General features: G+C 38.3%; 5 protein-coding genes and 1 long non-coding RNA gene across 30 annotated transcripts; 3 read left to right on the top strand and 3 right to left on the bottom strand.

Moving 5' to 3' along the window:
- Positions 1 to 286: 286 nt before the first annotated feature.
- LOC112964602 lies at positions 287 to 7034 on the bottom strand. 2 transcript variants are annotated; one of them, XR_003253016.1, is made up of 3 exons: positions 6945 to 7034; positions 5820 to 6070; positions 287 to 463 (listed from the first exon to the last, which is right to left on the bottom strand). It is a non-coding gene; the product is annotated as an uncharacterized LOC112964602 (long non-coding RNA). The 2 variants fall into 2 exon arrangements; XR_003253015.1 differs by lacking the exon at positions 6945 to 7034 and having other exon boundaries at positions 5820 to 6410.
- On the top strand, positions 6486 to 19489 carry TCEANC (transcription elongation factor A N-terminal and central domain containing). 8 transcript variants are annotated; one of them, XM_026062875.1, is made up of 4 exons: positions 6491 to 6578; positions 10510 to 10662; positions 12677 to 12781; positions 17530 to 19489. In XM_026062875.1, the coding sequence occupies exon 4, from the start codon at positions 17538 to 17540 to the stop codon at positions 18618 to 18620; it is 1083 nt and encodes a 360-aa protein (XP_025918660.1). In that variant the 5' UTR covers positions 6491 to 6578; positions 10510 to 10662; positions 12677 to 12781; positions 17530 to 17537; the 3' UTR covers positions 18621 to 19489. The 8 variants fall into 8 exon arrangements, with proteins under 8 accessions (XP_025918659.1, XP_025918664.1, XP_025918660.1 ...); XM_026062877.1 differs by lacking the exon at positions 6491 to 6578 and adding an exon at positions 6620 to 7024; XM_026062876.1 differs by lacking the exon at positions 6491 to 6578 and adding an exon at positions 9438 to 9480.
- A 7250-nt stretch (positions 19490 to 26739) lies between these two features.
- Positions 26740 to 36208, top strand: RAB9A (RAB9A, member RAS oncogene family). Of its 9 annotated transcripts, none has more exons than XM_026062888.1 (4): positions 26740 to 26861; positions 32027 to 32059; positions 33779 to 33884; positions 35109 to 36208. In XM_026062888.1, the coding sequence occupies exon 4, from the start codon at positions 35143 to 35145 to the stop codon at positions 35746 to 35748; it is 606 nt and encodes a 201-aa protein (XP_025918673.1). In that variant the 5' UTR covers positions 26740 to 26861; positions 32027 to 32059; positions 33779 to 33884; positions 35109 to 35142; the 3' UTR covers positions 35749 to 36208. The 9 variants fall into 9 exon arrangements, with proteins under 9 accessions (XP_025918673.1, XP_025918671.1, XP_025918675.1 ...); XM_026062892.1 differs by lacking the exon at positions 26740 to 26861 and adding an exon at positions 30480 to 30585; XM_026062886.1 differs by lacking the exon at positions 33779 to 33884.
- A 3971-nt stretch (positions 36209 to 40179) lies between these two features.
- Positions 40180 to 46391, bottom strand: TRAPPC2 (trafficking protein particle complex 2). Of its 5 annotated transcripts, none has more exons than XM_026062897.1 (5): positions 46286 to 46391; positions 45393 to 45502; positions 43143 to 43287; positions 42217 to 42302; positions 40180 to 41516 (listed from the first exon to the last, which is right to left on the bottom strand). In XM_026062897.1, exons 2-5 carry the CDS (start codon positions 45483 to 45485, stop codon positions 41418 to 41420), a joined length of 423 nt encoding a protein of 140 aa, XP_025918682.1. In that variant the 5' UTR covers positions 45486 to 45502; positions 46286 to 46391; the 3' UTR covers positions 40180 to 41417. The 5 variants fall into 5 exon arrangements, with proteins under 5 accessions (XP_025918682.1, XP_025918685.1, XP_025918680.1 ...); XM_026062900.1 differs by having other exon boundaries at positions 42217 to 42295; positions 43205 to 43287; positions 46144 to 46376; XM_026062895.1 differs by having other exon boundaries at positions 46144 to 46371.
- Positions 46392 to 46446: 55 nt separating this feature from the next.
- Positions 46447 to 83561, top strand: OFD1 (OFD1, centriole and centriolar satellite protein). Of its 3 annotated transcripts, none has more exons than XM_026062871.1 (23): positions 46447 to 46546; positions 46959 to 47060; positions 49005 to 49205; positions 50020 to 50088; positions 50176 to 50206; positions 51023 to 51130; positions 51496 to 51632; positions 53518 to 53691; positions 55601 to 55707; positions 56512 to 56631; positions 59143 to 59216; positions 59928 to 60019; positions 60179 to 60368; positions 61328 to 61458; positions 61791 to 61902; positions 63443 to 64054; positions 69915 to 70047; positions 75152 to 75252; positions 79064 to 79183; positions 80453 to 80604; positions 81618 to 81788; positions 82183 to 82253; positions 83371 to 83561. In XM_026062871.1, exons 2-23 carry the CDS (start codon positions 46965 to 46967, stop codon positions 83414 to 83416), a joined length of 3048 nt encoding a protein of 1015 aa, XP_025918656.1. In that variant the 5' UTR covers positions 46447 to 46546; positions 46959 to 46964; the 3' UTR covers positions 83417 to 83561. The 3 variants fall into 3 exon arrangements, with proteins under 3 accessions (XP_025918656.1, XP_025918657.1, XP_025918658.1); XM_026062872.1 differs by having other exon boundaries at positions 46487 to 46577; XM_026062873.1 differs by lacking the exon at positions 46447 to 46546 and adding an exon at positions 46743 to 46804.
- Positions 83562 to 84685: 1124 nt separating this feature from the next.
- Positions 84686 to 117046, bottom strand: GPM6B (glycoprotein M6B). Of its 3 annotated transcripts, none has more exons than XM_026062883.1 (8): positions 116986 to 117046; positions 109556 to 109675; positions 98536 to 98722; positions 94814 to 94970; positions 91383 to 91554; positions 89433 to 89506; positions 89047 to 89112; positions 84686 to 86585 (listed from the first exon to the last, which is right to left on the bottom strand). In XM_026062883.1, exons 1-8 carry the CDS (start codon positions 117044 to 117046, stop codon positions 86436 to 86438), a joined length of 987 nt encoding a protein of 328 aa, XP_025918668.1. In that variant the 3' UTR covers positions 84686 to 86435. The 3 variants fall into 3 exon arrangements, with proteins under 3 accessions (XP_025918668.1, XP_025918669.1, XP_025918670.1); XM_026062884.1 differs by lacking the exon at positions 84686 to 86585 and adding an exon at positions 88003 to 88214; XM_026062885.1 differs by lacking the exons at positions 84686 to 86585; positions 109556 to 109675 and adding an exon at positions 88003 to 88214.
- Positions 117047 to 144179: the final 27133 nt, after the last annotated feature.

Raw genomic sequence — 144179 nt, forward strand, 5'->3', positions numbered from 1 at the left:
CCAAACTAGAGCTTGCCTGAAATACAAAACACTGCAGATCCAGCCCTGCTGCACCACGCTACTTGCTAAACTAGACACAGCCTATGGAGATACAAACATGCTAGGATGTTGGATATATGAGTGAAAGAAGCATATGAAGGTTTGTATAATAGGAGAAAGAGCATATGGTTCGTGTTAACAGGTAATGAACACACTTAATTTTGTAGTACATAAATGTTGTTAGGTATGAAATATTTATAAATAAGATAATAAGTTGTTTAAAGCACTGAGAGTCTTTACAAAGATGTAAATAAACAAATTTTATTTTTGGCAGTAAGACAGTTTGAGTTCTCTTCCTCTCCACCTCTTCATGCCCTGGCTGTTCATTTCCTTCCCAGCCTTCCGCATCCATGCCCTCACTATTGTACCTACACAACTGCTTGCCAGGCCATACTGAAAATCTGCATTGCTGAAATGATACAATCTGGAAACAAAACAAAATGAAAAGGGTTGGCAAACTACTGCATTGCAAAGAATAGGAGGTGGGGTAGAAGCATGAGGACAAAAGGTTCATAAGTCGACTTCCCCGCTGGAGAGAAAATACAGTGGAGCTTTACTCTTAGCCATTACTGAACTTAAATTGTGTTCTTCAGGATGCTTGCACAGTTAATCTTTAATAGAGCTATGACTTAAGTGATATTACAAAATCACAATACTGTTCATGTAATGTTAACCACTAGAAGTTATACTAGGCATGACATAAAGCATGTAACTAACATATTGCTTAGGATGCTGTTCACAGGTAAAAGAACATGTTAGAGGGCTTTGCATATCGGAAAGAAGGAGCCCTTTTCCACTGAAAATATCCCTAATACCTGTTATTTACTTTGTTTGCTTTCACTAGGACAAAAAGATTATGATTATGGTAACAAATTCCTAGAGTTTGCTTGGTGAAATCCTTATTGATGTTAGTAATGCAGGAAGTCCATATGTCTTTTGTTAAACCATACAGTATTCCTTATAATAATATTAATAATTTTCATGTAACTGTTTAAAAGGACACACACATAACCAGCCAACCTTCATCTTCAAACAGCTGAGGAATCTTTTATAAATAGGGGACCTGTTGTGTAGGTCCACTGAAACTTCACAGCCCATATGCTATATACCAGTTTCAAGGACTAATTAAGACTTTGACTGAAGTGCTCGCATGCCAAAGTGTTGAAGTTCAAAAACTGAGTAGAGGTAAGACATACTACACAACGTATCTTCCACAGCTGTCCTCAGCTATTCTGTTTTTGTACAGTTAGGATGTCTCAGGAACAAGGATCCACAACTTTGCTTTGCAACCTTTTTGCTATCTTCATGCAGTCACAATGAGAATGATAAAACAATCCTCACGCTCTAATCTACAGTAACATCATCTGCAAAATGTCAGTCACGTTTACTTCTCCTCAGGTGAAATTTTTCATCATTGTTTAGACACCATTTTCAACCACTAATACTACAACCAGGATTGTCATAATGGCTGGTGAATAGTGAAGGCTTACCCTGAACTAAGACAAGGCAATACAATCTATCAAGTACTTATAATAGCCCAAGGCACAAATTTTGTTATGATATCCTCCCACTGAAACAAACTGGTCACTACATAACAAAACACTGGAGAAATTTGACATTAGGCAATCTTAGAACAGGAAAGGTAACCCAGGATAATGATCATTAATTGGAACATAGGAGAAATAGGAAAGCCTACCTAATCAGGTATATGATGAGGGATATTTTCTTGTGCCTGGTCTTACTACTCCCTAATCGTATTAATGTATCCTCTTACTACAAGATTTGGTAAGTCAATCAATCTATTAAATTATTAAATAAACAAACCATTTTGAAAATGCGTATTTCTGCTTTTCCTGCTATCCCAGCTGCCTTCCTACACAAGATGGAAATGATTTGAGGGCCTTATGCTAGGACATATATAATTGCAAACTTCCACTCAAATTGCATGTGAAGTTAAAAGTCTTTTTGATTTACATTCCTCTGTCAGAAGACAGATGCCTCATCTGGCTAATGTCTGTTGGATTTGGGAGTCAGAAAAAATTGCAAAGAAATGAAGTCTGCCCGTGACAGATTGAGGCATGAACTTATTGGCCAATCAGGGCTACATCTCCCAGAGGAATTCAGTTGGAAAGAAGTCTTTAAAATCACTGGAAAATATTTTCTTATTAGCCTCCCACACTTTCAACTTCTCCAAAGTCTGCTTTTTGCAGTACCTGTCTCTGCTTGTCACTTTTTGCTTTGCTATTCCAGCAACATCTTTTCCATAACACGAAGAAGTTTGGGGGCCCTTCTCCTTAATCAGTCAGGACTGTTCTTAATCATTCTTGGCTTTCTAGATTTTTCAGGGATGATATATGATATATGATATAATTCTTCCTGGGCAGGAAACACAGTATTAAAAGTTATGTTTCAGAGCCTGTGCCAGAAAACATCCATAATTCTGAACCTCTCTCTTATTTTATCTTTGCAAACATTCATATTATCAAGGTGATTTAGTATGAAACTATCCCATGGCCAATTCAGTGCTATGCAAATATATTAAAAAAGGCTGCATAAAATATAAATCAAACAAGATTATGGTTCTTTGTAGGTTTAATAGTATCTTTAATAATGGTATTTGTAATTTTGCCTGTCTTTGATTTTCCAAAGTTAGAAAGCAAGGGTATTTTTTATTCATTCATCACAACTTCAGCATTCAAACTTTCTGTTGAAGATACAGAGACAAATTCTGTTCTCAGCCATGTTTGTGTAAATATGTTACTCTTATGATTTCACTACTGACATTTTGATTTTATACCAATRTTACTGAGAGCAGAAATTGACTTTCCCTCCCTATTTAGGAGTATTTCTAGCAAGTGACCAAACAGTTCCTTTTTAGGTTTTCAAGGAAGTTTCCCTGATTCCATTCCATAAGAAACAGCTGCTACCATGATCTGTGCACAGGGTTTTAGAAAGTTCAGATCCCAGATCCAGTGCTTGTATCCAGAGATTATACAGGAAGCACCTGTTAGTCAGTCCTTCCCACCAGAACACATTTTGCCRGAGCTATTCTGAAGAGGCAATGTTTACAATTCCAAGAATGGACGATAAAAAGGAGACACTAAAACTATATCCTTCAGAAAGCAAATTAAAGAAAGAAGCCAGTAATATGTAGCAGTGTGGAACAATGCTAAGGGAACTTTAAGGGAACTYGCACATATTTTGTTTTAAATAACTACATTACAAATATTTTGTAAATGGGAGTACATTTCTGCAATATTTTATTGCTAATGTATCATCAATACACAATATTTTCAAAACTGATAAAAGGAAACTTCATTTTATTAGAACAAACTGCATTATCACTGTTCTGCTTTCAGTGACTGTGATCTCTTTCACAGATATATGTATAAATTAATAAATAAACAAAGCAATAATTGTGGCAATTTTGCAGGATGTTTTCTGCTTGATGGCATGCCACAACCGTTCACATATGTTTTTATGCTAATGTAGTCTTTCTGTAGACAGCAGGCAGACAATGCTAAACCATAGCTGATTTAATTCAGAAATGTTAAATTATTATAGTATGCCAAAAAATGATGTGTCATATCACTGTGSGATTACATGATAAAGCATTAACATTACATGATAAAACAGCAAGCATTGTTAGTCCTGATAAGACATAATTAAAAAAAATATAAATATAAAAATTAATTTTATAGAATAAACATCTCCCATCATTTTGTTTTGATCTTTTTTTTCTTTAACTAGAACTGTTGCTTTGGAAGAAATCTTTTTTAGGGAAGCTTATTTGAAACTGATACAATTCTGTACATGAACCTTATGATGGATACTGTTTGATCAATTTTTTCCCAACTAGTTCTGTAAATATCTTTAGCAGCTGGCAGAATATCTCATTTTGTTGAATAACAGTCTATGTTTTTAGAGTAGTAGATACATATCACTGCCAACAGTAAAGTCTCATGAACTTGGAACTTGTAGGTGGTACAGTAGCACTGATTTGATCCTGAAAAAATGTACAAAGATGTCCCTATATATCATTACACACATATGTATATATATATGAATATAGCATGTATATCATGTTTATCAGATTTTTATTTTGTTTTACTTCAGGAGTAATTGAGAAAGCATTACTGTCCCTGTTTTATAAATGGGAACCTGGGACAATGACTCGTTTTTAACTCAAAGACGATTTAATGGAGAAGCTGACACAGTCCTTTGAGCGGGAATCAGATCTCCACACCCGATCCGAGAGGGACATCCTGGGTTCTGAGCCTGGCCCAAAGGGGGCTAATGGCGAGGGGCAGTGAGTCGTGCTCCTTCTTGTGCTTCTCTCTGCCAAGGGAGCTCTGTGTCTTTGTGGTCGCCAACGCACTTTCAGCAGAGGGTGTAAAGAATCCTCTACAAACCATATTCACAATCCTAGCAGATACTGCAATGATAGTGGCTGCTAAGTTCATGATATATGCATGCTGCAGAAAAACATAAATACATGCAAGATAGTCCATTGGATGATATGCTGCATTTGGACTTGGAAGGTTTGGACTGTGTTCCTGTTCTGCTAGCAGTTTGTTGAGACGGAGCTGGAAAGTCACCTCTTCTGTTCCAAATTCTTTATCTCCTGTCTTGTAAAACTACAGACCCTTCGGGATAGGTCTTGTCCCACACTTTTTTGCTGTATGGGCCACAGAGGTGAGGCACAGAGGAGGCCAGATCTCAGCTGCGGTCTCCATTTGCCTGTAATATGTAGCAGTGTGGAACAATGCTAACCACCGTGCCGTGTGTTCAATCACTAATCAATTTGTTAGCTTGACACACATAAATTGTGCGAAGAGTTAATTCTTACTTGAAATTAGCAATCATTTAAGATTCCTCAGTTATCAGTGTATAACTCAACCACTGCAGCACTAATAAAAAGTCTACATCTTCAAACTCTACAGACCCTGATAGCTCAAGACATTTTAATAGTATGCAATAAAGAACACTGGTTCGTTACAATGATTTAATAAATTGCTTATTCTTATACCATTTTTACAGCATATACAACAACGCTAGTTTTTTGGTTTTTCCTTTGTGATTAGTACTAGGGATGTTTATTAAGTAAAAAAAGGGGGAAAAAGAGGTGTGTCTGACTTATGTGGTATTCATGCTGAAAAACGCATTTGAAAAGTTAAGTTCAGGTAGGAGCCTTCATTGTCAGCAGAGGGCACCACAGGCCTCATTAGTAAATAAAACTGAAAACTTGTCTTAAAAAATGACCCAGATTTTCCACTGTGATTGAGRAAAAAAACCCTCCATACACCTCTGCATTTGCAGTAGAACCGACTAGATGTATTAATCTTTTACGCCAGCATTTTGAATGTCCTATGTGAAATATATATGAAAGAGGAAAGCACAGCAATAAAACATCGATAACAAACATATTAGCTTTAACTAAAATACATTAGATGATTACTGCTGAATCAGATATATTCAGCACATGTCATTATATCCAAAAGCTGTTATCCTCTGAAGTATGTTTTATAATACTTATCTTTAACCCTGTGTATACGGATAGTTCAATTTGTCATCCAACAGACTACTTGGTTATACTAAAAGTAATGCTGCAGCATGTTGACAATGGGAGGTTTACAGTGGCTTTGCCCTTCTCTGTTAGCTTCAGATATGATGCTCATTTACGTTACCCTACTTTACRTGTCATACCTTCTTTCTCTAGCTGCGTTTGCCTGAGAGGGAACATACCAACACTGAGGTTAAATTTTAAAATTCTGCATTACCTATTTTTCCATAAGGCTCAGGATAGAGCAGGGCCAAAGCGCTTTTCCCGCTTTCTGGAAAACTCACAGCTCCCAAGCTCACGTGCAAGGCCTGCTTCCGGCACTGTAGCGCAGCACAGTGGGGCCCTCCGCAGCCGCTGCGCTGGGTGCCCCAGCGGGTGGCAGGGCCGAGGCGCTGAGGAGCGCCCCTTCGCAGCCAACCCCAGCAGGAGGTGCCCGGTGCCCCATTCACCACACAGCAATTTCAGAAACTGGAACAGAGTGAAGCCAAAATCTTGGATAGGCTGTGAAGTGGGAACCTCAGTAGAAGCTGTATATTTTCATGGCTGAGGCAATTTATGAAGGAAAAGCTTTTTTTTTTTTTTTCTCTCCCTATTCCTGTTGCTTTCTAAAGGGCACGTTCAGCTCTGCAGTGACCCTGGGGGTCAACACAGGGGCCCCTTTTGGGCTATGCCCACCACGTCTGACAGCAGCACTGAAGCACCGCTACCCAGGGACAGCTCCATGCCCGGCCCGAGCTCCTCCCGCGCACCCGGCGAGCAAACAGCGGCGTGTCCGCACGCTGCTGCAAGCGCCGACCTCGGGCCCAGCGCCGGCACCAGGGCGCCCCGCTGGGGCTCGGCCGGCGGCCCGGGCGGTGAGGGCTGGCGCTGACTCCGCGCAGCCCGGCCCTCCCCGCCGCCAAGATGGCGCCCGCGGCGCGGCGCGCAGAGAGGCAGGAAGTCGGGGAGAGGCACCATGTTGAGGCCTGGCGCGGAGGTAAGGGCGCCCGTCTTGGTAGGGGGGAGGGGGATGTTGTAAAGCTGTGTGTTTCCCCAGGGCAGCAGGAGTGAGGTGTATGGGTTCCCCCCGTGCTGCCTGTAAGGCGATGCCGGGGAGGCATTCCTCCTGTCTGCGGGCGTTGGGAGCGCGGCCTGCGGGGAGGGTCGGCGGAACCGGCGGGAGCGAGCGACGCGGGGGCGCCAGGCCCCCGGAGCGCCCCAAAATGGCGCCTCGCGGCCCCCCGTGGCGGGGTGTCGGCGCCCCGAAGTGGCTGCCTGCGGCCCCCCACCCCTGCGGAGAGGAGCCATCCCCGCCGCCTCCCCCCCGTGGCGCGGTGACGCGGGCGCGAGGCTGGTTCCGTACCTCCCGTGGGGCGACACGCGCGGCAAGGCCGGGCTGTGGCCCGGGGGGGCTTAGAGCGTGAGCAGGCCGAAGGAGAAACGGTGAGGGACGGCGTGGCGCGGTAACGGTTTCCCGAGGAGTTAGTGGTGGTAGTGGGTGGGTGGGTCAGTCTCCTCTTTCTGTCCTCGGCGCCACTGGGGTAGTCAGACCAGCTCCCAAGGTCTTCCACTCAAGCTGCCGTCTCCGGCTGATTTTCATATCGAGCATGTAACTATATCCCCAACAACTAAATGGCGACACCAGCAGGTTTTGTACAAATAAATATGGTAGGGCTGCTTCTCTGTGCTGTTGTAATTACCCTACTGATTTATCATGAGTGGCTGCAATCCTCACTGCGGAGGAGGCTGAACTTGAAAACTGCAGGGTGAATATCTGTGATGGTGGTACTGTGGGAATTTTTTTTGAGATTTATTCTGTTAGTCTCCATGCATTGTTGATGTCTTCAGATAAGTCAACTGCTGGCATCAATTTAGAATGGAATTAAAGAGTTCACACTTTAATTCTGCAATGTAGCATTATTTCTAATAACTAAGGACTTAAAAATCCATTTCAAGTATGTCAGATCTTTCTTACTTTCAATCAGTATGTGTCAGTTGTCATTGAAGACTCTCAAATGTTTAGACTTTGTGCAGATGGTAAGGTATATTGTGTAGTTTGCAAGAGATCCTGTTAATTTATAACCACAATAATTATTTTATGATTTGTGAAAAATCATACACAGCACCCAAAAAACATAAACCCTTGAAATAAGTCTGCCCTAGTAGGTCAGGTTAATTCTTGCAAATTACATGTGTCACAGTCCCAGTTCCTACTATAGCTAGTGAGCATTAATTCATGTTTGAGTTTTCTGTTTAAACTTTATTAATCACTTTTCTTTTCCTATGTATATTTGTCATCTATGGCCAAATAATAGTTCATGTTTTGAACATGTGCCCCTTGTGTTAAAAGCTTGACTTCTGACTTGCTGGGARCTCCAGCAGAGAAAAGAATCAACATCCCTATCCACTGGACACAGCTATTGCCTTACTGGCAAGTACTGAAAAGTGACTGAGAGAGAAGATATTTCTCTGCCAGTTTTGCTACAGCTTTGTCACAAAGATTTGGAAAAATGGAGACCCCTATAGAAAATTTGTTTGACCTTGCATCCAAACTTAAAAACAGAATTTTGAATAAAATCAGTTAATGTAAACGTTTCTGTATGTGAAATGGTGAAAATCTTAAAGCATATAAAAACACAATTAATGACAAGTCTATCTGAACTATGTATTCATTTTATTATTGCTGTATGGAATCATAGTGTATTAGAACAGATTGCAAATCTGTATAGCTATCTTGTTGTGAAAGAGATTAGCTAATAGTTCTACTTGATCCTTGCAGTCTGTAACTTCCTAAAGCTAAACTTTGTCATTTTTTAACTCCTTAAAAATATTATATTAAGAAAGACAAGCATATCAGTGGAAATTAAAAGATTTAGAATCTGTGGAATAATCAATTACCTGTAACATTTTCAGGCTTTGAGGTAAAAATCTGCATCCTGTTTGCCTAATTCAGGTCCGTTCAGTAGAAAAATTCACATGGGTAAGATTCAGGAAAAGATAAAATACCATCTAATGAGAATCAGTTTAATTTTAAACTAATTATTAAAAGAAACCTTCAGCAAGGTAAAACCTCTGTTGGGATATGTGCTTTCATTGTAACATCAACTAGAACTCTTAGAACGCAACAGCTGTAGCATAAGTGGTTTAATTCATAAATAATTTTCTCAGCTAGTTTTTACCAGTGAGGAAAGTCAGAGATGTTATTTGCAAAATGTAGCTGTAACATTTTTAGTCTTTTATTTGAGGTCCAGCGTATGTGCTGATTCCAAATGAAGACAGTGGCTAAGCAGTGGTAAGGGCAGCAGATTTTCCTTCCTCATTAAGTTCATATATGTTTGTTTGATCTTATCAGAAAAATGTGCTGACAACTCTACATTGGTCTTGATCCCTGAGGCCTGATAACTTCGTTATGTGCAGTCTATTGATTTTTTTTTTTTTTTTTTTTTTTTTTAGGAAATAGAAATTCTATTCTAATTAAAAATGCAGATTCTAAGGGAAGCAGTTCCAAATCAGGATAAAAATTAGCTTTTTGTGTACATCCTCCCATAAATGCAATCTATTGCCTCCAGTCTCTCCCCTGCAAACTCCCTCTCTGGCAAATAAAGCCATGAGAGAATGGATCCAGTGAGAGAAATCCAGGGTAGGGATAGGGACAGTATAAATCCAGGCCAGCTAAGACCACTGTAATTAAAGCAATCTCTTTAGTGTAGGTGATGCAGCATGAAACTATTGCTCTATCAGACTGTTTCTTATTATTCACATACTCTTTTCCTTTTGTTTTTAAAATGTTTTTTACATGGTATTTTAACATAATTGGCTTGTTCACTGCGATTCTACTCCGTTGTGTGCAGAGAAACAGAAGATTCATTTTGCCTCTTGCGCTACAGTTTCAGAGTTCTGTAAGTGAAGGAGAGATTTCTGGAATGGCTTTGCACTAATTCTGAGATCATGTACTCTGCTTCTTCCAGATCTGTGACTAAGAGGTGACTCTTCTGGTCAATAAGGTGTCCAGTGGTCATGGACATCTGGCAACAGTACTATTGTATTATCTCAGCTCTTATTATATTAACTCAGTTTTATTCATGTGGCTTTCTTCAAAGTTGAAACTCTGTAAAGTTCAGAAGTCTTTGTGGTGGGAGCAGTCCTGCTGAGAAACAGGAAGAGCTCTGTTTTTAGCCAAGATTAAATAAAAGCCCAGGAAAATGATTTGTTGGTGACATCTTTAATATCCACTCTCCCACTGTAGATGGGATGAAGGAATGTTTTTTAGGTCTGGAGACTGGCTGTGAGAATTCTCTGATTTCCTTTTAGTCTGCGAGTTTGAAATAACGTTTGATCATTTTCATTGTTTATATGGAATTTAGGTTGCCCAAGGCAAGAAATATGGGTGTTTCCAGGGCTGTGCTACACAGCATCTCAACTATAGCATTGACCACATTTTTAGTAGATTTGTTACACCTTTAGGAGAACTCAGCCTCTTCTGATCTTTTTCTTGCCTATGATCTGGGTTTCTTCTGATTACATAGAATTCCTTGGGGGAAAAATCACCTACATCTCAGGTTAGGGTGAGGGAGAAGAGGATTGGTGCTCGGTCTTCTCTGCACTTTCAGGACATTCATACACACTTACTTGGATGCATTGAGTTTGTCTTGGAACATCTGGGAGTTAGCTGTGCTAAGGCAGAGTAGGCTATGGCTTTGAATTGTTTCAGGCATATAGCTGAGACAAGGCATTTACCCCAAATGAGTTTGCAGAAGGCACTGTTTTTTCCAAGGGTTGTCTTTGCAGTTAGCAACAAATGTCTTGGGCTGCTTTATTGTTTGGTTTTTTTTAGTCATTTTATTGATTTTAAATTTTTTAATTTAGTATTGTTACAGTATGAGAGTCATTTAAAATCTGAGGCAACCTGATCTTCTTTTTTTCCTTAGGATCAAACTGACTTACAAATTTTTGATTGTTCACCATTGTTTATTCTTGTATACACAAGCAACTCATTATACCATGCAGACAGTGTGAGAGGTCGTTAAGATTTGGCAAGGAAGTACCTCATCAGCACAGTGTTAAAGGACCTAATTGTAAAGGTGAGTCAATCTTTACCTTGTAACCTTCAAGTAGACACTTTCAATTGAAGTGAATGTTGTCATGCATTGATAAAGTTAAGCAGGATGGAAATGCCATGTGTAGTTGCAGGAGAGGTAGGGACTGTTTATTTTGTACTGCACAAAACTGTCGTTTGTACTTGTTACTGTAGATAAGCAATAACAAAAAATGTATGATGCATTTCATAACCTCAGAGAACATATATAGTCACCTTTTTCTTACATTTCTTACCTATTCAACTAGCAAGACAGCAGAATACCAAAGGGGTATGAGTACGTGATTCAGTTAGTTTTACCAATGTTTGTTCAGCATTTGCCAAATTGTACTAAATCAGGTAGTGATTTATGAATGAAAGAGCAATGTGCAGGACAGTGACTAGATAAGGGATGCACACCTTCCCTCCTGTCTGTATACCAGCACCTTTGGACATACAGGGGCTTTGGCCAACTTTAGGCAAACAGGTGCCTTGAAAGTATGAAGTCTCCATAGCCAATCTTAAAGGTCCTAGAGAGGGAAATAGTTTTCTCTTTTTCTTAACAGCCTGGAGTTCTTTATTATGCACTTTTATACAAGATTCCATGGGTTTGCTATATTGCAGCTCCCTCAAGTGGTAACGTTTTACCTTTAAAACTTCAGCTAGCTTTCTGTGAAACTCTTGCTTTCTCTTCAGAAAGCTTTGAGGCTTTTCCCTGCTTTTTCTTCATTCCACCCTAGTTCTCAAATGTTCAACATTGTGAACAGCTGCTTAGGAGTGTGAGGTTATCAGAGAGGTAGAGCTGTGGGTTGAGATGTCGTGCTTGTATTTTTCATTCTGCAGCTGACTTACCGAACCAGGTTAGGAAGGTCATTTCACCTATAAGCCTCACTTTTGTCATCTGAGAAATGGAGAGAATGATAGATAATTGTAGAATATCTACGGTTGTTTTAGACTTCAATTTCTCTACTTGTAAATTGTTATTTCAAACAAGGATTTTGCTTATCTAACATAAGAGAAGATTACTTAAAAATCGTGGAACAGTGGGAGAGCTGGCTACTGCCTTGCACACCATGGACTTCCACTGTTCTTTTTGCACAGTAACAAAATAAAGCAAGGGAGAAGAACCTAGACTGTATGTTTTCAATTTTGCCATCATTCCACAAAACACAGAAAACCTGTTTTACAGCAGAAACACCGTCATTCAAGGAATGGGAGTCTGAGCAGAAAAGAACTCAGGCGTGCTTTCCTTTGGTTCCAAGTGAACTACTGCTAGAAAATATACTCCAGTATTACCACTGGCTTCACACATCAGTAATTCTTTGTTCTTCCCTACAAATATGTGAAAAACATGTTTTCTGCAGTTGTTTGGGGGAAATCATGTTGTGCCATGATTCTAGAAGCAAAAGAGGTCTTGACATCCAGACTTAAGTTGGTATGCTTTGCAGGTTTCCTAGTGTTAGGGAACAGCTCTACCTCATTCTCTGAAAAAAGCCTGCAGTAGTAAAACAAACTGTTTCATAATCTTGTATGTGCTTTGTGAGTACAGGAATCTCTGTTTAATTTCTAGTTCTGTATAATAATACTCTCCATCAACCACGGTGATTAAAATCCAGTCTTTGCTTTATTCACAGAGCAAGAAGTGCACAAACAATATTTTTTTTCTCACCATGCTGCCTTTTAATTTGGAAGCTGAGATGAAATTTATGATTGAGTAGTTAGCGCAATATTTTATATGCATGTATTACATTTCATATTGGAAGATATTAAAATTCCTTGCAAACTAAGTACACACAACAAAGCCAGYGCCATTCCAAGAATGCTTTCCCCACAGGAACTTCTTTATTGTCATTGATAAAGATGTGCATTACCTTTATTCAGTGATTTCTTTGCTGGCTGTTTCTTGTGCTTCAGCCAATTACCAGTGAATATCCCATTCCAACAAAGTCATTAATTATGGGATTCAATTCGGCTCTTATCGTATATTTCAATGACTTATCTGTTCTGATTCTTCTTTTTAGCTTTGCTGAATAAGTTTGAAGGGAGACACTCAGTTCTGCCTCTTTACTATTCATCATACATATTGAGGAAAGCCTTTCCTAAGAAGTGATTGTTTTGCCTTAAATGTGAGTTGCCTATTGAGTGATTGAATTACTAAAATTATTTTTAAACCATTGTTCCTAAATCAGTGTCCATATTCTGTTTTGGGTTTGTTTGTTTAACTGCTCCATAATCTTTACGTACTTGAATTTAATGTTGCATAAACTTAAATGTTGCATAAGCTACAAAGATATTAAAATTTTCAAGAATTTAATTATTACATTAGTGTATAAGTGAGAAAAGATACTAAGGGAGAATGTATATACTACATGTAATCCAATCTGAAACAACCTATAATATATTTGCTAGAGGGTTAAAAAAACAGGTTGTCTTAGACTTGCCTATTAGAAAAAAAAATGCATCTTATTGTGGGGTAGTGAACTGGCATATGTCAGCTCCTTTTCAGTAACTGTGTGTCCAGTAAGTGTAAAGCAGTTCACTCTGAATGTGTGGCAGAATAGCTGAGAGCTGTCCCTGCRGATGCCAACGCATGGGCTCCAGCACCCCTTAGAGGCTGTCTTAGTCAGCCCAGCTGTAAATGGTGCTCATGTCTGCAGAGCTGAAGGAATCTTTTCAGCCACAGGATTTTCTTATGTGAGACTGGCCACCAAAACTGGCATGTCTTAACCCTGCGGCCCTGGTGGGCTGCCTAGGGTCAGGGGGATAACCAGGAGCAACAGCCATTACTGTAAAGCAGATGACATGCACTAACTTGATGCTCCATTTCCTACGTACCGGTCTTCACTCTGCAGTATCAAAGAGGAAACTTTGTGTAGCATAGCCCTCAATGAAAGAGGATCAAAACACCTCACCTTTGCCACAGAGTAAAAGGGTATGCATGGAAAAATTACCACCCGAGCACTTTGTGAGTAGTAATTTCTTTGCATGTCCATAGCCCTCAATGCAGTAAGTGGGAGGGAGGGAAGTTGTGCAGCACCACAGCTATACATGACAGGCTGTGCTAAGCTGTGGCTCCCATCTCTAGCTCTTCCTCACTATGAATCTACATCAGTACAGTAAGACTAAATGTGTATATATATAAAACCTATATTCTTTATAAACCTACATACTGTATAATAAATCCTGAGAATTCATGGGTTCATCTTGCATTTGGATAAGTAAACTATTTTCTAGTATGTTTAGCATAACAATACATATATATATGTACAAGAACTGAAAAAAAATGTTTAAAGTGGACTGTGTTAGAAGGAGCAGAGCTGATTCTAAGGCACAAGGCAAAATATTTTGGTTGAGCATATGACAGTGGCACTACCTCTGCCCTAAATTGCATGAAAAACAGTAAATGCCAGCAGATCATAATCTTCTAACATAAGCTGCTCAGTGTTTGGGAGACAGGGAACCTATCTACTGTTAATGATGGCCGCCCTACATAAGGAAACACCTCTTTCCACTCTCATAGGCTCTCTGTGTTCCTACAGCAGAACAGATGAGCGAGGATGCAATTATACATATATTTTGGTATGACGATGCATAGGGTTCAACTAACATGTTTGAAAAATGCATCCTGTTCTTTCTTTGTTTCTGGAACTGTATCTGAGTAGTAGATCTGTTTCTGTAATATCCATTAGTGAGGTCTCACAAGATTTCAAGAATGTCAGACAAGAATGAGCTGTTTGAAGACTTTAAGTGAATGCAGACAGCATTCACTGTTGAGGTTAGGCTGGTCTGTCATTCCTGATTGTAGAAACAGTATGTAGGTTTATCCTCCCTCTGTGTGTGTGTCTCCTCTCCCTCTCTGTCTTCTTTCTTCTTCAGACCTCTGAGGCTCTACCTAAAGTTTGAACTTATTTCTGGAACAGAGAAAACAATTAGGGCTGGTAGTCACTGAAGGCAGCAGAGTGTACAAGTTATCCAGTCATATCTCTTCTCCCTGTTCCCACCTGTTTTCAGGAGATTTCATCATGGAAACAGTGATGGTGTAAGACGTGCTTATAAGTTCATTTAAATGTACAAATGTGTAGCTGGCCTTGTATCAGTCTCTAGCTGGCTGATTGTTTCTGGAGTAGAATCAGGATTTATGGAACTTCAGACAAAACACTATTTTTTGTATGAATTGAGAAGATTAAATCCTATGAGAAGAGGAACATGCTTATGCTCACAACACACCACTCAATTCTGTATTCAATTCTACTTGGCAAACAGGAGAATAATTCTTATTATTAATTTTTTTGTGTGTAAATTTGCGCATTGTCCTAAGCAGAAGATTTTTTTTTTAATCTCAGAAGGCTTTAAAAAAAGGAAACAAAAGAAATGTTATTAAAGCCATGAGAATCTGCATTCTAAAATTCCTTTTTCTTTTCATTTAATGCTAGTCAGAATACATAGGGGGATGCCTTAAGAATGTTATTACTGTAAGACAATAGGTATATGAGGTACTTCATAAGTATACAAGGAAGTGTCTTTAGCCTTTAAGAATTTACAGAAATAGCAAATAGCAGTTTGTAGGTGTCACTGTTTTGGAACCACCATGCCCTGATAAGCAAACTGTAATATGATGACAGAGCCACCAAGGGAAAGGGCGGCGTCAGAGACCTTGGTTAAAAGTTTACTAGTCTGATTAACCTCTCAGTTAGCAGCTGTAAAGAGAAACTGTTGGAAGAGGAATAACACATGATCTCTTGCATAGCAAGTGAAAGGTTGAGGTATTTTTGAGGGTCACAGCTGGTGTAAGGACCAAAATGTGTTTTTTGGCTCAAGATCAGTGGATTATGTCAGTCTTGCTTGCTTAAACCTGCTGCAGAGTAGCCCCCAACCTTAGCACTGCAGTTTCCAATAAAATATATTCAGCTACTTGTTGTTTATTAACTAAAGAAATCCTTTCTATCAAGTCATGGTGATATATAGAAATTGTTTTAAAGGCCTGAAGACTCTGGCATCTTCAAGAGATGCCTGAAAAATTCACCTAAAATAGGTCAATATTTTCTGATCAGATACCATTCCCACATTAGCTGTTTAATTTTTATTCTTTTGAAATAACAAAGGCTTGAGAAAAAGTCTGAAACGAAGAACCAATCCACATAATTTCATCTATCTGCTGTAAATGTTAATATAAACTAATATAATGTGAGTGTTCAAGTTTTCTAAAACTTTGAAATGTCGTATATTTTATGAGTAGTTCTTGATGTACATATATAACTTCTGCATATATCAATAGTTGTTTAATGCTTCCTGACAAAAAAATGGACCTCTGGTTTATTGGTCAAGGCAAAGAATGTGATTCTGTGTCATACAGAAGAGTGGCAACAACAAACAAATTTGTAAAAAACATAGCTTTGCTACATGTTACTCCCTACTCCAGATTAGGCTTGTAAAACCTATACCTTTGATTTTAACTAAGGGGTTAGTTATGAGAAATCAAATGGAAACTTGTGTTTATTAAATAAAAAAAAAACTGCACACACACAGAGCACAGATAGCCAAACATCTCAGCATTTATAGGATTTGTGAAGAAATCTTGCTAAGTTAGGGTATGACTACAGGGACAGACTGAGTTGGGGGGAAAAAAAAAAGAAAAAACACATCACCTTATAATATGGATTTTCTGGACCCACCTTTCTTTCTTTTTCTAATATTCTATATCATTGCAACTTTAACGAAGTTAATTTTTAATCAGATGCTTGAAAACTGTGAAGAATGGAAAAAAGATATTTAAATAAGAGTTCCCAAAAGTTGAGACATAAGTCAGTTTTTCTGAGAAGGATTACTTTACATATGTATTCTAGAAAGAGGGCAGCAATTGGATTTGGGTCTTGCAGTAAACTTCCATGTCACTGCAACTTTCAGATTAAATTAGTGTAGTATGTACTTACAAATCTGCCCTTGAAGATTTTCAGGAAGCTAGTACAGTGTGTATTCGACAGCCTGAGGACATTGTTTTGTTATTCGAAAAACTGTTACAGCAGTAGATCCCAGACATTTTCTAACAGACTATATAAATTTGTGTGATAGACAAATGCACTGATTCTCTGAAAACAGCATTTATAATTCAACTCAGTTTGTTGACACCAATACTGTAAAAACCCTAAATTATGTTTTTCTGGCTCATAGGTATGTGCGAGGAGGGGGAATTATGTTGCTTTTTTTTTTTTTTTTTTTTCCTCCAAGGGGTGTCATTTGCTAACAGTATCTAGATTTTAAACATCAACAAGTGTTCATCTGGCTCTTCTGGTGAAAAATGCTCAATTTCAGAACTCAGTTGCTCCTCAGTAGTCCAATGGATCTGGAGTCTACTAATGTACAAAGCATTGTGTAAAATCTMTCTCTAGTCTCAGAAGTTTGGCAGAGTGGTTGTGTAGTTACCTGTGTTCTTGCAATAGTTGAGAATCTGCTTGTGTACTTCTAATTTGGCATACTTGCATAGAAAAAAAGTAGGACAAGCAGTGTCTTTGTTACTGTGTTTTTTTGGCAAGAAACTATGCTTTTCCTTAAAAACTAGTCTCATGCCCTACTTTTTAAATTAACCCCACTCCAGCAGAAGTTCCTAAGCTCTTCTCTGTCCAGCCAGTATTTTCCTTTCACAAGTTAAACTAGCTTGCCCACTTGCACATTCCCAGGATTCAGGCTCCTCCGCATTTTGCTTTTGCCATGCCCACTATACACAGTTTCATGAAAAAGTTGACAAAAACAGTGATATATACAAATAAAATAGTGTAAATAGCATACAACAAAAAGAAAACCTTGTGAAAATATTAAAAAATGAATTAATAGATGACATAACTATAGTAAATATGATCAAACTTTTTTTGGCTTTCAGGTTTAAAAATGTCTGACCAGAAAAATGTTGTGCACAGATCCCATTGTATTGAAAAGCTACTGTCTGAGAATAATTTCCAAGATATTGAAAATCATCTTAAAGAGCTTGAAGGTATTGATATGACTATCGAATATCTTCAGGGGACAGAAGCTGCCAAGGCTGTATACCGAGTACTCAAGAGCTGCCCTTCAGCAGTGTTGAAAAAGAAAGCAAAGCATTTATTATGTAGGTGGAAAGCACTTTACAAGAATAACTGTGTTCACTCAATGCAGGTTAAAAAGTCAGATTCTGTGTATTTGGAAGAAGACAATGAACATCTCGGTCTGATTCCCAAAGAACAGTCACTGTCGGATGGAGCACATCAGCAGGAGGTAGTAGATGCTGCTAGTTCTAAAATTTTGGTCCCATCACAAAGTGTTACCAAAAGTGTGGTATATAATGACCCAGAAAATGTGGATCATCAGCTTTCTCCTTTGGAAGAACGGCATACTAATAATGCAGATTCTAGACCTCTTGTTGATGAAGCAAGCTTGCAGCAGGATCACATGAAAGCTCTGAGATGTAAATGCACAGATCTTCTTTATAAAGCTTTGACTGGTTCTGCTGAAGACAAAGAAACCAATAAATGGCTAGAGATGTCAAAAGAAATTGAAGACCATATATTTGCTCTTCATGCTAAAAATGACAAGAAGTATAAAAATTGCATCAGAAGCAAAATCTCTAACTTGAAGAACCCTAAAAGTTGTCACTTAAAACATAACCTCTCTTCAGGGACTTTGAGTCCAAAGGCCTTTGCTGAGATGACATCGATGGAAATGGCCAGTGATGAACTGAAACAGCTCAGGGCTCTCTACACAGAATCCTCTGTTCAAGAACATCAGCTTCCACAAGTCATTAATGGCACACAGACAAACAAAATAAAGTGTAGGCGCTGTGAAAAWTTTGATTGCAGTGTCACAGTGATTGCCAGAGGAACTCTCTTTCTTCCAGGCTGGGTACGAAACACAAATCCAGATGACCAAATGATGACTTACGTTATTTGTAATGCATGTGGAGAACAATGGTATCATAGCAGATGGGTCTGTTTGTAATACTGTAACTCTTATTAAGTGATTTAGAAACAAAAATTGCAAAATGTTAAAATACTGATACATGGATATGAGAAGGCACCTCTTTTGAAACTGTGTAATTTACAGTTTATATTGATATTATTATGTAGATGCTGCAACTAATAAATTGCAAGATGTCAGTTTAAAAAAAATTGCTAGGTTATTTTTGAAGGTGATTTGATCAAATCTGTGATTTCTTTTTATAAATATCTCTGTCAATGTGTTTAAAACAACAACAACAAAAAAAAATGGTTAATGTGATAGCTAAGAGAGGAATATCCACTAGTAAATCCATTAGAAATATTCCAAATACTGCAAAATCATCTTCTTTTTTTTTTTTTCCACAGAGGTACTGGTTACTTGGAATTTTAGTTATCTTCAGCAGGAGTTATTTCGCAGAACATGAGTTTGTAGTAAACAAACTCTTTACAAAACTGCTGTTCACATACTTTCATGCCTTGTGAAATGTTCAGYGTGGATTCACTCCTTAATTAAATCACTTTTTGCACATAAGTGTAAGATAATTATTACCTCTCAAACCAATTTATTTAAAAGCAAAAGAATGAAAAATGGTGTATAAGAGTGGGGAAGGCAGCTAGCAAATGAAAGCAAAAATGCACTTCTGTTTTAGCTTTTTGTGCTATTGGGAAAAAATTAGGGAAGATTGCTTATCATATCAATATGACTTACGACACAGTCTATCAGTTTGAAGCTCAGACTTGCACTGTTAGATGTTATGTACTGCGCCTGTTAAGAAATTCATGCATAATTGGACAGTGGTTTATTTCAGGAAATTATGTAAACCCATTATTAAATTTATCTTTCTTCAATAAATAAATGTATGAAGTTAATCACTTTTTGAACGGATATCCTCTCTTGAACTGGGACATCAGCCACTAACTAACACTATTTATTCATTTAAGAACAAAACAGTCTTTTAAAATAAAATCCTCTGAACTGAGCAAATTAATGTTTTTATGTCATGCAGGTTACCCAGAAAAATGAATAGAAAGAGATTTAATAGCTAAAGTTTTTATAAATCCCTTTTGTTCCAGAGTCAACAGTGACTGTATACACTGGAACTATTTATTTATCAGAAAAAATTGTACCACCTTAATGTTCTTCTCACTCAAGTATCAGTCCTGTTTTTTCTCAGAAGCTTAAAGTTATCCAGAAATCAGCCATCCAGATACTTTGAATGGAGCATGTAACAGAAGTCAGAGAGATATTTCCTTTCTCAGTTGCTAGAAGCATCAAAGGTAGGGCATCGTATGCAGCTGTGTCTGTAAAAGAATATGTTCATACTCTGTGTCCCTACTTTGTTTTCTGCCTTGGTTTTTACTTACTATAGGTTCTTAAATGATAAAGAAAATGGATCTTCCATTGAGTTCTAATTTTCTGAGGGTGTGAATGCGTCAACTCATGGACCTAAGGAATGGAGTGAAAAATACACCTACCCTGCCTGAGAGGTTTGAGTCTTGCAGCAAAGCAGTATCACTGTCAGGAAACATAACCTTCATAGAAGTTTCTTTGTTTGAGTACTTACTAGTTGGTGAAATGGGTCAATAAGTTGACAAAGTTATGCTCTAAGCACAAAGGAAGTTACAAACATAATAAAACTACATACTTGGCATTAATATAGATATCTTTTCAAAATACACAACAGGTATTTTGCAATTCAAGGCTAAAATTCATTAGCTTGAGCAGAGAAACCTATCGAGTACCTGCCTGAGGAATTAAGGACAGTTCCTGCACCCCTCTATCTATAACACAGCTGAGGCTTCTCAGCTTCTCTAGGCTAACACACTATCCTGGAGCTTTCCAGCCATGTGAGCCAGCAGGAGAAGCAGGGAGATAAGATGAGAAAATAGCTGTTGGTGAGTTAAAGCCAACTAGGACTAAAAATAAAACAGGCTTTTATCTGAAAGTGGTGAAAATAGTGTAACCTGATTATATGTGGTACTTACTATTATTCTATAGGTATAAACAAGAAAAATCTTTCATTCTTTGAAGCTAGCAGTGTGAATACCTTCAGCAAAGTCATTGGCTGTGGCATTACTCAGATTTTATCATGTGAAAATTAAATATTTTAATTGAATTGAGCTAATGTAAAACAAATATTGAAGCATTAGGACAGACCCTCAGTATTCAAAGGTGTAACCAGTCAGTTAATATCTGGCCTTTCCAACACTTACAGATGTGCTGGAATTGATGCCTTTAAGGAGTCCTGTTTGTTTATGTGGAATTCTGTGCAAAATATCATATTTAGCTTTTAATAAAACCATAAGAAAACAAAACACTTCAATGGTTCACAGTAAGCACAGACTTCTGTGCTGTCACTTTGGAGGTCATGGTCCTATTGAGAGATGTACATTAGTACAGCACTATATAAGAACATTGTGTAGCAAGACACTTTATTTTAGCTATGAACAGCGGACACTCATAATTTCTGCCTGCAGATGGTTTTGAAGCCATTCCAGTAATGTACAGCTCATCCAAGTTTTGTCCTAGAGAAGGGAAATGTTAAAAGAAATGGACAGCCTTTTTAAGAGACAGAATATATTTCAGAAGTAAAATCGGTAGTCCTAATACTGACTATAGTTGTGACATAATGCGAAACATCATTTTCTTTTAAACTGCCATCGCTAAATGTACAGCGCTAAGCTGTACGCTCCAACACAACTGAGGTTTTCTACAGAGCTCTATTTACTGAGCAGTTAAAGAATAAACAGGGTCTATGCTGAAATTTTCTAGATCATTGAACACATTTGCCTCAGTGCTGATCTGGGTGAACTGTTCCTGCAGCAGCAGCGGAAGGGTTAACTTTCCAGTCCTTTCACTTCYAGTCCTTTCTCCTAAGACTGGGGAATAACAATATCCAGTTACCAACAACTGCAGTCGCTGTTCACAGTAGAGAAACAATTGTGAGTAACTACATAGCCAAATCAATTTTAACCATGCCGCCTTTGCAACTGTCCTTTAAACTTTCTTTCACCTGTTTGGAATTGACAGCAGTTAGTACTCTTACGGTGAGTTCTCAGTAGTTTTGTAATTCTAAATTCAGAATTTTTAAGTGGTTTTCTATGGTAATAAGACATGAGCAGGCATTCCTCCATTGCCTTCCTTCCCAATAACAATTGAACCAATAGCTGTCTTTAACTAGTCTTGTTACAAGGATAGACATTAAAAGATGAGGGTGTTTCTGTAAATTTTGTGAAATTCAATAATCATGACAACAAAAGGAATTTACACTCTTACTGAAATAGTCAGAGCCCTTAGAGCTACCTATTCTGTTTAAGATGCTAATCCCTAATCCACACACACATAGTTTCTGGGTTGTTGGTATGACCTTAAAGCCAGGCACAGAATATGCTGCTTCTTGCCCAGATAGTAGTTTGGGATAGGGAAGAGATCTGGGAATGGTGGCAGAAATTAACAGAATGTATTGGGCAGGGGGGGAGTGAACAGAGGTCATTGCAAGTATGGTCAGGCCCCAAATCTGTAGGAAACCAGGCTTTATTAGCTCCAGTGCTGATGAAGAAACTTGTCCAGATTCAGTTTCACCTTATGCCTAGTTCATGTTCACAAATGTGCTGCTCACAACTTCATTTAACAGTTGGTAAAACTGTATATGAAACCATTGATTATTGTATTACCTTCTTGATCATCTTATCTTACGCTATTTTTTTCACCTAACTCAGTTCATCACCACTGTAGCCATTTTTCCATCTGTGTTTGTATCCAAGCCTGTTTCCTAGAAAGCAGATGTCATCTGTCGTGTCACTGTGTATCTGAATGCACTACAGATGTGCCATGCCAAGTGTGAGAGACAATCATTCAAATCATATAGACTTTCTGCTGTTATTTAAAAAGGTGTAGTCTTAGTTTCACTATGCAAAGTACTGCTCCTGCTGCGGTTTGTCAATAGGTTATATTGTTCCTACCTAGACTGTGTAACAGAGCAGGCTTGTAATGTTTGACTGGATAAGACTRTATGCCTTGGCTCAAAATGGCTCTAAAATGTCAACTTGCAACTACACAGAGTACACGTCAGCATGAGGGACCAGATAACTGGAATACAGGAAGTGTCAGACTCCAGAAGCAAAAATAAAAGGAAAACTTTCAAAAAATTCTTTTTGTGTGTTGAAGACTTCCTTTTTACATTTGTTCCTGATGGGAAAAATTTCTTAACTTTTTAAAGCAGAGACAATTTTTTTTGATATGCTGTTTAGCATATCTGTGGTGCTACTCCACAAAGCAGCAGGGTGACATYAGAGGTACTCCAGAGTATGCAGGGTAAGGCTTAAGGGCATCTTTGTCTTCACTGGGATTTTCCAGAAACACTGGCTGTAAATTTGCACACAGCTACTTCCTGAATCCTATGATTTATTAGTAAGGTTTTAGATGTAGATTGTACTCAAAGCTTAAGCAGCTTACAGCTGCAAGACTTTTACTATGTGGCTTAGGATGATTATAGCTAAATTCACAATTAATTTCACCCAATTTTTAATGTAAAAGCAAAGATATTATGCTGAGAAGGATTTTATTAATAAATAGGACTTGATATTGCTTCCTTAACATTTAATGACAAAACTCCTGCTGGTTCCAAGAGTTTCATTGCAAGATCCATTGCATTCCATTCTATTAAGGGCCTCTTATAGCTCCCTCACAACTATTTTACTATAGCACTTTTCAGGGGAATATTCTGCTGCCATTTGTGGTTTATATCTCTTTCTTCCTTTCCTAGCCAAAGGAAAGTTGTGCTGTTTATTTAAAATGTATTCATTTCAGTCTGCTGTGCTATGTACATTTGTTATTGAAGACAAGAACTGCATCTCTTCAAACAAAAAAAGAGCCACTTGTTTTCAGGAACAAAGAAAATTTACCTGGTAACACTATTAGCCTGGGGCTGAGAAGCAAATTTGTTGAATCACAGTCCTTCAGGAAATCTTTTGTAATGGCCCAGTTCATTGAGTGCCTTAAGACAAGGAAAGAAACAAGAGCACTTTGATAATTTCTTGGATTGCTTGGGGACTTGCTTGCTGTATTCTGGTATTAGCAGAGCAATAAAGGCAGATGACTTCATATCCCCTTATTTTGTACCGCTGTAATTCAGCCAGGAGGTGACAAAGTTATGTTTTATTGAGGCCATGTCATCACTTGCCAGGATGGGACAAAGTCTCCTTGCCAGCTACGGATGGTAAAAAGCATTATTCACAAGCTCTGCTGATACAGAACTTTCTCTTACACACACACAAAAAAAATGTCCTTTATTTGCCACTGGGATGTTACTCCAAGCTATTTGCTAGCCCATGTGACATCAAAACAATTATCTATTCATGAATACCACTATGGGAATAAAATCCTTAAGGTCCAAAATCAGCTTCCTGATGCATACGCCCGTGAGGCAGCAGCAGGCGCGGGTCGCTCGCACAGGGAGGTGGGCCAGCAGCCCGAGGGTGACAAGGCAGACTGGGGCCGTGCGTCCAGCAAAAAGGGCCGCAGTGCCCCGGTGCCCAAAGAATAGCAGAGCCATCCCGCCGGCAATAGCCAGGACTAGCCTGGAGTCGGTGATCACCAGAGGAGCCTGCAGCAGCGAGGCTGGGCCGAGGGGGGTCAGGGTGTGCRGAGGAGGCTGCATGGCACAGGCAGCCCCTGGGCAAAGGCTGGAGCCAAAACGCGGCCCCGTGCACAAGGGGATCCCGAGGCGGCAGCGGCCCTCGTGCTCTCCTGCCTGGCCCCACACAGCACTGGGGCCAGTCCGGGGCCAGCCAGCTGCACAGCTGGAGCAGGCCTGAGGCAGGGGCATCATCGGTGCAATCTAAAATCAGAATGATTTTGGTGTACACGTTTCAAAACAGTGCTTAGCTGGGTGTTTTTCCATCTGTTCCTAAGAACTGGCAGGTCTACTTCAGGTGCACAGTTACAGGCCCATCAAGGACATAATTCATTCTTGAATTTTTCCTTCTTCTACAGCAACTATTTGTTTTGTTATATATGTTAATAATAGGGTGGAAGAGATGCAAAAAGCAGTTTCAGTCCCTGATCCTCAAGCATGCATCCATATGCTTAATTTTAACCATAAGAGTAACTCCATTAATACCTTTACAAAATCATAGTCATAACAGGCCATGATTATGCCATGTTCCTTTTTTTTAATTACTGTTCCAATATAAAAGAAATAAAGATAAATCTTGTCACATAAGTTGAGGAAGAATTTTGTTTCTAACTAGAATTTTAAAATCTCCCTAAATGTGCCCAGGTTCTGAGAACAAGTGTTGTCTCAAGAAAAAAAAAAAAAAAAGTAGCTTCATCCCAAAAGATACTAATGCAAAATAATTATTTCCTCCACTTYTAACTACAGATTTTTTTTTCTTTTCAAATCACATAATAATACCATAAATGATCAGAACTTATGTCTTAGAATCATCATAATTTAACTACGCCATTTTCTACCCCCAGCACTTCCTCATAACTTCAGCATTGGATAAATTCTGATCCCAAGAAAAAAGTACTGACGAATTTTTAAAGTCCAGCTTTGTTAAATAAGAATGGGTCTCCTATCACCAGATTTGCCTCTAGCATGGACTGCCTTTTAATTATCTTGCTCTTGTCAGTAGGAGACATTTCCTTTTGCTAATACTGGAATCTTGTTTTCCACTCCTTAGGCCATGTTGTAAATCTGATCCAAAAAGAGATGATTGTGCAAATGGTAAAGTCAGTCCAGCTGCATCTCCCTTACTGCATGTGAAGTCTGTTAGAGCGGGCTGGTATGCTTCAAATACTTTTCCCTTAAGTCTATAATCACCCATTCCTGTCGATGATGTGGAAACCTCTTTAAATAAATGCTTTTTTTGGTTTTATTTACATTTTGCCCTAACCTTCTAAGGTGTTGTAGGAACGCAGAAAATATTCTATCACCAGTCCCTTTAGATTTATTTCTTGTAATATTGCTGAAACTTACGGTCAGGTTGGCCTTTTCTGAATGATTACAGAAAAAAAAGTGTTTGACTAAATACTCCTTTTGAATAGCACCCTTCAAGATTTTATTTAGTTCTTTCATTGATACCTATATTTAAATCTCTCTGGCAGTAAAGTGAAGCTGCCCTGCAATCATGAATCTGCCTCTGTGGGCCTCTGGTGCAGACAACACTAATACTACTACTATTAATAAACAACTCTCAACTGCCACTAATATATAAAGGTGCAATTTTAAAGCATAATTCAGAGCTTTCTAGAGCAAAAAAGTCGTATCTTCTTGCAACAGAAAAATGATTTTTTTTTAAATATTACACAATAGTGTAATAACTCAGAAGTATCGCCATGCATTGATACCTACTATCAATATATTGTATCATATTATTACATCAGCGTATTGATACTAAGTGCCCCATAGCAGCTTACTAAGACCAAAAGTTTTTTTCTGGTCATGAACAGGTGGATGAACAAAAATATCCCATTCTGTTTTTTCCCTACTTACAGGGGACATTTGTTTTATTCTACTTATTCTAAACGGGGACTCCCACGGGAATTCCCAGCCCCGAGACGTTTATGCTAAACACTTGCCAGGAAGAGGAGCTTTCCTCAGTACACATCTCTCCCGAGTGTTTACTTTCAATAAACGTGTCAAAAAATGAGTACAGTTAGATAATAAGCTTTATTAAGAACATCCCAGAGGGAATCCTCGGTTTGCGAGAAGCTCGCTTGTTGCGGCCCTGTGTGTTTGTCTCACCCTGGCCCCCATGTTCTGCTTTAAAGCGCGGTAAGTATTTATTCCCCTCCCGCACCGAAAGGGCGCCCCGCGCTGCGGTGCCACCACAGCGCCGGCCCGCGCCCGGCCCCTGGCGCCGGTGCCCGGCTGCGGGCAGCAGCGTGAGGACGCGGGGCCRGGGCAGCGGGGGGCAGCTCTGCCGGCCCCCCCCGCTCCCGGCACAGCCCGCCCGCCGCCGCGGCCCGCGGTGCTCGGCGCTGCGCGGTCCCAACGGCCACAACGGCCCCGCCCCCAACGCGTCCCGCCTGGGCGGGGCGCAGAGCCACACCCCCTCCCCGCCCCCGGGTGGGAGGGGCAGACGGGGCGGGCTCGGCCCACGTGACCCCGCCCCCCCTCCCCCGCCCGCTCCGCCATGTTGTTTCTTCCTTCCCCGGCGGCCGGCAGTGGTCGCGGCTTCGGGCAGCGGCGCAGCCCCGGCTCGGGACCGGCGGCAGTCTCCACCCCGCGGGCAGGTATCGGCCGGTGTGGCGGGTCCGTCCGTCCGTCCGTCCGTCCTTCCTCCCTCCCTCCGGCGGTCCGCGTCCCCTCCTTTCCGCCGGCAGGTGCGTGGGGCGGCGGGGCCGGTGTCGCGGGGAGAGGTGCCGCGCCGCGGACGCGCTCCTGCCCTGCCGGCCGCGGGGGCGCGCGAGGCGGGCGGGGCTTTGTCGCCCCCCTCTTGCGCCCGCCCGAGCTTGGTGCGCGCTGCGGGGAAAGGTGGCGTGATCGGGGATCCCGTGACCGGGCGAGCCGTGCCTCGCCTCGCCTCGCCTCGCCTCGCCTCACCTCGCCGGAGGGGCAGCCCCAGCTGGCTTCTCGGCTGGCGCATGATCGGTCTCCGCGGCGCTGCCCCCGCGCCCGAGATCAGGACCTCCGGTCTGCGCAGGTGAAACCCGGTGTCGTACCTGCGTCTTTGGCATCCTTCAGATTAAACCAAGGAGATCCCGGTACTGCCTTTTGCGGTTGCTGTCCGCTGAAGGAGTCCTTGCGTGTTCCCAGGGGACCCTGAATGGTGAAGTTAACGTGCTGTTAGTTCTCTGAGCAGGCGGCGTGAATTAGCTCTGCTGTTTGCGGCAGCCGGTTGCTCTTCTGGTCACGGTAGATGGCTATACAAACTTCCATTTTGTGATGGCCCGAGAACCAAAAGCAGTAGGTCAGCATTGTTCAGTCTTTCACATCAGTGCTAGATTTCATGTTAAATGTTACTTCTGTAAAGTAAGTGAATGAAAAACAGACTGTTACAAAAGTAACAGCTTTTTAAATTAGTTTTCTTGTGATATCTTAATGCTATCTCTAGCAAGATTCCATATAACTACATACATGGGGAGCACCGAGTTCTATTAACTTGGGTGGGGTGGGCTAGTAGGGAACTCCTTGGCAATTTTTTATTTTGGAATTTAAATTTTACTGCATCTATGTCCCTGTTACAAGTGAAATTTATAGTGAAATTTTTTTTTCCTCTCTTGTCATCTTTCAGGTTGCATTGAGTTCTGTTTGTTATCATAACTTTAATAAAGCTTTTTTTCCATTAAGTTAAAAATAGGGAGGATTAAAGAATTTAGGCTGATCTCTGGTTGTGTGTGTTTCACTTCTGAGTGCTCAAATGATCCATCAATTTTCTTAAAATATGTGAAAAAATTGCTGAGGATCAAACAAGGTATTTGATTTTTCAAGCTGTATTTATTTTCAATTTAATAACTTGTGAGAAACAGATCTCTTGGCTCTTTAAAACTGAAACTTTACATAAATATTTCACAATAAGAACTTTCCAACAAAAAAGCATGTTAAATGCTTTAATTCTTTTTTTATATACTGTTCTTTTTTTTTCTTTTTTCTTTTTTCTTTCTTAATTCTCTACAGCATAGACTGTCTGTTGGCCTAGTACTGATTAACTCGTTTGCTTTCTCAAGGATGGGGTTTGGTAACATAGTTATATTGGAAGGAATATGAATTCACAATGTAGCCTGACCAATACAGGCTTCTACTGCTGAGAGTCCCTGGAGGAAAGAGGAAACTAGTGTAAGGGAAAAAGATTGGCACATAGCAGSAGAAATAACTGCTTGATGAGACTGAGAGGGTGGAAGCAGTAACAGAAAAGTGGGTTGCAAGGAGAATGTCAATTAACGTGGTCTCACGAATTCTTAGAAATAAAGGTTGGACCAAGACCAGCAGCACCTAAAGATATTTTGGAGTTGGCTGAAAACAATAGAATATTTCAGTTGGGAGATATTCAGCTGGGAGCTGCTGAGAGACCTAAACTAGTTAAATCAGAAAAAATAAGCAACGGAGTTTGCTCATTCTGCTTGAAAGTAGGAAACAAGATATGGAATGCGAAGGCCAGGTCTCTGCAAGATTAAATTAGTGGAGATATAAATGCATGTATTTCTYCTGAGAAGTTTTGCTGATTGAGTTTTGTGGTTAGATGTGAGTTCTGATAAGTAGAGTGATCTGGCAATAGACACTGGGACAGTTTCATGATTCAGGGGCTATGCAGACTTAAGGAATTCATGCTTTTGGCTGCTGTTTCCTGCATGGTCCTGAGAAGGACCATGGGCAACAGTTTGAACTAGAGCACTGAACTATATAGGACTAAACTATATAGGACTTAAAATTTTTGAGTTTCTTTATGAGGTTTTTTTTTTTTTTTGGTTATACATATGAGAGACAACAACACTTTGTTGCTTGGGGGGGAATCTCCCTAACTGCCAGTCTTGCCCCTGTGTGGTGGAACAGTGTGCATGGAGTTGTAATGGGAAAGTGGAAGTGTAACTTTATCAGTGTATTCTGTTGATCTTTGTATTTTTTTTATTGTGTCAGTCTAGTTTGAATTGTTTGTATTACAAATACTTATAAAATTTAGCGGTATTCCCATGTTAAATAAGGTGTGTGTAGTCTAGTTGGAGCTAGAGACAATTCGGAAGGAAGAAAGATTGGGGAGGGAGTCCCTCATAACCTGTCATCAAATTAATCAAAACTTATCCAACACCCAAACTACTTTCAGAGTTGTGCAGTAGCAGAATCATATATAAAAGAAGGAAGACTTACAAGATACTGGAATCTCAATAGGTCAAGCCATGTGATTAATGAGCTTCCAGGTTTTTTGAGAAATATGCCACTGATGAATATGTCAGGCCATTAGTAAAGGAGTATTCCTAAAACATGGCTCTTAAGTAGGTCCCCTATGGAGGGAAGGTCAGTTTTGAGGGTGCATTGTATACAAGTTTGATGCATTCAAAAGTACATAACATATAGCATTTTGACTTAATTTCTGTATGTTCCCCCTTTTATTTTAAAAACAATGCATTTTAAGGTCAAACATGGCTTCTTAAACACTATAACAGTTGTTGTGCTTCATGGGCGAATTTATTCTAAATACATGAACAATGGCCTGAGTAGAGGAAGAAGGGGTAAATTTGCTTCTGTCCTTTCTTCTCAGCTTTGTGGAAACTTGCAGAACTGCTGTAGTTGATAAGTATAAATATGCTGTAGTAATTGAGGGCTAGGGGATGTAAAAACCACACTAACATTGAGTGAAGAATAGTTTTCAACACTTGAATAGCTCTGGATTCTGCCCCTACTGTTGCAACTCTGCTAGTTCTTGTGATTTTCAGATATTTTACAGAGAAGCAGTTTGTGTCATTATGTGATGAGCTACTGCAACCAACAACCCACAGGAAACAACTTGAAGCATTTGACAATATTTATCACTTTAATATGGAAAAAAGTTATCTTTAAGAAAAAATGATTTATGAGAGAGTAAATCAATACTGTTATCACAGGGAAAGTATTTTTTTCCAGAAGAAATATTTGAAATGTTGGTGTCCTTTTTCTAAGCTATTAACGTCTGATACCTGTGGCTTAACAGATGAAGATGACTTAGTAAAGAAAACTGTGAATAAGCTTCAAAGCTGATAAAAATGTGTTTAATGTGTAAATTTGAGAATTGATAGGAGGTTATGAAATATTGTCAGTGTTATGGAACTGCTAATTGTGAGTACTTGTCAGTAAAAAGATTTTATATTTTGAAATACAGTGTTTCTTCTTAAATGTTTGACAAAGATAGTCCTTTTTCAGCAGGCTTGTAGGCTGAAAGTGTGAAATAAGAATGATTAGTTGGAACAAACCTGAGTCTGCCGTATCTCGGATTTGTTGCTATCTCCAAGTCAACTGGCACTCCTTAACATCTTTAGTTTTAAGCAGGTAATGGATAACTGAAGGCTTATTATTTTAAGAAAATTCTTTAAAGAATGGCCTCAAGGACTGAGCACCACATATCTTGAAGAAGGACTTCAGGTTTAGTCTTGATTTCATATAGCAGGTGATTTATGTAGCAACCATTTGCTGAAAATGGCAAATTAAATAGTGTTGTTTTTTTTTTTCCCTCCTGTTTCCAAGCTAGAAAGATAGAAAGTAGGTACAGCTGGAAAAGCAATAGTCTGAGAATTCGAAGTGTTGCTTACATCTGTTTCCTTTCTTCAGTAATACTGGGGGAAGTCAGAGGTCCAGTTACAACAAAGCCAATTTCTGGAGTTTATTTAAAAACAAACAAACTGAGTTGCTGCAAAAATTAAGCTGCGGGGTTTTTTGTTTGTTTGTTTTGTTTTTTTCTGGTGTATTGCTGTGCCTTGTATCACTCTAGTAAAAGTGGAACTGTAAATTGGTTCAATTGGCTCTGTTGACGTAATAGTTTTAAGTGAGGTTGTACCTTGCTGGCACCATAGCTACAGTGTGATTACTCTGTTGGCTAACTGCGTTTCTGTAGACAAAGCTTGAGTTCAGCACATAACCATCCTTTTGCAGCCTTTCACACTCTCTGGTGTAAGCAAGTCCTCCTAAATCTGTTTAATGATTTTACTGTAAAAATGACATTCCTAGACTAGGTTTGCATGTTGCTACTATGGTTTTCTAGACAAAGAATCTATTTCTGTTGCCTCAGTACCTAACTGTTAAAAGAGGTAGTTGTCCTCAAAATGAGCAGGCAGCTTTGAAGCTGTCATCATGGAATCAGGAAAATAAAGACAGAGAAACACTTGCCCTGTCCAGTCTGTCTGTCTAAGCTTTGARGGGCTAGAAATCAAAGATTTTTGTAATGGGAACTGATTTTTCTGAAGTGACTCAGTGTGCTGTTTTCAGTCTTGCCATCAAATGTTCAGACTGCTAATAGAAATGTTTCAGACTTGCCATTCACCATTTAAAAAGGAGATTCTGTGAGAAGACAATTAAATTACTACTTGGCTGATGGCATATGTTAGTGTTAGAAATGATATTTTAGTAGAAACTGTTCCCTGTGTTTAAAGGAATACTGAAGTCAGTGGTCTAGGAGCTTGGCTCCATAGAAGTTGGAGGAGGAAATTCAGAAATGGTTATCAGAACGGACCATAGTTGGGCTGCTTTTTACTTGTTTGTTCTGGATTTCTTGTTTCAAATAATACGGGAATGTGAGGGGAAATAATCTTCTGTTTACAGACTCATTTGTGCATTAGATTTTGAGACTATTTTTGCATTAAGCTAATAGTTTATCACACAATGAGAAATAACTGGAACAAATATTTATCTATAACTCTATGGTGTCTTGCATTTCCTGATGTTGGTTAAAACAATGAGATGCAGATTAGAAATCAAGTTTTCATTTTGTTTTCAGATGCTGAATGATGATTTAAACTGAACAATTAAGGTAATAAATCTTCACAAATATGGTATCAGATGTTGACGGTGTTTCTCCCAAAAACGCTATACGGATGAACTTAGTGTATAACAGGAGGAATTACACTAATCCTCGCAGTGACTTAAGTGTTTTATTTCATTGGTCTTTGGAGTGTTAGGGCTTTATAATTTAGAAAACTAATTAGAAAAATTAATCTTTTTAAAATATAACTTCTTTCTAGATGCTGGGGGGGGTAAAAAAAAAAAGGCAGCAGCCCACTGTGCTGAAAACTATTGTCCTGATCCTGCAGATACTCTAAATCATGTAATCAGTCAATGGGGCCACAAATGATTTAATACATGTAAGAGTTGGTTATATAGTCAACAGAAGCTGTTTGTTGTTATATAAATGCTGCTTCAAAACATACACRCTTAAGTTTGCCTTTAAATATGCCTCTGTGCGGCTTCAGGTGAGGCTTCTAAGCACATGCCTAAAGGACTGAGCATATATCCTACTTATTTCAAACTAAAAACTTTATAAAAATATGAAGTGCTGGCTGAGCCTGACAGCCTCTACTTGCGGAAGCTGAATGTACTGAAAAGTGATGTTGCTTGCAACATCATATTGAGATACTTATCAGTACTGTGAAGACTGCTTCTATAGCCTTTGTGTTAAAGTTGCACCAGTTTGGTTCTAGTCTSGCACACGCTTTTATGTGGCTGACTTACAGAGTAACCGTCTGTCCAGTGAAAGTAGTTTTGTGGTCATCAATCTTCTAGACCTCCCTGTAAATTCCATGTAGCTTAAATTGTATAAGCTAACTTTTCAGGTTCCAGATACACACAAATACTAGATATTGTTTAACAGAGTTTCCTTACTTGTGATTTTTCAAATGTGGCTTCATGGCTAATTTCATAGTATTAACTATAAGTCTAAGAGCAATTCTTTAAACTGTAGAAGCCGAAGAAACAAGTGCATAGTACCAGTCTGAACAATGTAAGTCGGTTACTTATTCACACTTTGTCTTTTAGGGAAGCTGTGATTTCAACAGAACAGGAAAAGAAATTGTATTTTTTCCATCCACTGAAGTGGAAAAACAGTGAAATATTCGGTACCCTCTGTTCTCACAAACACATAATTTATTATTTATTAAAAAGTTGTTACTATATAATGGAGTAGGTCAAATAATTTATTCCTTAACTAATAGTAGGAATTAAGAGATAAATGGAGACACTGGAGCATTTTAAAGACTTCCAGCAAAAACTTGGAAAGCATATGCAAATAGTCCAGTGCCTGTATTAAGGCTGTTGTTCACATGTATATAAAATGGTATGGGCTCATATCATGAGCCATAGGAATTATCCTGGAGCTCTGTGAAAGGTAACTAAACAATCCACTTGTAGCTATTTAGCGGTGTTTTTTTCAATACTGTTGTGATGTAAGCTTTGTACAAATATTAAAGATTTATAAACATTATTTTTGATTATGCAGTACAAGAATGAATAAAYTTACTTGTTCTGAACAAAGTTTTACTGGAAGCAGTCACCGTTTCTTATATTTTGAAAGCGTTTCTTATAAACATCTTATGGTAGATTATGTCTAACAAATATTCAACGATGGAAAGCTGGAGATGAAAGAATTCCTGAAATTCTCAGTTTTTAATGTAGGCCTTGATTCTACAGCAGCACACATCATATGATTCATATGCCAGCTTGTATCAGCTATTAATTCTATAACCATACTCTGCAGGTGATGTATATACCAGTAACACTAATCACAACTAGCAAGACCACATTCCTTCCTTCAGAGAAGGAGATGAACCARGCTACTTACAACCTGTTTCCATTTTAAATAGGTACTATTTTAATAGAAGCCTACTTTGAATTAATTTGAGCTCTTTCAGTATCAGGTAGATACTGAAACAGCAGTTCTCATACAAAAACTTAAGTTTGGGCTCTTCAGAATGAAGCTTTACTCCCAGGATTAAAACACTTTATTTTTCTATTTTTACAGTATTACTGTAAAATTATTGATGTAATGAGGGCAAACCTTGGGCAGGCAAAAATACCAATGAACTTTAAAAAAAAAAAAAAAGGGGGGGGAAGAAATCACATAACACTAAAGTCTGACAGTTTAAAAAAAAAAAAAAGTCATTGTTGCCACTAATTTACCATCCCTCTGCTGGCAGCCAGACTCTTTACCAGCACTTTGAAGCTTTTTGAGTTATTCTAGGGGAAGTGTTTAACTATTAACTGAACTGTTGGTGTAGACTTGGCCTCAGTGTTTAGCATTTTTCTCTAGTACCATTTAAAGCAGCAGCAGTGAATTTGCTTTTGTAGTAGTTGTAATAGTATTTCCTTCAGCACCACTGTTTTGCAAGGAGCATGCTGTAAAATGTTGAATGTTTGTGTACTGATACTATCTAACAAAACAAGCTAGCCACATGACTTGTAAAGTTACAGCATTTGCATTTGGTCTGTAGATTACTGTATTCCTTGGGAGCTGATTTAAAATTCCTTATTTGGTTGCAATTTGGAGTAAAGTGCAGCAATAATTACAGTATAACCGATAGTGTCCTGCTTTATTCCTAAAGCTTCTTTTTCACTTTTATATATTAAAAAAGTAACTTTGCTAATGAAATATGGGGCTGAAGTAACTAGTTAAAGGCATGCACTCTATGAAATCCTCTCACTCCTCTTTCTTTGACAGATTTTTTTTTTCAGTAAATGTAAATGAGTCATTGCATTCATCTAACTTGGTCTCTATTCTGTGCAAACCTGGAGGATTACACTGTCCCTTGAGATCTTCAGATTTATGGGGACAAGTGTTTTAAGTGACTGACCAGTAATTCATGCAGTGTACTGCTTCTACTGCCATGCAGACTGCAGTCTATGGAAGAGAACACTTACTATAAATATCTACACCTTACCTATTCAGTATAGTCCTCCTATTCTTGTACATGACACTTGGTGGATTTTAATTAACACTTTCCTAGATATTTGTGTGTGTACACATGTTTAAAATTTTCTGCTCATTCTTTCACAACTCTGCTTTTTAACAGTTTTCTTAATCTTTGCAGGTCTAGAAAACCAGGAGGATYCATTCCCATAACAATGGCAGCAAAATCATCACTCCTTAAAGTAATACTGCTAGGAGATGGTGGAGTTGGGAAGAGTTCGCTTATGAACAGATATGTCACTAACAAGTTTGATGCACAGCTGTTTCATACAATAGGTGTGGAGTTCTTAAATAAAGATTTAGAAGTGGATGGACACTTTGTTACAATGCAGATATGGGACACAGCCGGTCAAGAACGTTTTAGGAGCTTGCGGACTCCTTTCTATAGAGGTTCTGACTGTTGCCTGCTTACTTTCAGTGTGGATGACTCTCAAAGTTTCCAGAACTTAAGCAACTGGAAGAAAGAATTCATTTATTATGCAGATGTCAAGGAGCCTGAAAGTTTTCCATTTGTGATACTGGGTAACAAAGTTGATATTAATGAAAGGCAAGTGTCTACAGAAGAAGCCCAAGCCTGGTGCAGGAATAATGGCAACCATCCCTATTTTGAAACCAGTGCAAAAGATGCCACTAACGTTGCAGCAGCCTTTGAAGAAGCTGTCAGAAGAGTTCTAGCCTCTGAAGATAGATCAGATCACTTTATTCAAACGGATACAGTAAACCTTCATCGGAAACCGAAACCCAGTTCATCTTGTTGTTGACTCAAATTTTTTTTGCCAAATTACTTTTGACTAGCTTGCTTGATAAGAGGGTTGGAAAGATGTGGTAGATAAAGTAACAAATGGGTTCCACTCTAATATTAAAGTTGTAATACTCTGCTGCTTTCTTGGGGGAGCGAAGGGGAACATAAAAAAAACTTCCATTCATGAGTGACCCATTACTGAATTAGTGACATCTTTTGTTTAGGAAGATGTCAAGTAAAAATATACTAATATAAGAATGTAATTTGCCAAGTTAATCAAATGATAAATACTTTGAATATAATTAAAACTTGAAAGTTCTAGAAGCACTACTTTGGAGAAACTGTTCTGGAATTCAGATACAAAGAAACTTTTATATATGTGTATATATTTTTATGGAATCAGCATTCCATTTTTGTTTCACTAAAAGTCAGTTTCATAACAATGCTAGATATTAAACTTCAGTCTCATTGCATTCCTTTCACTGTGAGTCATACTTAATCTCTAATGTGACTTTTTTTTTAATTATAAGTTAATATAATCCTCCTTCAGGTCTTCTGTAATTGTATAACATCACTAGACTTTACGTGGGTTTTAAGGTAGGAAAAAAAAATTCCTACATATTTAATGCTTGTTTTCCCTTCACTTACTATTCTAAAGCCATACTAATTTTTCCAGCAGTTTAATGCAAAATACTCATGACTTCTAAAGTTAACACATGTCTCTGCCTTAAGTCCTACTCTAGCATGTTTCTGATCAATCAGGTAAAAATCTGGATAACTGAAGTTGCAATAATTTTAGTTATGGATGATATATGCTTTATTTGGAAAGCTTTTAATAGCTCTTTGGGGAATCCAAGTTATGACAAATTTATAAGAGGACTGCTAGTTTACAGATAAGTTCCAAACTTCTTGGTAGTGTTCACCTGAGCTATGRATGTGTTTATTGGTGATCTCTGTACTGTGAAACTAAGGATTGGCAATACATAGAGAACTCAGGAAGCTCTTGACTTATAGCAGATTGTGACAGCTTTTAGCTCTAGTGTAAGTAAACACCTGTAGTTAACACTTGAGCTGAATTTGATCCTTATTTAATTTGCCATTGTAGGATCTGAATTTAAAAATTCCAGTGTCTTTAATATTACTGCACCTGTTACAGGATGATGAASAGAAGTAAGTTCCATATTTAATGGACAGTCTCTATAAAGTAATRCAGATATTTGAGGCTCTCCATTGCAGTTCAGTGGTAGAATACTTGTATGACGAGTTGTTTAAAGTTGGCTCTCAAAAGAATAGTAGTATTCACAATGTGTTTGTAATAGCAAACTTGACAGTGTGCTCTTGTTTCAATGTGTAATCTGACTGCTAACAGGCATTCCTGTACCCACACTGTAGACTTCCGACAGAAGTCGGAGGCCTATAGGACATGCCATGTTATTCACTAAACTACGCAGACTCTGCTTTCTGTAGAGCAACTTTCTTTTCCTAACATGGGAAAAGCTTTCTTAAACATACAGTAACTACAAGAGTTTTAACATATCTGTTCAGACTCTGTACCAGGTGTAATTTTGTGAAAGTAAAGCTTGCAAAACAACTCTTCTTGTAGCTCTTACTATACTTTTCTGCTCTGGGTGTATTGTACTCTTACTTGTACCTCTCCAGGACTGTTTTATTCCATAGATCAGCTTCTGCTTAGAAGTGACATCTTTGTACTCTGTACTTTCTAAGTCTATGTCATTCTGACAGTTTTACATATACTGCAACAGAGCTATTTTTTTAAGCTTTACCTACCTACCTACTTGATAGATGTAGACTGAGCTGCTACTTATGTCATATTTAGATTAGATTTGTAGTCAATGGCTGAAAGATCTGTGAGGAAAGAGAATCTTAACTGTAAAGTCTTTAACTTTACTCTGAGATAACAAAAAGCTTTAAAAACTAAGATTATTTTAGTAGCGCCCAAAACAAGCAATGACATGAAATTGTTCTTGTAAAGTAGACCTACACTACACTACTTAAAGCTTCTTTTAACCTTCAGATTAGCAGAGGTAAGGTTGAAACAAAACAGTAATAGCAGATAAAGGCAGCATGACTTGGGTACTGTAGATATAACTCAAGTCAGTGAGACTGCTAAAAGGAAACAGATTAAGGATGAGAACTGTTGTAAAACTTGCAAAGATCGAGGGGGCTTTTCTGTGCCTAACAGCCCATGACTGTGTTTTCCCCTTCATTTCCTTTCTATATAATGTCATAGTTACCAAGCCTGCGAACTGAGTAGGTTTAATAAAACTTAATACAATGTAAATGTATTACTTGTGCCCTAGGAACTGCTGCAGCGTGGTTGTACACTAATCACAAAAGTGGTTAATAAAGGGGGGGTTACATGCTATAATAAATACAACAGTACAGCAGTTGTGTTGAGGTCAGGAATTGGTCTAAGAGGGAGGCTACTGAGTATTTGAAAGAAGTGGGGGTGAGGAGGGAGAAATTCTATTACAAGCAGATGTGGATAATACCAAAAAACTCCTCATAATGTTTAATAATAAACATGTACTCCTATACTTTGTGAAGGCTTAGCATCTATGATTCAATATGGAGATAAGGCAGGCAATTGTGGCTTATATTTCAATTCCACTATTAAGTATTAAGGGTCTTGTTAGCAACAGTTAGAGTTCTGTAAAGTGACATAAAGCATATTACAGGATATGTATGCAAAATTCCAGATGTCCTTTAAGAAGAGGAGCAATAAAGTTAGAGAAGCAGCCCTAGTAGAACATCCTCAAAAAAAAGAAAGGAACCTGAAAGTAAAAACACTCATGCAAATAAATTGGTGAAAGCTATGCCTATTAAAACAGACCCAAAATAGGGATGGGGGGAAGAGACTGCATTTCTGCCTAAACTTCAAGCAGTGTACAATAGCTAGGACACAGCTAATAGTTTGTGTTACAACATCATACATAGATGCTAAGAGCACAAGACTGCTGTGAGAACCAGTTTGCTCCTTATTTTAGTGGCTGTATAGTTCCTCAGACTGATCTAGCTCTAAGTTGACTCAGTTAACTACGACAGATTCCTTAACAACAGAACGTTGCAGGAAGTTGTCTTTAGGAACTGTATTTCCAGCTTAGCTTTGTTAAGGCTGGTTCATGATCTTAACTGGTTGTCACTTCCTTATGCTTGTTTTTTGTACATTATAGAACAATTCTAGCCCCTTTAACCCATAGTGGTTATTTGTTTTCCTTATTCCATAATATAGGTTATCTACTACTTTCTCATACTGCAATTGATAAGTGCCTTCATTTGAATTCATATGTCCAAGCTTCTGAGCTTGGGTATGTACCTAATACTTGCAAAGGAGGTATCTCTTCTACCCTGTCCACTGACCTTCATATTGTTGGAAATACTGCCTGATGCATGCTAGAACTATGATAGCTACAGCAGATTTGTGACCTTGATTACACCTAAGTCCTCCACCTGTTGCTTCCAGATAGCAATCTTTCAGCTTATTGCAGAAAGTGACAACCCAAAACATAAATGCTCTATACGCTGGGGAATCACAGAGACCTAACCTGGTTTCTTGGAAACTTTATCTTATGACAAAGTTCCCCACCACAAATGCTATAATGACTAATCAGATGATTTGGGTTGTAATTGTCCCCCTCCATGGCCACTAATAGCCTGTTTTCATTAAAGCTTATAGGACCTACCTTCCCCTTCACAGTTCCTAGTTTCAGAAGAAAATACAAAGAGTTAAGGTGTGGAAAGCATGAGAATAGGCACCATTTGCCTAGCTGCCTTAGGAGATAAAGGATAAAATGCTTTTGTTTTATAAAAATTCCTACTCTAGTGGCAGCAAAGAATTCAGTTATCCCAGTTTTTAAGTGACAGAAACTCTCAACACTAATCCATTATTTTTACCTTCTCATTATCACATGAATGACTGTCTAACATTAGTATTTCCTTGGTGGACCTTTACTGTTAGTGTTTTTCCAATCAGCTGCTACCTGTATTAAAAGAAAGAAGGTTGTTCTCTTACAATTTTCTCACTCTTTGATCCCTGCAAGTATAGTAATTCTTATTTTCAACAGCTAATAATTTCTAATTAAGAAACTTAAAACACTGTATATGTCAATTATTTAAGTGAAAGTACAGTTAATGCCATACCAGGGGAGGAGGTAGAAAACAGCACAAGAGCTCCAACTAAATGGTTCCTACTGTCTAAATAAGAATGCTTTATCTCATGTGTTTCTCTTGATTTCATGTATGTATCTACCAAGAATCAGGTGATTTACGTGAGATTAAGTGACACTATCAAAGTGCTGTATGATGCAGTTTTATGAAATACTACTACAGAGAAGTATTCCCATCTTCACTTCCTATCCCTCCAATAAAGGTAGCAAATGGACATCTAATTTTCTCTTAAATCATTTCAAGTACACTCAACAGGCATCCGTACTTCATCATATCACATTTTATTTAAGGTAAATATCTGGATCTTTATATATTATCTTGTTGCTTTTTTCATGGTATATTTTACAGTGATAATTTAGCAGTAAGCATACATTACAAAGAAATAATGACTGACTATACATTTAAAACACTTATTCACATGGTCATTTAAGTCATACAGATTATGCAAAATGTACTTTCTAGAACAGCTTAACACTTCCTTTGGAAATTACTTTTCACACATTTAAACAAAAGGTGCAAGAAAATAGTTCCTATAATTTTGCTGGAAAAAGAAACAGACTATTTAAAAGATTGTAAAATGAATGAAAATATTAGATGCATGTTTGCTAAATTACTATTTTGGAATGATGACAAGTTTTACAAAAGCGTCCCCAACCACAATTCATAATGGAATAGTAGCCAGATTGGCCAAATAATGCTTTTTGAAACCTCAACAAATGGAATTTTATGGTAAAAATGAGTTTAAACATGTACACTAGCATTTTTTTCTACCTGTGAATTAGACTGAAAGTCAGGGGAAACAGAACTGTTTTGGTCTACTTTATTCACTCATTTCACTGATACAACACTGCAGTTAGTTAAGTATGTATTGTACTAAACATCTGGTAATTTGCGATTTCAACCTTTGAACTTGCTGAAAGACTGAAGATAATGCTGCAGAGCTGTTGCTGATACTCTTCTCATTCCTTTATATTTAGCACTTTATATACATATATTACAATATTGATATAGATCTGATTTAATACCATGAGGGGTAAAATTATCCTGATGTTCTCCAGRGTAAGTTTTCTAGCTAAGGACTGTAAGTAGAAAGCTTTCTAACAAAATTAAGCATTTAGGCCAAAAAAATCAAAAATTCCCTTTTGCTCATATTAAACACGAGTGAAAGATATCTTTTGTGTTTAGAACTGATTTCCTCCCACTCTCTATAAAGAGGTTTAAATTTTGCATATGCATTGACACCCATATGTCTCAAAGCGTACCTACTCAGCCTGACATTTTTAAACTTAATTTTCATAAGATATAAATGGAAACTTCTAAGATACATCTTTTAACTGGAGAAGCTAGGTTGTTTTTATTTGTATCAGCAAAAAAGCTTCTTCAGCATCCAATTTGTCAATCTTCAGAAAKATGAGTGTCAGACATGCTGAGAACTAACCAAAAGCACTACAGTTCAGATAGAAAGATACGAAAAAGCACTCACTTAGGAAAGTTATTTATTCAGCTTAAAAGGTGTTTCTTCCCAAGGAACTGCACTTTCCTTTCAAAGGCACTTGATCGAATAGGAGAATTGGGTTCATAAAATGGATTCATTGCAAACTGAGGAAAGAAGAAAAACTCATAAATATACATAATGTCCAGAACTGAAAAAAAAAATATTTCAAGTGACAACTAGTATTAGCTTTCAGCCTATTTAGTGCCATTTAAGAGCACAGAACACTTAAACACTGACTTTCAAGTCACTTGCCCTTGTGTTCTCCCCATATATGTGCAAAACCATCCCTTAGTAAGAGATTGTAAGAAATAATCCATCATGATACCAGTGGAAACTTCCTTTTTAAACAAGTAGCACCATTTGAGTCTTGGTATGAGGCTGAGATGGCCACCTTAAAATCAATGTTTGCAGTTGCTCCATCTAGTGGAAACACAGCCTGGCTGTGAAAACATGGGTTACTCCCGCTCAAGAGAAATGCATTTTTACCACACTGTTCTGTACAACAGTCCTTTGCTTGCATTATCACCATAAGTGACAAAATACTGCCCTAAATCAGTGGACTAAAATGAAGAAGAAAATCTGAAGTGGCATAATTTATAAACAATTTAGAAAAATCTATTCTGTTAAATAGTATATATAGCATTTATGTCACACATTATCAACACTGGCTACTGTACCAGCATGAGTGCTTCTTCCCTTACATTGGCCAGCATAAGAAAACATGGTAATATAGGCCTGTTTAAGCATGTACAACAGAACACATTTAAAAGTATTACCGTGAGTTCATAAGAAGTTGGTTCTTACCTTTATATACAAGTCATAGACATCATTAAAGAAGTTCTTAATCCCATCTTCTTGCCTTACATCATGAAGCATTATAAATCTCATATGTAAAGCAATTAAGGAAAATTTACCTTTCATCAACATCCCTCCAAGTAATTTTACAAATAAAAAAAGACAAAATTTAACACATATTTGAGATAAGCATTTACACCTAATTCTGCACATATGTAAATGTTTAGCTGTACATGAAATAGCAGCGAATCTATGGGAAGAAGCATTTAAAGAAATAACTGAAGCACTGAAATTTAGAAAGCATTCTGTTTCCATTTATATTTAAAAATTCCCCTATTTGAAAACCAAAGGAATCACRTCTGCATTTAAGCTTACTCTTTTTAAAGCCAGACCATTCAGAATTGGAATGACCTTCTCAGCAACTTTTGCCCCATATCCATCAAATTACAACGACATTCAAGATTACTTACTATAAATAACAAATGTTTCACAATAAAAACTTTCAGTATTATATTTTTGTAAGATCAAACCTTGATACCTGTATTTTCAAGATGTGGGTGACTGACACTAAACATGCTTATCCCTGCTCTTCCTCTTTAGCACTATCAAATGGATGGAAGTAGAAGAAGAAAAGCTTGCACAGACCCTCTCATACCATTCCCCTCTCATTTCTCTTTCCTCTACTTCATATAATCTTCACATTTCATTAGGCTATTTCAGCTCCTCCAAAAGGAAAGCTCCATCTTTCTAATTAGTCCCAATATAAACAACTTCTGTGCCTCCCAACTTACTTCCTCCTGAAGCTGGTAACTCTCTCTAACAAAAATAGCTGAAACTAGCAGAGAAATCTGTTCCAAAGCCATTTYATCTGATTTTTCACTTTCTGGCATAAAGCTCCATAATTACAGGGAGAGAGAAGAGGGAAGGAAGGATATGTCCAGCTGTGACAAAAGCAGAAACAAACCATTCATTAAACTTGTCCACAGTCTTCAGATACATGTTGTTAGAAAGCCACATGTTCTCATCTACTAGGTCAAGAGCAGCATGGGCAATGAACTGGTTGAGATGGCGATGATCATCCTAATACATTTTTGGAAAACAGATGATTAGTATTTCAGGAAGTTAAATCCAAATGATAATTTGCTCAAGCTGCTGAACAACTAGTGCTCAAGTTACATGAAGTTCTATATACCCTTCTTTTCTGCCACATATGAGCCATCTTTTGATTAACTTTAAGTAGTATAACATGTAGTCACAATTTTTGATTTCAAGAAAATAAAAGGTGAAGCATCACCAAAATAGTCTTGTGAAGAGCAGAACCAATAAAGCCTGTTTTCTGTGCATTTACACGTCAACAGTGAGTTCACATGTAGATTCACTGATGTTTACCAATGGCTAAACTCCCACAGAGGTTCAACCTTCTACAGCAGGGGCCCTGATAAGGGTTTTTCCCTGCTTTCTAGTCATCTGCTTTTCTGAAAGTTACAGCAATTTAGGATCTTTTGGATCATAACCTCTGTGTCAGATGTGACCAAAATTGAACTATGTGTTAAAATATGTAAAAGGTGGGGGACAGGAAGGCAAAGTGGAAACACAGAGGACAGATACACTGATAGCATTATCAGTGAAAGATTTTCCTTTTTTCAGATTTGCCTAGAAACACAGGATTTTTTTTTTTTTTTTGATTGTTTTGGGGCTTCTTCCCCTACCCCCACAAGCCTAGTGTGCAGAAAAAAGTCCTGCAACTGGTATTACATATATCTCTGGTAGATGTAAGTTGCACCTCTTTCTATAATAAACAGTAATGGCCTTCACACAGTAATCACAGTGCTTGGTTCTACTACTAGAAAAAGTTGTGTGGGGAAAGTCATTTACTTAATAAAACTAGAACATTAGCAGACATCCACTAAGAAGAAACATGGGCTTAAACCATACTGTAAGCTTCTATTAGACTGGAAACGTGAGTAGCCTTGCATGGTTTCTTGTAATATAGGAATACTATTAATGCTGCTCTCACACCTTGCAATGCACTACATTCTTCCCCCAAATCAAGTYTGACTCAGAGCATTAACAGCTTTGCCAATTCCATTAAAACATACTGAGCAATAGACTAAGCAGTAAAGTTTAAAGAGCTAAAGCTTGTGCTGATTTACATGTACATACAAGGTGTTTACACTGCAGATTCACAGCCTGCTAAAGAATTCACTCTTAAATGGTGTATCTCAGAAACAAGCATGATAGTTGCCAATGCCTACTAGTTTTTCAGTGCGTATCAAGTTTAGATTCTCTTAAGAGTAAATTTAGTACTAAATCTTCAATCAAACAAGAAACTTATCTGAGTCAAGCTATTTCCATGAGTAGAATGCAGAAAATGAAAATTTCCACTATCCAATACATCCTCATACTAAGTCTAACCTGAATAGTCTTATTTATGATCTTTTACAGAACACTAGTTCAAAATACAGATGAAACCATGGTATTTAAATTAGCAACAGCATATACTTCCATTTTTTGGACACACACAGATGCATGCACTTTTATTCTAACGTCTACTAATTCTTTGATGCAATATCACAATTAATAGATTTGCTCTCTTCCCACTATATATTGAGTAGTCTTACATTTCTCATACTCTCAAATCCATATTAACCAATAYACTTTTTAAACCTTTCTTACTGAAAAGGAAGCATGACTGCTAAATAAGGGTTAAATGGAAAAAAATTTTTTTGAGCCATAAATATTTAAAAGAATAAAATAGAGCTTTCAAATTTATACCCCTTACTTTTCCTTATTACTGTGTACAGATGCCCTAAAAGAGACAATGACACTAAGAAGCAGCATTAGATAATGAACAGTCATAATAAAARCACTAGACACTAACAGTAATGACTGAAGCACGACTAGCATATAATCTTCACAGTACAGCACCAGAATATTTAAGGAAACCATGTTTCTGGAGAACTAGTACAATCTGGCAAGGAATTTTAAAAGACTCATTACTCCAGAGTTCTGCTCCCTATCACTAAGTTTCTGTAAAAACAAAACAAAACAAAAAAAACCAGTGGATACTAATAAGACTTTTGACAATATTTTGTTCATGTTTCCAATACACTGTAAAATTATCAGAGAGAATGCACCATAATTATGTCACAGAGAATTATGGGGGAACAAAAAAACCCACACACCTTGGATTCTACTTTTCCAGGAGGCAGAAATTCCATTTCAAATATGGGATTATCATGATGACCCACAATTACAAAGTAGAAGCTTCCAGACATTCTTCAAAATAATGTTCCTTATGAAAAAGATATACATGCTTTACTAGTGATGCTACATACAAACTCTTAATGCATCTCAAAGTGCTCCTAAAAATCAGCCAACATACTTCCTATTCACATTTACTGTTGATTAAAAACACATTATCATTTGCTTAGGTAGGCATATTTCTACTTTAAAAAAAAAGAAAAAAATAACTGGAGAGCCTATCATCATCTGGAAGTGATTCTAATTACTATTACCTAAAGACTATTATTCTAGAAGTGGGGATGAGTCAATTTATCTAYTGACAGCACTCCCAGTGACTTAGATGGTATTGATCACGCGAAATAATGTCGTAAATCAGTCTCTGAAAAATATCTTCCTCTTTTTCTTCCTGTGGGTCCTACATACCAGCAGTAAAAAAGGGAACGCATGGAGATGAAGACCTCCGCCGCTCTCTGTGCGTACACCGCCCTCCCTCGCACAGAGTAGGACAGGCCCCACCGCTACCCAACAGCAGCGACTCAAGGCGAGACGTCACAAGCTCTGAAGGGCAGTGACGCCGCGGCCCGGCCCCATCCCTAGCGACTCCAGAGTTACCCGGAGGAGAAGAAAAACCGCGCCAGGGATCTCGCCGCSCCACAACGTCCTGAGCGCCACCCACGCCCTCGGGCCTACCGCAGCACCACTCGCTACTGCCGAGGGCTGTCGTCTCCAGGGGAAGGGCCGAGCTCCGCCGTGGCTGCCCACCCAACAGGCGGGGGAGCTAGGGAGGTTACCCTATACCCGCAGGCGGGCCGCCCCGGGCCCGGCCGCCTACCCCCAAGCGCGAGCTCTCCAACGGCTCCTAACAGCCGCCCGGAAACGCTCTTCTCGGCCCGCGCGAGCATCCGGCGCGCCCCCGTGACGCTCCAACGCCGCGACCAATGCCGGCGTAGCTCAGTGGCCGGCCGGGGAGCGGCGGCTGCCTGCTCTCGCGAGAACTGCCGCGGGGYGCCCCGCAACGGCGGGGCAGCGGCCGTTGCCGACTCTCGCGAGAGCCGCCACCGCCGCCGGGCGCCCCGTGACGGCTGAGTCGCGGGCAGGTGGCGGGGTCCGCTCGGGGGGCGGCGGTGGGTCCCCCGGCAGGGTCCCCGGTGAAATCCCCGCCCCGCCCCGGCGCCGAGGACGGCCTGGGCCCTGCCCGCCTCAGAGCGCTGCGGGAACACAGCGCCGTTCCCCGGCCTTGGTCCCAGAGGCGGGGGAGGCGGCACCTCGCCGCCTGAGAGCCGCCCTGGGCCCCGGCCTGGCCCTGGCGGCTCGGGCCGTTCGCCCCCGGGAAGCCCCCCCGGCCCCCCAGGTGCCCCGCGCGGCCGGCGGGTGGAGGTGCAGGGAAGTTGCTGCCGGCAACGCCGCGGGCTGCGGGAGGGGCGGTGGGGGGCTCTTGGGTGCTCGCCATCGCGCTGCTGGTGGGTTGAGCTCAGGGTCAGTAAATTTTTTTTCTGGTGCCATAGGGCAGGATGTCCTCGGCGCAACGGGAGGCATTGTCCCAAGATGAGCTCCGAAAAAGGCTCTATCAGACTTTTAAGAACCGAGGTGTATTGGACACACTTAAGGTGTGTGTTTTGTTTTCAGCGGGTGCTATCTATGACTCACTGCGCTATCTAACATTGAAAGTAGTTAGTGAAACTCATGATGAATAAATGTGTTTCCCACTCTCCCCACATGTATTATTATTGGTGTAGTGTAATCCATATTCAGCTTTTCTGCCAGAATTTTTTTTTTTCATACACAGAAGTGCTTTTCATTGTGGGTTGGTCTCATAGTCTTTGCCAGGAAGGTTAATAGTTTTTATAAGGCCTTTGAAGTTTCCCTGTTTGTGAAGAATGTCAAGTAGGAAGGAGAGGAATAGATGCGCATACAGGTTGGAAAGGACCTCCTGTTTGTTACCATAAATTTTTTTTAGCTCCTACTTTTTATGTCAAATTCATTAAAGGGGGAAAAAATCACGAGCTGTTCTTTAAGAATACCACTGTTAATCTTATAGCCAAAAATTCCTCAGGACTACTTGTTTTCTCCCTTAGTGATGCCATACCAAACTTGCAGTGCTTGAACCATTCCTCATCTTGTTCAGTTTAACTAAGTCTGTCAGGTGACTGGCTATTCACATCCATTTTTCAGCTTCATTTTCCTTGTCTAGAGGGTTATTCATCTTAATAAATATTTTATTGCTTTGCTGAGCTGAAGAACTAATGAAGTTGGGTTTCTTATGGATTCCTGCAAACACGCTTGCATCTTCCAGTGAGAATACTTTCAACTTCCCAATGGTCTTTTCTGACTATCTCTGCTGTTAGGAAACAGTGCGTGCCTTGGTTGATCTGGAGCTACATGTGTGCTGAATGGCCGAGTGTTACCTCCTGTCAAAAAGAGTAATTGTATAACAACTGATTTTTGCCCCCCTTTGCCTTAGTAGGGACAAAGATTTAGCCCTCTGTTTTCCGCCTGTGCTTTGTCACAAGACGTGTAAGAGGTTGCTAGTCTCAGCTTATTTTTGAGACAACCTTACCTCTGTGAAAGTTAGTTGAAATTGGACAAGTGCAGAAGTTATTGAGGGCACTGATTATAACCTTCTGTTGGGTGTCTGCATTTCTCTCTGTTATCAGCCTTATTTCTATAAAAAGCCATACTAACATATCAGGGTATTCTGATATGATTTAGCTGTGGTAAGTTTTGGTAAGTGTTATGTGTTTCATCCCATTTTTGGTAGAACACTGTTTCTCTAATCAACTTTAGAAACTTTGTCACTGTTGCACAGCTGCTGTTGACAACTTAAAACACTAATTATTTCTGTCACAATTTTATAGTACACTATAAACAACTGTATAATTACAGAATGAAATATATTATTTCTTCATCTTACAGTTTTTCCTTTCTGACTTCAGGTTACTTCTTTTTCTATCATAACACACATCATTACATTGCATTTGTTACTGAGTATTCATTTGCATGATTATTAGTACCTGTAGGCATTTTTTGATTAGTACRCTTTTGCTTCCCTGCAGAATAACTGATGATATTAAAAACATTGTATTTCCTGTTTTACCATCTACTTTCAATAGGGAATTAGCAGCTTCTTGGTTTAAGACTTAGAAGAGGACTTGTGAGTTTTTCAAGCATACCTGAAACTGAAGCCACATTAGGTGAGCTTCACTTGATACAGAGAGAAGGAGAACAGGAAAGCAGTAATCTAAAAATGAAGCTGGGGGGTGGGGGGGTACTGGCATGGTATTCATGTGAGTTTTTTGACAGAAAACAATATTTCTTTTCAGTCCTATATTTTGAGGGAAAGTCAAACATCACTGTAACACCATTAGCGAGTGTTGAAGAAAGCCATGGTGTCCTGAGCAGTCCAAATTTTGCCAAAATTAGTCTGCCCCACTTTCTGTAACATAGGTTGTAATACAGCTGATACAAATACAATGAGACTCTCATGGTCTTTGAAAAATAAAAACTCTCATTTTCTCTGTTTACCTATTGTTAAAATTTCTTTTCTGTACCAGACACAGCTCCGAAACCAGCTAATCCAAGAACTAATGCACCCGATTTTAAGTGGAGAACTTCAGCCACAGACTGTTGCAAGTGATGATGGCTCACTTTTGATCACAGCTTCCAACAGTTTGGTGGCAGATCATCTGCAGAGATGTGGCTATGAGTATTCACTTTCTGTTTTCTTTCCAGAAAGTGGATTAGAGAAGAAGAAGGTAAGCTCAGTAATTTACCTCTTTTAAGACTTTCGGGAGCTTTGCAAATATTAATCTTTCAGCATAATTGGAAAATACCCTTTTGTGACAGTGCAGCTTCTGACCAGGGCTATTTTCACAAATACTTTTAAACTGGCAATAAGCTAATGATACTGTTCTGGAAAGACAAGGAGCCTCTTGAAGTCACACTTGCTTCAACCACAACCACAGTCTGCCATGACCATTTTTTTGCTATGTGGCAGACGACTTGAACTGATCCTGATTAAAGTTAGCTTCTTTTTCTGGCCCAGTCAATTGTCTGAAGGTGTGGTTCACAATCAGTTTAAGCTGTTCTAACTACAGGCTGTGGCTGGAAAGAGCAGTCCTTGCCCTTTYTTTGTTTCCCCTCTGATTTCTTCGTAATGTGGTGAAGATGTTTCTAAGTGAAAATTAATCTTTTGAACTGCAGAGTGGTTAGTTGTCATTTGGATTAGTGAGCTGATCTGCTCTATATAATGTAGGTAGAAATGATGCAAGGAAAGCAGCAAGAGTACGTGTCCAGGTTGAGGAGAAAATAGAACCATCTCTTCACAGCTTCAGTCAGTCACAAGACTGTACACTGACTGCCAGATACTTAGATAAAGGAGATAGTAAACATGCTACTAGGACAGCAAGCCTCTGAAAGTGGTTTTACAAGGTGATAAATAGATCTTTCTCAAATGGAAAACATTATTCTATAACACTGTAAAATAGTGGCTGTTACATATTTGAAATATTTTAAAGATAGTTAACCTTCTCTAATTGATCTTTTTTTTTCTTTCTTTTCCCCCCAAAGCTGTTGACTATGCAAGATCTTCTTCAATTAATCAGGATCAATCCAAAATCCAGCCTTTACAAATCATTGGTAAAATGATTTTGATTCAAAAAATACACTTGAATTACAGTTGTGATGAAATAGGCTGGATAAAACACCATCTTTTATTTCTTACAGACTTTGAGAACTCAGAAGGAAAATAAAAAAGGTATATGATGTTTATACATGATGTACACAATGATAGTCATGTCAGCTTCATTTTAATTAAGATATGAGCAATAAAAACTTAAATTCCTTGAGTATACATTGGTATGGAATAATTTGGATATAATAGGATTTTTTAAAGAAACTTGCGGTACATCAGGATAGTAAACATTGTATTTCAGGATGATGCAACTCATATTTGTGGTGTGGATGAAGTGTTAATATTCACCTACAAACTAAAATAAATGACTTAAAAGTATGAAAAAAATCTGTAATCAGGTATTAAATCTAATGCTCTTTGGAAGCTTTTCACTCTAATGTTGGYGAGTTCAGGTTTTGGTTTATTTATAACTAACTGTGTTAGGCTGCATAGAGTACTTCAATACATAGCTAAAGATTTAGTTGATTTTTCATTGTTTTTTGTAAGAAATAGGTATCATGTCCGTATGATGAAAGTTAACTAGATTATACAGCCTGAAGTGGCTTGATCTTCAAAAACTTGTTTCTCTTGTTGCATAATATCCTCATACTTAAAGTAGTAATAATTTGCTCTGTCAAATAAGCCTGGAAATCAAAGAGAGACGTATGAAAGGAAAAGTAGCAAAAAGAAAATTTTTATATAAAGAGATGGACCAGAACATGCTTACAATAAAAATCTTAATAGTTTACTAGCATTGATTTTATCTAATTTTCACTGGATTCCTTCAGGAAATTGGATGAGTTTTCTTTGTTTAGTGAATATTATTATTTTTTTAGTTATATGCTTGAAAATTCAATTTAGTATGAAATCAGAAGTAACTAATATGTTGGATCTTGAAAGGTTTTCTTATGCAGATCTTAATCGAACTGATCGAGCATCATCTAAGTAAGGAAAGTCATGACACAGAAACTCAGACAAGCTTAATGCCTCCTTACAGGGAATCTCTTGGTAAGTGCAACCTTTGCAGGCAAGGGTCCCCAAATATTTTCGTATTGGACAAATGGTATGKATGAATAAATTGGATGAATGATGTTTATTCATCATTTATTCATGTGCAACCTAAAGTAATAATCAAGGTTATGCCTATCACTAATACATTCTTTTCTCATGTGCCTCCTCCTGTGGATGTGTTATGTGGCCTAGAGCTGAGAAATGCTGTTTCTATGCTGCCGTGGCTGTTGTACTATGCGGATCTTTCTGTGATGGTCCTCTTCATGTACACTAAGGAACTTTATACAGAGAGACAATTCCCTACAATCTTTGGTAGCATGACTGCGGTGACTAATTTATTTTTAAATGATGGATTTTTATAGCTGAGAAGCTTCAGCTGATTGATGAACAGTTTGCAGACTCTTATCCCCAGCATCAGAAATACGAATCTTTGGATGTAAAACTTCATGAATATAGAAAAGAAATAGAGAAGCAGCTTCAAGCAGAAATGTCTCAAAAGGTATAATTCCAGTCATCAAATTTGAGCGAGAAATTTGTTAATTTTGACTTTGCAACTTAAACTTTTAATATTTATAAAAACTGGAATGAAATGGTCTAATAGTAATTTATAATAAATAGAAAAGGCTAAGTTGATCCAATATCAATTGTTAATTTGATGATGTTGCATTTGTATATTTTCCATTCCCCTTTTTTGTTAGACGTATACAGATTCTTCAGCTTTTTATTCTGATGTTAATTTGGAAACATATATCTTATTTTAATTTTTTTTTCCCTTCTTAATTTGGTAAATTTTATTTGTCCTTTGATTTTCTTTGTTTTGTTTTATGGAGAAAACTTTACTCTGCTTAGTCATAATATTTCTTTTCTTCCCAGTAAGATTTTGAAGCTTGAATTTCAGTATAATGCATAGCGACCAAGAAAAGCTAATTGCAGCTGTATAGTTTGATTGTTAGAAGCTGAGTTAGTTTTTGATACTGATTAGAATCTGCATACTATTTCAAAACATTGAAGAGAAACTTTAAAATCACAACAGCCACAATATTTTTAATTATTTGTGGTTTTCTTCTTACTATAATTAGAGCTCTTTTGGAGGCTTTTCCTGCACTTCGGGAGTAATAGAGGGTCTTTTTTTGCTGCGTAATCCATCCCTAGTCCCTGAGTTTGAAAAATGGAACAGAAAGAATGTACTGCAGTTCTCTTAAATATGTTTTTTTTCCATGATTTTCTGTCAAGGTGAACTTTTTTTTTTTTTTTAATTCTGTGCTAGAAAGATTTACTCACTGGTTATTAATTGGAATATTTAGGCACACTTATAAAGGCACTCATATGCATATAAATTGTTTGAAGAGATCAGTTTAGCCGTATTTATTGGGATAGACGAATAAAAGGATGGAGAATTAAATCTAAAACCAATTCATTTGATCTCATTCTTCATTCATTCTTCATTCCCCAGCAGGCACTGTCTTATTAGTATGCAAAACATGTTAATGTGTGTGTCATTTAGTWTTTCTCAGTTTAAGTAAAGCAGTTGCAACAAAGGAGGCTGGGATCTTAATTCAATTTAAAAGTGATTTATATCTATTTAACTTTACATAGATTATTTAGCAGTGTGAAGTAAATTAGTATAAGCAACTTCTAATCCACATTGGGTATGTACAATAGAGGCTGTACTGTCTCACCGTTTTTTTTTAACTTTCCCATAAAATTTATGCCCACAGACCCAAATTCCTTGATCAGATATCTCTACTGTGCTTTTTTTGCCTCTCTTAACTTCCTTGTTTTCTCCAGTCTCACAATTTTTCTGTAATTCTTTTTATTCTTTTGCTCATTGTTTCTCCTATTCTTTTTTTCTATTGTATGCATGCTTTCTATTTTCTTCCAGATTTTTATTATAATTCTTTATTTGTCTTGCATATATTGCACATAATGCTTTGTATGAAGGCATGTTCCCTGCAACTCTTCTGTGTATTTGCAGGATACAGACTTTCCTATTGGTATGCCTTCGCTTTTTTAAGCTTTCTACGAATCTGTGACTCAGGACTTCCATTTCTGTAACTTGGTTTATGCGGAGACACATGAGCTATGCTTTTTTGTGTCCCAATGAAATTCTGGTGTTCCTGAGTGATTCAGGATGGGTCTGCTTCTGCCACTCATTGCATCGCCAGTCAAAAACAGCTCTTTAGGGAAGAGGCAAAAATAGAGACCCTGTCAAAGGAGGAATTAAAGAATGTGGCTTCTCCCTAATTTCAATTAGGATAACTCCTGTAGTGTGTTTTACTTCATAGGCCTGTAAAGTAAAGTAAAATTCATATTGTCTGAGGAGAGATTGTCTGTCCATTTGAAGATGGACCTATTTAAATTTCTCTTTCTCCTTTATGTAAAAGCTAGAGCATTTTAAAGAAGTTGAAATAGCAAAGATTAAAATGGAGGAGAAAGTGCAAACCCAAAAACAAATCTCTGAGCTACGGCGTGAGTTTGAAAGGACACATCAAGCCAAGTCTGAAGCCTTGATTTCTCGTGAAAAGAATGCTGTTGAGAGGCTTCAAAAACAACAAGAGGTAAAGTTCTATATATATTTTAATGTAGTACAGAATGATTCAGTGAGTTGATTAAACTGTTCCTTGATCTTTGGGAGATCCACATTCAGATCTTGCTTGGCTTATTAGTGAAAACTTTGAATTTATTTTTGTTCTCATAAATAGGGAAATGTCATTAGCAGCTACACAGGTGCATATGGATAAATATTTAAGTAGAGCATGCTGGAATAGGAACAGTTCTGCAAGCTAGGATTGAAATGTAATGTGTACTTTTTAATCTATTTTAATAGCTTTTCTGAATTCGGACCACTGAAGATTATGTAATAGGAAGTTGATTTGATTGTTCACTTTTGTTTGATTCCAAAACACAGCGTTTAGYTGAAGTAGAATTCTTCCTATTAATTGAAAGAATTTATAAACTAAATGGAATATATAGTCTGCATGGTGTGGATATACCATTGCTGTATGTCATAATATGTTTAATATTTTCAGTAGCTGTTCTCTTTGCTGCAAGCTGTCATCTTGTTTCTTTTCTTTGAACACTCTGTGTTGATGAGTTACTCCTTTGGGCTGGCCGTTAACACTTGGTGTTTTGCCAGAGTAGTAAGCATTAATGCAGCACACAACAAAATTTATATAGTCTATAAATTGCTTCTCACAGACTCTATGACTTTCAGTTTTGGTAGAATACTTTGCTTGCTGTTGCCTATTTACCTAGCATCCCCCCACTGTCTGCAGTAGACCTTCCTATATAACTAATTTAGTCATCCACAAATGTTACCACTTTCCTGCTCATGTGTGTTCCCCCCCCCCTTCAGAGCATGTGATGTTCATTAATGAAACAGTCATATAGGTCTCTAAGCGCTCTGCTATTGACCTCCTTCCATTCCGAAAATTAAACATTTTATCACTTCTCTATGAATTTCTTTCATGGTTATGTCCTTAGAAGCTTCCAGGATAACTGCCTATTTTATGCTATCAGTCCTCTTTAGGCATGAAATTAATTCAGTAATTCAAAAAAATACATGGATCAGCATATCTGTCAAGTGTTATGTATGGATATTTGGTTGCTCTTGTCAGCTTCTGCACCTTCATTTACCTGGAGAGTCTTTTAACAGAGACCAGCAGCTCTACTGAGTTAAAGTATATTTTTATTAAAGGTAAAAGGTCATTTAACCCTCTACTAAGATGATTTTATGCCCAGGAAATCCAGCTTGACAAATCTATTCTTTGCACAGGGAATAGCAGATAATTCTTTCAACACATGCACATGACTTGCAGACTTGATAGGAGCACCTGTAGGGCAAAATCATCATTTTTTTTTTCTTATGCACTTAGTCCTTCTTTGGTGAGAAATAATACCTTGTATGCCTAAGAACAATAGAAGCTCTTTTTTCTGTAGGTAAGAAGATATGTGACTTCTGGTATTAACATGTTCATCACTTGGATTCCTTTAACAGTTTATTTAATTTGTATAAGTTAAATTGTGAAAGTAAAGAGACTGCTGGCTGAATCAGCCTTTTGGTTTCAAATCATGTTTAATCAGGGATTTTGGCATTTCTTTTTTCACTGTTGTCTTTTTGAAGAACATAAAAAAAATTGTTTATTAAAAAAGAGATGTTTGAACATGTTTATTCTGTAAATAATTAAAAAATCTTTTATGTAAATTTAAACCTGTGCAGTTTCTTAAAAGAAAAGTGTTTACAGATAGCCAGTAATATCTCCTTCCAAGGCATTTTTACTCAGAATAACATTAGGATAAGGGAAATAAAAAGATAATTACATTAGATTCTGCATGTCACTTCAAATTGTGAATATTAATTAGAATAAGACCAATTCCTGGAGAAGTTCCTTGAAAGTTTCAACATGTTAAACAGCAAATACTCTATAAAATGTGAAGTGAAACTAAAGATAATATTTTCTCATTCAGATTGAAGCAAAGGAAGTATATGCTCAGAGACAAACTCTACTGAAAGATATCGAAGTCATAAGAACCAGAGAGGCAGAACTGAAGCAAAGAATTGAGGCATTTGAAGTGTGAGTTACTGATGGGCGTATGCAATACTAAATGTTGTTCTTTGCTTCTGGAAAGCATGTTTTAAGATGCTGTTGCTGTTATGAAGTTGAAAGAGATTTTTATCTATCCCAAGAGTTGTGTATGTGTTTTGAGCAGTATTGTATATCTGCCTTTCTTAGCAGGGACACCCCATACAGAGAGAARCTTTCGTTTTTTTCCTCTCATCCAAACAAAATAGGGTGGCATCGCTTCAGAGGCAAGGAACCAGATGTTTGCTTTGCAGTTCAGGGAGAAGGGAACATTATGTAATTGTAACACTGAGGCATGTAATCCTGCTTTTCCATTAGTATCTGCTAAAGTGTTGTGCTTAATAAGATTGGTTTTCTTTTGTTAAATAAAAAAATAACCATTTTTTTGCCAGGTTTTCAATACTGCTTAATTTCATTACTTTGCCATCTGGTTTTTTTTTTTTAGAGAAAAGAATGTCACAAAGGCTTGTTTTTCAGCAAGCCAGCAGAGGGTGCTGATAGAGTAGCATGCTCCGCATTATCTTCTCTGAAGGCTTTCCCGTGTGGGAAACTGGGCTAGGGTTACCCCAGGATAGCTGCATAATAGATTGGTGCTGAATTTTAAATAGGGCAATTTAGCGTGTGCCACTTCTCCTTGTTCTTAATGAATGACAATGACAGATTCTGATCATAATTTTAAATTGCTCCAAGCAAGCACGTTACCCTCTGACTTCTCTAAATGTTATTAAAAAAATAATAATAATAAAGTTTTGGCTTCATAACTGGTCACTGTCTATATATTTATGAATATTTCAGCACTCAGAAACTTCAAGAAGAAAAAAATAAAACTATTGATGATGCACTTCAACGTCGGGAGGTTGCTGTGAAGAGCATAGAGGAGACTTATGACCAAAAGCTTAAGACTGAACTCTTGAAGTAAATTTTTCTTTTGTCTCTTAACAGAACACATACTATTTCCTGTGAAAATAAATAGTACATTCTATAGGATTTATTCATCAAAAATGTAACAAAGCAAGGACTTTTAAATATGTGCACTAAGGTTTTTATTTTAATCAGTTTGAATTGTTTACATTTTTGCTTATATCTTTGCTAGTGAGACCTGACAATTCTGTCAGGTTAAAAAGAAACAAAAAAGCTTGCTATGTAAAATAATTCTCTTTTAATTATAGGTTAGATTATTTTTGTAACTTAAGTTCTGTGTTATTATCTGAGAAAGGGATGTGACATGAATTTTTATTTAGACAAGAAGATACTAGCAGTTTTAGTCATTTCCTTTGACTGGAATTTAAATACTGAGCATTTTAYGAATGCGGAAAAGGCATGGAGGTGAAGTTAATATTAATGAAGTGTTAGAGGCTTCTTGGAGAAGGGATGAGAGATACAGTAGCTCCTATGAAGTACAGATAGATAAGTTCTTACCTCAACCACCCAGCCACCTCCTTTTTGGGCATCTGTGTTATAGATCGGCTTCTGTTACTGAATCCCATCTATCTGAACGTAGTTTCAAAGAATTTGCTTGGAACTGCTCTTTGAAACTAGACAATGTTATCTGTGACCGCTTTTGAAGTGTTGCAGTGGGTTTATACTGACTTTGCTATTATACGTGCTTTGAGTGCTTTGGTCACTTGAGGGTTACTTGATGCTTCAGTGCAGGCATGTGCTTTCAGGACATCATTGTTCATGCTTACGTGATGGCATGAACCACACTTCCAGTTAGGAAGGTCAACCAAATGGCTGATACACCACGGTTTGTTTGCAAGCCAAGCTATCAACTGTTAGTATCAGCTATCAGTAAAAAGTAGGTATTGTTTTTGTTAGTGTATCTTCATTTAAATTACAGAAGAAAGATGTAAAGAGTGGGTTTTGGAAAGAATGGTGCTTCAGCTGAAACCGAGTTATTTTAGTTATTTGGACAGAGAACAACAAAATGCAACTAATTGATTCACCTTGGTTAAACCCATGTACCTTATTTTACCCAGTAGTCCATAACTGCTAGTTACAAGTAATGCTTGTAAGTGCTTTTGCTTCATGAGGAAAAGGAAGTTATTTTAAGGATTAACTGTTGCTTAGCTTATTTTATCAGCATACAAAATATTTAGGCACTCTACAAATGCTCAAGTAGATAAAATCCGTGTCCTTATTAATCTCTGATGAGAAGTAGTGAAGAGCTACTATTTAGTGTGTAGAAATAATGAAGTTTGTTAGAAAAGGAATTTTTTTTGATTACTAAGTAAACTTTAAATTCTTCAATTGGGAGAAAGATCTTAGTGATCTGGGCCATTTACAATTACAAGATGGGGATAGAGGTATTTGATAACATTTATAATCTAATCTGTCCCAATCATACAAAACACTGAGTACTCTTAGGTCTTGGAGATTTCAGTAAAGTTGAACATTGAGGTTGGATGACTGCTGGGTTGTGGATAGTTGGGCAGTGCTCAATGTCCAGCCAGTCACTGATGACAAGCGGAGAGCCCTTGGGGCCAGTACTGGGATTTCTACTGTCCAATACCTTCTTCAGTGAGCTGGATGATGACACAGGGCATCCTCAGCAAATTTGCACATGATGCTTGATTGAGGGGAATGACTGCCATAACAAATGGCAAAGTTTTAGTGCAGAGGGACTTTGATAAACTTGGGGATTGGGCCAATATAAATCTCAGGAGGTTTAACAAGAAGTGCAAAATTCTGCATTTGGGACGAAATATCTCTGTGAAGTGGTTGCATATAGGGAAAAGGAATTTGCTGAGTAGCAGTGTTTCTGAAAGGGGCATGGGAGTTGCAGTGAATGTCAGGTTGAATATGATGCAGCAGCATGCTCTGGCAAATAAGGCAAACAGCATGATTAGGAGGAGAATGGCCAACAGGTTAAGGGAAGTTGTTATCCCCTTCAAGTATTGGTGAAGGCTGCACCTGGAATACCATGCCCAGTTTTGCGCTCTCCAAGACAATTATGGAGAAACTGGACAGGCTCTACTAGAGGTCTGTCAAGATAATTATGGGCCTACTGGACACGAGCTCTGAGGAGAGGTTGAGGGAGCATAGCTTGTTTAGTGTGTTGAGGAGGCTGAAAGATGATCTAATAGCACTCACAGCTACTTCAATTCAGTCATTTTTTGTAGCTATTTTTCATATATTTTGTAGCTTGGGAGTGCTAGACAATCTAGTGGGCAGCAGTGGCCATAAATTGTGACTTGGGAGTTTGGATCTTAGGGAAGAAAATTTTACTAGTAGGATAGTGTTGTATTGGCACAGATTACCCAGGGAGACTGTGGAATATACATCTATCATCGATTTCTGTGATCCTGTGAGAACGAATTTTGTCAACAAATAATTGTGTGGTTATAGTTTAGTCTGGGAAAGTTTGGAATTTCCCATCCCACACACACATGTGCTTTGGGAATACATAACTGTTTTTACTTCTAGATATCAGCTTGAATTGAAAGAGGAATACATAGCCAGAACCAGCAAAGTTACTGAAGATGAGAAAAAGAATAAAGGTAACCATCTCTGAGATAAATAAAGTATCTGTTGTTTATTTTGAGAGCTTTTACCAAGAGGCCTCAAAACACTATTATTATTAAACCAAAGTTCGGTAACAGTGACAGTTCGGTGTAAGTGACAAAGAGAATGCCAAAACAGATATTGAAGAACATATAGCAGGATCCAGGGACAGGTCAGCAACTCCTTGCAGTTCAGAATACAGTAGGAACCAATTAGCTGGTACTTCACATGGAGGCTGCAAAGCATCCTTCTTTTTCAGACGGTTTCCCAGCTCCTTCTGAAGTTTCTACCAGCTAGTTCTCTAATTGAAGTCTGGTACAGTCTGGTAYCGTATCCTTGAAAGGTTGCCAGTTGCTACATTTATCATGTACAAGATGTTTAACTGAAGCTTGAGGAAAGACAGCTGGGACAGATAACATATTTAGACTTTTAAGTCAGGGTCATGTGGAAAAATTATGTATCATGTGCACGTGAATTTATGATTTAATTATGATGAAGTGTGTGTATTCAGATATATATATATGCAGACAGTGATTTACTTAATTTTGAAGAAATGTGTTTGTGTGTATATATACACACACACATATAAAATCATTTAAGTCTTAAATTGAATGTTTGTCTTAGCAACTTCAACTGTTTTTTGCTGATACTGTTTTTTATGCAACACTCTATAAATTTTAATTTAACATTTGTAATTCTCCTTGCAGAGAAAGCTATTCTTTTGCATGAAGAAGCCATTGCTGTTAATTTAAAAAAGGAGGAACTGAAGCAAGCTATCTCACGTACGAAAGAACTTGAGGTAACTGTAAACATGAATTTAGAAGAGCTGTGTTTTAATTAGTGCGTTTGAGCTATATTTTCAAAAAAGAAAATATGAAATAAGTCATTATTAACTAATACAGATTTGTTTTTCTGGGGAAACACCTTTTTAAGATTCTGAAATGTTCTTCATCTGCAGCTGGATTTGGAGTCAGTGAAGACCCAGGTTCTGCTGGTAAATAAACAGAATCAGTTGTTGACAGAAAAACTGAAAGAGGTTTCAGACTATCCCTTGCTAAAGGAGGAGAAATTGGAGCTCCAAGTGCAGAATAAAATACTTAAGCAACAGCTGGAGGAGACTCGCAGTGACAACCAGCATCTCCGAGACAGTTAGTGTGAATGATTTTGTAAATTTCTTTTTTATGTGTTTCTACAGGTACTTGTTTAGAAATTTTCATTAAAACAAATTATTTATATTATGTTTACTAGTTGTTCACTCTAAACCTCAATTTATGTTTGTGAAAAATGAAATAAGTGTCCTTAAAAAAAAATCCAGCAGCTTTGATAACTTGGTTTTATGCTGGCTGTTTTTTTTTCCCCCCAGATAGATTTCTTTTTCCTCCCTTAAATTTTTAACTTAGTTTATGTGTGATGATTGATTAATGCCTCCCTTATTTATGGAATCACAAAGCTTCATGTCTGAGTTCACTTTTCAGATAGGTTGTAACATTTTGCCTGAGTTTGGGTGAACTATATAATCCTTCTCTACTTCCTTTCTTAATTTTTTGAAAAGCATCTTTAGATAATAGTAACATCTTTGTTTCATTTAGAAAATCCTGGATATTAAATGTTTATTTTCTTAAATACAGCTGTGTAAWACAAATTCTGAAATAAGAGATAACTATAATGATAATACTAAGAATATCCCTTTCACCTTCTGAAAAAAAACAGTACAGTATTTTCATCCACAGCAGTAGTATGGTTAGTAAAGGTAAGAAGAACTTTGCATTTTTTTGTGGGCTCACCTGACTACAGTTGTAAAATGTGCATCTGAGATTATGGCAGAGTAGAGATGTGCACCCAGTTAGGTAAGATAGGAATATATATTTTCTTTTCAGAATAAGAAAATCCTGGTGTAGTTTTTAAGTGACTATACCAACAAAAATTTTGAGACCTTTATAAAAGCCCCCCCCTCCCAATCCTTAAGTACTTTATTCAATGAAATTTAATTGTGGGAGACTTGTTATGGTCTCAAAAACAAATCAGTTGTAAGTTTCTCAAAGGGGTATTATATAAAAAAAGTGAACGCTCMTATTGTTAAATATCTTGTGTTTCTCTTTCTTGAAAGAACTTGCCCAGCCCTCAGCGGAGCTTCTGGCCTGCCAGGCAGAGTTGAGAAGAATGGAACATTCTAGAAAGCTGGAACAGGATGACTTTGAAAATCACAAGCAATTTCTGGAAAAGCAGCTACAAAGTGAGGTAAATTACTGTTTCTAATSTAAATAGTTTGAATACTTCTTTTTCCTGTCATCCTGATAACATTTACCCTTGTGTGCATGTCATTCTGAATGTTACTGGAATGCTTTGAACTCTACTTATTTTTATGTAAACAACTAAAAAAAAMCAGCCAAAGTCAGTCTTTTCCACCCTTTAAGTTGTTGGTACTGACTTCCAGTGGTTTACTATGTATATATGTTTTGACTTGACCTGAAAAACACTTTGAAAGAAACAAGCATTCAGCAGATCAGGATATTTCTATTTATTTGGTTTATGTGTCCCTGTCTCTCCCTCTCCCACCCCATCTTATCTAGGTTGAGCRTTGTGCCCAGTTAAAGACCCAGCTGTTGGACTCTGAGGCTACTATCAGAAAGTTAAACATACAGGTTGAAGACCTGAAACTGCAGTTGAAACAAACACAGGCAGGTTTGTAACTCATACAAAAAAAATGCTTTATAAAGCGCTTTTATCAAACCAACATAAGAATTTCCAGAGGCTTAAAAGATCTTTGCTTACGTGGACCTAATAGATTGTCAGTGCATAGATTTCAAGTTTAAAATCAATCCATTTAAAAACGCAATTTAAAATGCAAACTGACCACAACTTCCTTCCCTTACAGAAAACTAAGGAGAAAACAAAAAGGAGGAAGGAAAACATACCTACCTGAATACTGTCTTTTTTTATAGTTTTTATTTATGTTACTCCTCAGGATAAAGACATTAATGTTTGGTGATCACRTAAATGACCTTTTTCAAGTGGGTGTATTGTGTTTTAATGCTTTTTCATTCTTTAATGTTCATAATAAGAATAATCAGTTTGAAATTGTATCATGTGTCTCAATTTTAAACCTACCTTTTTGATAAGTGTAGTCAAGGCTGTTAACATAAGCACCTCATATGGGCATTAGAAAGAGAGGCATTTGTATAAAGCAATTCAGTTTGCCTAATACATGTAGTTCTAAAGATGCCTATCTGTCAAATTTCTAATATCAAGTAAGACGAATTCAAGTTTTGATACATGAATTTAATTAAAAATATGCAGTTGAATTTTGCAGTGGATATACACAACAGATACCAAAACAGGTAAAATATACATTACATACAGTATTTATTGCATATAGTTCAGTATATGCAATACTTATTTATTGGCCTAGTGAATAATATTATATTTTCATATATGATACAACTGTAGGTACCATCTGTACTTGGAGTTTGATCAATGTCAATATCGTAAATATATATTTTGAAATAATTTTGTGTCTAATTAAATGACAAAGTACTGTATGAACTTTTGTTTTGCATCAGAGTCAAGGATGTTGTCATCAAACAAACATTTATGTAGAATACAAGAAAGGTAGTAATTTCTGTGGAGAAAGATACTGCCCTATAGTTTCTGGGCTTACTGAAAGATGCAAAAGCAAACCAGGAAGCAGACAGCCTCAGAACAGTAACATTCAATTTAACTAACAATTTTTGAGAAATACTTTTCTTTTAAACCTCATGCTGTTTGTGTGATGTGTCTTGTTCTGAATTTCTTTTAGATCTAAATACGATCAGTCTGTTAAGGCTTCTGGCCTACTCTGAGTCCCTCACTTTTAACAACATAATTGGATATACTGAATCCAAAGTGGTGAAACTTCCGTGTTTTTTAAATTGTAATTTAAGAAATCACAATTTAAGGAATCATTCTCTGTAGAACTGTTTAGTAAGAATGTATACTTCGTAGAGTTTTACTTGAAGAGAAGAAGAAATGTATAAAATAATGAAAAAATACTAGTCATAATTTGCACTTATGCAGCCACAGAAAAATGTATTTAAATGGTTACATTAAATTCTCAGAATTGAAATTAGTTTCATGTTAAGATCATTTTGATTAAACTGAAATTTAAATGCTGTCTTAATTTTTCTGTTTAGTTATGAGTCTCTTTGTCTCTCTGTCTCTCTCATATGCATTCTTGGTCATGTAGTTCTAGAAAATGAAGTGTATCGGAATCCAAAGCCTTCACTTGTTGACCGCTCTGTCATTGACTTCACTGATGATAGAATTGTACCTCCGGATATTTATGTGGATAGTGCATTCTTGAAGACTCAGATGATGAATGATGTCATCAAGGGAAATGSTGTTGCAAGAGCTGGTTATCGTCAGCAGCTGCAGACACGGAGTGCTTCTCCAGATTCTGACCTGGAGTATATGGCTCAAACCAGGGCTAGAATAAAAGAACTAGAAAAAGAGGCAGAGTACTTGGAAGAAGCTTACAGAAACTACCAAAATAGAGTGATCCAGGATGCAGCTGCAAGCAGAACATTGAGAAAGAAGCAGTCCCCTTTACTTCTACAGTGTGCTATTAGCAGAGCCCCCTTGACTACACAGCACGAACTTCTAGAGGACAATCCTAGCTCCCAGCATTCCCCTCTGAGCAGTCCAAGAGGCCCAAAATACGTTGGAAGAATTGGGCAGGTTGATGTCTTAAAAAATCCTCTTACACCACCACACAAAAGAGTATCTTCCTCAAGACGCCTTTCTTCCACTCCTGTTTCCAAAATGGAAAGAGATCTCAATAAAAAGAAACTTTCAGATGGTAAGCCACTTGTTAATACGGTGTGGTATTGGTGTTTTATTTGTTGTTCCAGTTCCATGATTGGAAGAGGAAGATCTAACAGTGATAATCTTTTACTCGTTTATTATTTGCTAAGGGGCAGGAGAAGGTTAGAGGCAAAATTTGATAACTGAATGGAGTATCAGTTCATCATGGAAACAAGCACTGAAGAAGTCTCTTGAGGGAGGCTAAACATACTGCACTTAGTTCAGGTAGTTTTAAAGATAAGACTATGCCATATAATTCACTGCAGTTGGTATTAAGCATAACTACTTTGAGACATTAATTATAATTTCCTAGCTTTAAGAACCCTGTATCTGTATTCTCATCTTTTCCTTTAGCAGCTGTAGTTACATGTGCACAGCAGAAGATGACTGTTTCATCTGTCTTCTGTTAAATTCAGGTTTCCAATCTCAAAGGTCTATATTTGCTTTTATTTGTACATTTTGCTGTGACATCTTTATCAAATATTCTTGAGCAATTGTGAGGTATAGAAATATAGAGGTTGCTTTTTTTTAGTGTCTGGTCATGATTGGAATATTGTAATTTGCTATTAATGTCACAAGGCCTAATAATTATTTTAGTAATATTTTTAAAAAGTGGCAGGAATCAGAAAAGCAAGCAAAATAGAAAATTGAAAATAAAAAGAAAACCTCATGCTATTTCATACCTGTAATACACCTGTTTCTTGAATCATGCAGTTCTTGTCACSCCATCTCAAAATTGATTTAGTAGGATGAGAAAAAAGTGTGGTAACAAGGATGATAAGAATCAGCTTCTGTATAAAGAAAGGTTAAATAGACAAAGGCAGTTCAGTTTGTAAGAGAGTTGGTTGAGGTGAACTGTGGGAAATCTGGAGAGCCATGAATGATGTGGAAAAGGTGAAGAGAGACTGATTAATCTCTGTTTCAAAGGCTGTAGAAACTTGGGGACATCCTGTGAAGTTTAAAGGAAACAGAAGGAAGTACTTTCCTGCCTCATAAATAAGTTGTGGAATTTATTGGTCCTGTGGCAACAAGTATAAATGCAGGAATAAAATTCCTTGTCAGGAGGACCCAAAAAATTATGGATTGCTGAAAGTTGGGGTAGGGTGGGGTGCCAGAGGTAGAATGTCACTCTGCTCTTATTTTTAAATTTATCTGTTCGAAATGTTTAATAATGGATCTTGTTAGAAACAGATTACAGAGAGTCTGGTCTATTGTGGCTGTTTCTGTGTTTCTACATGTAGAATATCACATTCTGTTTTTGAAAACTAGAGCTTGCAAAGCCGTCTCTTTAGTTTTAAAATTTCAGTGTATTTTTATATTAGCAGTCAGCTTTTGTATAAATTACTTACAGGCTATTCTTATAATCCTGCACACAAAAAATCCTTCATTACAGTAAAAGTACGGTTGTRTTATGAAATTAAGAGATGTCAGAATTTAAATTCTATGCGTAAGCTTAACAATACTCCCTTTCTTTGTATCTSTGAGAGGCTAGTTGCATGATAGCTGGTTTATTTTTCTGTAGGATCATTTCCTTGTTTAGTGCACAAGATTGACTTGGTTCTGGAGAAGAATAAGAGTTTTTAACAAAGGAGGGCATTACCTGACTTTGGTATTACAGAACTGGAAGATACTTTGTGTGTGAATCAGAGTAACAGCTAGATATTATGATTTCAAGGTGAACCAAGTTGATTACTGCTCTGGAAAAGTCCTTTTCCACTTATACAAGCATTTTGTAAATTTGATTTCTTCTTCCTAAGTGCAGTACATTTTGCTTGTTATTTTATTGAATTATATCATGTTTGTTTCACTTAATATTTCAAATTCACAGCTTGGGTTTTTTTAAGTCACTTTTGCCCCTATTTTATGGTGATTTAATCAAGATGACATTTTTCTTCCTTGCTTATGAGAATATTGTGAGTGACTGTGTCAAGGCCTATTAAAATACAAAAGCTGTATCTGCCACTTCCCTTTATCTTTTAGTAAGTTTACTCTGTTGAAGAAGAAGTTAAATAAGTTTAACATTATTTGTTCTTGACTAAACTCTTGGCAATTGTTATGTTAACCTCTGTGAAAACTTAGTTTTGTTTAAGATAACCTGGAACTTCCCAGGTTATCTGTTTCAAAAAAGTAAATCATTTGCTATTTTCCAAGTATTCAGGACCACCTCCAAGAATTTTCAAAAATAGTGCAGCTTCTTCAGTACATTCCTACATGCTTTCAGGTAAACTTCATCAAGTCTTGGCACTTTGGAAGCCTCTAACTCACCTACATATCTTTAACTATTCTTACTATATTTGTTATGTTTTTTTTATATTYGTTGATCTTCCATCTGCTTCATAGAATTTATAGCATCAAGTATGTAGTTCATATTAATGTGAACACTGATGCAAAAGAGTGACTGTTCCTATTTTTTATTATCAATTATTTTTTTCTTTTATCATTAAGGAATGGATCTATGTTTTGACTTCCTGTAATTATTAGTGTTTATCCTAGTAAAGCACTACAGCAGGACAGAGATACTTAAGTTCTTGGAAAGTATTTAGAAATAGCTTTTTGTTTCAGAAAGTGGGGAAATTGTGTTGAGAAGTAGGAATTTTAGATGAAATTCTGATTAATAGGAAAGAACAAATTGATGATCAGAAAATGCACGTGGTAACAAAATGGTGGAATTTACAAGTCCAAGCAGAAGAAGTAGAACAGTAAGACAATGGGTTTGGAAGAAAGCAACTTTGAAGAAGCTAAGGAGACTGGTRACAGAGTTTCGTGGGAAGAAGCTCAAAAACAAAGGAGGATTGAAGGTGATTTGGCAGTTTGAACAACAAACTGGCTGAATTAGGTGGAAAATTGTAATGRCAGAGCAATATAGCTACTCCAGTAGCTCTTAAACTTCAAGAAGTACAAGAAGTAGAGCAAAGAATACATGAGTAAGAGTAAATATGAAGAACAGATGTAAACCAGCTCCTCATTCATCAGGACTTCTGCCAGAACAGGTTCATAAATCCTCAGCTTCTCTCGCAACACAGRACTGTGTGTCATTCAGCAGTGACCACTTCTCCTGTACTGATACAGTACTTGCCTCTACTGCAGTCAGAGCTATGGCTTCAGTGCTAACGTGCTATGCAGTGCTTTATGTGCTTCCAAGAATTAGATTGCTTCCCCTTTGATATCCGTCTGCTCTGTAACAGCAAGAAGTTTCAAGAGTCTTCTGATACAGGTGCTTTTATATTGSTATATAGGTTATCCTTTTTGCCAGAGGTGGCTAGAGCACTAACTTTGTTTTTGCTAGAAAACCGTCATTCTGGAACCTTCCRCGGAGTTTTTCAGTACAGTTGAAGATGTAAGTCTGAAGAGCTCAGAATAAATGTCAAGAGATAAAAAAAATACCTTGTATGTGAGTCTGAGAGATGTGCTTTTCCTTTAAATGAGCTGTACTGGAGTCAATTCATGTGTAAGAATAAATTCCAGCTCAGTTATCAGCAGCTGTCTTTGAAGGGTGAAAGGAAGTAGTTGGTCCTTCTGTAGCACTTGTAGTCGACAGATCCAGCAACTGTTTTACTATATAATCTGTCAGTTGAAGGATATGTGGTTTTCTCTCATCCTTTRAATTAGCTCATATATTCGACTGCTTTCCTTCCCAAGCCCATGCATGTTCGATGTTTTTCAGGCTTTGTCTTTCTTTTGGGAGGGAGTAAGCCCATTTCTTGTCAGAGTAACTAAAAATAGGAAAGGATCCTTTTTCTGTTCTCCTCTATTTACTGTCTCCCTGTCTCCAATCTCTGGTGGCCCTTGGGCAACATTACTGGTAAAGTAATAGTGGGCATGGGTCAGACAGCATCAGAATTCATTCTTAGTAACCAACTTTTTGCTTCTGGTGAGAAAGAGCAAGGTTAGCAAGTCTTGCAGGCAGCGTGCTGCGAGCCAATGACTGCACCTATTTGTCTTTTATTAGATCAGTAAGTTCACTTCCAGATAATTTCTAAGTAGTAGTAGGTTGTGCTAAATCGTTRTATGAGATGGCTGATGTGCCACATGTGTCCTTCTCTGCAGTACATGTTAGGCTGTGTAAGTTCATGCAGTAAGTACCATGTGTGGTTTTTTGTTTTTGTTTTGTTTTACTTTTTGGTTCATTTGTTCTGCCTGTGAAAATTTGCCTCTTCATTTTATAACCGGTTAGATGCGCTTGGGCTGAAGGTTCCTATTTTAACAGAAACTGCTGATGCATGAATATGACGCAGCTGCTAGATCACGTTCTGTGAGTGCTCGGCTTCCTTAGAGGGTGTTTCGTGTATGTTGTATGGGTATAGAGGCTGTCTGCAGTAGTGTTATTTTTATTAAGCATTAGTCTCTTGTTCAGGCATCTTTCTCAGACAGCCGGTTTGTTTGGGTTATACTGCGGTCTGTTTCATTAGTCTTAGGGTTCTTCCTCTTTGAGTGATGTACTGCTTGGAGGTCTCCTGAAGTTACACATATGTACRCAAGACCTCAAAGAAGGAAAAAATTGTCATGTCTGTGGATAACTGAAGTTCTTTAAGGTGTATTTTCTACTTACGTTTCAGTCCTTTTTTTCCTTGCTTTGTTGACTCCAAGTGTGTTGATTATGAAGAACAAGTGACCTGTAAGTTGCTCTGACTGTTCTTCCCTTGGTGTGTGGAATGGACATTGTGGAAATAAAACTACAGGGGCAATCCCCAGTCTAAAGCATCCTGACTTCTGGTATGTGAAGTGCATTATGAATGGTGCACTTTTATACAGACATCTGAAAGAACTTCAAGTAGGGAAGTGTTAATAATGACTTTTCCTCTGTTGCTGGAGCTGGATTTGAACAGGCTGCAGTAAAAAAGAGGAGAAAAATGCTAGTACCTGCTTGCTGAGTGATACTGAATTTTGTGAGTAAAAGAAAATGTGCAATCAAGTAATGAAAGACTTGTGCAGCTGCACAGGAAAGGAAAATTAAGATTGCAAAGCAGATTTAACTAAAATGCTGGACTTTGCAATTTTTATAAAATCTTTTTAATGTAAGATTTTCATTTTTTTTACCTGGGTATCTTAGGAAACCCAGGACATCTTTGGTCGTCCTGTCTGTCTGTTATCCTTCCCTGATAACTTTACAACTCTTACAAAGGGGACAAGTCTTCAAAGATTTTCTTCGTTGCTTAGCGACCCATTTTCACAGATCTGTAGAAATCTCCAGGTTTGCTTTCCTAATGAAGGACGACTTGTGTGAGACCCTAGGCATTATCTTTTGCTGGCTAGCAACGGCATCCCTAGCTTGAAGTCAGGCTCAGTAATAACCACTTCCTCTAACGCCAGCCTGGGAGAGATTCTTAGATGTTGAGGAAAGGCAAGTTTGTGTGGGACATGGAGGTATAGTGGGGAGCTGAAGATGATAAGGCTTTATGAAGAATAAGTTTATGATAATGAAGGCTTGTAAAGGAGAATTTATAGGGAAATAATAGGGAAAAAAAGACTGGTAGTTCTGCAGCTGACAATGATTTATTTAATGGCATTATTGCTTAAAAGCAATTAAAAAAAAAAAAAAAAAAAAACTTACTGCATTTTAATTCTTTTTTTTTTCCCCTGATACTTTTTGCATCACCAACAGGCTTCAAATGCTGAACTCTGTTTTTCAGATCTCTGCCACTGAGGAAATTTTCTCTGTTTTCATGTCAGGTCCTAAACCAGCTCTGAAGAGATGGAAGTACCTAGTACAAGAAAGTCCATATTTATCCTTGTAGATTTTGATGCTAGTTGTGCCGTAGTGGTGGTGCTTGCAAAGTCCAATCRTGGATGTTTTATCTGAGAGGTCTTAGTGTAAAGAACTGATTAATACAAATTGCTGTTTTTTTGTTCTGCAGATACCAGTGGCTCGTACCTTGCCTCTTCCCAGCAAAGTGTTGACCAGGTGCTTTCTCCTGTTTCAAAACCACGCCACCTTTCATCTTCTGAGTCTGTTCCTTCCTCACCATCCAGTCATGGAGAGAAAATCAGGTAATATTGTTTACAAATAAAATTTGTAACCTTTAAAAAAAAAAAAACAGAACACAAACATATGTGTAATTGTAAGACACATGGTGATAGCTGCTTTTACAATTCAAATAAGCCATAAATTTTATGAGTCAGAACTTTTTTAAAGTTGCTTCAGGAGTTCCATTCTTGAATATCATGCCTCAAGAGGAAGTTAGTTCAAAAAAAGAAACTTTCCTTTGGCAAATATGACTTGACCTTCTCATTTCTGTTATATATGTGCTTCTTACAGTGCAAGGTATGTGCAGTGTAATACTTAAACCTCAAGTACATCAAGTATATCGGAAACTTCAGACGACTGCAGTATTTCCCATTTAGTGGTTGTCAGTGTATGCACTTTTCTGAAAAACTGTCAGTATGTATGTATAAAAATGCAACTAAAAAAATTCCACAAATTTCTGTCTTGTCCTGTGACAAAGTAAAATATGATCGGTTTAGAAAATGTTCTGCAAAGTCTTTTCACTATTGTAACTGAGGAAGGGTGAAAGATTATTCCAGAGGTTCCCTGAGTTGGGGAGGAATGGGAATGATAACACTAGCTTCAGAGCCTAAGAAAGGGACTGCCATGAAAAAGTGCTAGATGAAGGACTAAGAAGCCAGGAGAGTGAGAACGTGAAGAAACCTGGAGAGACTGAGGTAGCCTAGAGGCATGTTGTTTTTATGCATATGTAGCAAATTGATAAATATCCGCTAGTGAAACTTAGCTCAAATTCTACTCTTTAAGGAAATTAGTTCTTCTGTTTAGAACTGTGCTTCTCAGCACTTTTAGTCTGTGCTACTTCAGTCAATTTAAGTATTCTTGCTTAWTTATAATTTATGGGTTCTAAGACAGAAGGAACTTCATTCTTTATTCAGTGTTTGCACTGTTTCAGCACTAAGACATACCTCGCAGATTAAGTTGTATGAAGTTTAGAGGTTCCTGGGCTCAGACCAGGTTAATTTACCTTGCTGGCTTTCTGACTGCTGTATAGATATCTCTCTATATATAGCTCTAGATTTAACCATAAACTCTTTTTTTTAACTCCTTTTTTTAAAACTTCATTTATTCATGTGTCGATGTTTTAATGAACATTTGAAAGCACTGAACACTTGATTTAAAGCAGGATAATGCTGGATCCTCGTATTTCAAGATAACCATTCTGCATTGCTTGAAATCTGTTACATCAGTGTAGACCTTTGTAGAACTTCAGTTTGATTGTACTCTTTTTACACAGTAGACCATTTACAGACAGAGCCGAACAAAAGCTTCACCATTAATAAATAACTATTCAATTATTCACTAATTTCAGAAAACATGCTTGCTATTTTTTCTTAAAAGTAAATCTGTAGCATGCAAGTCAGATACTGTTTAATTTTGTGCAATATCTATGAATGGTCTTGATTAAATTTATTAAATTAAATTTAATTTTTTTTATTTTTCAAATATGTGTGAGGAACGTGTGCATATGGAACTCTGGATGTCAGAATCTCTGGGGATTAGGTTCAGTTCAGCCTGAAAGTTAAGGCTCAATATCAAGCTGTCTGAGATGTAAATGACTTTCCCTAGTGTTCCATCACATTGGACTGCATTGATCATTTAAAAATTTGGTTGTATACTTTTTCTGTGCAAGAGTAATGCCTACTGGATGTTGCAAACGGGAATATGAGATATTAATGGTCAATTAACCGACTATCACTTGGCATGTCTTATTAACAATGATCCTATCAGAGTTCCTCACCCTTATGCGGATTACCTGAGTGTGTATGTATTTTTAGCAGCTCACTGTCTTGAGCTCTAGGGCATTTGACAGTTTTGGACCTTGTAGAAGGCTTCTGTGCCGGTAGTATAAATATGATCCTGATAAGGCTTATGAGAATTGTTGACATTGTAGACTACCATGAGAACTTCATTGCAGAAGCCAGTGTTGTGTCTTTAGGGGAGGGTAAGCTTCATGCTTAAATGATTTGAAATCATTTTTCAAGGAAAAGCTAAAGCTACAAACTCATCACAGGTTCCTGCTCAAAATGGTGGTAATCTCTCATCTTTTTCATATCAGAACAGGTTTTTTGCATATGTTTGATGTTAAAAGGCTATTGAGATTATATTTGAGGCATGCAAAAACTCTTTAAAAACCCACTAATTCCTTTAACAAAGCTATTTTTCTTTCATTGTATGTCTATTTTTCTCATCTGTGACTTGAATGACAATTTTTTGTTAGCTAAAGCTCAGTAGTTTCCACTGCCTGTTTAAGAGTTTAAATCAAGGCAGCTGAGTATTTTTGTTTCATTCATTAACAAGTTGAATGCTAGCATTTTTTTCTCTGAAGAGCTGGTTCATGTGCCCATAGAACATGTGCTTCTGAATAGGAGTCCTCAATCTCCCTTGCATGTGGGAAGGGGATGGGTAGCTGGACTTTTTTCTGTTGATTTTTAAGATCTGTTTTAAATAAATTAATAACTTTTCAAACTAAACTGCACAAAAATGTTTCCTCTTTCCATGTTTCTTTGTTATCAGTGGTTTACTAGTGCCTCCTGTAGCTCTCCCTTGAGCACTCCCCCAAAATGAGAACCCTCAATAGATATCTTTAGAAAAAGCATGATTACTTCATTTATAATTCTGCTTCCCTAGTAAAGGACACTTGAAATAGGTCATACCTACCACCCATCATTCCACATTTGATGACTAAAGAAAAATAACTTGTCCTGAGGCAGCTCTAGCAGGCATTCACAAACCTATCTTATTTTGGTGTCATCCAGTCCTTAATACACATTTCATGTAGAGAGGATCCTTTTTTTATACTTAGAGCTTGGAGAGCTTTTATGTTCTAGGACTTGAAAAGAACCTACTGGAATTTCTAGGGACTGTGAGATTTGTTCTGACTTTGCTTGATGCCTCCCCATAGGTTCCTGTCTCTCCTTCTGCTGCTCTTTCACGCTTTCTACAGCATGCCTCGGATTTTCTGTGTTCCTGTGACAGACCATACCAGCTGAAGGTTGAATGTTACCTGTGCGTGAAGGCTATATGGGGAAAACGCTATCATACTGTGAGGGAGTGTACTTCTTTGAGAGACCTTACAGTGTCCAGATTTTACAAAAGGAGACACACTGCCTGGACAGTAAACAGTATGGACAAGTTGTGTTGCAGAGAGGAGGCCAGAGCCTGAGCAGGCAGCTATAGGTTGTAGTTGCTCTCTTGGGTTACTCTTGACAAAACAAGGACATGAGGTCTCACTAACTTTCTTGACCTTGTTGCTTTCCCAAGACTTTCTTCAAGGGAAAATACTCTTTTGTTCAATATTTTTGATTCTCTTATGCCTTGGACTGTTTTCTGTTAGATAAAATATTTTATTTCTCTACATATTTGAGAAACACATGTGTTGGCTTTTCCAGATATTTAGCCTCAGGATTAGGCAAATGACACATCATTAGTGTATTGTGGGATTAGTTTATGATCTGTAGATTGTAAATGGCAATGGAAACTTACTTAAAAATGAAATAAAATACGATGCTGTAACACCAGTAAGCCATTACAAGTTAGACCTCTGTCAGTGGGGGAGAACAATTACTTCTATGACTACAGGAACTCTCTGTTTATTTTTATTTCAAGATATGAGTGGATATGAAGAGAGCTAATATATACAGACAGGAAGACTGGAGTTATGAAGCAGATTATTATCTAAACCATTCCTTTTATGTTCAGGGCTGAAGAAAGTGATTGTGAGGGTTGCTACCAGTTTTAATATCTAGAATTACTTTTTAGTTTAACAAAAGCTAAATGTCATTGAAGGGTTTTTTGTTTATTCTTTAATGGATGTTTTAAGTGTAACTTGTGAAATTCAGTCATTTGGTGTTGATTGGCACACCAGTACTGTCTTATGGATTATTGCTGTTAGATACAGCCCAGGTTTTGGTTGTCAGCTTTGTTTGACAAAATGAATTTTGAAAACTGTTTAAAAATGCATGTATTTAATTACCTTAATGAGGCCCACCTCTGTTTACTAAATCTGAGGCACTGGACTGAATGCCTATCTAGCAGTGTTGCAGGATGCAGTACTGAAGAAAGTAGCATGCATGTGCTTGAACCGTGGGCGCTTAAGAATTATTTAGCAACTAACCATCTCTTTGAAAGAGAGACTAAAAACATGGAGTAAACTTCCAAAAACTTGAAGTTCCACTAATTCTGTTTTATTTAATTTACAGTGTATTTTTTTCCCAGTGACATTACTGAATCATCCTGCTCAAAAGGCAGATTTATTTGTGTTTTTACCCAGATTTACTGTTTTTATTGAACATGTCTCTTTGTGGTGGTATGTTTTGTTTGTTATCCCCTTCCACCCCACTGAAGACCTGAATTCCTTAGAAACTGTAAGCACAACTGTATTTATGCAATGATAAAAGGCAACAGCTGGTATGAAGTAAGCTCCTTTATAAAGTGCTGCTGGTGAATTTCATTAGTGACTGTACTAATTTTGCTGTTCTGGTTCTGGTTAAGTTTAGTAGCTAGGGCACGTGGGAGTTACTGTTCTTTCATGTTATTTATCTGATTAGATAAACAGGGAATTAAAATGAGGGCACTAACCCCATTTTTCACAGAACCCAGATTTTCACTCGTGCATATATGTTTTGCCAGGCATCTAATCCCAATATATTTCTAAGGCATCTGTTAATATGATGTCAAAGCAAGACACACTGCCTCAAAAGGCAAATTTCTTAATTTCAGTCCACTGTGTGTGTCACGCTTTGTTGTCTTTCTCCTTCTTTTTTATTTCCTCTTCATGCCTTTTCAGAGTATTTCTTGTTTTAATGTAATGCGTTTATCTCAGTTATATGTGGGCCTTGAGGAAAGGCTGCAGGGGCGACATCTTATCAAAGAAATGAAGATGATGTTTGGTTAAAGTTGGAGAACTGTATTCAGATACCTAAACTCGTGAGTCAGAATATTATGGCATTTTTCTTGTATGTTTTTACATTTGATTTAGTCTGTTGCTAAACATGTGAGTAATCCTTGTGTTTAAATCTCCAATCATTGCTTGCTTAAAAGCTTCAATTATATATACTAAATTCTTTGTATTCTTCCTTCTTCTTTCAGACTTCATAATCAACCAACAGACAAACAAGATTTCAGTGATATCCTCAAACCAGAGAATCTCATCTATGAGGACCTTGAAGAACATGTTACTTCCCTTGAATGTAAGTTTTAGGGTATTTTAGGCAGTTATTCCAGTAAATTGARAGAGTAATACATCATACTTTTTTCCTTTGAATGGACTTATTTTGCCCTAGGATTATCAGAGACTATTAGTGGATAGACTTAAAAATGGTAATTTATAGGGGAAAAAAACTGTTTAACACATTAGGGCATAACAATTGCAAGACAGTTGGTGTGATAATTTGAGACTATAGTTGGAGAGGAAAAATTCTGATGCTGGGAATAACAAAAACTGGATCAAGTGATTAGGGATTAACTTTCTTCATATTTGCATCTTTAGAGGTCTAAGTTATGTATTAATAAGTAGATATTAAAATACAGTTGGTTCTGAAATTTGGGATTATACTTTTTGTTCAAAACTTGTATAATCTTGTTCTGATTATTGTATTAGGTCTGACACTTGTTTCAAAATGTTTTAAAACTATATAGAAAAAAATATGTATATATTTTACAAAGCAAAGTGTATAAGTGTATGAATTAACTTGAGGTCCTATTGGATTTACTGCATAAAACATAACTCCAAGGAGTGTTCATCATGAACCAGTATTGGAGCAGTATTACCAAGTATGATTCTGAAGATGAGTTTCTGCAGCTATTACATCTACTGTTATTGAATTTTTTTTTTTCCCTTTAGTCACTGAAACTTAAATAGTATTATGTATTAGAAATTGCTTCAGAAGCATCTGTAAATGCGTGAAAAACGCTTGAAACTACAATGGCAATAATCAGTATCTCTGAGTGGTTTTGGAACATATGGTTATGTTGCCGAAACATGAATTTAATCCTAGCTTTCTTCCTCTGAGATAAGCATTTTATTTATTTATGTTTCTGCTACATGTTGATTGCAGAAAGAATTTTGTCATTATGTGTTGTTTTATGCTGCATACTGTAGAAATGTYTCCTTTACCTTTATATGTTGGAGTTAAGCCTGCAAGGTCAGGTTTAGAAAGTTAGAAAGGAACTAGTAAAAGTTAATGTACTTTGTAGTCACTTATATATGGAGATAGAAATAGAAGTGCAGATACTGCCCTTTATTCCTATTTTTTCAGCATACAAGGGGCACATAAATGTTAGGCCTGAGCAGCCTTATCTACTGTGAAACTGTGGGTTTTAAATAAGTGAAATTGTTAATGAGAAGGATGTGAACAGTGTGCTTCTCTTTTCCAAATCTTGTTAGGTCTGTAAAGTCTTGAGACTGATAAAGATATGCCATTGGGTGTTATAATTAAATTCACAGTTGACAGAGAGATGATAATTATCGTACAGGAGAAGCAGAACCACTGATTTCAAGGAAAATATTATTCCCAACTGATGAGGGTTTTTCTGGGTCCAAGACTGGCTCATTCTTTTTGGTTTTGGTTAGGTCTTATTTCATATGTTCACTCTCCTGAACTGTGCATTCAAATAACAAAAAAACCCACCCAAACTGTTTGTTTACACAGGAAATGTGCTGACAGTGTTTAGCGATAACTAGAAGAAGGAAATGACTTATCTGTGCATTTCTCCCTGAAGTTTTACTCAATATAGTGGTTGTTTTTAATTTATCTAATTTCATTTTCTTTTTACAAATTTTAAATGCTTACAAGCTTTTAATGTGAACTGAGTCTGTAGCCACTAACAGTTTCTACTCATCTCATATGTTAATTAGATTTGATTCATTTGTTTAATTTTATACTAGAGACTTTTAGGAACATATTCTGTATTTCATATTGCTTTTATTTTATCAATATTAGATTAGATTGACCTTTTTTGGTAATTAGGCCTGAGTAGATGCTGTGCCCAAATTGCTTGCCACTGTATCATTTAGTGACATGTGACAGTCAAAAGAATAATTTAAAGAGTGCGTATATTGTTGTTTTCTAAAATAATGTACTTGAGTTGGGTCAGATTGCATCAAAAGAGAACCTCAGTATGTCTAGAGGGAAATCAGAATGGTTAAAAAGGGGAGAGGGTGCCCCAGAAAGATTTAGCTGGGACGAAGCATGTAAAATCAAAAAAGTATCTGTAGTATGAGATACAATGAAAAAAGGAGAGAAGAAGGAGAGAAGGAGAACCAGAGTATAAAAACAATGGTATTCTTCCACGCTAGAGAATATGAAAAGCCCTTTAATCCTAATGTGAGTGAGCTCTAGCAAGAAAAGATTGGAATTTCGCTTGGCAGTAATGGCCATTAGTTGATATGGCCATCTTAAGGGAACAAATTGTGTCTCTCACCACACTTACGTGAAAGAAGGAAAGTACACAAAGAATAAGTTACTGCTTATTTTCTTTGCAGAATGGGTAATATAAAGATGATTCTTACTGTATTATTTTGTTTGATCTTCCGTTTGTGTGGTTAACTGATTTTTAGAAGTTGGATACAATATTTAGCAGGAACATGTTTGTAATAAAAATTCTTTGACTATTTAAACATGAATCAGTACAATAGATATTTTAGATCTTGTTTAAAGCCTTTCTTGTTACTAATTCTCATCTTAAAAATATTTTTAAATGGTTTTGGTAATGAGTTATTCCTTACCAGTTGTACAGATCTGTCTTGAAAGTAGGGTGAAGGTATCCATGAGATTCCGCTCTGCTAAGCATTACATCTACCCTGAGAACATACTGATGGTTCATATGGAAATAATTTTCATGTTGATAACCTTATAATTTAAACCTAATGTTAAAGAGAGAGCAAAAAAAAGTAATAGATTTTTTTTTTGGAATGTGATAACCCATTGTTTCGCTCTTGCATAGAACATGTGTAGAATTTGTTTTCCTAGGCAAAGCTAGTAGGACTTCCTGTTGCTTTTGAAAGAAACTGGAAGCATTTTCATAGCTTTGCCAGACTGACAATTTGGATCAAATTTTCTGTGATGCTTTAAAAATCCTTTAAAAAATTTAACTAAAGCAATTCAGACCTGAGAGTGAGGCTAATTAGTTTGGGCGTCTTGTTTGTCTTTGTGCAAAATATTTGAGTTTTATTACAACATGGAAAAGAAAAATCTTTGAAACCATGATAATATTTGAAGGATGGGAAATTGATTTTTCTTTACAACTTTACCCAGAACTTAAGGAGAAACATAAGGTGTCTGTGCTATATTACACTAAATTCCTGGAAAAATGTTCCTTTATAGTTCAGGTTGGGTACCTAGAGCTAGTGGATCCATTTGACTTTTACCTCTTTACTTGCTTTCTCCCATAAAATTGGGATAGTAGTAGTTCCCATATGTGTATTTTGCGAATAAATAGTTAAGAAGCAGTTGAGTACAGTAGTGATGAAGATCACAGAGGAAATACGGTAATTGTTTTTTGTGAGTTGAGAAGCCACATTGCACAAGGAGAAGAAAATACAACGTAGAATATCTGAGTTAGCAGTATCTATCCTGTGCATTGAAGAAGTCAGGGATCCTAATAAAGAAATAGTATGTGATCAGATAATTAAAAGATGCTTTATGTGCATGAAAAGGATGAGCTAAACTTGGACATGTTATTTTTGTGTAATATGTATCTTAATTATGTAAAGAAATGAAAACGTTCTGATGTTCTATTGTATATTTATCCGTGAATCTGTTTTGCATTTGTAACACAGATGTGTTCCAATAGCTAATTTCAAAACCAACAATTCCATAATTAAAGAAGCAAGTACAGCCTATGATAATTCTCAGCGGAGTGGTCAAGTTGGAGGGAAAATGCTCAATTAGTGCTTATATTTGTGTTCTAATTCAGCCATTCCCACACTTTGTGTCCTTTTCTTTGCTCCACTGTTGTAATTACAAAATAATGAAGCTGTTGTTCAAATACCTTCTCCAGATCAGGGGGACATTCCAGAGCAGTGTGAAAGTGATGTCCTGCATCCATTTGAGGACATTGTCAACGGAAGCCATGTCACAACCACTATGCCAGCAACAGCAGCTTCACCGCAGGACTTAAGTGAGTTCTCGGCTTGGAAACAAGTGAATACCCTTTTTAGGGTATTCACATGGCAAATGTGTAACACCCCTCCCACCCCCCAATATTTAACATCCTGTAGATATTTATGCTGAAGTGATAAAAAAAACTTTTTCCAAAAGTGGTGATTATGTAATAAAGAGGAAGGAATGCTTTCTTCTGCTTTATTGTATGAGGATGACTCTTTCACCCTTGTTTTGGTTAAATTTGTTTTTAATTTAATCATTTTAGCCCCCCACCCCAGCTTATGGAGAGAGATTTTGATTTTTTTTTTCCTTGTTTAGGAGGATTATTAAATATTATTTCTGCTCTTGATAGCATGTTAAGACGTTAAAACTTCTTTTAAAAGTATTTTCTGTGCCGCATATCTGTATTTTTTTGATTTTCTTGATTCGTAGTTCACAAAGTGTATTATCAAATGCTGATTTAATTCTTTGGGTAGATGAGGAAGATTTCAATGCTGCCTATGCAACTTTTCTRGTTGTTTTTGATAGCATTATGATTATTTTTACGTAGAGCAGAGCTTTCTAGCTTCTAATAATTCCCAGTATTTTGTTTGACCATCTAATTACTATCTGAATATTGTTCTACTTGCATAGCTTTTTAAATCTACTGGTCAAATTAGCAGAGTGTCCTTAAATAATTTTCAAAGGTTTTTAAAGTATTTTTGCTTTATAAATATAAAAAATAATATTCAACCACATTCCACAGATGAAAAGAGCAGCATGAATTTTAAGATAAGAGATACGTGTAAGCTGACAGTGACATCTTCTTTAACACCTAAATCGACACTTATTTCAGTGGAGGCTTATGTGCATGTACATAGGAATTTTCAGATTTAAAGAGAAAGTCCATGATAGGAATGAGAAATGTACTGAGAGATTTTTCCACTCTCTGGCTTCTGCTTTAGCTCTGCTGTTTAACTCTTAGGGAGGCATATATCAACATAGATATATGTAGAGGTGGAAAGAAACATTGCCAGATACATAAAGATAACTGCATGTGTGTGTGTGTGTAGGGGGGTGTATATACATACATATACATATGCAACATATCTAGTTGTTTTTCATTTACTATTAATGCCGTATAGGAACTTGTTACTTACTTGTATGTCCTTGATTTTGCCCAACCTTAATTACAAACTGGCTTTGTTATCAAGATGCTTATTACAGTGGGTTTCAGTGTTTGCTGCTCTAGTAGATTACTGAACAATGTAAGTCAAATCATGGATGTTGAAATAATTCTTCACAGCAGTGTTGGATCAAAGACAGACTGAACAGCAGAAGAGTGAAGATGAGAAAAAGTTGGAAGAAGAAGGAGAAAGAGAAGAAAGAAGACAGAGAGAACAACAGGAAGCTTTGGAAAGAGAGCAAAAAGAACTGGAAAAGCTTAACAAAGAGACGGTGATTTAGTATTTTAATATCTGACAGTAATGTGGCTTTATGGTGCCATATATTTTAAGACTGGTATGTGTGGTACTTGGTTAAAAACACATTTTACTCTTTTTTAGGTGAAAGTAATAGAGGCTAAATTCTTTTATGTATGTGTGCAATTAACCAAAGAGTTTCGCTAAAATTTCTTCTTATGTCAAGTAACTTTTTCACTGGAAACAGATACTTTTTCTTCCATGCTTCATATAATCAGAAACTCCTTATTTCATGTAACTGGAAACTATAGTTTTATGGCCAAAACTTAGAACTCAGCTATCATGAGACTATCAAAGCAAGCTATAAATTTTCAGTCTTTCTGGTCTGGACTGCTACTGATGCAACACCACCAGAAGGTGCGTATGTCCACCTGTTGATTAGTCTGTATCAGGATATTTAGGGTACTTTTTTTTGGAAGTAGGAGTTACAAGGAGGCTTTGTGGTTGTCTGTCTGTTTAAATCCCCTTGAGCTGATGTAGCACATGTTGAAATAGTGTTCTGGACTTTTGGGTCCCGTATAAAAGTTGGTTATTGCTCCCTCCCCTTTCCTATTCTTCTCCCCAACCTTAAACCTTGGTTAATTTGATTCAATTTAGTGCTACTTATCAGATATGCTAATGTCACATTCGCATGCTAGCAAATTGAGCCCTTCAAGGAACTTGCACACCTATGTCAGCTCATCCTTTTCCAATTCATATGTAAATGTTTGCCTCAGCCCAGATCTTTAGCCATATGAAGAAGCCAGGACTTAAGTGCTCACAGCATTTTAGTCATTCAGACAGGTTAGAGTGTGATTTCTTGCATGACACTGTTTTGAGTTTAAGCAATAACTTACTTCATCTTGAACTGAATATAACAAACAAATTTAGTGCTGTTTAGAGTAGACTGGCATATTTTACTGAGTTTAATATGAAGTCCTGTATGTAGTACAGCATGTAAGTGTTTTTCTTGAGCTGATCAATATTTAATTTTGATTTTGTGTCCTGAAGTGTATCCAGGACTCGATGAAAATAGATGAAGAAAAAGAAGATAAGGAAAGAGAAAAACTTGGAAACAGTAATTCTGGTGCTGAAGATAACATAAAAGATTCTTCTCCAAATCCGTTGGAAAAATACATGAAAATAATTCAGCAAAGCAGACAGCAGGAACTGGCCAACAAGGTATTATTTCAAAACTAGGCTCCAAAAAATGTTATCTAAATTGGTTTCTTGCTAAGTATGTTTAGAATGAAAACAATATTCTCTTCATTTTTTTCCTTCTTCATTCAGAAGATTAATTAAACAACCTCCTGAGATGAGTGGTTGGATTCGTGTTGTAGAAATGTGTTGATTCAAAAGGAAGAAATTGAAAACGTTTTATTTTATAAGGTTTTGTCCAACTGTGCTGTGTTTTGTTAGCTTCTAAGACACTCATATTAAATTTAAATGCCTGCAATTTCAGTAGCCTGCATTTAATAAGCTGTCTTAAAATGCAGATGCAATTATTGGAGTCACTGATAAAACTAGACTTAAGAACCAGTTACAGAAAGTGTATTATTTTCCTCTTGGCTACCAGGATTCAAAAAAAGAAGAAATGGAAGAATTATCACTTATAGAAGGACTTGTATCTAGTGAAAAAGATGACAGGTAAGGCTAGTATATTATTAATCACTTCTGTTACTCCTTATTAATAAATAGTTACAATTTGAATGATGGTTCAGAGACACCTGTCTTTCTTTTATATAGCAAAATAAATAAACTAGTAATCAAAAGCAAATATGTTGAAAAATTGAGGACCCTCCCAATTCTCATACAGGTAAAAGTAATGCACTGTATGGAATTAGGATCTAGGAATGCCATTCAATGATTTGTTTCAACAGATGTAGTAATTAAAACATTTTATCTGCAACTGAGCAGCACCTCGGTTCCTTCAGTGAACTGAAGCATAAGGGATTCTTCCCAGGCAGTGACCAAAGTTTGTTAGTGCTGCAGGTTGCTTATAATCTGTTATTAGCATTGAATCTAGCATTGATTTATTAGTAGCATCACAGACTTTTAACAAAACTACTTTACACACTTTTTCAGAGAGATTTTAGCAACCTGTGCTAAGCTACCTTAGCTAGGGCATTTGCTGTGATTATCTTTAGAAACCAATAAATAAGGATCTGTAGTTTTCAGTTGCTTGATAGGAAGAAAAAAAAATCTTTTCTCTGTGAAACCTAGTTTTTTTGRAGATTTAGAATTGAAAATAGATATAAGCAAAATATTTCAGAGAAGAGAAAAAAATTATATACTCAAACCAGAAGTAATAATGTTTTGGTATTATCTGCCCTTTTGAAGGGCTGTTTTATATACCAGCCCCTATGCTGCTGCATCTGAATTATATCTTTATAGTGTTCTTTTCACTGAAAATTATGTTAATCCTAGTATAGCAAGCATGTTTATGTGAAAGTTGGACTGCGAAAAGAATTCTGACAAAACAGAAGTACTGGATGAGTACTACAGAAGTAGTAGATTGTATTGCTTTTTGATAGATGAGATGGCTTTCTGTTTATGAAGGACTAAATCCTCACTCTTAAGGGCTGTTTAGTTCAGTTTACTGAAAAGTAATCCTGTGTGGATATCAAATAGGGCTGGTGACTATAAGAAGTCCCTTAAATTGCATGAAAAATCAACTTTCTCTTTAAAAGAAGTATGTATATTTAAGATAAAGTGCTTTGGATTCATACAACTCAATTTTTTTTTCTTTCTATCCCAAATACAGTGCTGCAGGCATTTCTCACGGAGAGGCTGATGAAAACTTCTGGTGAACAACAGCTGCTGATACGTTCTTACAGTAAAAAAGGGTTGTTTTTTTTTTTAAAGCGGCTTTCTGGTTGTAAGTGAAGCTGTATGAAATGTTACAGTCTGCACAAGGATTGCAGGTTGTATAATTATAAACGTATAAAGCTGATACTGAGCTGTCTCATCACGTTAGTCATTGAATTCAAACAGTGAGTCTAGATGCATTATTAATTCATAAGGAGGCCTGCCCTTTGAGTGTGGTGAGAGGTGGGACAAAGCAGTGTGAAGAAACAGATGGGTATGTTCAGGTAGATTGGTTTGACATTGAGTTTCTTTACTTTGACAGCTTTTGAAGTGGTGTTTCCACTCCCCCTTCCCCATTATATGTTACAAATAGTAGGTCAAAGAAACAGCATAAGTGTAACAAAAAATTCAAATATCGCTTATTTTTAAAGGTACTCTTTGGAGAACCTTGGCTGGTGCAGTTTTAACAGCAGAGTGTGACAGAACCAAATGAAATTGCCCCCTTTACTGCTATTTTAAGGGAAACAAACACTTTTAAAAGCAGTCTTATCTATCTCAAGCATCGCTTTTTTGGTATTAACCAGTCCAGAATGGAGAGATTCAAATAAAAGTGCTATTTAACTCATCTTTATTTAAGCTTTGTATTTTGTAGGTAATTATAGGCAAGATCATTAAACTTTATTTACAATATAAAATACAGTATTTCTAATCAATGAAGTAATTTCGGTTGGCAGCATATAGTACAACTCACACTGCATTTGCAGCTGCTCATCCTGACCTAAGTACAAGAATATGAAGCCAAGTTTGACAGAATTTAGGGGCAAGAACTCAAGCTCTGTCTTGAATTTATTGGATGTTGAAATGCTGTGTACCAAAAATGTGACAGAAATAAACCTTGCTTTTTTAAATTAAGATAAAGAGTGATTTGGTGGCTAGTCGAGTTTTACATGCTGCTTAATTTGGTGTTGCAGCAAAGTTGGAATTTACAAGATTTTTAAGAGGCTCATTCTGTTTGCTGTCAAGAATGGGATGAATAGTGCTTGTTGCATTATGCTGGCCTGGAGCAACTATCAAAACTTAATGCTAGAAAAACCTTTAGCTGGCTTACCCATACTGAAGCATACACCTACAGGGCATCCTTTCCCACTACATTATCAAATGGATAACACCGAACAAAATGTGTTTAACTTCTTAAGATAGAGATGTAGAGCATAGAGATGTACCAGTATAGAGTAGCTGTAAGTCTGTTTTCAAATAAGCATACACAAGTGTTGTCTATTAATTATCTACAAATATTTATTTATTTTAACACTTGGATGTAACTACAGGAAGCCCTTGGCACTGATAGAAAATATTGATTCACTGTTAGGTTACAAAAATTTATACATAGCAAAATTTAATGCTCTTTACATAAAAATATTAGACTACTTACTTAAACAAAACTTCAAAAACTCCCAGTAATAGCTACACTGAATTAGAAAAAAATTAGGCTTTAAGACACTGCCTCCATTATTACCCTTATGCAAACACTGGGCTAGAACATCACCTGCATTGCTGTAGAAATGTCTCCTTCATGCAACAGGTAAGAACATACACTAGGCTATTTTGTCATATTTGCTCTACATGGATCAACTTTGCCCCTTTTTTGAAACTGTCAAATTAGACTTCAATATTTACTGAAAAAAATCATATTTGAATAACCCTCCCAAAATGCCTTTTCACTTAATACTGCCTTGAAGAAGAAACTTGTGCTTCCTTTTATTTATATTCAGCAAACAGTCAAAACTATCAAACCACACGTCAGCTTAACATGGGTATGACTTGAATATTTAATTTTTCAAATGACTGATGTATTTTACTTTTCCCCCAACATTTATAGATATATCATATAGAACAAACACCAAATATACCATCACTAATACTCAAGATATCACTGAATGCTTCTGAAAAAAACATTAATTAGAAGGCAGACTTCTATGGGAAATGACTTTGAAATGGCACCATTCTTTTTCTGAACACCATGTTTTCTTAATGTGCTAGTTAATTTGTAAAAAGGAAAACACATAAGCACTGACTATAAATTTGCTAAGCACCAAGATAGAGAAAGGTGGGCATCCTGTATTCTGCTTTATGGCTGTAATTTTTTTATTGTTTGTGTAAAACTCTGCAAAATTACTTCTCCACTCATTTGGAGTAGTCAAATTGGTGTCATTTTAATAAGGTAACACTTTTCACTTAAAATGTAGGATAATGGTCTCCTGCTGCTATATAAATGCTAAGACATTTATAGAAAATAAATATTAAGGCAACGCTGACATTTATTTTCAAAGAAGGGGATCATTATCCAGATCTAAGGATCTACATTCCGTTAAATAGTTAATAAAAAGATTAAAACTTGGGACGGCTGTTCAACACTCATGTAAGCACAGTACAGTGACTGCTTCTTCATAAAAAAGTGTGGCACAAAAGTAGATCGCTATTCCTGTGGCCCATTTAAAGAGTGTTCAAAGACTGCCCTGTTATAACTTATCTGTCTAATGAAATACTGCAACTGTGCTGTCAAATAAGCACAAGCAGTTAAATCTTAGCTAGCCACAGTTTCATTTGGTATATAAATTGAGATAATAAATCACACATTGTACATGTGCCTTTGTACAGGGTCTGTACAAATATCTACTGCTTGCTGGTTTGGAGTGCCTGCCAGAGTCTCGTGCAGGAATTCATGCTGTAGTACATGTCAAATATTAAATACCAAAAGACTTAAAGAAGAATACTTTGGTCACTTGTTGTGAAGTGTTGCCTTTTAAAATGCCTGGAATAAAACCTCCATTCTCTATATTAAAGGATGGAAGATTACCCATGGGAAGAGTTCCCTATCAACATGTTTCCAGGAGCTTGAATTTGAAGCTTTTACACTTCTGTATTATTTTGTTTGGTAGACACACATCTGTACTGCAGAGCAGCTATCTGTTGATTTGTCAGAGCTACAGAATTCTTCTGCTGAATTACTGTGGCAGACATTTATGTGTAAGAATTGAGTTGCTCTTTTGACCGAGACTGGATGTCCTGAAGCTCCTGCTCTTCTTTTGCTTTGATATCTTGGTAGGCCTGCATTTTGCTTGCATCCTTTAAGTAGGCCCAGTTAGAGGACAGTATCATGAGGAAGTGGATCTGGAAGAGAAGGGTGAGCATGATGGCTAGTGAGCATGTCAAGAGGCAAAGCAAGCTGCTAGTTAGATTAATAGACGCTCTTGAAAATAACAACAAAAAAGTTATTCTACGTTAATAAGCATTCTGTTATTAAAACAAGCACAGAGGCTATTTTCAATGATCTCTAGAATTCTGCATGCTAATATTTAGGTTGGTTATTTAAAATTCAGAGAAAGTTAGTATAAGTAATAAAATGAGCTAAAGAGTTTTACTGATCAATTAAAATGCAGAACAGGGGAAAGCAGGAAAAAAAAGTTTCATATGTAGCAATTTATATAATCTGTAAACAAAAGTGCTCAGAAGAACTGCTTTCTAAGGTTGTGGTGTTTCTGTATATACAGGCACAGATTCTGGTAATTCTTTTTTTCCCCAACAAGCAGATGAGAATTCTACCCACCCCACCCCAGAAAAAGACTAAAATTGTAAACAGTTTTATTTAGGTGAACAAAGCTACATTAACATATTGAGAAATTAAACAACAAAACGTGAGTCCAAAACTAAGCAAAAACATGCAATCTCTGGGTTAAGAAGTCTTAATAACGTATTTTTATAACTACATTTTAAACACCCATTGTCTAACTTCTTAAGTTTTATACCAAGTATAGAAATTGGTTGGTGTTTTTTTGTTGTGTGGGTTTTTTTTCTAGTTTGTGAAGTGAATACATCTCTTTCCAACTTCTTTTCAGCATACTTCACGCAAAGGAAATCTACATCTGAAAACACTGATTCACCGCTCCTTTTTCAACAGTGTAAAAATGTCACTATTATCTATGCATGGTTTTGCTTCCCCTGTAATCATACTTACATTTTTGAGATCTGGCTACTGAGAAATCAGTTACTAACGTGCAAGCCATACAAAAACTGAAGTTACCTAAACAAAGTTTCTTATTAGTTTGGGGTCCAAAAGAAAGAATGTGATTGTTTCATGCAGAGCTAGTACAAAGATATATTTTCTTCCAGAGAGAGCATGATTTGGCATTCACTTGAAAATTAAGTTTAAAAAGAAAAAAAAAAAATCAGTTTTATCATCCATACACCAGAAATACAGGCCAACTAATTCACAATGCCTGGGCTTTGCCAAAGGATACTGGCACTACTTTATTGCTCTTTTCATGTCATATACATTGYGTGCTCCCAGTTTTTTGTAGTTGGTGTTCAGGAGGATGAAGAACAAACTAGCAGCTCTCACCCTGAACTGTTCCAGTATTTGTTTTAGAGATGACTGTTAGAAAGTAAGTGGAGATTTTAAATCAAAATATCCCATCTGCAAAAGGATGATTTATAACACCCCTACAGCAACTGAATCCTCTCAACATGAACAAATAGCCAGATCTCATCTGCATTATAGTTCATATACAAGAAGTCATTTTATTAATCTAATAAGCTAAATGATGTTTACTGAAGCTATTTACAATTACTGTAACAAAATTCAAAAAGCTAGACTTTTAGCCTAGGGTGTCAGTGGTATTTCAAGCTACGCAATGCAGCTCTTTACTGGGCTTATACAATTTAGAATTTAGTGCAGCAATCTTCCCGACTCTTAAACTTCAAAACAGCATAGTTATATGTAGTAGCCATCATGTAGATCAGCTGGTGGAAGAGAACAAAATACAGGATAGTAAGATACAAAAAGGTGGCGGCTCAAGCCCATTTGGGCAATTTTTGATAACTACAACAGACATTATTCCAAGCTTCTTCCAGGACAAAGATGCAAGATAAATAATTTGCTGGTTATCTTTAGAGTATAATCTACAAGCAGACCTATGGCTATTTCATCAAAGAATAGTGAATATTACACCTGGACTTGGCTGACAAGAAGTTAGAAGCTGGTGGCTAGAGTAAGTGTTAGACATGTGAAGGAAATCCTCTTGTTACAGTCCCTTTTTCCAGCTGCTATCTTTAACTGGCATTGCAGAGCTGGACTAGTCAAATTGCCTGAGTCCAGACAAAAAGAACAAGCAGTTACAAGCTACTGATCAATTATGAACTACAAAAATGTAAAGAAATAGTTTGGGTATAAAAATTGTAGAGGTAGGATTTTCAAAGGAGATGCAAAGTTTTTTTTCCTAAGGATGGAGGAGGTGAGTTAAGATAACTTCTTAAAGCAAAAGTTTGACACCTTCTGACTTGTAATGACCAAAACTAGGCATTGCTACAAAAAGAGGAGTCAGACAAGTTGAAAGTTTGGAAGAACTTACCAAGTTTTAAAGGAAAAAAAATTTTTTTTTCAGTTAGAACCTGTTGTAGGTCCTAAGGTAAGAAAACCATAGCCAGTGCCAGAGCAGCTAAGTTAGACTTAGCTTGCCCTCCTTAATCTGTAGTATCTCTATTTTTAAGATAGATACACAAAATTTAATTTTAAAATATCTTAAACCTGAATGGAACATGTTACACAAAAAAAAACAACAAAAATGCTACCCACCAATGCTATGACAGTGGCACCAGCTCCAGCACAGGCCACAATGAACAGGTGATAAGACATGTAGAACTAGGGAAAAAACATGTTAAAAACGTTAAAGTATTTGGGGATGGTATAAAATACATTTCAACCGTTTTAGAGAATAAGGATAATAAAACTGGCTTCATAACAAGAGGTTCAAAGCTTTAAAAACCAAAATGTTTAGAAATGATTTTCATTTTTTTGGATGAGGAGAGAGAATAATTTCAGTATTCTACTTGTACTCTCTTATAATCTCTTTATACTATTATGAARAGACTGCTAAGCTTTCTCCAAAACTTTTATTGAGTTATTACTCTGTGCCTATGTAACTTGGAGGCAAAAGTTGCATACAGGTTATGTTTCTGTACCTCATTCGTGTTGCAGATGTTCTCTAAAATTGGACCACAAGCCTTGCCCGGCACAGCGTTCCAAGGGATGATACCTGAAATATCAGAGCAAAAGAAACCACTAATTCCAACAAGCAACACTCTCTGTTCCTTTCTGCTCTTTCCCACCCACTTGCCAGTTGTGTTCCCATTTGTGCATCCACACATTGACCAGTACAGCTTTGAGTTGGCAGGAGGAATTAAAACAACTCACTCAAATTGTGCCTTCTCCTTATACCAAGGCTTGCTGCCAAGATATGTTCTCAGATGTGGTTTTCCCATATGGCAGCCAAATGGTTGTTTTTTAGCGCTTCAGGTCCAGTCACACACTGACTACTCCCCCACTCATAATTGAAAGGGATAATCTGCATCTCAGAGATACTTGGCACCTTTCAGGATAGCACTTAATATGCAATTCTTTACTAGATTAAGTAAGTTCTACTTGAACAAGCAACTACTGTAGGGGAGTGTGAATATAGAGCCAGAGGGAATAATTACAAAAGGATTWTTTCTGTTTTAGTTCCAGTAGGTAAAAAAGCATTAAGGGAACACTGCTACAGGAAAATTTGTTCTGCCATACTTCATGTACTCTCAATTAGTTTTCTTATCTGATTGAAAATTTAAGAACTAGACAGGATCTAGAAGGTTTAAAATAACCTAAACTTTTAGGCCTATAACGGATGTGAAGCGTAAGTAGAAGTCATGCCTTGAAACAGAAAAACACTGTCTCCCCAATATAACTTGCAGTTCAAATTCAGCTGGTTAGAATTAGCAGCTCTGTAAGAAACAGGTCATTTCAGCTATGGCTTTCAAAAAGATTTTTTAGGATTTACTTTAAAGTTAGTTTCTCTGCATGTTCAAAATACACTTGAAGCCACTGAGTTATCACTATGACCACCTCAGGGGTAGTTCAGTGACACTACTGGCCTGTTAAGAAGCTGCTCTTTCCTGTCACTTACTCACTGAAAGCACCAGTCCATAAAAAGTTGCGCTAGTAAAGCTGAGAAACATCAGAGGTAGCAGGAAGTAGGAATGTATGTTCCCACCACACTCCCAGGCTTTGCTACTTCCCAGCCTCTTGATCTCAGTTGCTAAAATGGGGTGCAACTGTTTAACTGGTTTGGGATGTTTGGTTTTTAAAGTTCATGTATCTTAGCCTTTCGTACTGGACATAAATCCTGGATAGGAAAGCAAAAAACAAACTTTCTTCCTTTTTCAACTCTGAATCAGTTTCTCACTTTTGAATGAATTAATCCAAAGAACTAAACATTCTTAGAAAATGCTGGCTAAAATTAAGTCAAAAGTAATTAAGGCACAAGCTTTTCTGCACAAGAGAAGCTGAAAGGTTTAACTTCAGGAAAAATTCACCTTGAGGACTGAACCATTTGAAAAGCTTGACCATATTTTATGTTATTCTCCCACTCCTCTGCTATCTCCTCTCCCTTCAGATTTCTACATGTAATTAAAAAGCAGTACTAATTCATTAATATTTGAGGCAGACTCTTGATTGCAGGTTTGGGGTTTTTAACCAAAAGTGATTGGTTACAGCAAAGTTATGTTAACTTCAAATTTAAATTTAAAACAGCCTTTTGAAAAGAAAGGATATGTGAAAGTGGGTTCAAAGAACAGAATCTGGTTATCTATTTCTCAGCTCTGTTTCTAAGCAGTTTATTTTGAGACTGATCTATTTTTAAACCTAATATTATAGTACTAGAAACTGCTACAAAATCATTTTAGATAAATGACTTGCTGGTTCAAATTGATTGCATCTGGAAGGAGATCAATGTAATCTGAATTAATTAGAAAAGTAATAGCATATTCAGAGATACTAGAYGCTGTTGCATTTGGTTCATCTGATAAGGCTGAAACAAAACTATTGAAGCTAGACCAAGGAGAGAGGATAATACATTTAATCAGGATTAAAATAAGTACCGTATTGCCTGATATCCACGCAGATCTGGTCCCCTGGAACTGTCATATTCGTCTGAAGTGATTTGATGACTTCGCAAGTTGACCATATGTTATAGAACATAAAGACAGGCACAGCAGAGAAGCCAAAGACCCCAAGCCAGGCCACTCCCAGCACATAGGTGAGGAAAACAAACTGGGCAGAGAAAACACATGCACTTCACATTTTTTCCCTGGAAGGAATACTTGAATCTGCCTTAAAAATGCATCAAAATAATTTCTAAGAGTACGTTTAGAAATTAAGTAATAAAAAAAGTTAATATCCATGCACAAATAAAATCAGTGTCCTCAATGCTCACAAGTACTTATTTTTGGTACTCTAAGTGCCACTGGTAAAGTAATTCAGGCATTCCTCTTTTAATCAGTCTGCTAAACAACTTGGCCTCCTGAAAGAGAAATTATTAATTTCTCAATGAGAAATTAATATTGAGATACATATAATAATGAGAAATTAATTCCTGAGAAACTAGGAATTCTGGTTGTAGGCTAAAATCAATAAAACACCAACAAAAATCAGTTAAAGATGATTTTATTAACTGTACCATACTAGCATTTCTATACAGCTTGCAAATCAAAACAAGAATGGAATTGATGTCCACACAGCTCTCCTGTACTCCCTGATTTATGCAAATCAATTTTGAATGCAACTTTTGAGAACTCCTATTTTTGAAGACATACCATGTTCATTATAACAGATCTGAAAGCTTTAATTGATCTAATATACATTGCCTAGGAGAAAATTAGTTTTAGTTACTTCACCTTAGAGAATCACGGATTTTTCCATGGAAATTTGCCAGTTTGGGTTATCTTTTTTAAAACAATTATTATATGCATTTTCTCTGGTGAGAATATAACGTATGACACTCACTTATTGCTTTGGAAATCTCCCAACTTCCCCCTCCCACTGGACCTCCTCCCTCTTCCCTCATCTTGTTAAGTTTTATGGTGAAACATTAGCTCATGAGATCTGGCATTAATTCCTAGCTTCCTTCCCCTTATGAGACCCAAGAAATCACAGAGACGTCGATTTTGATCCAAATCGCAGAGTGGAGGAATGTTGTTATATGCTGTATGTTCCCTTTTCTGTGTTACTTATTTAACTGTAGGTTCTTTTAGGACTTTTACTTTGGAGAATTGCTGGAATAGGCATTGATACTATACAATCTCGTTTAAAACTTACATGCCAACAAAGAATAGTGAGGACAGGAAAAGTTCTGAAGTGCAGGATTCGCTCAGCCTGGCAGCAGAACTGAAGGACTGAACAAATTTTGCAGTAGTGGAACTTTCTATTGTCATAGGATTTTGTCCAGACTAAATGACACTGGAAACAYTGTATCAAAATCTGAGCAATTGGTGGGTTAGATTTTATAGTTAGATAAGGTGGTGTGTGGTGTGTGTGTGKGGGGGGGGAGTTAGAGGCGCTTGCAAAAATAACGTGCGCACAAAAAAACTCAGCCAGTCATGCATTTATACACAACCGAACTGAAATACCCTATTTTTTATTAGATAGTGCCATACACCAGAAGTTCTCTCACTGGATTTTGGTAAGGACCAAGTGGACCAGTTTAAAGGATTTCTACAGATCTACTATATGTAAAATGTGKTTTTGCATATGTGAAAGCGTGCATGGGAAGAAGAACATGAAACCTTTAATTCCTAAGATAGCTAGGAAAAAACACAACCTCTCTCACATTTATTACAGATAACTGTTGGAAATGGCTATTCTGCATTATCACAGCCAACAGAAATGATTTAGGAAAGTCAGAAGGCTGCATCTTTTGTGATAACCTTATGCAATATGGAAGGGGCTGCCTTTTAATACCTAGATCTATAATGTAATTGAGGAAAAGGTAGACAAGGTCTTGATAAATAAGCAGAACTCACTGTGTCCATAAGCTTGTTGTCTTTCCCAACTGCAGCCACTACTCTATTATATTACTTCTCCTCATAAACCTTGTTCTAACCCTGGTGGTTTAAGCAGTTCTACGACTATACAGCAGCATACAGGCATTTTTAGGCCATGACTGTCGCCACTAACCACTGATGTGTCTTACTAGAGCTCCAAGCCATTACTCAACTTTTAAACTCTCTCCTTCATTGTACAGACAAATATGCAAAAAAAATGAAAGCACGTTTTGTGGCATATTTCCATGTGTCACGCTGGTATTTGTATAAGCAGGCTGACAGTCATGTGCCTGCAACCACTCAGCTGCACAAGCAATTATCAGCACTAATGAGATGCACATATGTGCATGTTTCTACTCTGTTTCTGATCTTTGGAAAAGATGGCTTTAGATATAATTTTGTTCCTCAATGAAGATCATACTTTCTAGAAAAAAGAGTGGTAGAATAGCTGCTTAACTTGAAAATTATCTCATGTCTTATTTTTATTAGCTCTTGAAAAATTCAGTAAGTATCCAAACAGCACAGTGGAAAATTGTTATCCCTCTTGAAAATAAACATGCATTGCCTTTTTATTTAACCAGCTGAAAATACTTTTTTTTTTAAGTACAGGATATAAGTTGTATATTAAAATGCAACAATCACATCAAAAGCCTCTTCTCTTCTCACCCACACTTTCCCGTGGGCGATCTGTCATACTGCTTAGCTTCCTCCATAAGTACAAGCTTTGAATTCAGATTTTCAGAAATAGCTTTGAAATCCTGTCTCAGAGACACAGCTATGTTTCTGTTCTTGCAGAGTACGCCCTAGGGGGCAATGTGGGTGAGAATCTGAAGTTTTATTTTTAGTTAAACTTTGTTTAAAATTTTGTTCTAATACAAAAGTATACTGGAGGGATGATGACTTGTAACTTTAAGGCTTTAAGTGTTTCAGCTTGGTGAAAAAGACTCATTATTTTATCTGTATGCCTTGATGCCCCAGCTGCAAAAGCAGGACAGTAATACTTGACTCAAGTGCAAAGATGTTATGAAGCTTCATTCATTAATGTCTGTAGGACCCAGACATCCTCAAGTAGAACTGACTATGGAAGTCGGAGGTATTACAGCTTGTTATTTAAATAAGTCTGCAAACCACAGCCATATTACAGTCTACCTTTAAGCATCGTTAGTGTTCTCCATGTTTAAAAGCACAAATTTAATTTTGTCTCACACTATTTTAAAATCAGCAGTCGCCATCAGCTTAGTTTAGAACAGTGGGTGCCGCTATGACGTGGGAGGCCACGGTAGCAGCCTGACAGTCAACGTGCACGATTGGATTTGTCCAGTCATCCTCAAAGTTCAAAGAAGGACCAGCAACAGGGATTGACTCTGACCACCCTTAAAGAATTAAGGAGGGTAGACAGTGATATACTGTGGTTCAAAACCAGGGTGGTCAAACAGCACAAGGGGTTTTAGCAAGGCAAGACCACTCTTACTATCTCTAAAGCTACTCACCATTCCACTGATGCAGCGGCCACAGGCTGTCGTTTTGAACTCTCCATGCAGCTCCTTCACAGCACTTGTTGTGTAAAAACCTTCTGCCAAAAGGATTATTCCATATAAGAAGAAAAATGACGCAATGCCATAAATTACATACTGCATTAGCTGTATTCTAAAATATTGGAAAAGAAAAGAAAAAAAGATGTAATTAGATTTCAGTACCATTAAAACAAAGCAAGTCTTCTCTAGTACAATATGTATGAGATAACTCATTTTCTAGAAAGACAGTTCAAGGCTCTTTAATCCATTTTAAGCAAGTGGGCTGCAAGAGAGTCTGCTAGTACAAGTACCCCACTTTTACAGGTAAGCAATGCTGATGTGCATTAGTATTGTGTCTGCTCGAGCCTCTCTGGTTTGTGTTGTGGTTCTTACACTGACTGGTATTAGTCACAAGCTTTAAGCCTCAATTTCATGCCCCCGCTGTGGAGATATTTCTTTCCTTGTTACTGATCCTGACACCTCACTCAGACAACGTCTGACAGGTACGACATAGGGAGAACATGGCAAAGGCTGGAGCAGAACTACTGCCTGAACTGCCCTACAGGGAGCAAAGTAGTCTCCAATATTCTCCAATATTCACAATTTTCCAGAAAATTCAGTTAACTTATATTTGCAAAAATTTGTAAATTCAGTGACATTTGATAGATGCAAAACTCAGCAAATGTTGCTGAGGCTTCTTTTCCTGGAGGATATTTTGCTCTACTATCTTGGATATTTCCAAGTGAGCAGATATTTTCAGTGCCTTAAGTCATAGCAGTACTGAACCCCCCAAAATRTAATTATTATTATTTTTTTATATTGAAAGAAATATTTAGGAAATCTTTCCATTTGAGGTACTCTGGAACTCAAGGCAAAGAGGGAAATAAGATCAGTGGCATAACTACTTCTCTTGGATGTTACTTGAGAAGGCTCTTGATTCCGTAAAAATTACCATCTGCAATGACTCTCTTATAGTAGTTTTATTCTGGCTAGAACAGATGAATGGAAAGATTCATTACTAAACATTATTAATCCAGTTACAGATTCAGTCTCTGAACTTGATTGCTTTGGAAGACCAGAATCCCAAATCTTCCATACAACATTTCTAGTCTCCAAAAACCATACTTTGTTATTAGCACAAAGCTATCAAAAAATTAGTCTTTTTTTAAAAAGTAATTAGTTTGTTGGGTTTGTGGTTTTGTATTGTTTTTTTGGATGAAGCTACTCACAGAACAGAGAAAGATATTTATTTTAGTCATCCATACTGCCAGGTTTTTAATGATACATTTTTTCCCCTCAAATGTTTATTCAATTCTTACCACACTCCCCTAATTAGCTGCTTGCCTAGATATACATCTCCAAGGACCATCTGCATGTTTTAGCTTAATTTAAAGAAAAATGCTGACTACCATTTATATAGTTAAATGTTATCCAGACATATAAGCACACCCCTTGTATCAAAATAGGATATTGCTCATTTAAAATTATATTTAGGAAGTAGCAGTTATGTTTATTTTCCAAAAGAATTAAAAATAACAGGCCAGATCTGTTGCACCTGTGCTGCAAAGCATGAAAAAAATTAAGTCATCATTTGAGAAAGAATAAAAGAATTCATTCTGCTGTCATTAACAGTCTAGGAGGGACTTTGTGCACATTTCCAGAAATGAGTAATACGAAATGTGCTTAAAAATGTGTTCCACAAATGATGGCCTACTCACATATTTTTCATTTATTTTATGTCTCTTTTGCCTTAAATTATTTGGCTGTTTCCAGCACCTCTTCTCCTTTCCCTTTCTTGTTAGGCTACCACAGGGTCAGTAACCACAGCTGCTTCGGCAGGAATCACGTCTTTCCCTAGCTGCTGATGCTGACTCTACAAGAAACAGTTGTTAACAACTCTCCAAAATTCAAAACATGCTTTCTGTTATGGCAGCTCTTGCAATGTCTTCTCCTTCTTCTCAAGTGAATAAATGAACCTTGATGCAAGCACAAGGTATTTTGATAGTCGGCTGTTGAAGAGCAGCTACTGCAGTCGCTTGCTAAATTTTGAAGTTAACTGCAGTGTCCCTGTGGCTTGTGCGACAGAGCAGGGGACGTGGTGTCCAGCTGCAGCCGGGGCATGGGGGGCACTGCTGGGAGGCCCCCGACAGACAGAGCCACTCGGCAGGTCAAAACCTGGCCCTGGGCAGTGCTTGGTATGCGAGGCTTGGGAAGAAGGAGATGCCCCCAAACCATGCTGTGGGGGCTGATGGCAGTGCTGCAGGAGGGTGGGAAGGGGGCACCTGTGAACATCTCAGTCTCACTGCGTGCAAGCTGACAGGTCGGCGTCCACAAACACTAAGAGGGAGGCAGTGGCAAAAGGGAAGCAATAAAAGGAGGACTGTGTTGAGTTAGATCCTGATGCTGAAGTCCTCAAATCATGGCCTAAGAAATGGGGACTTAGGGGCAGGTAAGCAAAATACTTGCATCTTGCCCACTGCCAACAGGCCGGTGTGTGCAATGCACACAGATGTGCGACACAGTGACCCCCTGCTCTTCGCAGAAGCACGCAACCTGAACAGGGAGCCCTTTCTAGAGTCTCTGGGGCTGTTGGCGCAGTCCTGTTCCCCTCCACACACCGTGCTCCTTCCCTGGGAGCCAGCACAGCCCTGCGGGGGCAGCCACACGCAGGACTTTCAACCCCTGCTGCTTCAGGGTGGGCAGAGGATGAGAGACTGAGCCCAGAACTAGCGAGTATCCTGCTCCTGGTTTCTCGTCATTGTGAAACTCAGCTCACGTAAAATTCCTTTCTGCCACTGACCAAAAGTCTTTTCCGCACCTAGCAAGTTCAGCTCAAGGGGATGCGTAACACTCCACACTAGAGGGAAAGACTGGCACACGTGCCAAGGACCAATTTGGACATTTGTCTCTACAGGGTCCTCAGCATTAAAGGGAAACAGAGCTTCGTTCCATGGGAGCTGGATGCTGATAGCAGGCTCTGTTCAGGGCAGTCCTATTGCTCAGAGTCCCCTAGCATTTCCATTCCTCCATTCTCTGGTTTCACTGAGAAATCTCGAGAACATGAAAGCCACTAGCATTTCATTGGTATTTATTCCTGAAGAGTACAGTAGTAAAGACAAGATTTTAAGCTCTTTCCAAACTTCTGTCTGTCCTTTTTCTGTCCATTGTGCAACAACAGTCCCCCTTCTTCTGAGGGGGGACTGCTCAGAACAACTCTTCCCAGTTATTCCTATTATTCCTTCAAACTTTGTGTCCCCAGTGAATACTATTTTTTCCAGCTTTATATATTCTAGTCAGAGCCAGGATTGCTCCCCTACAGTAATGTTCACTCCTGTGAATAAGAACTGTGATACCTCAGCCTCCATCAAATCTATTTTTAGAACCTAATTTAAATGTGGGATCTTCTTTTGCCCTGTATGTAAAACAGTTTCCTCATTCTGGGTGTATCTTTGCTTTCGAATTCCTGAAGAAAGATGGGCATAACTTGGGAAGAGTAGGTACAATGCATGTATTTTAGGGGCCTCCTGAAGCGCCTAGAATCAATGYAATGAATATGAACAGGTCAAGCAGAATACACACTGGTTCTCCATGTGTGCACACTGAAAAACACCTAGTACTGGTTAACAGACAAACATTTATAGTCTGAGAGTGTTTTGATGACTTTCTTTCATGAATAATGGAAATGGGGGCATACTTACACTTCACTCAGCAAAGCATGGTCACTGGCATTTGTGGAGAAGTGCTGTTCAAGGATGGACACAGTTCCTGTGAGCGCCACATGGCCGCAGCCGCAGAACAACGCTACCCCCGAGAAGCAGAGGATGGTGGCCACCAGTGAGGCATATGGAACCCCTCCCAGGCACTTAATGCAACATTCAAAGCAACCTGGGCAGAAGGGAGACAGCAAAGGAAACAGTGTAAGCGAAAAGCAAATTATGAGGAAAAGAATATTAATTCTTCACGTGGTAAAAGCAGCAGGGCCTAAAAGGCCTAGAGATCGACATGCTAAGTGGAAATCTATAGACGGTGCAAGAAAGCATCACCCTCTAAGGCAGTGACCTACAGATCTGTTGGTGTGAACTCAACGCCCAGAAAGTGGGCTGAGTGGTCCTGTCTGTATGGGCTCAAGAGGAGATCGATGAGACAGCCTATGAAATGGAAAAAGAGAAAATCACTTGTCTAAAGCGATCCGCTGCGATTTAGCTGCTGATATAGAGCTCTCCGCATTGCAGAATTACTCACATTAACAATACGAGCACCAGGTACACCGGTGCCATTCAGTAAGCCAGAGAAGCAAATACTCAAGACAACTAAGCCTTTGGGAAAAATACAAGCTACTTTGCACTTTCATTGAAAGAGGAACACATTTAGGTGTACAAAACTTAACTACCCTGCACTTTTCCATGGCTGCTGAGTATCTTTCTGTATAAATCGATATAAGATTATAAGTATATATAAAGATATTTAAGCAACAGAAAAAATGAACAGGGGCCAAAGAGTAGCAAAGAGAACATTTTTAATGAGAGCAGCGAGAAGCTGTATTGCACACACAATATACTTCCAGCTTTATAGGATATAATGGATTTACAGTGATCTCAGAATACAGTCTGTGGTAGCATAATCATAGTTTGAAGGAAATTTATTGTTTAAGCAGTCTGAGTTAACAAAACAAAACCCCAGAATTGCTGTTCAACAAACACTGTAATAGGATAGTTGCAACTGAATTATCAGATTCCTACTGACTGCTCTGCCTGAAAATCCATCTGCTTGCAGAACTGGGAAATGTAAATCGGAAACAAACACAGCTTTTAACTGTGTTATAATGGTAATGGCAATCCATACCAATTCATTACTTCAGGGTGATGGCATAAAGCTGTCTCCATTAATGTACATTTCATACAACTGTGTAAAACATAAGCCATTAAGATACTGCTTAATGGAACTATCAGTGCAGGATACAGCAGAAACAGTCTGTTTCTTCTAATAGAAGGCGTTAAATGAATAAACCATTTGAACGTATGGAGACAGCTGGCGAGTGCATACATCATAACTTCCTGTCTCAGAAATTCCAAGTGAAGATCAGCAAGTCTCCATCCATCAAATGAGGCAAGTTTATTTTTATCATTCTCACTTTCCCACTAATGAATGAGTTACAGAGCCAGCACTTCCATGAAGCACTGGGGAATAATATGCATACAATAATTGAAAGCTTTCCCATTTCAGAAATGGGAAACTCTCATTTTAGAAAGTCACTAGCACATGTCCCAGTCAGGCTTAAACAGCTATCACCACTGAAATGACTTATGAAATGCCACTTCACTAACTGCAGAGAAGATTTAATTGTATGGAAACAAGCCTGAGAAGCTTTTATAGTCAAGCCCACATCTGGTAAACACTCTGTAAGAACTATCTTCATGATAAAAGTACTGTAGAATGAATAACTACTGCAGCTTGGTACATGAGGGACAGAGCATGGCAAACAAAACACAAATGAGAGTTATCAGAGGAAGTTGTCTCCGGTGTGTATCTTATCACAGAGGTCCAGAGTCAAGTTCAGATACTAAACCTGGCAGAGCAATCCTCGGTTGTGGCAGTCTGGGGAATTTGCCCAAGTGCAGCTCACAAGTTGTGTCAGACACAAGGCTGCCTTGCGCACCTCTGCCTCTGCTGCCGGATCAGGCTAAAATCTCTAAGAGTTAACTCAAGAAAGTCTTGCACCTGGCACAGGATGAACACTGAAGGATTATCACAGAGTAACAATGATCTGATCAAACAGAATATGCTTAACATACATATGGTCACAGTCCAGCCTATAATGGCCTTTCAAGTCTTACTCCTAAAGGAGAAGGTAACTAAACGTCAGGTCAGTTGGTGTGGAGGTTGATCACCTAATCACACCGATCCAAAGGCTGCTTCACAAAAGGATCCCATCAGAGATGGGAAATAAAAACATCTGGAAGCAAAATGAAGAGACTGACCTGGTCTGGAAGAAAAACTTCAAGTCTCAGTCTTCTTGACAAAATTCTAAAAATCTATGTAAATCCAGGGTTAAAGATTAACATTCCCCCAACTAGGTGCCCATTTCCAGGTATCCCAAGATGCAGAGCCTACTTTCCAGGCCACTGGTAGGACACTGACCTGGGAGAATCTGCAAGGTCCCTTGTCTGAAGAGATCACAATATCTGCTATTAATCCACAGACACCTGTGTACACAAATTGCCAGTTGCAACCCCTCTCCCACTTCCAAGCTGTTGGCAGCAGCAAGCATGTTCATGGCTGTACTGTCTGTGTCCTCCCTAAGCACTCTACAGCACGAGTAAAAAAGGCATGAAAATCTCTGGGTGCTCTTCACTGTATCAGGGCATACCATGGCCAAGGCACCCCCAAAAAGCTCTCTAAAGTAACATCACTATTTTGGGCGAGACAGAAAAATGCTCAAATGTGGAACCCCAGCAACCAGTTGCCCTTGCATCAAGAGTAACCAGGACAGAGGTACTCCAAATAGCAAACAGGGAAATAGTTTGCTGCCAGCTTGCAAGTACATGAAGCATCCCAAACCAGCATGTTTCAATGAGACATAACCCATTCACATAGTCATTCTGCACATAAATTGACACTAGAGTTTCTGCACAGCCATTCCTGCCAAGGATAACTGCATTGCGGGACACAGCCTCATTCACCCCCATAGATCATACTATGAACGTTCTTTGTGAAGACCATAGGGTCCTCATGCCTAGCCTGAACAATATAGTTGACTTTATCTTTTCTAAAGTAAGCCTAACAATGTACAGCCAGGAACATTTTTCAAAAACAGCTAAAATCAGAAGTTCATCAGGCACTAAGATATTCTTATCAAGTTTCTCAAACTAGTACTGAAGCAAAACAGAGGATTTCTTCCAAATATTTAAGCTTTCTGGGCAGCCAGCTTTATGATCTCTCCATAACCCCAAGTCAGCAAGTATCTTCATAGAGTACAACTGAAAAACCATGGCCATGTCTGCTTATTACATACTCATTTTTACAAAATAACTTGATAATACACTGATGACAACTGCAGGCTGATAGTCTGTAAACTAAATATTTATAAAGCTAATAAAAGTAAATAGCATTAAAAAAAAGTTTAGTTCCAATTTTCTGTTAGTTTTTATTTTTCGTATGGCCAATACACTGAAGTTTTCAGCTGTATATCCACTTCCAACACAGCAGTGTAAAATGATTTAAATATGAAACTGTACAGCACAAACACACATCACTGCATCTCCCTTTTCAATGGCCATTTTGTGCAAGGCATCACTAGAACCTTTTGTGCAACTCAGCAGAATAAAAACATTTTTTGTCCTCAGGCTGGTGAGCAGCAGTTGCCATGGAGGCCGGTTAATAACAGCCCAACGATTTGCCCAGAGCTGCCTGTGATCTTGGCTACAGATTTAACACACTCTCAGAAGGAGGCCAGCTAAAACAAGGACTGAGATTATTCTCTAGGGAATGAATGCTATTAAACACACACACACACACACACACACACAAAAAAAAATATTCTTGCTAAAGGACAAAAATAAAGAGAAGAGAAAAAACAGGAACCAGCTACTCTTTTAATCTCTTGGAAACTATCAGCCACAGGAAATTGGTAAAGGATGAACCTACATATGTACACAAATCAGCCATTGGTTGCTTAATGTAAAAAGAATAATTATACAATGCTCCCAGAAGTGTACAGGCTATTACATATATGCAGGGGCTTAGCCATTCAATTTCCCCATTGCAAATGGCAATTGTGTGGCTAAACCTTCTTTTGCACTTTAAGTATGGGTTTAAGATTTAAACACAGAAAAGCAAGGTAATGCAGAATTAATGGGAAGTGGTCTTAAAAAAGCAATCCTCAGACTCTCACTCATCCTACTGAAGTCAGGAAGAACTGGAATGACAAAATCTGTGCTTAGGATATGACAACATATCGCATGCGGGTGCAATGGGATAAGGTTGCTGTCTTGGGTATTCCAGGACTTTCTCTGGGAAGCTAGCACCTTGGCTCCCGAACCCCAGACTTGAAAAGCAGAAACAGGCACTTTCCACAAAGCCGTCACTCCAAATGGAGCATGGAAAACATGATATAAGGAAAGAGTATCCACAACCCTGCATGGCTAAAGAGCCAGCCTGTCCTCTTATGTCCCAAATTCCTTCTAGGCTGAACTACTGCCTTAATGTATCTCAGGTACAAACAGCTGATGTCACAGACTGGTCAAGGCTGCTGTAGAACAGAAAAACAAGGAATACAGAAAACCTGAAACAAGGTGGGAAGAGCTCTCAGTTTCAGGCAGCTAAACCTCAAGACTCCCTTGGCCATTTTCTGTGTTAGTTCCTACTCTCTTTTCCTCAGTATCTTCATTTCTTCCCCTCACATAAATCTCTCTTGCTTTTCTGAAAGACAAAGCAATAGGCCCCATTTTTTTCCCATCATTTACCTCCTGCACACAATTGTGTAGTGAGTTTTTATAAATCTTGGCATGTGGTACATCTGTCCAATTTCTACATGAAAAAAATTACATGGCGTGTTCCACCACACAACTATAATCTCTGCTACGTTCAGCACTGCAGTTAAGGGAGTAAGTGCTGAGGAACTGTTTTTACAAGAAGGTTGCAAGAGACCCAAGGAAAGAAAAAGCAGCAGATAACATCTTAAATACAGTCATTGCATGTAGATCAGGTTCATTATTACACATCCACGTGAGCCTGGTGTTGGGAGCATTACTCCCAATTCACATATAAATGTAAGAGGAGAACTCAATACTTCACATTCACCTATTTCACCACTGCTGAAGATTACCTAATACCAAGCATGCATAATACCATAGGAGTCTTAAATCACCATGGTTCTTTGTTAGAAAATGAACTTTGTGTCAATGAAAGCAAATGCCAATTTTACTTTCTACCACCTACTATATTTTTGAAAATCTCCATTCTGAACGGCTTTATGCATGCTAGGAAGTACATTTTCATACCTTACTGTATGATTGACAGCTATGGGGGAAGCAGTAAAGGATGTGGGAATATGCTAATATCTCGGAAGCAAAAATGGAATTTGCCTCCTTCTTTCCTGTGTTAGAATAAGATAGTACCTAATGGTAACTTCTGCTTCTCATATCTATCACCCATACCAGCAGCCAAGGGTCAGTGGAAAAAGTACAATGAGATTAAATATTTAGTCTTAAAGAGTAAGCTTAAAGCATGTGACAAATTTCTCTCCAGACTTTAATAGGGGCACTAAAATTAAAAAGGCTATTTCACTTGAAAGCCTTTGTTAAAACTCCGGTCTTACTTCTTCCCATTCATCTTAAATTCTGCTGATTTATAAAACATGACACATTAAGCTAAAACCTTTGTTATTAATTTACAATAAATGCTCACTCACCACAGTTGGGGATTAAGTAAATTAACAGACTAAGTAAGTGATCAGCTGAAATAGAGCAAATTTTCTTCACATGCACCTCTTAAAGCTGTTCCATAGACCACTTCCTTTCAAGTTCAACCTTTCCTAATTTTTCCTTTTTTTCCTCCCCAAATCAGAAGAGTTGTGAAATCAACTTAATACCAAGAAAGAACTCTTCATGAAAGCTAAAAAACTTCATTCAAGGGTGTCTCTCCTAGCCAGACTGGTAATCTCCCCCTGCATCCCCCTCCCCACAGGGGTGCAAATCAATAAATATACCTTTGTAGCCAATGTGCATAGTACCTGTAAGGAGGAAGACGTGGTCCCTTGGAGACCACAGCCATCAGGGCTGCCATGAAGGATAAGACATGAAATCCACCCATGCCATCACTCCCTTCCTTCCCAGTGGCTAACAAGAGATGCTTCCAGTGAAAATGCAGTGAGACCTGGGATAATCTGATCCACACAGTAGATCTTGTCCCAGTCTCTACTATTTAAGAGCTAATTTAAAAACTGAAAAACAAGGTTCAGCATCCTTTCTGAAGCTTACCAGCATTATTTGCAGCTCCTCCAGATACTCTTGATACACATATGAGACATTTGGTTTCAGCACTGTCATACAGCTGGTTCCCCATTTATCACACAGCCTCTGAAAATGTATTCCTTGTTATCACTTACAAACCCGCCATTTTTAAATTGCATTAGATGCTTCCATATTTTTGTGTAGCAGAAAACTAAAAATCCTTGCTCTTGCTTCCTGTGCTGGAACCGATGCAGAGAAACCAGAAAGACTGGTACACAGTAAAAACAAGCATTTCAGAAACTGAAACCTGCACTAGCAGACCCCTTTTTAAAGTCTACAAAACACTAGGTATCTCTGTGGTACTATATGAATAATGATAATAAACTGCTCCTGACAGCTCCAGCAAAAATACAGTAAACATAGGATTAAGTGCATTTTTTTTAAAACAGTTAATAATAAAAAAAAAATCCTTGCAGAGGCTATCAATGTTCATCAACAGAAAGGGCTAAAATTTTTCCTTTCACTAAGAAGAAAAGAAAGAGAYGCTCAAAATGGAGAAAAAGCTATTTTACAAAGCAAGAATTCTCTCTTCTGGATGCTATTAAATGACACAGAGAAGATTCTAAGAACAGCAGTAAATATGTCCCCCTTTTACCATCAAATCTCAGTCCAAAACTGTCATTTCTTATAGAAAAAAATAAGCATCTCCACTGCAGGAATCAGCAGGTTAAATTCTAAGATCTGTTTAGTGCCAGGACAGATCTGGATCAGAATGGTGTTTTACAGGCCTTATTTAATCTATCTTCTTCAATTCATTGAAAAACGCACTCTCCCATTTATATAATCCCTAGCCTTCCGCAAGGCTCATCAAGTTCACAGGTGTTCTGAAGGCATCTTTTTTCAGACAGTACAATCTAGAAAATATGAACCACCACATTCATGCTTATTGGAAGCACCTATCCTGGGCTATTTGCTGTGAAAGAGCAAGAATCAACACTTGTAYGTCAAGAGCACTGCTGCCCCATAAGACTGCAGAAAAAGAGCAATTCTCTTGTCCAGCTTTATCAACTTGGACAAAGGTCAGGCAAAACATTGTTTATTTTAATTTCTGTCTTCTCTGTTTTACTCTCTGCCCATGAAATAGTGCAAACTGTGCCAGAAGAAAGCTTTTTAATTTTTGGTTTGCAAAAAGGCCTTCCTTTGGACAGGTATATATGGGACCCCTTGAGGATGGGTATTTTCTAGTTGTTCAGTTACTTCTGGGGAAAAAAAAAGTATTAAGATGATTTAAATAAGACTTTTTGCATAAGGAATAGCTCAAGTAGTACCAATACAAGCTTTGGCATTACTCCTCCTGGAGACTTGTTCTAGTGTTTTACTACCCAAATTAGCTTCTGGGACTCTTGCACACACTGAGCATGTGGAAGGGCTCATCTATATGCAGAGCTCAAAGTGCAAACACTTTCCACAAGCAAGGGCAGTCTCTCGTCCAGACTATGGCTGTAACTCAACTGACGCATACACAACTCACTGCTTAAAATGCCTGCAGCTATTGCTCCTTTTCACCCTCTCTCAGACCTCTCTCCCCTTGGTTTGTCTACTTCTGCTTTCTTGGAGAAGCAGTCAAGAGGTCGACATGCAAGAATTTCTGCCCACTACTTCAGTAGGTGCCAGCCCAGGTGATCCTTTTGGACGTGCTCAAGCCAAACAGGTACAACAAATGAACTGATGGGCAGACTGCAAATGCCTCAAGATTCAGGCAAATTCACTGGGAGATGTACAAAAGTCCCTGAGCACTCAAACCCCATGAGTTACTTCAGCATTTCTCTAGATGCTTCTGGAGGAATATTTCAGCTCCCTTGATTAAATCATCATCCAGACTCACTTCTACTTGGAAAAAAAAAGTGCCATTTTTAGAGCTGATTTTATTTTAATCAAAGGTTAGTCTCTTACCTGAAAAACTGGAGTTGTTAATTTGAGATCCACCTTTCTGGCAGCTGTAACTCACCTCATAATCCATCAGCCTTCAGTATTCAAAGGGAGAATAAGATTTTTGTCACACTGGATCTTGGCCACAGCTACTGACTGCTTCCCCAGTTGACTCCTCCCTAGCTACAAAGAAGCAAACAAAAACACAACTCCTCTCTCCCTAGAGCTAAGGGCAAAAAAAGTATGGGTGGGGGGGATTTTAGCTTAGCGGATCTAAGATTCAAAAGGTAAATTCTCCATTTCAGAGATCATTAAAACTACCGAGATCTTTAGAGATAGTTTACCCAACTATGGAACAAGAGAAGTGGTAAGAAACTTGAGCCACAACAACTAAAGTCCTTTGCATGGTAATAGCTTTCATGTACCTATTTGCCAGTTGATTCCCCACCACGTTATTTTCAAAATTTAAGCCTGTTTTAATAAAGGAGCAGGCTGTTTCAATGGGATATTCTGTGTTCTTACGTCTTCCTAAAACAGAGCTGAAACATCTCCCAAAGTCTGGGGAAGTAATTTAAGAAAAAGATTCCCATAAAGCAAACAGTACCCAGTTCACCTGGAAGAATGTCTACAGTTAAGCTTAAGTTAAACAACCATTTCTAAATTACTCTTTCTAAAGCAGGAAATGCTACTTTACTTCCCGGGGAAAACAGCTTCCAGCCCTTTGAAAGGCTCATTAAGCTTGCCTGTGTTCTGAAGATGCCTTGTCTCAACCACAGCAGTGACACAGTATCATACACTGTCTCCAGGTTAATCCAGCCTTATTGCTAAAGTGCTGTACTAAAGCTTAAAATGGGCAAGAGAAATCATGTCATATGCTGAGATCTATGAGAACAGGTTGGCTTGGCCAAGAGGAGTGCCTTAAAGWCGCTTTCCTAATAATGTCCGTTCTGACACTGACAGAGGAGGTAAATATTCACAATGCAAAGGCACCCCAGAAATAATGTGATGTGTCAAAGGAACCAAGAGTTTATCTCAGTATAATAGCCAATGCCATCCAGCACTGGGGAGAAGTATGCCAGTGCTGAAGTGAGGTATATTATAGTTATGACTTGGGTTGTCATTAAAGTAACATTTTCCCTCAGTTCTAAGGGAAAGGAGCAGAGACCAGTATTTTCACTGTGGCTAATCCACCTCTGGCAGATTGTTCTTACTCAAGACCTGTTCAGAGCAGTTTTGTTACTGCCTAGAAATGTTTTATTTTCTTTAAATGCAGCCATCTTGCTTTGAATTGGCACCTCTGCTTTCTATCTTTTTTTTTTTTTGATAAGCAGCAAGAACCCTTTCATCTTCAACTCCTCCATGATAAGGCATCACATTTACCTGCATGTCATTTCAGAAAGCTTCTTCCCAATCAACCTCCGTTGAGCTCAGTTGCCTAAAACAGAGGCTTCTAGCACCATTTTAGGTGCCAGACTCCCAGGTGCTGCAACAGAAGGCTGCAGATCTCGACACCCTGGCTCATCCATGCCAGCACATATGGACATGTCTCATCACTGAGGCAGCTGATGTGGCACAAGACACCGATAACCAGGCACCTGGCCCACTGCCTCCATGTCCCTCTCAGGCCAGGAAGGCAGCATTCATAATCTATCACTCCTTCCCATTCCTGGAACATTTTTCCCTTGTAGAAAATATCCCACATCCACCGATTTAACAAGCATTTTCCTCTCAGGTGCCTGAATGAAGTTTTGGAATGTCTTCTGGCAACCCCAAGTCTGTCATCTGGTCATATATCATAAAACATGGCCAAAACGAATATTGATATTGAAGGTGGGAGGTGAGGATCATGATTTGCAACCTGCGGATTTGCAAAGAAAACCAAAAAAGGAAATTGCTGAGAAATGCTATTATCAAATACCTAAACATTTGAATCCTAAAGAGCAAACATGGGTGAAAATGTAACATAAAGGGGAAGGATTAAGCAGAAAGCTTGGTGAATATTTCCCTGCAATAACTGTTAAAATCTCTGATGCGGAGGTAGAAATCTCCAGCAAACAACTTGTCAAGCAGACTTCAGTCAATCAGCTTCATAAAGCGAAGAGGATTGCTGGTAGAATTAGGTATAAATGCTATCTTTGTGCATTTATATCTTTCCTTGTGTTAACCCTCAGTTAGACTGGAGCTTTCCAAAGCAATCAGTAGTGTGCTTGATTTCAGATGCTTCAAACCTAAATTGCCCCCAAATTCTTAAACTGAAGCTTCCAGAAAACAAAGATCCTTTTAAGACTGAAGTCAGATTAAAAAAAGGACAGGCATGGGGAACCACCAATCACTTTTAAAACATCAGCTTAAATATTTCTTTAAAATATGACATACATATAGACATTACTGTTTCTAGCAAATGAAGAAAAAAGCAAACAAAACCAGAGCATTTTGTCTGGGGAAGCATTTTGTAGGTGCTCCAGTATATCTCATGTGCTGTCACTGGTTTAGTGGCAGTTACTCCATTTGTAGCCCAGTGGCTCATCAGTTTGATTGGTTCATCTGCATACAAAACCCAAACTACGCTGTCTCATCTGTAGACAGTTTTGAAACTATTGGGCAGCAGAGTTAAAAGGAAGGTGCCCCTCACTACACATTACTGTCTTTCAAGCATTAATGACAAAATTTATATTTATGTCAAGTATTCATATGAAAAAACTAGACTCCTTACAGCTTTAACAAACAAAACAAGAACAGAAGAACATTTATTTTATATTGTTAGGACTATTGCAAAGCATTAGGTTTATGCTACCACTTCTGAACTCTCCATTTCAATTTTACCCAGCCCTTTATTTACCTTGAATCCCCAAAGGACTAATATTGCCTCTCAATGCTGGCACATGATGGTACCGGTGTGGCCTTGAACTCCTGTACATCCAGTGGTACCTGCCAATTTCCATTTCTGGTCTGGTGATCACTGCCAATTTTAGGTGGTAAAAAGTCAGTGTCACCAGCAAAATTTTTTAGTTCAGTACTTTTAGTCATTTAACTTAAAAAATAAGAGCCCAGAAAAATATGCCGAAGTCTCATAACCAAAACAATATAACTACCAAACCAAGAGAAGGGGTGGGGGGGAAGACAACCAACAGGGTAATGTTGGTACAACTATTAAGAAAGGCTGAATACTTAAAGCTCCATCTAGGCTTTGAATTAAACACACAGGAAAGGACTCTTACAGCTGCTGATCATTCCCTCTTCCTTCCCCCCACCCACTCTCACTTCTTCCCCTCTTCTTTCGCAGCAAGGAGTTCCACTCTAGAAGTTAAGGAAGACAAAGTTGTGGAAAACAAATAACTGTTTTTTAAAATAACCTAAATCTAAAAAAGAAAATGATTGTTATCAGATGTAGAGACAAGCTCAACACACAAGTTTGCTCTGTTAGTTTCTTATATTAAAAAAAAAAAAGTTGTGTTCATTTTGCTGTTCAAAAGCTGTTCATTTTGCAAAAATCTGGACCAAACATTAAAATAGACTTACTCCAGGCTTACAATGAACGAGTAGTTATCCTCTTTCTCCTTATCTTTTCAAGGTACAGACAAAGTTCAATAGTGATATATCGTGCACAAAATACATTCTGATCTGTAAATTCATCAGCAAAGAACTTCAAAGCTTAAATGCTCCTGAGCTCTATGAAAGAAACCATTGGCAAAACAACATCAACCCTCTTCTGAATCAACATTTTCCCCCCTCGGCACCGCTATGGGATTGTCAGGCTGTCAGGGCAAGATAGATCATTATTTAAAACGCATCGAGTCCCGCTCCGCAGCAGTTAAATGAAAAAGGAACTGTTACCTCTGGCCAAAATAAATTTGACTTAGCAGCATTTTGGCAGGTGGATGAAGCAAAGGTTACAGTGTTAAAAAAGCAATTTATTATAAACTAGATCAGCAACAAATTTCTGGCCATGGTAGGGGGACAAAATAGGAATGCCATAAATTTTTGTTCTGCCAGAAGTTAGGAAGTTCCTGGATCTGTTCCTTCTCTCATGTTGTTTTTCTACTGCTGCTATAGCAAGTTCAGCACAGTACATTTACACAGGTTGGAAGGGAAGAATCTTGGCCTCAAGTCCAAATATTGGATCTAGTGGTTTGAGACAAGAATTCATTCATCTCCTACACGGGTGAATGAATGCCAATATTAAAACAAACCTTTGGGCTGATACAAACTTAATGTCAATGGTTCTTTAAAGGATACTTTGTGGCTTGATATTTTTCCCCTCTTTGCGGTTCATGCACAAATCATCAAGCAGGCATCAGGTAGTATACTTTTCTCCTAAAAGAAATTATTCTGCTTTGTATAACTTGCACTTCTTTTAGAACGGGCAAATTCTACATCTTAAAAATGCAATCAAATTCAAAACATTAGGAGGCATGATTCCAAAATGACTGTGCAAGCTCAAGAAAACTTCTGTAATGATTTCATCTTCTGCTAACACAGGAACAATCCTGTTTATGAAATCACAAAAATCACTATAATAATTGAATTTGAAACAAAATGGAAAATAACAGAATTGCTTGCTAGTATCACATGCTACCTGTCCACCTCCCTCCCCGGCAATAAAAAATACCCAGCTACAAAAAAATTCTAGAGAAGGAAAGAAATTCTTCACTGGCATTGCAGCAGCAAATTGACAAATCCCTTGGCCTATGCTACCAAATGGATTTTATCCTACCATGCCTAAACCCACAATTCAAGATTTCTCCTGCAGCAGCTACAAAAAACAGTGGCTCAAAGCAGAGCAGGCAGCTGCCTTTGTTCCTTAGCCCATGGGGGATGCCGGTGAAGTCACTGTCTGCTGTGGGACAAACATCAAATCCTGAAATATGGAGTTAGCATGAAAATTTCATAGCATCATTTCTGTAAGTTAAAATATTCTGTGAAGTTTGTTTAATCAGACATTTCTGGATTTGCAAAAAGAGGATGTCTTTCATTAAAAGATGATTCAGGTTCCTTAAGGAATCTCATGGTTTTTCCATTTCTTTGCAAAGAATTATTTAGCAACTGGCTGTTTTACGGACTTTACTGAATTTCTGAAAGGACCTCTGAAGTCAAAGATGATCTTTTTGCTGACTTAATTGGGTCCTGCTTTGAGATTCATGTAGGTCCACTCATGCAAAAATGACAGTCAAGTCAGAAGCCCCACAGGTTTCAGTGGCAGTAACAACTACTACATACAATATGGAGAAATTAGATTTTAACTCCATACCCCAAATATTTAGGAAATGAACTAAGTTTAAATTACTTCTTTATATTTTGCTTTTTGGAGGACTAACTCCAACAGTGTAACAAATCACACTTCTAGGTCTTGTTTATGATAATCTTCATGTACAGCCAAGCCCATAAACCTCTCTCCATCCTTTCTGGATGTCACATTTCTGAACCAGGTTGAACTTGATGCCGTAGAGACACAGCAGCTACAAGATGACAATGTTTTTATGTCACACAACACAGGCATGTTGATGGCAATTGTGGTGCTCAATATTCACTGTGGATGAATCATCTTGAAAGCCTGCAATAAAATTCCCTGTATCCAGCATCCTCACTCTTGCTGTCTTTAGCGTATGGTTTTAGAGGAAATAAACTGTTATGACTTTCATCTGTCACAGCTGATGAAACAGTGCAACAGTTCATGGAAGCGGGGCGAGGGTTATCATTTGGTCATTGATGATCTGATAATCTGTTGATAAATACTACGCTAGGAGCAAGGCTGGCCAGATAATAGGGAAAGGTTACTGTAACCAAATGAGGTTGCCCTGCTCCCTTGCCCCTCTTTTCTCTCCCCTCCTGCAGCACCCCTCTCTTTAAATACTTTGCTCCTCTCTCCCCCTGCATCGTCTGTTGTGCATATACAGGGCCATCTGGGTTTTTTTCCCCTGTGGCACATATGTCTAGGTTTTCTGCTTTCATGCGGTCATTTAGACAAGTATGAGTACGTTCACTAAGTGCTCCCCCCCATTTAGAAACCAACCCTATTCATTAAAAGCTAAATCACTAAAGCCTGCCAACTTATTATCCCTGGAATATAGCGTGTCCCAGATTCCTCCTGGGCTGGACCTCTAACATTCTCTTCCTAGAGTTATATTCTTCAGGCACTTAAAGCAGTATTACTTTCAGGAGATCTAAAATAACAACAAATTGCTTGAAGCAGAAAAAAATATATATATGCAGCACATTAAAAACCTTTAAACAGCTTGACAGCTCTGAAATCACTGTGGGAGCCTAACAGCAGGGGACTATGTTTGAAAAATTTGGCTAATAAGCATAATATATATATAAGAAAGACTTTTTTTTCAATTTGCTAAAATGAACAATGCATCTCTCTCTGATGCATCAAAATTTGCATAAGTTCATTGCATAAAAGAACTTCACTTAGTGATATTAACTGTAGCATATCAATTCACTCCTGAGTTCACAATTCGGCAACTTTTTTATACTATCTCACACAGTTGTACAGTTATGTTTAAGAGAAGTATTTTCTTTCTATTTTTGACTAGTATATACTTGTCTATTTAGAGTTTAGAATTTGAAACATCTCTTCATATATTAAGAAAATAATAATCAAAGCTCACAGCTGTTCCCAAGCATAAGGTCTCCTTCCACCAAGAATACGTTCTTGGGGAACACTGAGTCAAAGTGAACTTTTAGTACTGCTGTTCAGGCTGTTTTTCATTATTCCTGAGTACTGCATATGCAATTTGAACATCATATGCATTCACACAAGGAAACTATATCCTAGTATTATGGCTTTCTTCCATGCTTCCATGTCTAATTTCCATGGTCATCCACAGTGATTTTTTTTTCCGAATTTTATAACTTGGTAGTATTTCTCTTAGTTAAATGTAAAGGGAAACTTTCTGTCTCTGTTAATGTGTATCAGGACCTAAATCCTTCATTGCTGATGCAAAACGACATTTCGTTTTTCTTATTTGTTCCACCTCAGTAAATCTGCCTGCCCAGACCTCACGTTTTGCTTTAATTTAATACCTGCAAGATAAACCCTGTCATTTGTAATAATTTGTAAACATTCGTCTTTAAGACACATCCAATCTGTCCTGCAGCCCTGTAAAGTATCTGCTAAACATTTTGCTTGAGCTCTGCTCATGGTGTTCTCCTCTGATAAGAGCTGCTGATATGTAACATAAAGCTAACATTTCTTATCTCCATCAACATGGGTGTTGTTCAATTTCCAATTAAAAAACTGGGGCAGCAGCCACTCATCTGGGTGCAGAGAAACACACGACTGATAAACACAAATCCAACAGCTGGGCAATAACGTTGCCTGAAACAGGCAGGGGAACTTAGGGGAAAAAACCCTATGAAAATATAAAACTGGAATTCACCTACAATTTAGTGAACTTTGGAATGTAAATAAGATTAAGCATCTTCATTTATCAATCAGTAAATATTCATAAAGCACAGTAGCTCGTGTAAATTGTCTCCACTATATTGCAGTCCAAAAGAGTGGCCTTCCACATTTGCCACAGGTATAGGAAACATAAACCAGTACCTATGTGACCCCACTGTTCAGTTCTGATGCATTATTAGATGCTCTAACTCTCACTGCTCATCCTAAATAATAATAATAATAATAATAATAATAAACCCTCTTAGCTGAAAAGTACATATGCTAATAGTTAAGTGCAGGTACTTTGTCCAGAACTTTGCAGTGCAAAACCTCCTGTGTATGAATATGAATACCCAAAGGGAAATGCTCAGGATCTTTTCTTGTTCAGTATTTGTTTTAGGTTAACAGAGTAAGTCAGAGGACCTGGGAAAAAGCAACAAACACATCCCCCAGCCTCCCTCTGACTTTGCTCTGTTGCATCTCCTTTGCCTTTGCAATTCGTTCCTGGAAGGCAGAGTTCAAATACTTTAGGGTAGATCTTCGGTTGCTTCAAGCTGTCATAGCTGCCTTCCTGTCACCGGATCTGGGACACTTTATAAAGGCCAACTATTACACTAAGTTCAGGTGTGATTTTAGAGGAAGCAAATTTTACAAGCCTAGCAAACATGTAAGTCTAAACAACGAGGAGATCAAGGCTGGGAACAGAGTTTGTGAAGGGGCCAGCTGCCATTTTACATATCCAGACAAAGTGGCAACATTTTCCAGGAAGTTTCTTCACACAGCAAAAAAGCCCGTTTTTCCTCTGTGAAAGCTGTTGCTGAAGAGCCCTTTTGAAGACCCCTGCCATTTCACTGGGCTACCTGATGCCTGCTGAGCCCATCTAAAAACCTGACTGTTCTATAAACTCTTAGCACTTTTGAAAATCTGTCCCCCCTCCCCAGTGGACAAATCTGAATATGCCTCCTACAGCACCACTTCATAGCAGGAACTATGCAAACRGATCTGGACTTGCTATTGAAAATAAAGCAAAATTGAGTGTTTCAGCTTTCCGTATTTCTAACGTGCTGTGAAACACATTTGGAATACAACTGAATGGAAATAGAGACCATAATGTGAGAGGCCATGTGTTACTTTCGGAAATTAAGGAACTGTCAAGAACAATGTGCTACAGGCACACATCTATGTGACATGTCCAAAGGATAAAATCATCACAGGAAAGCCAGGAAACTGTGGTAAAATTAAGATCTGACGTTCCCCCGTTTGYTTCCTATGAAAATAGCAGATCAACCACTTTGACTTGGATAACAGACTTACAGTTCTGGACATTCTCCACGTGTTGTGCTTTCATCCTTGCCAAAATAAAAAGGGACACTATAAACTCATCACCAATACGCTCAGTAACTCCTTTTGTTTTGCACAGCTGCTAACGCATACAAATAACTTTGTTAAGTGTTTATGGCACATTAATTTTATCAGTTTAAAAGATACTCACCAAACAGAAGAAAAAAATACTGTAATTTTAAAGAGCCATCAAAGAGATCAAGGTGGTTTTAAAATCAAGGTATTTAGGACATTTTGTACATTAATTGCTCAAAATCTGCAGTGAGGTGGCTTATTGCCTACATACGCTAATGGCTTTCAGAATTTAATCTCTCATCAGTGGAACTCTTTTTGCAAAATCCCTAAGGGATTACGTAGTACTATGTCTAATCACTTGACAAATTTCATTTACTTGAAACTGAAGCTAGGTTTGAATTATACAAAGCAGGTAGGAAGAATCAGATTCAAAGTAGGAAAACAAAAGCTGGTACTGGACATTTTCATTATGTACATATTTGAATAGTTCAAAAATAAATAAAACCATGCTACTTAGTGAAATGTATTAGCTGCGTATACCTACAAGATACTAAAATTGCTTATAAATGATACACAACAGGTTCAAAGATAAACCATGAATGATGTAAAATGGCAGGAGAAATTTTAATAATTTTGTTACTGCTGTATAATTTAACCAAAATTATTGTTACGATTTGTACAACAACCTGTTATACAAATGAGGATCATTTATTTGACATAAATTATATGATGCAGAAACATAACAGTCCTCTGGCAGCCAAATTTACTCTCAGAAGTTCAGCACTCCAGACCAAATAAATCACCTGAAATGCTGGGATTAATGAAGTACCTCTCCTGCTGCACTGCCATTTTCTCATCTCAGAGCAGTTAGCATGGAATTGTTTTCTCCATTAAGTAGTAATTCTGGATGATTAACATATCCTGAAGCCTAATGTTGCAAAACTCAATGGATTAGTCTCCTTTATCATAGCATAGGCAGAGCTCTCTATAAACAGAATTTGCCAGACAAAACCAGAGAAAATAAAAAGGGATTTAAAATTAAGAGGAGCATTTAGCACCAAACTAACTACATGAAGGTTGCATGATATTATAATCTATGATACGTTATTATAACCTAGGTCTCCCACACTGCATTGCAAAGCTCTGTTACACGGCCAGTCTCAATGAAAATATCACATTGTGGCTTTGAAGAGGACACACACACACACACACACACACACACACACACAATCTCTAAACCAAATTTACCAAAAATCTATCAAAGATGCAGCAGTAATAAAGCTTCTTTGGCAAAAAGCATTTCTGGTATGGTTAGGAAAGGTTCAGAGCAAATACACGCATCCAGACAGAAAGATTGCTGCTCTGTTAATTTGCTGTCAAGCCATACAGCAAAGGATGCCTGCAAGCTAGAAGATGCAGTAACAATTGTTTAAGAGCTGTTCTAAAAAGTGACAAAACTGGCCTAAACCTCTTTAAGCACCCTCAATGAAAAGATTTAAACAGGCTATTGTTAGACCTCTGTGTACCTTTTTTCTCTTGGCTTTGTTCTGCATTTTCCTCCGCTGCAGTTTCCATGGCTGGCTTCATACCATCCACCAAAAATGCTCTCCCTCCTCCCCCCCCAGCAAACACTTTTTCTCTTTGCCTCCTTTCTTACTCCCTTCCGTCTCTCATTTACAGCTGCAGTGATTGAGTGGCTCTGTTCTTCACTACAGTAGATTACAGTCCTTTCCAAAACGCAAAAAGTCTTGTCAGCTTCAATTTCGCTCTGCTTACTGGTCCATAAAGATCTGTGCCAGGAAACGTTCAGCCATACGTCACCAAGGACCCCGGTTATAAAATAGCCATTCTGTGGTCGATTGTGTCCCAACTTTCTATGTCGCCGGGACTGGCATAATCAGCGCGCCACCCTTTCCCCTCGCACGTTCTCCTTGCTCCCTTTCTCTCACTTTCTCCAAAGGCTCCCAGCGAATGTTAATCAATTCTCTTGCCGGTGAATGGATTTGCGACACCAGGAGGGGAGATGCAGGCGAGAAAGAAAGGAGCCCCCATCCGTCGTATGACTCAGCTATGAAGCTAGCCCCCCGCGCGCCGTCTCTAAGGAGAGTGCATGTCAACGCACAATCACAAGGCTCCCTTTCCCATGGGACCTTATTATTATGCTTTGCATTTTGATTTATTCCATATGCCCTCTGCTCTCTCAAGGAGCTGAGAGGAGGCACCGGGGCTGCTCTGTTTATTTGCTCTCTTTGCAGACTAAGTTCCGCTCACACACGGCAAAAGCCCATACGAAAGCAGCATAAAAGTAAGTGTGGGCACATATAGGGAAAATTTAAATTCTTTCTCTTACTAGTACATGCCACAGGAGAAAAAAAAAAAAAAGGCAAAAAATCCAAGCAAGCAGAAAGGAAACAAGCCCAAGTGACCTGAAATGCATGTGCAACGCTTGGAAAGATAAAATGGTTAAGAAAACATGGCTTGGATTTTTATAAGTACGCCTGCCATTAGAGACCTAAGCCCGTGTTTAAAAATGAGTGCATAGTTACTGTTAAACACGTTTGATCACTACCCGAAATCCAGACAGACTTCAGCACAACCTAAAAGGCTTTTCTGAACTGGCTCTGTAGGCAACCAAATCCGGACATGCCTCTGCTGCACAGTGCGAGGTGACATGAGGTGTTCCCAAGCCCACTCTGAGCAGCCTTGTACTGCAGAGCCACCGAGCAGGGCAATGCCACATACAGGTGTTGTTTAACTTCCAAAACCCACCATAACTGACGTATTTAGGGGCACTGTACTGAGGCTCATTAACCTTGCCTATCACTGAGTGTTGCAGTGGCCTCGCAGTGTGCCACACTGCACAGGGCAGACATGCCCAAAGAGAGCCCTTTTGTGTGTCGCATGATGGAGCAACCCTGGAAAAATGGATTTAGCAATCTGGCAGGTTTCACTGCCTTAGCTATCGCAGCTGATTTTGCAGACACCAAAGATGCCTAGTGGGGATTCAGCAAATGCTGAAGATGTTAAAACCTGCATGCTCCATGTTCCATATAATGGATCCAACCAAGAGAGCGCGAAGACGAAAGCAGTCCAAAGATTTGTAGCTGCAGTGCAGCCTTTTCTGGTTAAAGTTAGTACACCCCCGATTTTGTGCTGTAATTTATTTCTATAGGTGTCTGACAAGAAGCAACAGAAAACCCAAATCCCACCTTTCACAAAAGTCCCCTTTGCTTGCAAGAAATCAGTACATGAATCTCAGTTCTACTTCTCTCACCATGGTCACCACAGCAGCATTTGAGCAGTAACACCTGGAGCAAAGTAACAAATGTATCATGCCCCAGCTTTACTGGGAAGAGGTCTTGGACTCCTCACTGATCCTAAGACTTCATATCACAGCATCAACAGACTTGATGTAAGGCTCATGCCTAAAAAGCTTTCTTAAAGTCCAGGACAAAGCCTGCAGTTGAAACTCTCATTACAGCAGACTTTTTACAGGCAGGAGGAAGTTAATCTGTGGAGGAGATGAAGCTTCCTCAGGAACCAAAGTGAAGTAGTGGATCAGGCTCCTGCAGCTGATCGAATCAGCAGCACCAGCAGAAACCTCAGCACCCAGGTGCAAGGCATATTTCTCCAAGCTCTTTCTCCAGTGCAGACATAGCAGCCCATCCACATATTAAAATCCCTGCTTAAACAAGACCTTGTACTGCAAAGATGATTCTCCTTCAAGGAAGAGGCTGAAAGGTGAAATCACAGGTGATAATGTTTGTCATACTGTTTTATGCATTACTAAAAGGCATTCAAAGCCTGCAATCAGAAAGGAAAGAACTTCTTTAGATTTGGGGTAATGGTTATGTAAAGAAAATGTCCTCTACAGAGAGTTTCTTGCATGTAACATTGATAAAATTCAAAATACATAGTAAACACACCCTACTTGCTGCGACTTGCACAAATTTTAGTCATTGGTCAAAACAGTTGATTATTTCTGACATTAAAATCTCTTGAGACTCTTGGAACTTCTCATTATTCTGTCAGCATTTCTACTCACTGCTGTGATAGTCTATACCTTAGGTTAATTTTCTTAATGAGTTTTGCTTACTTTAAAAGGCCTAAAAGTTTAAAAGGTTTGAAAGGTAGAAACTTTACTTCCCACTACCCCAAGTTACAGAAAGCCTATTCAAAAACTAATCCAAGATGTTATAATAAAAATAGATTTATCAATAGAAATATATAAAAAATACAAACATCATCTGGAACTTCCTTTCTTTTATATAAAAAATATATTTGACAGATCCTTTTGTTACAAATTGTCCTCAGAGGAAACCCACTAAAGAATCACTCCACTCTGTTTCAGCAAGACCTACTCATTCAAATGACTATATTTTCCTGGCTGCAAGTAGATTTTGTTAGGTGGGCTCAGGATTTTAGAGCAGATGTTTTATTAACACAAAACTAACAGGTGGGGAGATGACTTTCTCCCAGGATAACCCCCTCCCCAAGCAGCCAATGAGGAAATAAGTATACAATACCATAAGAAAGCATAAACTGCACACAAACTTGAACTGAAGACTCTAGAAGCCATCGATCTAAACTATTCAAAAGCATTCATTCTACCTACTAAATCATCCTCTAAAAGCTTTAAGTGATGCGTGAGAGTGATGTTCTCCCCCACTTCTCACTGCTTTCCAGATTGCTGGAAAATATGATGTGTTTTAAGTAGCTACTTATTGTCTTAGGTCATTTCTTAACCTCCCACCTCTGTCCCATCATTAATAAGCAYGGCAGATAGAATAAACTATACACTATTTCCTTCAGTACCCCACTAGTGCTGTTCTTGAGCACCTAGTACAGATCTCAGCCAGCAAGTTATCCCATCCAACACTCCCTTTCTTAATCAGATTTATCTAATTATCCTTTCATCATATGTGATGAACCAGGGAGACATCAGATCTATGCCTATGACAATACAGCAAAAGACAATGCCACAAAGGCAGAAGTAATTTTATAATTACTCTGCTGTCTTTTTAAAATACTGGAAAAGTATTTTAAATTACAAAAAAAAAAAAAAAAATTCAAAGACTGATATTTAACAAACACCTGTTGTACAGGCCAGGCTGATTAAGATAAGCAGGGACCAAGGAAGATGGCTAGTTACGTGTCAGGAGTTCAGTCCACTGTTCTATTTTCAGATGAAAATAAAAATGAAAATGAGGAGTGGGGCTTGAGCAGTGAGGGATTCTGCTGCGGAAGCACAGCTCTAAGCCCATGGCCAAACCCCAGGAAGAAAACCAATGGAGCAGAGTGTGTGAGGGCATGGCAGACCAAGTGATATTCACTGCAAAATAGATTTAAAAAAAGATTTTAAAATCTATTTTATCTAGCTTTTAAAAATATTTAATTATTTTTCTCATTCAAGTAAAGTAGTTAAATTGCACAAGTTAAAAAAAGTACTACAAATCCAATTCTGTTCATGTGCCCATTCATTTTGAACCGCCTGTCTTTAATGTCATTGAATCTAGTTTATATTCCTGAAGGCTAAGGAGCTCTACCATAAGTTATAGAAAATTCTTTAGAAGCTTTAAAGAGATGAATACACTTTCCCATTTCTACAAAGTCTTCATAGAGCTGTAATAAAGAGGGTTCTCACATAGTTCAAGAACAATTTGAGATTATCCAATCGAATTTGAGACTTCGAAGGTAAAAGTCAGAGACTATCCCTCAAATAAGACTGACATATATTCCAAATAATTAATTTTAAGGACAGCTTATAGCATACACTTTTAAGGAAATTTCAAGACAATGAACATGCAGTACATGCAGCTACTTGGTATGTCTCAACATAATTGCTTATGTTTAGATCAGGTTTAGACCAGTTACCTAGATGCGAGTAAAAAACCCGTTCTCAGTACTTATGCAAAAGTAGGGAAATTTTCTAATATGGATAAATTCTAAGCATGACAACATGTTTAAAAAAAAAAAACTGCACCCCACTTTCAGAAATACTAAATTGCTTGAAAAATGAAATCCTAAGTAATAATCCTCATGAATGAATAACAGTAGAAAAACTGCACTTTTAACACAATACAAGATACAAACCACTAAAAMATATGAGCGTGCATTTTATTTAGAGATCTCAATCTTGGATTTCTCTGCAAAGGGCAAAATTAAAGGCTTAAGCATGGATAGTATTATCTCTGCAACCAAAGGAAATCACTGAGTTAGCTGAGGCAGGTAGTTCAGGAGGGTGAGCAGACCTTAACTGTGTAAAGATGCCAGTCATGGGACCTTCTTAATAAAGCCATGTGAAGGTAGCAATAACTGCTGCCAAGGTAAATGCCTGGCTGCAAGCAGGCAGCAAAATAGATATAATTCAGTTGTTAGGTTTCATACATTTCCCTGCCTGGCCTGCTAGATTCTAGCTGGACCACAGTGCATCAGTCCATTGCAGTCTCTCTCTTTTTTTTTTTTTCCTCTTTTTTTTTGGAAAGGGACAAATATTTATAAAGCATTTTCTAAGAACTTCTTGTACGGGCGTAATGTTTGTTCTTAGTGAAAGAGCAGTTGAAGAAACAGCTCACATCTCAGACCAAATCCTGCTGCCTTTGCACATCTGAGGTTCCCATTAAATTGAAAAAACAATCACTGTCAGGCACAGGTGCCTTCTACAGTCATATTTATGCTCCTAATAGGCCACCTGCAAAAGCCACATTCTGGAGGACTTAATACAGGCTGAAAAAACAAAATGGGAGGAAAGCCAGGGACTGCAAAAGTTTAGTGAAGACTCCATCTTGCTCTCAACCTAATACGATATTCCTAAGATAGCAAAAATCATAAGCATAAATATCTTTATATGGAAAGTTTGGGTAATTGGCTTCATTTAATGAGAAAACAGTTTTGGCCACTGGAAAGAATCATAAGCAATAAACAGCCCGAATCCAGAACATACACGGATGGCTAACCTTTATTTGGAACATAAAGGGGGAAAAAAAAGTTACAAGAATGAACAGATGCTTCTATATGGGTTCTTCAGTAGCTAAGCCTCTGAGTCTCATCAAGTCTTATTCTCAAAAAAGTATCAAATGGTAGAGATGTGAAAGCTACCAAAGAAAATAGTCCAAAAAGCTGTAATAAAAGTCACAATGAAAACTAAAGTCAGTGATGTTCTTAAGCAGCTGAAAGGTCCATTTGTACTTAAGAAATGTAGTCAACAGCATGGAAGTAATTAACAAAATATCTTAGATATTATCTCTATTTCCTAAGCAATGGCTTTAATAAGGGATTTTGAGGAGCAAGAACTGTGGACATTATTTAAAGAATAGATATAGGGAAAATAATTCAGAGCACTGACAGAACAAAGGAATGCCAATTAATCATGCTGAAGACTTATGCAGAAAAGTTATAAAAATGAAAATAAAGTAGGCTACATTTAAAACTGACATGGAAGTAACAACACCTCCTGTTTCACTCTAGCACGACCACTCCTGGAGTAGCGCCATGATCTTGGCATTCTCAACCAGAAGCAAGCTGACAAATCGGAGGCCATTCATACTACAGCTAAAAGAGCATGAAAGAATATAGCAATATTAAAAAAAAAAGCTGAATGAAAATTTCAGAGAGAGGAGGAACAACCTCTAAACATTTACAAAGTATAAATAAATATCAAGGAGGGAAAAAACACTTTAATATAATAAAAAGAGGATGTAGCTGAAAGGGAAAATTCTGACTAAATTTTAGGCAAACTTCCTGACATCAAACAAGCCTCTAAAGGAAGCAGCAAAATCTTCTCTCCTATGGGACTTTTAAAACCAATAGACAAAAATATAATGGATATTCTGAAGAGAAGATAGATTCTGGCAGAACATACTGCTTGCTGTAATAGAACTTCAAATTGTATTACGTTGGACATTTACCACCTCATAGCCACTCATTCTTTGTCTGCAGAGCACTTTACTACAACTAATGAAAACAAAGGCAATCACATCCTTACATTTACACATTGACAAGGTTTAGCAGAGACCTTCTTGGACTGAAAGAGACTAAGAAAAACAAACCCAAAGAAACCCCAGCATCTCCACCAGAAGTAGCTTTCATTCAACAAGCAACACATAGGACGCCAGCCTTGAAGGTCTTCTTCAGCTTCTACTTCAGCTTAACTCACAGGATGTTCTATGGCAATATTTAGTTTCATACAAGTGTAACAGATGGCCAGTTTTAAATGCTTTAAGTTCAAAATTATACAGCAATACAAGGCTTTGAGTTATCCAAACATATATACGTTTTCTGTCCATGCAACTGTAACCTCCTCACATACGTGACTAATGTATGAAGCCCTTCAACAGTGCTTCAAACACAGATGTACTCCTCCATCATTTTAAGAGCTAGGGTCTAGATTTTGGCTCATATACCATCCTTTTTGCTCTCTATGACACCTTTGCAACAGAGGAGGTTGCCAGCTCTTTCGCTGATCTCTCCATCCCTCTGCTTGGGGTCAAGCATTCAGCAGTAAGAACGCTGCAGTGCAGCAGGACACTGACAAGCTGAAGGTCCTTTGCCTTCCTTCCCTAAATCCTGCACTTATGGACAAGCCAACCTACTTAGCTTGCCCAAGTCTACTGCCATCTCAGGAGACTATCATGCATTCCTAAATACTTGAACATACTGAAATATCATCCTAGATATTTATGTCACATTTGCTATCAAATCTACATGTGCACCTCCTGTACTTGCAGAACTTAAGAGCTATTTCTATTGGAATTTTAGAAGACAGCAATGGCATCACATTCCTGCTAATCAGGCTGCTTAGCTTCAAAGCACATGGGAGTTTGAGATGGCATCAGAATTGGGATGCTACCTGCTGGATTTTATATATCCATATACATATATATGTCTCTAAACTTCAGTGAGTTCAGCCTTGACACAGACTTATTCTTCTACTCCACAAAGTGGAATTTAATCAGATAATCCCATATCAACTTTACATCCAGTTCTGAYTTTGAAAATTGCCCTCCCACTCTTTGCATAGACTTCACCATCCCACCTACAATCTCTCATCTATTCAGTGCTCGTTTTGTTCTTCAGTCTTGGCTTCAGTCCAGTCTTTTCACAAAGCATGGAAAAAGCAGGGCAATATAAAGAAGTATAAAACCTTACTGCTCCCCAAAAAGCAACCAGAGGTGCTCATTATAAAAAAGTATCCCACACTGGAGGGGTGTGGGGAGACAGAGGTGAAAATACTTCTTGGGTCTCCTGAGGGATATCATGCATATATCACATACATACACACACACAAACACATCTGTATATGAAGAAAACATATATGTATATACAGATTTATATAYAAGCAGAAAACATGTATATAATTAYATACATATTTTTAGTGATCAGAAAACCCAATCAGTTTAATCAGAACCACAACAAAGAGTAAAAATTAATTTACAGAGCCATGTAATAAGTCTTATTTGACAGTGAAAGCATAAACGAACACATCACAGTTCTGCAGTCTCTTCCAGCTGCAGGTTTCAGAGCACTGAGGGAGCTCTCCAATGACTCCAGCAGAGCACAGCTTCACCTGTGCCACTCACAGATGGAGGAGGAGAGGCAGAGAACTGAGTTATCCCAAGTTGCGTGGGAATTCTCCAGCAGAGCTAAACCATGTTGCGATAGCACCGCTCCACAAGCCCAGCTATCTGCTCACCTAGCCACCGCAGGGTGAAAGGCCCCACCAACACCAGTCTCAGATGTCAACAGGTCTAGCAGCCACCCATGGATTATTGGCCAATTGTGTGTCAATATTTTAGGAAAGCCCATGTAACCTGGAAGCAAAATGTTGATGTAAAGAAAGCATTAAAATAACAATTGGTGCAAGGTACTGAAATTCAGTGTTCAAAGTCTTAGCAGCTTTTAAGTCATTGTTACTGTAACTGTTTCGCTGTTACAGAACATTCTGGTTTCAAGGTAATTAAACTATACTTTGGGAACGATCCTGGCCTGGTTTTGCTATGCATCTGTGGCCTGCCTGTTGAATTGCAAGTATATTTGCTGTTCGCATACAAGACGCTAGTCATGAAATCCTCAGTTAAGACACTAACTAAAGGGCTCCCAATTAATCATTGCATTCTTCGCAAGCCCAGATATCCTCATTAGGAAAGCAGCAGGACACTAACAAATTCCACTTTGAGAGTGTCCAATTAACTCATCTACTAAATATGTGCCAGGCAACTTCAACTAGCGTAGCTTTTCCAATTCCCCTCTTTCTAGTTGCACCAATTGGGATCCTAGTCATGTATAAAGTAATGGCTCGTTCTGCACTTTACAATGCCTTTGAGAATGCTGTTCGTGGACAACAAACAACGGTCACTGAAGTGTTTAACGGGTCTTTCACTTACACACATAAAAAGTTAAGTGTGCACTTGGGGAGTTCAACATAATTAAAAAAACCCACCCTCTACCTTATAAACAGTGAATGACTTAACCTGACAACAACTAACACATTTAGAACTCTGTCTGGATCATGTCATGCCTACATTTTGCTGCACCTCAGGAGCGGGTGATTCTGCATACACAACGAGCTCCAGGACAAAAGCACTATAGGGTGAGTTAAGGACAAAGTAGCAGCTTTCAGTCTGAATTCCCAGATAGGCTGTCAGGTAAAGTCCCTTGCTGTGGCAGGATTTTGCCAGGATGCATTTCCAACACTTTGTCCCATCCATTTTTTTTTTTAAACTGTCCTAAGCTTGGAGCCTTTCAATCATTTAGTTGGAAGGGCCATTCTGCAGCCTAACAGTCTGCAGGAACAGAGAAACGGTTTTGAAGTTCAGCACAAAGGAGGGCTTTCACAAAGGCGAGCACCAGCCTTGCAYGGCCAGGTTCCCTCTCCACTCAGCGGAGGAGTGGTTTCTCCAAGGAGCGAGCCAGAGGGGTCCCTGCCCTCACAATGGTCCCTAGGGATGTCAGGGTCCCCTGACACGCGGTGGGGTGCGGTGCGGCATGCYGGCTGGGGGAACCCTGTCCCACCAGGGTCAGCCCTGCCGAAAACCACCCAGCCTCTCTTTTGAACGCATCTACCCTGACACTACCTCATTATGTGCCCTTTCTTTACTTTCTTTCCAAACATGGCACTCACTTGTTTCAAAGAGCTAAAAGCCATCATGTCTGCACTTTGGCATGAGTCAGAGTGAAGTTCATTTAGCATGCACTTTTCTTGATCTGTTCCCTGGACGAGTTTCATTCCTATCACATTTTATTTTTGTCCTCTAGATGTAGGCATTGCATTTGTAACCCTCTCTCTTGCACTTAGAACTTCCCAAGACTAAATACTAAGCATTATCRCTATATATTTGCTCTGGACACCCTTGCATTCACTATTCAAAATGGCACAGGGCATTTTTGCTCTCTGCAAAATGCAGTAATACTCCCCGCAGTAATACTGTAGACACATCTTGTTTCTCTCTRTCACCACTCCTGATTCCTGAAGTATCACCATCTGCTCCCTGATTCTCCACCATTTGGAGAGGAAGCAAAAGGAGCTAAYGGACTGGGGAAAAGGAAAGAGGATGGGTATATGAAAAAAAAAAAAAAAGGAGGAAAACAGAACATCCAAATTCTGGCTAAGATTCTCTGTTTGGTCCATAGCAAAAAGCTGCATCTCTGTATCAAAGAACTGTATTAGGCCAAGTCTGCTCACTGGCCTGGAGGTGATCAGAGGTGCATCGCTCAACTTGAGACAGAGATCTTGTCATTACAGATCACAGATTTGCYCACAGGTTAAAGAAAAAGATCTCAACTTCTCAAGCCCAAGCAACATCAACTAATTCAATTTGCCTGTTCACCAGTTTATTAGTATAAATAAGGAACTGAAGACCAATCGTTGCGCTAGAAGTATTTTTAAACACTTCCAGTTATGGTTCTCAGAAATAATTTAAACTAATTGTGTCTTCGACATGCTTCAACTGCAACATGTACTTCTAGTGCATATGAAACATCACCAGATTGCAAATGCAATCAAAAGCATTTTTACTTAGTTTAATTTGCCATTAGTATACTGCAGGTTTATAGAGCCAAAGAACTAGTACTATAATCTCATTCCCTTTTCAAACCATTTCCAAGCAAATATCACACAACATTATCAGAACCTTGAGCGCATTTAACTCAAATTCCCTACAATAAAACAAAATGAGGACCTACTAAAAAGAAAACAGAAAATTTAGTTTTCCTGGGTAAATAAAACAGTTGAGTATCTCCCTGGTTCCAGACCAACAGGATCATATGCCTGAGACAAAATCTAGTGCAATTTAAAGATCTTTTAGTAGCTTTAAGAAGGAAAAAAAAATCTAGGTTTTTATATGAAGAGTAGTGCTTATAGATTTTTAACACATGCCAAACACTGATGAATGTATTTATTTATTTCAACTTAAATTATAAGCATATAAATAAGTTGCAGTAGGCTAAGTAACGTTTTACAGATTCCCTTCTATTTGATAATGGTTTAAAAAAAAAAAAAGGCAACAGAGCCTATTTCCAGAGCTGAAAGCTTCTCTTTCCTCAGGGAGCTCAGTGCTGTACAGCTGCTCCCWTCACCACCCTGCAAGCACTAGCAACTTGCAAAAGCAAGCGCTGGAGGCTTCATCAGGAAAAATCAGTTATTTTACCCTAACCTCGCACTGAGCTTTCTCTCAGACAAAGCTAATGAAAAGCCACTGCCTACGTTAGGTGCGCGGGAATCTTTACGGCACGGCTGCCAAAGGGGCGACGTGCGGCCCCCGCTTCTCGGCCGGCCGGCTGGCGGGGCAAACGCCTGCCCTCCGGAAACCGGGGAGCGAGGGCTGCGGGGCGGCGAGGGTCCCGTGCCGCGGGGAGCGAGGGCGGGCTGCCAGGGCCCCTGGGAACGCGGGCGTCGCGGCCTTGGGCCGTCACGGGTGACTGGGCTCCTCAGCGCTATTCAGCCCCGCTCTTCCTGCACAATGGCAAACAGCCGCGCTCCCATAATACAGGCCTCTCCATGCTCCCCCCTTTTATCATCACTCATATCTCGGCTATGACATGCCTGAAAGGGCTTCTGACGGGAAATGTGCTTCGAATTAGCATATTTCCCCCTGCATACAATAGAGGCATTAAGCTGCCGCATTTTGAAAGTCTAAACAAAAGCCGCCAGGCTGCTTTTAGCAGCGCTGTTTGAAGTTTGATCATCTCTCTATTTGCAGGCTTATTTAACAAATTTTCACTCTTTCTAAAAAGAAGGAAGTGCAACAGATAAAATCTTTTTAGTAAATTATATCATTCAATAGGTTCCAGACTTGAAAACAGGCATTCTTTCAATGTGGCAAAGAGCAACATTTTATCCGTACACTGTTTTCACTGAACCACACGCACAAGCCCACCCCTAGGTGAGTTTGTCTGGCTTCCCCCAAAAGCCTGCACAGAAGACGGATCCCTGTCATCAAGGATTTCAAAACTAAAGYGCATTTACAGTACAGCAGGAACGTTGGCTTCTGCGCGGCTCAATTTTCCCCCTGTACCAGGGGCACGCYGTTGAAAATACCAATTTTCAATGAGAAACCAACCTGCTATCTTGCAGGGAAAAACAAAACAACCCCAACCCCTGTGATTATCCTCTGCTTTAGCTTGAGGGTTATGAACAGTAGATCTGCATCTCAGAAGTACACCCTTTATGAAATGGATTCAAATTAGAAAGTGAATAGCTATTTACCAGGAAAAGGAGGGCAGGGGGAAGGAGATGGAAATGACACTAATTCAATACAGGGAGGGGAGGAGGGCAAAGCACTACCATATTAAAATATCTTTGGGAAACAACTGCTAGGAGAACAAATCTACTTCAGCTCAGTGTACTGGGCTGTAATTGCTCATTAGCACAGCAAGACGATTAGGCAGCTAGTCTGTGGCTTTCTTGGTAAGGAGGCATATCTGCCTTCATCCTCTCCTACGTTAAACAGAATTTTCTCTAAGAAGAAGACATAAGACTATCCCATCAAAGTGTTTCGCTGAAGCTTTTTTTTTTTTTTTTTTTTTTAAGATTTCCAAGGTATTTATGCAATCTTCTATATGCAGCAGAGCTACGAACAAAAATCATGCTCCTTAACAACATGAGACTACAGCAGAAAAACAGAATGCCAGTGAGCTTACAGGCAGCTCAAAAGTGAGGGGGATCCAAAAGACGTTCAGAAGAAAGACTGCAAAGCCTGGGCTGCAGCCTTTAGAAGGAGCCTTGCAGGAGAAATGTCTACTTTGTTCAGACTCTTCTGCTCTGGTTCAGGAAATTTTCCTGAGGACCAGGATCCACCTGCATTCCTTGTTTTCTTTTAGTAGCTATGCTCAATATACTCAACAGTCTCTGCTGTGCAAGACTTAAACACTGTTTTTTCTATCTTACCATGTGCCCAGTGATCCCCACACCACTATGTTCCTTCTCTTAGCATGCCAGCTTCATGGGTTTTGCAATTATGCATTACTTTGCACAGAGGTATTTATTTCAGTTACTTATTCCCATCAGAATCAAGGAATTCCTGGAGCAGATGCAAGACCGTCTCCATAATGCAGTGACTGAGGTCTAACCACAGCCATATTCTTGCCTTCTACAGAGGCTCTTATACCATTTTTACCCAAGCGTTGTGTGTAGTGCCAAGCACCTACAATCAAGCACCTACAAAGCACCTACAAGAGTCAGTTCGCCGCTGACTCACGTTTTCATTTGATGCACCAACTCAGCCCTTGGCAGCAGTGTGGCCTCTTTCCCTCAGGAAAGCTTTGTCACTGTCTCAAATAGTCAGACGGTCACTTTAAGCTACCTGATTGCTATACTTGGGGGCACACATGCCTGGATGATGACTTTCTGATCAAAGGGGCTAAAGAAATCTGGCTGGAGAGCTCTAGGTGTTATTTGGCAGTATTTCTCTCTCACTATCTGTAAATTGGCTTTAAATGCTGAAAATGCATTTTCCCATACTCTGAGGCACTTCACAACTCGGGGTCACAATAGTGGACAAGAACCTCTTCACATTCCCACAGAAAGGTCTTACATTAAAGTGAAAGGGGGTAGACTTCAGGATGGCTTTCAGAGGCCTGTATTCAGTCATTAACAMATGGATTAGAGTAATAAAGCAGTCTGTGTGGGAGACAGAGGAATTAAAGATCAAAATGGAGATCAATTTTACCACTCTTACCTAGGATGAGCAAAACTTCACTTCGTAAACAGTTTTTGAGATGAGCCCTTTGGAAGTGTTTAATCAACAGGCAGGACAGTTTGGCAGAGGAAATTCAATGAACCACGGCTCCATTTACAAATGGCTGTACTTCTGCGGCTGGCCCACAACATTTCTGTCAGGTCACAAAAAGGCAGTAAGAGAGGTACCTGCTTAAAAGGTCCAGTAAGCTCAGCAATAGGATTGTAGGTTTCCTGGGAATGGGGTCTACCAGCTGAAACCTTAGGTAAAATAGTCTTGAATTTAGATCAAGAAAAGAGAAGGCTGAGGAAAAAGAAAAAAAAATCCCAACTCTCCATTGCTGAGGACATATTAAACCTCATCTGTAGAACTGCTCTTGGGGATGGATGGGGTGAAGAGAAGAAAAGAAGTGAAAAGAGGCAGAGAAAAGTAAAACACTGCATTTAATACTGCAAATGCCTCCCTCCACCCCCCAAATTTGACCACAGTACTTTACCAGATTTTTATTGAGAGCTTATTAAATTCAAAATCAGCCAAGGAAACATTCTCAAATTCCAGTTATTCTTCATATTCACTAGATTAAGACAAACTAAAAATACACAGCACACGCCCCCACCCACTGCGGCATTCTGGCACAGAGCAGCACCCTACAAACAACAGCACCACTATTCCTTTCTAGATGCACCAAAAGCCAGCACTCTGCATTCTCATGTGATGAGATGGGTTTTACAAGTCAGATCACTACAGGATCTCCACAACTGAACCATGACAGTATCGCTAACAAAGGCTCCCTTGCTTTGTTCTTAGACTTCAACAGGTGCGATATTCAGGCTACAATAAAACCATGATCATTATATTCATTTTTGCATAATGAGTCACTGTCTTTCTGAAACAAAACTCTTTCACCTCCACATCGAATGAGTGCTATTAACTTTTCCAGTATCCCACCTACTGCCATTTTCTTCTCTGCAAGCGAACAACATACAAGTATCTCAGAATGAGTTTCACAATAGGTTTTAGTGAGCACAGAAAGCAATAAAAAAAGTTCAAGACATATTCTGCCTGCTCCCACAGGCAGAAATAGTTTCTGGCCTCTGTATTAATCTCAGAAAAAACAAACCCCAAAACTATTGGCACTGAAACAGAGATTGATTTGCTATGAAGTGGGACAAGTCCCTCACATCTCCTTTCCTGTCCTTTTAACTCAGTCTAACATAATTGACTTCCTGAATTGTTACTATTTTTACTACTTTCTAAACACTTCCCTGACTTGTGGAATCTGTCTGAAAGTATCAAGCTAAGTTAGAGGTGATTTTCAGTCTTTTCAGCGTATGATTGAAATTTGCTCAAGTTTCTGCTCTAAATGTGAGAGCCCCAGTACCCATTCAGACATAGACGCAGAGGTTAAAGCATCCCGGGCTCTCAAGGCTACCTTGGGACAAAGGCACAGGGCCCCAGAAAATAGAAGACTCCTTAAAGTCAAGGCTGGACAGCCTTAAACACCAAGTACCAAGGCTTGGCCGCCTGCCACGTACCGACCACAAGCAAGCCCTACTCTGCGGGCTGCCTACAGACGCTGCTGATATCCATATCTACCCTGGCTTAGTTGTGCTCGTTGTTGGTATGAATTTTAGATGGGGTGAGGCTAAGCAGGACAGATTGCTTATTCATCTACAATTTTAGAAGGATTTAGAGACTTGCCTCTAAAATGCATGGAATATGCAGAGGTAGTCCCAATGTGACATATCTAAAGCAAAACCAGTCATACTGCGTGACCTTCTGTAGACTAGTTGAATTACACCTACATCCAGCAATCTTGTCATAGCAACAGCACAAGGCTGTGGCGCACATCTACAGGAGTCTGTGAGGACTGACCAGAGAGTGACTGCAAGTCAGCACAGAGCAGAGCAAGGAAGAGCTTTTCCACATTACATCCTACACGGGGCTGGCAGAGTTTGAGTGCAGTGCCTGCACTGAGGCCATTACTCACAGCCACTGAAGTTTTCCACATGGCAAAGGATCAGCCATAGGTCCCAGGCATACTGCATGAGCTGATCCCAAACTGAGGAGGGGAGAAATATCCTTTTATAGAGTAGTTTCCCCATAGAAATGTACCTCTGAAGCATGCAGCTCCAGAAATGCTCATGTGCCCATGTGCTTAAAAACGTACTAACCCCTCTCTCCCCAAAAGCCATATCCCTCTTTTCTTCCTACCTATAATACCACATCACCATGGACATCGACAGAAATTCTTCTTTCTCCTATGTAGTTCAAAGAAAAATGCTTCTAAGCTTCATACAAACAAAGCCAATTATTCCAYGTATAGCAATCAAATCAGTGAGATGACCTACAACATTTTAAGTCAAAGGTAATTTTCTCAGATTTTGAACCATCTGATGTAGTGTTAGACGTGCCAGTCCATTCTGATAACTATTCTGCAAGTTTTTTCCTCAAGACACAAAATACCTACTAACAATATACAGAGTTCCAACTTTTAACCCCTGCAAGTCAAAGCACTATTATGAGTACCCTGTGCAAATAAGTCCTCTGCAATCCCACAGTGTGGGGGAAAGGGACGGGGACGGGGGGGAACAGCATACCTAAAGCTGAGCAAATAACCAGAACCGCAATAGAGAGGGCAGACACAGAAACAACTATTTCCATCTTAAAATATTTGTAATTTCCACTATATCGCCTGTCATTTTCTTTCAAAAACCCTTTGCTTCTCAGTGCAGGTGTAAACCACAAATTCAGACATGGGGAAAGAAATTCTATTCCTTTATAGTAAGAATTATAGAAGGAATTTCTGACTCCATCTAACCTTTGGACCACATTTCAGCCTGAATTTTAACTTTCTGTTGCTATGCAAAAAGGTTGATGTGCACATAGGGGAATGAGATTAGTGGGAAAAATCTGTTTATGCTTGGAAACATATCATTACAATTACATTGTTGCAAAATAACCGAAGTATATAAAATGAACAGACTGTCTCTTTGTGCTTCTTTAGGTACTTCACAAACGTAGGAGAGGTGTATTTCACTTTTTAACATATAAAATAGGCCAGAAAAATTGCCATCACAAACACTAAAATCACTTAATTGACCTTTTGCCATACGTGCCTGGATTTACACCTGGACTCTCTAAATTACAGAAGTCAATTGGATGCAACAAGTATCTTCAAACATGCCAAATTATCTGAACAGAAAAGATTAACAAATATAACAGGCTAACACTCATGTGTACTACATCTTTCAGGAGCAGGAAAGTTACTTTGAAGTTATCCCAATGAACGTTTCAGTAATACTTCTCTGGATTTTTAACTAAGCTATTTATTTCTTTGATGTATTATTTTTGAGACTTTATGAGAGTTTCCTAAACTTTTCAACTTTTTGACTAGCTTCTAATCCAATTCACCGCATGTGGGCAGCGATCAGTATTCTTTGCATTAAAGACTTGCAATTCAATTTAGGTTGCTTCAGTCAAACCTTGGCAAGGGAGGTATCAACCAGGAACTGAAGTGAGCAACACCAGTTACATTTCCATTTGATACTTGTACCAAGCTCATACCAAGTCTGGCTTCTAAATAGCTTTTGTATCATTTACCATTTATTTATTTCTGTGCCTAAATGCAACATCAGAAGCACAAACAGCACAGGTCTCACGATTCACAATTCTGAAATACTTCTTTGTTAGCAAATTGTTTCCATTTTCAGAAGTAGATTTTAAATTGCAAGTGAATTCAGCCACAACAAAGTTCCTTTTTAAGAGAGCATGGGACAGAGCCAGAGGCAAATGGAAGTGCCGTTTTAAAAGCGAAATGGTTAAGAATTGTACTGCACTTACAAAATATCCACACATTGGGGACAATAACTAGAAGCTATAACATTACATTTAAACACTGGTAATTACCAAATACTTACTCATTAGCGTCTTTCTGGAATTCTTCTCTTTTTAAGAAGTTTTGTTCTCTTGCCTTCAAAGCAGCAATGCTTTGCTATTACATGATATGCCTTAAACCCCCTCTGACAAGTTCTACTGACATAGTCATATTTATCCCACTTACATTTTCACACAGTTTGAATACACACATTGTGAACCTCCTCTGCCTCCATCTCTCCTCTGCTACATTATGTGCAGTACCCATTCGTTTCAGATTATAAAAAGTGTTAGTGAATTCTGAAGCAGATAAAAAGAAGCAATTGGTGTATGGGAACTGTGGGAAATTTGATCCAATAAGTGAAATGAGTCTCAGTTCTGGAAGTGACTGATAAATAGGAGAGAAGTTTCAAATATTACTACGTGTTGGGTTTTCCTTTTAAAGTTGTACAGAAAACTGGAGCCACTGTCCCTCAAGAAAACTGCAAGAAACCTGTTTTTTGGAACTAAACAGATGGCTCTGGCTTCAAATACAGGAGATCTTCCTACACAAAACAAAGGGTGCTGGCACATCATATGTGGGTAGAAGGATTTTTCAGGTATTTTCCTGGGAATTTGTGCGTCCAAGCAGTGGAATAGCAGGATAAGAAAAATGGAGCGGAAAAAAAAGAGGAGAAAAAAAAGAAAAACAAAGCTGAGAAGAAAAAGGAAAGGATGAAGCACCAGACACAGAAGAAGCGGTGACAGCAACGTAGCCCAGAGGAAAAAACAAACAGCATAGCTTTCTCAGCTGATGGTGTGTGCAAATGTACACCAGGGTTCAGGTTACCACACTGATCACTATTTCTGAATAGTAGAAGTAGGGACTAAAACAGACTGGAGACAGTGAGTGTAGAAATGGTTCCAGTTCAGATACCGGATGTAGCTGGACTCTGTCAGCCTCTCTGTCTGCCTCCCGCTTGGCACCCAGGAGAACAACACTTCACACTTTGTAACGCAGGCAGGGTTGTGTCAAAAGTCTCCATCAGGGGTTTCTCCTCCCAGCTGGACCATTTCAGGAACCCAAACCTGCATCTCTGCCATCAAGGCAGCAACTATCAACAGCTGTTTTCACAGTCACAGGTCTTCCTCACTTGACAGTCATCATCTGTCATGTGCTGCTGGCTCACTTTCTTTGTCTCCCTCCCTAATAACTCCCCTTTTTTTCAGGCTGTACTTAATCCTACAGGAAACCTTGCTCTCCCTAGAAGAAGGGTGCTTCTGTACGTAATCTCCAGACAGCAGCTGTGATCCCGGCACCCAGAAAGGGGATCATTGTGCAGAACAGTGGCATTAATGCTGAACTTCCCCTCTCCCCCCATGTATTTAAGGCCTGATGGAAGCACACTGTTAGTTTATGCACACACCCTGCCAGCAGCAATTTTCTCCAGCAGCTGTGGGGAGCTTGTCCCTTCTCCTTCATTGCAGGCTATGCTCAGAATCTGCACAGCCATTTTTTTATTTTACTTTATTTTATTTTATTATTTTGCATTTGAAGGGACTGACCACCATCCCACCTGCTAACATAACAGCACTTGTTTGTGCATTCAGTCCTTGAGGCTGTGGCAGTATTACTGAAAAGTCACTTTGTCCATTTTTTAATATGCAGAAATACTGAACAGCTGTGCTTTCTCATAGTCCTTTTGTGTAAGAGTGGCCCAAACACAATACTAAATTCAAAGCTACTAAAGCTAGGATCAGAACTGTCTGAAAAAAAAMCAAAACAAAACACTTCCTTTTCATTTATTTATTTATTTTACACTTTACACTAGTTCAAGACACACTACCTTGCCAGCACCAGTCAGTAAAGCAACAGGTGTTACTTTAAGGCAGAAGAATTTTAACAATGTAATCTTTCATGGCAGGCTTATCAGTCTTTTAGCACATTCAGCCTTTATTATCCTGACACAAGATAAACTTATGTAACAGCACTGAATGTACTAATTTATGGGATAACAACATAGATGTCGAGTTCAGAATACTGTACTTTGTTTCAAAGTATGGCTATTTCCCACACTCCTAGAAAGGCATATGGTGTGCAAACACTATCAAAAGCATCCAAGTCAATATATTATTCAATATATTGAAAGCAACTAAAGTGCACTGGAATGAGTAATAAACATGCTTCTGCAGAATAGCACAAAAAGAAATAAAGGACTAAAACTCTAGCAATATTGTGACAACTGAAATCTCTCCAGCTTTTGGTGCAATTGATCAGAAGAGAATATAAAAGGGGTTCCAAATCACTGCAAGCAGCCACAAACTTTCCTGTCCTCTCATGAAAATCCCCACCTTTGGAGCATATAAATGCCACCACTTGGAGAGAACGGTGAGGAGATGTGCTTCCACAAAGCTGAACAACATTCATTCTCTCCCTCCTTCCTTTTCTAACATTTCTCTGTCACACGCAGCCGTCTCCACCAGAAGGACATAAGCAGTCATCCACCCAGGAACTGATCCCTGGTGGAATAAGAGCTGGTTCAGAAAGACTATCTAGAAAGACAAAGATGGTTGAAAAGTTGAAAATGTCATGGAAAAAAATTAGCCAGGATTTTCTCTTTGTTTTCCAAAGTTTGCCCCTTTGACTTATCTGCCAACCTAGAGGACAAATACGAGACACCTCAAGGACAAAGAAATGCTTTTTACTTCTAGCTCAGCAAAAATTTTGCAGACTCTTTCCATACAAACCATGGCATTTGCTCCCTCCCAAAACAAAGCAACCCAGGTGAAAGGCAGATGGTAAAGAATTAAGACTRGATTCCAACCAGTCACCTCACTGAGACAGATCATGGAGAACCTGTATTTTCTTTGCTCTGGTCCTCCCAATGGTCTCCTACTTGCTCCTTAAACTWTTGTTGATATTAAAGACCTCAAGTAAAAAAGAGAAAACACCCCAAAACACTAACAGTGCTTTCTCAAAGGCTGAGACAAACAGATTTCCACAGGGGATATTATACTGAGCTGCTATTTGTCCACCTTCAAGGCACATCTTTCCTTGCCTCTTAAGCCAGAATTATATTTAAAAGAGGTACATGCAGGTATGTGTTCCTGCTGGCTTTGGCAGGATCTGGTGATGAAAGAAACTTTAGAACCATGGGTGGAGGAAAACTCCTGGCTGTAACTCCACTGATGTGATCCTTTCCCACTCACATCTGCTTCCCTTGTTTTTTTAAAGAGAAGTGCTTTCTCATATGTTATCTGCCATGCCAACCCCACATACCCAGACTGGTCTGTCTGTTRAAGTGTTTGTATGAGGATCTAGGCTTTCTACAGACCAGATGCCTCTGACCAGTAGACAGGCTGAGGACCTCATCCCACAGTGACAAAATGCTGCAGGCTGCAATGGGCCCAGAATGTTCATATAGCATCATATATATTCATATATCATCATATACATTCATATGGCATCAGACAGTATCAGTGCTACTTCAGGTGGCTGGGATGGGGACTGCTTTGTTCATCAAGTGTTTTTAGTGGATAAGCAGATCTGAGAGGTTCATAATCACTGCAGATGCTGTTTGCCTGTCTTCACAACGTCTATACAAGTGAACATATGGCCTTCTAGCACAAGGCCAGCTTATACAGTCATTAATTAGATATAATTTTAGCCTGTTCAAAGTATCTGATATAAGAAGAATCTGTCCTCTGGCAGGAACATCCTTGTGCTGGAGAAACTTTCTCTCTTTGTGAACTCTCCCATCCGATGAAGGAGAGTTACTTCCTTTGCCTGTGAYAGGATAAATGTTCTTTTCTTGAAAACATAAGTACAGCAGCACAAATACTGAACTTTCCAGTGGATTTCTTCTCTGGTGAGCAAGGTGTCTCACTACAAACAAAAATGGGTGCTCTTCTCTCTCCTCTGACATGCATTACTATGACATTCTCAAAAGATTGTGTGCTACAACTTCAGAACAGCAAGGCATTGCAATGCCAGCAATTCAGTCATGCTGCAAATCTCAGGGGGCTAGCCATCAAATTCAGTGAAATTGTGTGGAAGTAAGCATCTTGTATGTTAGACATACCTCATGCTGCTGTACAACAATGTGTACTTGGTGAATTGTTGGGAGACTGTTTTTAAATGAACAAACAGGAAGAGGAATAATTAGGGCTAAAGCATCAGAAAAGTCAACATGCAAAGTACATTTCTGCTAACGGAAGGTCAAATTTTGCTCAGATTCTGTCTCACTGGACTTCATGTTCTCACACAGCAGCACTAAATGGTACAAGGCACATACACATCCCCAGTGAGGTCTGCTACTCCAAGGTGATCTGAGCACATGAACACCTCRCTGGAGATTCCTCATTAACACACACACAAAGGACTTTAAGTCCTGTTTTCTCCCTTCATTCCTCCTAGCACCATACCAAAGTTAGTAATCTAGCACTGTTTGCAGAAAAGCATGGCAAATTCATGGAGCTTGTAAGAATTTGCACCTTATCTGGTCACAAGAAACTGTCATTTTATAAAGAGAAGGATCTGACCCTCAGGCACAGCTTGGAGATAGCAGGGGAGAGGACCTTCCAAGTGAAATGCAGGGAGTCTTCAGCAAAGCACCAGCATGTATTTTGGAGAAAGGACCGAGGATTTAATAGAACAACAGTAACAAAGAAAAGGTATTTGARGGACAGGATCAAATTTGATTACCCTGCTTTGATGGTACCAAACTATTTTTGAATTACTATTTAAGATCTTTTTAAACTTCTCTTAGCAGCTCTTGATGAGACATCAGCTATAGAACAAAAAGGCGCCCAACAATAGTGTCTCTTTAAAACACAGGGTTGAATGGAGATCTTTTTCTGTAGAAGCAGATGGGCAATAAGATATTTCCCGTAGAAGCTAGCTGGTTCACTGATTTCCCCTTGAACCTTGTAATATCTGCATATGCTTATTTTTTAGCTGAGCAAATAGATCTGTTTGAAGGTGCGCTGACCTCTCTTTCATGTCAATCCTGCCAGCTTACTGAATTGCTTTGTTAGAGGTACCAGTCTCTCTCAGAGCTGAGTGGTCATGAATTACAATGTATCTACTGATTATCATGAAAGGATATTAAATTCACTGTTGTGTTTCATTGCAATAGACTTTTTATAAGGCTAAGCTTCAGCAGATTCTCAGTGCTAGTTCAAAAGTTGTATCTCATACATCTACAGAATATGTATAATGCTGTGCTTATGTAGCATATACATCCTTTCCCAATTCCTGATTTCCAATTTATTAAGATTCACTTAACAGTCACTATCTTACATAATTCTTTAACATCAGCTTCTGAAGCTGGGAATTGCTGCCACTGCCTGCTGATCACTGTTGTCAAGCGCAGGTATTTTCCTCATGTCTCTCTCCAGAGGAGGTACCTTCAAGCAGGAAAAAGGCAGCTGTTACTGGAGTATGTACAATATAGCAGTCCTTATTATTGTTTATTTTTATGCCCACAGACATTTATCAATATCTCTACAAACAGAAGAGTTCCAGGCTTATTTGGCCTTTTTGCCATGTCTCTGTCACTATTCCAAAAGTCACAAAGAGTGRTGACATAGGACTAGTAATGAAGTATCGCTGAACATGGTTGATACTCACATGGCAGATTTTGGAGAAAGATTTGGTGCCTGAAGAACTCAGTCTGCTCTAATAGGCTGGAAATTAATCACTGAATTGGCCCAACATCCGGTGATCAAGTGATGCAGTAAGTCAGGGTCTCACAAGAGGGGTAGGGGGACAAGACTGACTGCAACTTTTGGAGACAACTTTCTTACTGACATTTTAGATGGAAGGAATACATATCACATAGACACTTGCCAAGCTGGACAGAGTCAAGCACTCCTCAAACCTACAGGATCTATGCTTAACAAATAGTGCAGAGTACTGAAGAAAATGTTCAGGAAAGATTTGGAGAATGAGGGAAAGTGGTCGCCCTCTGAACATTTGCATGGTCTGCATTTTGCATCTCAAATCATGTCATGAGAGAAGCAGAGCTCTCATAAATCTGGGTTCGGGAAAAGGGGCATCTAAACCAGCACAGGACTAGAATTATTTTGGGCATGAAGGATGTTGATACTCAGCTCTGACCTCTGGAAAGGGCGTCGGCCACAAACTGGCATACTCTGTGAGCAAAGAGAAGAAAGGCTTACTGGACAACAGGAAAATAAAAGCACACAGATTCCACATCTCTAACCTTTTGCTGGACCGGTGAGTGCAGCAAAAGCTGCTCTCAAGCAGTGACACAGCTTCAAACAAATTAGAAGTGTCAACAGAAAATATTAAGTGATTTAGTAAGCTTCTTGTCAAAGTTTCCTTAATAGCAGAACTTAACTGTATGTAAAAGCATGTAAGATCTAGTCTTTCTCTTTCTTCTCCACAGAGCACTAACCTGGATTTTTGTTTTGTTTTTCTATTTCYTCTGATGTCCAAAAAAATGCTCTCTTAGAACAGATTATAATGTGCACCATCCATTCCTGCAGTGAAAAGACTATGAAGCAAACCCACATTTCCTTCAGCTGCTCAGGTGCCAAAACCACTTAGACATTTTGGCAACATAGGACACATTCTTTATGTTAACTGGCAGCTACTGTCTGACAGCTGTTCAGCAACCTAKGTGGAGGAAAAAAACAAAACAAAACAAAAAACCCTGCTGGCCTCACTCCAGTTCCCAGCAGTCTTATTCCAGATCACAAAGCTTCCAGATTCTTATAGGCCAGAGAGAGTCTTGCATCATCGCAGTGTCTTCTACCTTAGCTACAAAGCCATACCATTTTTTCTGGAGAAAGACATCCCATCTGAYGTCTTAAAGACTTCACCAGCTGGGAAACCTATCAAATTTGTGGGTTAGTTCTTTCATAAGTTAATCATCAGCATAGTAAGGAATATTCCTCATTACTAGCATGCATTTTATGTTCAATTTCCAGACATCAAATATTGYTATGCCTCTGCCTTATGAATCAAAGATCTCTCCTCCATCAGAAATCTYCTCCCACTTAGAGACTGACCTGATCCCATCTTAACCTTCTCTTGGATCAAAGAAAAAGCTCACTCTCTCACAGTTTTTCTAGACTTAGTGTTGTCCTTGCAACTCTTGTGGATCGTACTCTTTCACACAGTACTGAGTTTTTGTCACATCAGTGTCCAGGGAACATCTGTGTTCCTTTATTGAGTATGCTACACTGAGAGCTCATGTCTAGTTATCCATCACAGGTCATAAGTGCTTTTCAAATTGCAGTTCTTTCCCCTATTGGATGGTGACCCACATTTGCTTTCTAGATACAATCTCTCCTTCAACTGCATCAGTACTCTATCTTCTTCACCTCTGGCTGATTTAATTAAATAAAAGAGAAATTTTGCTTCTTCTCCCACATTTCCCCCCAAAAAACATCTCCCTGAAGCCCACTGGATTTTTATCAAAGCATTTTATATTAATTGTGCAATAAACTGTATAATTTACTGACTTTTTTTAAACATTTTAAATGAGGCTATTCAAGATTTTCCTTTTTTTTCTCTTTATTGGGAAATAAGAATAACATAACAGTTACCCTTAATTGCACTTTTTGGACTAGGCAGCCCAGGTACTCCAGAGACTGCTTACATGAAGTGAATTACTTTTCCATGTCTAGGGGTGATGGGAGGGAGAAAGAAAATCCAGGTATTGCTTTTTAGGTCACAACTACAAAGTCTTTCATCTCAATTCAGCAGTGTGACAGTTTTAAATGGCTTCTGTGACTTTGCACAATATAAAAGATATATGTCTCAACACTACTTGGCTGAATTCTTCTCAGAAAAATCTGATTCTTCAGAAGTATCTCAAAACATGACACTTCATCTTACAGTGAATATTGCCTAATGCTTCATTAGTTCTGTATTCTTGCTCAAGTCATGCACCACTTAAAAAATTAGCGTATGGAGACCAATGAGCAGAATGTCACAGGAACCCAAATTCTGGTCCCTACCTCTGTCCAATCTAGGTTGTACAACTAATTGCTTTAGAATTTCTTTGATGTTGATGGCCCAGAAACCCTATACACCTGCAACAGGATAGCACTGACATATCTATATTAATAACTGAGATATGTGAAGAGAGATATTTAATGAACTACTTTAGAAWGCCAAGAAAGGAAACATCTACAACAGAGACCACAAGATTTTCTGTAAGGCATGATTTTTCCTGCCAAAACATTTAAAGTTAGTCCATATGATGGAATTTTCCCTTCCGGACCTGTGTGGCTTGGGGTGCATCTACAATATGGTGTCTTGATTTAAGTACAGTTGCATTCTTCTTACTCATCTTAAGCATCTCTGGCACAGGCAATCAGTATCCTTTCCAACAGCCATAAAGTAAATCAAAAGGCTTATGGAGGATTAGAACTGGACACTCTTGCTGCTTTATGTGTTTAGTTTAAGCCATGTGAAAATTTGACACTTAAACAAGTTTTGAAACAAGTACTTACTAGGAAGGAAGTTTTGCTGGGAGGAGAAAGGTGTTCAAAATCACTGCTATTTGTTTTTCTCAACTTTCAGGAACTAGTGATAACAGACATAATTCTTCTAAACTGGTCCAGAAAAATACTAGGAAAGCTTAAGCTATACAGTACTTTTAGCTTACTATTTCCATTCACCRATTTGTTTTTATGCACATAATTAAAATCCATCCTCGGCATACCTTTTCACAGCTACTCACAACATTATAATCCTCTGACAGCTGGCAAAGACYAACACACACACACTCACTCACCCTATTCCATGGCTGCAGGAACAACATCCTGATCTTGCAACAGCTTGTTGCAGTACCAAACCACTACCAAGATTATCCCTTTCCATTTCTTTTTGGTTGTCAGCAGTCAATCATGCAGAAAGTACGATCACATAATAGAACAATATACTCATGCAATACCATAGATATTGCACATGTAATTGAAAGTAATTTCACAGAATCATTGAATAATTTAGGTTGGAAGGGACCCCTGGAGGTTTCCTGTCCAACGTCCTCCCCAAAGCAGGGCCTATTACAACAGATTGCTCATGGCTTTGTCCAGTTCAGTTTTGAATATTCCCAAGGATGGAGTGTCCACAGCCTCCATAAGCAACCTATTCCAGTGTTTAACCACTCTCACAGTGGAAAAAAGATTTCCTTATATCTAATTGGAACTTCCTATGTTCCAACTTAAGTCCTTTGTCTCTCATCCTAACACCATGCACCCCTGAGAAGAGTCTGGATCCATCTTTTCCATACCCTCCCATTAGGTAACTGAAGACCACTGTGAGAAAAATAATATACTCACTTTCTTTCCCCCATTTTTAACGTTTCAGCCAAATACAAAATGAATAAAGTCTTCAAAGTATCTTGCAATTTCACACAATTATTATGGAAGAAGCTAAAAATATTTGTAAAAAAATACAATTTAAGATGATGCTTCAGTAAGAGCTCTGTTAAAGACCTTATTCTTTGCATTCACAGATTTGAAAAGAAAACTGACTGCTCAGTATTAAAGAAAAAGCAGAGAAGAGAATTTTCCTTTGTTAGTGCCAAAATCTTCCACTCTTTCAAAAAAAGAAATCACATCCTGTAGTTCTAAAAGCCACTGCAAGAATCAACACGGTATTTTTTTTCCAGGAAGAAGAAAGTTAGTTTCCCATCAGGCGATCATGGTTA

Source organism: Apteryx rowi, unplaced genomic scaffold (genome assembly GCF_003343035.1).
Source record: "Apteryx rowi isolate R43461 unplaced genomic scaffold, aptRow1 scaffold_196, whole genome shotgun sequence".
NCBI classification, from domain to species: Eukaryota; Metazoa; Chordata; class Aves; order Apterygiformes; family Apterygidae; genus Apteryx; species Apteryx rowi.

What these genes read in the sequence shown, in the direction of transcription:
- RAB9A (XM_026062888.1), top strand. Translation starts at nt 35,143, where the DNA reads ATGGCAGCAAAATCATCACTCCTTAAAGTAATACTGCTAGGAGATGGT.
- TRAPPC2 (XM_026062897.1), bottom strand. Translation starts at nt 45,485, where the DNA reads ATGTCTGGAAGCTTCTACTTTGTAATTGTGGGTCATCATGATAATCCC. An exon ending in CTGGAAAAGTAGAATCCAAG is followed by an intron (nt 43,288 to 45,392) that starts GTGTGTGGGTTT and finishes AAAATGTATTAG; the next exon opens with GATGATCATCGCCATCTCAA. An exon ending in TGCTTTTGTCACAGCTGGAC is followed by an intron (nt 42,303 to 43,142) that starts ATATCCTTCCTT and finishes TAATTGCTTTAC; the next exon opens with ATATGAGATTTATAATGCTT.
- GPM6B (XM_026062883.1), bottom strand. Translation starts at nt 117,046, where the DNA reads ATGAAGCCAGCCATGGAAACTGCAGCGGAGGAAAATGCAGAACAAAGC. An exon ending in CGTGGATATCAGGCAATACG is followed by an intron (nt 89,507 to 91,382) that starts GTACTTATTTTA and finishes CTGATATTTCAG; the next exon opens with GTATCATCCCTTGGAACGCT. An exon ending in GTGCCACTGTCATAGCATTG is followed by an intron (nt 86,586 to 89,046) that starts GTGGGTAGCATT and finishes CTTCTCTTCCAG; the next exon opens with ATCCACTTCCTCATGATACT.